We start from the raw sequence: 144,179 nt of genomic DNA on the forward strand, positions 1-144,179 counted from the left end.
CATCGGCATTCGGAATGTCCATGGCCTCTTCTATGTCGAGCGGTTCTGCGCCAGAGCAATCGGCGCCATGAATATATTTGGAGGCAACAGAAACATAGCCATCCAAGATATCGTTCAACTTTTTCAGCACTTTGGCTTCAACAATCGCTCCTTTTGCGTCTGGGTTGAAGTTTGCTTTTCTGGCTTCATAAATTGGGAACAAAGTTTTCCCAAGAATGCAAGCTTCCACCAACTCTCTTTTGTTCAGAGCTTCAGCCACATCTGAAGTTCTTCCCCATTTCAGGACCTTCTTCTCGTTTGCTACTCTCTTCTTCCATTCCTTTGCTATGGCAGCATTGGACAGAGAGCCATTATAGCTAGAGGACAACCTCTCAGAACGCCAAGAATCATAGATCTCCAATTTCTCAGCCGAAAGGACCTTCACTTGATCCAGAATGAGATCAACAATACCTCTTGCTTCAGACACCTTCTCAGGAACCTGAAGAACAGTAGACTTACCTTTTCCAACAACCTCTACAGGTTTTGGAACAGGTCTTGGTTCACCAATGACAATTCCTTTTGTCCCTTTCCTGGCCCGCAGTAGTTCAAAGGCCGATTGAGGTCTCAAGCAGAGCTTAGAAGGGAGCTCTCTACAAACGATTGTTCCACCCACCAAGTAATCCTTGGGAGCAGGAGTTATGGGTTCACCAGCAACAAGGATAGGAACATCACCTTGTTCTGGTAGGGACGACTCTATAGCACTAGCGGCTACCTGATCAGATTGGGTAACAAGGGACTCCGCCCTGTTAATCGATTCAACAATTGGACCGGCTGACTCAACAGCAGGCCCTTCAGCAGATTCTCTCAGGGGAGAGAAAATGGATTCAGCTTGTTCCACTTCGGGAACAATAAATTTTGGCACAGTAGCCAAAGATTTAGAAGAATTTACCTTAGAGGATTTAGACGCACGGGGCGCCTTCGTCTTCTTCTCCTTTGAGGTACATGACCTCGAAGGTTTCTTCAGGAAAGTTGAGGGAGTTGATAGAGATGTCATCGGGGTTGCAGCAAGTACGCCTGGACCTTGCCTTACCCTTGAATCGACGGATTCCGTGTCCTTCTGGCTTGGACTCTTCATGCTGGAGGAACTGGCCTCCGATTCATTTACGGTTTTGCTTCTCTTTTCCATGTTGAAACAACAAAGGCAAACGGCTTTGCTCGAGTGGAAGGACTTCCACCAGTCTGGAAACTAGACACCCCAGAAACAGACTCCAGGTTGTTCTTCACTCTGATCAGAGTGCTGGCAACCGTGGAAGCGGTAAAAACTCTTGCAGAGTTAATTTGCGTTGGTTCACCGACAGGAACCCATAGGAACTTCAATAGATGGCTCAGTTGAGCCGCATAGGGAATGCTCTCCTTGTTACTCTGGCAGATGGAGTAACATAGATTCTGGAACAGGGTATGACCCCAGTTCACTTGGATACCTTTGGAGATGGCGCACATATAGTCAAAACGGTCTTGACTATATAGGTTGAACGAGCCGGACTTCCCTTGCAGCGTCTTCGCCACAAAGTCATTAAGGAGAACGAAGTGGGGCTTGAAAACCTTCTTATATTCATTAACATGGATTTTGGAACCGTCAGCAGAGAAGGAAGTCTTCATTTCCTCCATGACCTCAGAAGAGAGCACCAGATCGAACAGATGGCCCTCCGTTGGAAGTTCAAAGAACTCCGCATACACTGCTTCGTCAAATGAAATCTCCTTGCCGTTGACGGTTGCTACGATGGAATCATCCACCATAACCGCTGTTTTAAAGAACTCGCGAACTTCATCTTCATAGAAGATGAACGGTCCGCCCAGATACTTCCTCAACCTAGAATATTCTAGGGTTTGGAACATAGTCACCACTTCCGGTTGATCATATGAGTACACCGATGGAAAATCCACCTCCAAAGTACAGTGATCGAGAGTGATTTTCTTCACCATTTTGATAGAATGTGAATCGATACAATATTTCAGAGAGTTTTAGTGAGAGAAATGCAAGAAAACTAGGGTTTTTAGGGATTTCGAGAGATTGAAAGTTTTCAAAATCATGCAGGAATATCCTTATATAGATGAATCATGGAAATATTGAATAACCGCCTATTCTAGGGGTATGGCCCATTAATAAATGTTAGACGTCCTTTTTCAAGAAGTAATCATTAAAAATAAGGATATGTTAGTCATTTTCTTTAAACTTGATAGACACGTGTCTTCATGTTATTAAGAGATGACTGTTCGATATTTTGAGTGAGAAAAGTAGATAACTCTCAGCGTGTGACAGCTGTCCTTGATCAGTCTAATCGGCACGTAGTTAGACGTTTTTCTTACTTCACAAATAACACGGCGTCTATTAGACGGATGAGTGTATTAGACGCATACATCTAATTCCGTGTTCATAATCAATCCGTCTAATGTTTATTAGACGTGTACGTCTAATTCCGCATGAACACCACGTATTAGACGTGTGTTTATTAGACGTGAGCACCCTTTTGCTTAAGACGTAAAAACGTCTAACGTCTTTTAGACGTGTTCGTCTAATTACGTGGATATAAAATATCAACATATAGACTTAGATGTATGAATTGTGAACAAAAATACATCTAAGTACACACTTTTTATTTTAGACACCCTTGTCTAATTAGAATGATTAAGGATATTCGTCTAGAGAATATCTTTATTTCCAAAGAAATTTTCCTTCTCAAAAATGAATATGGACATCTACATTTTTATAAACAATTTTTGTGGTCCAAAGACCAAAAAGAATTTTTAACAACAAAACAAAACAAACAAAGTATTCTTCTAGAATGGCAAGTGCCATTGTTGATCTTCCAGGTTGTGTACTCAGATGAGTACTCTTCTAGCTTCCTTCCTGCTATCCTCCTGCATCACCTTCAAAATAAACTATTTATAAATCTTGGTACCCATACTCAATTGGGTCCTCGATCAATTAGTCCCTTAGGAATCCATATTTGAGTTATTTTGATGGATTTCCCATTTTGTGTTGTGATTAATGTGTATGTTTTTGAGTTAGCAGACGACTTTCTGCTAGCCACTGATCCTTTAACTTTTGAAGAAAGTCTTCTTTTAAAACTCCTTGACTTAGAGTCAGGTTTTGAGTTACCAAATTTATTAGCCTTTTCAAGCTTAATCTTAAGTCAGCTAACAGTTGGTGGAACATAAACTATTTCATTTTTAAAAGCTACTTCTTCATGAATGGGATCAGATTCGATGTCAGTCATACTTCCTTTGACAAAACTTATAGGCTTAAGTTTATGGGCGGGTCAACCCAGAATCCGACCCAAGTATCCATTTACTCTCACATATATATCCAAATTAACCACAGCTCTCGACCCGGCAATATAGACACTTTAAAAATTAAGCATCATTATATATATATATATATATTAGTTAGTTAAAAATGTCCCGCGTTCATCAAGTTTGGTGTTGACTTAAAATAGAAAGTGTTAATAGCCTAGTTGGTTAAAGAGTTCGAAACATACCTATAGCATTTTTAATTTTATTTTTAACCGTTTTAAATTTATGGACGGGTCAACCCAGAATCCAACCCAAGTATCCATTTACTCTCACATATATATCCAAATTACCACAACTTTCAACCCGACAATCCAGACACTTTAATTAAGCATCATTATATATATATATATTGTTAGGATCTAGATCGACGATAGCGAACTGGGGTACGACTAGAGGATACTCTCTGATAATACTCAACGGTTGGCGCTAATCCGGTTAAGAATTAACACATGGTTTCAATCCTACACAAGCTGACACAAACCCTTGAACCAAGTTCAAGTGCGGAAGTGGTTTGTTTCAGGTTGAAGCAACACACACACAAGATGAATAAAGATGAGATTTGGAGAATATCGGTTTGAAGATTAGTACGGCGGTTAGAATGATATAAGTCGGTTAGGATGTGAAGCCGGCAGGAAATAAAGTACGAGACAGGTTTTTATGGATGTTCGGAGATAAAGCTCCTACGTCACCCATTCTTCTCAAACAACAAGAAGGATATTCACTAAGGAATACTCAAACACAATACATGATCGAGTCTTATTTATTGCTCGATAATCACTCATACAATTCTCACATGAATTGTAATACACTTCACAAACACACACTTAAACTTTTAATCTTTTAGAGAGATAAGGGTTTTTGATCACTTAAAAAATCTCAAATTTTTGTATTTTCTTGCTTCTTCAACTTCTCTTTTTATAGGTGAAATGTGCCAACGGTCATATTTCTTCAACGGATACCTTCAGGGCAATCCTTGAATCTGATTGGTTGAGCAGAGGATCAGCATAGCATTAAATGCGGTTTAGGCTTCCAAGGCATGGAGCAGACCGGCTTTATTTGTCTTTGTTTGATTATAGCAACTATCGGTTGGACAGTTGCCTGTACCTGGGAGGTTGCTCCTTTGACTTATACCAAAATGGTAACTTTTCTTCAGGAAATCTTCTGCAACCTGCAGCATATCATCAGACTTGCACCAATATGGCAATATCATAGTCTGAGGCTTTGATGTCATCTTCTGCATATACCCAAAGTATTTGTTTGCACTAATTTATCCAATGTTCTCAATTTGATATCCTTGACTTCTTTCTCTAAATAGTCTTCTCATTGAATTTGTTCTTTGGATTTGGATTGAATACTTCATTCCAACTGATCAAGTTAACAGGTTGTTCAGTTCAACCGGATAGCTTCAGGTTTTAGATTTGTCATTGCTTCTCCTAGCCGGCTTGATTTCTTGACCGGTTGAAGTTCTTGACCGTTCGAAGTTCTTGACCGTTCCTGCACAATAAATTTGTTTTTTTAAGTTCTTATTAACCGGTCAATTTTATCTAACAATTTCTCCTTTTTGATTATTTTATTTAAAATATTCAAAATCATGCGTCCGGTGGTCTTTTAAGGAGTTTGTTGTTTTGAGAAAATGTTTTGGAAAAGACTTTGAAAAATTTTGCGAAAAATTTTATCTATCAAAGATTTGTGAAAAAAATTTTATCAAAATTTTTATCTTATCAATTTCTCTTTTTTTGATTATTTTATTTCTTCTTGCAAGAAGTGAGAAGTAGGCCGGTTTTCCAAAAATACTTTATATATATAGAAAATATTATAATGTAGACATAGGATAAGCTAAAGTAGACATAAAATAAGTAAGTGGAAGATTAATCCCTCTTCTTTTCGTTCTTCTTGTGGTCCTTCCTGTTTATAATTCCCCGGAGATATTCTGACATCAATCATTTTCCCGGATTGCATGGATCGAAGCCCGGTCTTGAGGAGGATGCTCGTGTACCCGAGTGATCGGTTACTAGTGAAGGCCGTGTTGGTGGAGCAGGTGGTTCTTGATAAACTGGAGTTCGGTGAGGGAAGGGACCTAGAGGAATTGATTGTAGTGGCATTATATTAATTGGAGCAACCCGCGTTCTTTTCTGCAGTGGTGGAACACTTTCTTCACTTTCATCGGAGTCCGAGTGTTCCAAATTGACTGGTGATACGCCGGTTGGATCCACAGATTCGTCTATCAACTTTTGAGCCCTTTTAGCCGCTGCCTTTTCGGCTTGTTTTCTCTTTTTCCTCTCGGCTCGTATTGTATGTATAGCCGGAGTAGAGGATGTATTCTGTTTCGTCAAGTCCAGATTGGAATTTTCAGCTTCATTAACCTGTCGGGCCATCTCCGCGTCCTCATGTTCTCTTTCTTTCAAAACCCGCAGTCGTTCATTTTCTTCTTCTTGAATTTTCAAGGCTGCCAATTCATTTTACTGGATTTGTGCTTCGTCGGCTGCTATCTTAGCCGCGATTAATTTTTCAAGTTGTGCCGAAACTGCTTTCAATTAGGAGTCGGTTTGAGCATGTCTCTCTTCAAGGGTTTCTATCCTTTAAATCGCTGAACCGAGCTGCTGGTTCGTAGAGTCAATCATTCGGTAAGATGATTATGTTTGTTCCTCCATTTTTGCCTGCCACGGTGCGATAGTGTCACGGAAAAAAATTTCGAGGCATGCCTTGATTCTTTCTTCGGAAATGTCCACAGCCGACGGCACCGGTTGATCTTTTTGTGGAAGTTCATTCTGACAAGACATCAGATTATCCGTCTCATTGTTAATGTGTTGTTTGTTCAGAGGACTTACTCGAAGAAGTCTTGGTCGGGGACTTCAGTGGAGGGGAGGCGCTAACGGGCTTTCTTGAGGGTTGTCCGGCGTCAGACTCTGATCTTTGTATTCTTTCTTCATCATTAAATTCTGACCGAGAGGAGTGGGGAGCTTCATACTCTCGACCGGCTTCTGATTTCAGCCGCGTCATTGTGTCGTTCAATTCTTGAGCCGAATTCTTTAATGGCTCCAGCACCATCTGATCAATGACGGTCATGCCATGGCATTGTTGTTGTATACCAAAGATGGATTCGGTGACTTCTTTTAACCTGGTGTGTGTCTCCACTAGCATTCCTCTCTTAAGAGCAACCGCAACCCTCCTCGTTTTTGCCAAGTCAAAGACCGTATTCTCGAGTTCCACCAGCATTTCCCATTTCAGATGGGCAGGACATTTTGGAAGCATGTCGGCAAATCCGATCTCCGTTCTAATAGTAGCCCATTCATAGAAGACGTTACTTCGTTCGTGTGCCTTCTCATTGAGCTGCTTTATGACTTCGGACATAACCCTGTTCCCCATCGCTTTGATTAAATCTTCTGCAGATTTGGGTTCTTCAGATGTTTCCGGTTGATTGACTGGACCGGTTTCGTTTCCAACACTTACCGCTGGATGTCCTTCATCGTCATCCGCTTGATCGACTACCTTCTCTTTCCCTTTGCTGCTCGCCTTATCCGCGTTATTTGACCGATCTTTCTCGGTTTCGTTGTTAGGGGACTTAGAAGAAGTATTAACTTGATGTGCTGAGCCGTCCTTGGAGCGGCTAGAAATGTTGGTCGTAGAGACCGTCGGGTTTGGAACATTTGCCTGAACATTCACCAATCTGAATGCATGAGGAGCGGATATTGTTCTTTCGCTTTCGGTTTCTTCTACCACTGGAGCCTTTTTCTTCTTAGGTTGGGTTTTCTTGACTTGAGTCTTTGGCTTTTTAACTGCCGAGACTTTTGTCTTGCCGGTTCTCGTAAAATGAACGGATTTTACTATCTTACTGCTTGGGAGGAAGATCCCTGGATCGGTCTTGACGTTAAGATGAAGCAAAAGTTTGCCTAGTTGAATAGTGTATCCTTGAGATCGGTTTGAATTAGGATCCACCATCTCACATAGGTTGGACAAGATTACCTCAGCCCAGTTAATCTTTTCTCCTTTGACAATGTCGGCCATTATGTCAATATTTAAGTTGGTGAGGCTATCGAAGTTTCCTCCCCTTGCCTGAATTGATTTAGATATGATGTCGCAGAGCGGCCTGTATTCAGGTTTCAGGTCGCCTTTCTTACCGGATACTACCACCGGTTCGTTGGTGCAGGATATGTCACAACATACCGCCAGGGTTTCATCTTCATTCCCATTCTCGGTGAAGTCACGACCCTCCGTTGGCAACTGAAAAACCTCAGCAAGTAGTTCCTTTGTGATATCAAAGGTATGTCCACCGACCGACATGGAGATGACTTCGTCATTTAATTTAGCGTTTGTGAAGAACTCCGTCACCGTCTCCTAATAGATAACGAACGGACCGTTCAGGAAGTTCTCTAGACTCGAGGCTGTGATTAATCATATTACGTGTTGAGCTTCATCCGAACCATTGCTTCGAATATCTTCGAAATCGACTTGCATGATGTGGACGAAGAGAGCAGAATCCCGACCCATTTTAGATATTAGAAGTTTGATAGAGAGCTTGGATGTTTGAGTGATTGCAGGAGAGAGAGAGCAGAAAGGCGTAAAATGAGTTTGTGAGATATGTTGTGTATTTATAGACCGCGTGGGACGCGACTTAGAATGCGAACTGGCGCATTGATTGATGTGAACTGTCAAATCAGGAAAGGGCGCCAAAGTTTCCCTCCAAAACTGTTGGCGGTAACTTTGAGCGGTAATGTTTTGATGATAGGTAATAATTGAATCGGCAAAGATTTTTAATTATAAGAAAAGAGATACACTAACATATTGAAAATAGAACCGATGTTACATCGGTTGGAAAAACATGAGAGGTGAAATAAAGTAACAGTTCTAGTAAAACAACCTATTAACAATCCTAGTCATTTTCTCTTCCATCGATTCCTTGGTGAGGACATTTGTCGGATTCACCGGTGATCCTGGTCCAAGATTAGGAGCGATTCCTCTTGGTTTCAACCATTGTCTTCAGGTCATCAAAGATAATCGAGGCCCAGTTGATGGGAGTTGGACTTACGATGTAAGTCATCATATCAAAAGTCTTTTTGGTGTAGTTTTGATTCGGAACATGACACAGAATTGATCGGTTGACGATCTCATGAAGTATTTGGATGTGATGGGCAAGATGGGCTTTGAGACCGTTGTTTGGAACCGGTGTTTCAGAGATTGAGAACAGGTCAGCATATTCGTCATGTGTTCCGTTCACCCGAGGTGGAAAGTCCGAAAATCCCTCAGTCGGGAGGTTGAACATTTCAGCGATTGTTTCTTCCGAGATTTGAATGATAGTGGTATCGTTTATGATGAAGACGATGAGATCGTCAAGCATGGAAGCATTGGAAAAGAACTCTAATACCCCAGGAAGCATAATGGATTCGGATTCTTCTAGAAATCCGCGAAGGCCGGTGTCGATGAGTGATTCAAAGAGGATCTCCTTTGTTTCAATGTCATCAGAGGAGAGCACCGATTCAAAGTTAACACATAGGTAGTTTTGAAGTGTTGGGTGAGACATTTTTCAGATTGTGCTAAGAGATGGAGATTGTGTTCTTTGCCAACTGTATTGTGATCTTTGAAGGAAAGTGTGAGACTTATTAAATAGGATGTAGAGGAGGTAAGAATAACGTAAGGACATTAATTGTGAGATTCTTGTCATTTATGAGATGTCTTATCAATGCTTTTAAGGTACGAGGAATATTTATGTTTTCAAAACAAATTTCTTAGGAAGTGGTAGTTTTGAGTGGTCATGGGAACCGAGGTGAGGAGTTTAGTTGGGAGCTAACCGAATTTAATGTTTTTGTAGTTTCTATGTAACCAAAATTTAATATGCCAAAAATAGACGGGATAAAGGTAGATAATATTAAGCCGATGTGAAGTAATGTCACATGAAATCAAGAGAAACACAAAGAAGATCAACATAATTAAATATACAACCGGTGCATGCAACAAAATGACCGGTTGACTGAAGAGATGGTTCCTTAGCGGCTGGAGGAGGAGTTGCCTCTCTGCTTCTTCTTCCAAGCTTTCTCAAAGCGGTCGAAAAATGAGTCGTCCGAATCTCCTATCATGATCTGAAGTGGGCTTAATCCTACGCCCGGACAGAGAGGAACACCGAGATCGAAAAGGAGAGTGCTGATCTGGGGAATGAAGCCGGTGTAACGAGTGAAGATCATCCAAATTAGGTTGTCAAAAAGTAACCTTGACCAGTTAACTGAAACTTCATTTGTGATGGCGGTCATGATGTCAAAATATTTGGTGCAGAAGACGTTGGTAACATCCTTTCCAAGGATGGATTTACCAACGATATCGTTGAGCAGCTGATATTCAGCCCTCAACGAGGATCTTGCCCCGTGATCATCGACAGGAAAAGGAAAGTGAGAAAAATGCTGAAACATTGCGGCCTTTTGTTCCACCGAAGGAGAAAGGTCGGTGAAACCTTCTATTGGTAAATCATAGCACCGAGCAAAATCTTTCTCGGTGAACTCAAATACAGTACCTCTCACCTTGGACTGTATGAGAGTGTCGTAGAAGGGGGTACCGCGGAAGATTCTTGCATTTTGGAAGAATTCCATAACGGTGTCAGGAAATATGATGTGTCGGTCATCAAGAAAATTCCGTAGTCCGTAATTTTCAATCGATTTGAACATTTTGTAGATTTCGAAATGATTTGATCCCATAGCTGAGTCAAAATCGATTTGAATGATGTTTTGGAATGATGTTTGAGACATTTTGATCTAGTAGGATGAGAGAGACTTCTAAGAGGTGTAGAATATTTTAGATGTGTGATTATGTGTTGATGTTCATCTAACTTATATATTAGGCAGTTGATGATGTTATCTAGTGGATGATGCATGATGTATATTATTAACCGTCGGATAAAAGATCTTACCAGGATAGAGTGTAATTATAACCTAGAGTGTGAGTCATAGGCTTAGACGGTGAGAGATATCATATCTTCACGTCTTTTGAGGCATGAATACTTTGTTTTGAAAATGAATCTTTTCAGAACAGATACGTCCAGACGCAAAAAGTTATTCTCTTTTGTTGGAAAGTCAAATATTCCAAAGTAAAGTATATCCAAACCGGTTGGTTTTCAGTTATTAGTCCCGATGCAATTATTTGGTTATGTACTAAATAACTGGTCGGTTTACTACAACTGATAAGCAAAGCGGTTTTTCAATAAATACAGTGGTAATTTCATTTTCCGACATTTGAAGAAGAACTATTAGTTTTGTCTGTCCGAACCGACTTTTCTTTTTAAGGAAAATATCTTAGTATTTCGGTTAAAGAGTTTAAGAGATAAGTTGACTCATATCGGCAAGACCAAAAATGTTTCTGAAAAAAGAAAACTTAGCTTCCTATAGAGGCTTTGTGAAGATGTCGACAACTTGTTGGTCGGTTGATACATATTCTAACCAGATGTGCTTCTGTTGGAGATGTTCCCGGATGAAATGATGCCTTATATCAATATGCTTAGTTCTTGAATGTAGAACCGTATTGTATGTGATTGCTATGGCGCTTGTGTTGTCACAAAATATTGGAGACTCTTCGGCGGTGATACAGAAATCTCTCAGTTGTTGTTGGATCCATAGAAGTTGAGCACAACAACTTCCGGTTTCCAGGTATTCAGCTTCTGCGGTTGACGTAGCAACCGATGTTTGCTTCTTACTGTACCATGAAACGAGCCGATCTCCTAGAAATTGACATGTTCCACTGGTACTTTTCTATCAACTTTATATCATGCATAGTCTGCATCAGAGTAACTTGTTAGATTAAAACTGGAGTCCTTTGGATACCACAGTCCGACTTCCGGGGTTCCCTTTAGATATTTGAGAATTCGTTTGGCGGTTGTGTAGTGAGATTGTTTGGGATTAGCCTGGAATCTTCCACATACTCCAACCTCAAACAATATGTCCGGTCGACTTACTGTCAGGTAGAGAAGTGAACCGATAATTCCACGATAGGCTGTCAGGTCTACTCCCTAACCGTCATCATCTTTATCCAGCTTGATTGATGAACTCATTGGAGTGGAGGCAGGAGAACATGTTTCCATCCCGAATTTCTTTAGTAATTCCCTTGTATATTTAGACTGATTGATGAATGTTCCTCCTTCGATTTGTCGAACCTAAAGACCTAGGAAGAAGCTTAATTCTCTCATCATACTCATTTCAAACTTGTTAGTAATCAGTTTTGAAATTTTATCACATAGCTTAGGATCAGTTGAACCGAAAATAATGTCATCTACATATATCTGAACAAGTAAAATATGTTCCTTCTTCTCAAATTTGAATAGAGTTTTATCTACTAAACCTATGGTGAATTCATGATCGATCAGGAATTTTGTTAAGGTATCATACCAAGCTCTAGGAGCTTGTTTTAAACCGTAAAAAGCTTTGTTTAGTCGATACACATGATTAATCAGGTCAGCATTTTTAAAACCGGGTGGTTGTTCAACATATATTTCTTCACGTAATTCACCATTTAAGAATGCACTTTTAACATCCATTTGAAACACCTTAAAATTTTTGAAAGCAACAAATGCTAGGAAAATTCTAATGGCTTCAATTCTAGCTACAGGAGCAAATGATTCTTCAAAATCAATGCATTCTTCTTGTTTGTATCCTTGTGCCACTAATCTAGCTTTGTTCCTCGTAACCAAACCGTTTTCATTGAGCTTATTTCTGAATACCCATCTAGTTCCGATAACTGGTTGATCTTTCGGTTTAGGGACTAAGTACCAGACTTTATTGCTCTCAAACTGGTTTAACTCTTCTTGCATTGCTAAAATCCAATCCGGATCCAACAATGCTTCATCCACCTTTTTCGGCTCAATATGGGATATGAAAGCGGAGTTTTCATATTCTTCCAATAATTGTCGCCTAGTTCGGATGGGTAGTGAAGGGTTACCTAAAATAAGCTCAGGAGGATGATTTATATTCCTTTTGAAATTCGGTTTAGGATTGTCTACCAAATTACCGGTTATTTGATCAAGGCTAGACACATTAGTAGGCTGAACAATAATGTCAGACCGACTGATTTCCTCAGTTGAGACTGAGGTGTCAGCTTCCTACTGTTTGGCAGCTTGATCCGGTTGGGCTTCAACAATATCCACTTGGTCATGGACAAACCTTCTGAAAACTGGAATTTCATCTTCACTATCAGAATGGATATTTTGATTTTCCAATCTGTTGTGTAGATCAAAGGATGATGCAGTGTTACTTTCAACTGATTCATCAAATACAACATGAAGAGATTCTTCCACAGTTAGAGTTCTAGTATTATATACTCTATATGCTTTACTAACTGTTGAATATCCTAGCATTATTTTCAACATTGGATTTTGCATCAAAAGCATTTAATTAACTTTTACCATTTATGTGAATGTAACATTTACAACCGAAAATTCTAAAGTACCGAATGTTAGGAATTCTATCAAAGTATACTTCGTATGGTGTTTTATTGCGATGCTTATTAATTATAGACCGGTTTTGTGTATAACATGTAGTACTGATAGCTTCGGCCCAGAATTTTTGAGCAACACCCGAATCGACTATCATAGACCTCGCGGCTTCCTTGAGAGTTCGATTTCTTCTCTCAGCCAGACCGTTCTGTTGAGGAGTTCTAGCACTTGACAACTCGTGTCTAATGCCAGATTCCTCAAGAAATACATTTAAAGTACTGTTTGTAAATTTGGTTCCTCTATCACTTCTAATGGTATTTATACGTGTTGATTTCTCATTTTGTAAACGTTTAAGTAGTGTAATTAAATTAGATACGGTGTCACCTTTGGAAGCCAAAAATATGACCCATGTATATCTAGAGTAGTCATCAATAACAACCAAAGTGTGATGCATACCGCCTAAACTGGTGACCCTAATTGGTCCAAATAGATCCATGTGAAGAAGTTCCAGACATCGGTTAGACTGAATATTTCCTTTTCTCTTAAAGGATGACTTAGTCTGTTTAGCCATTTGACAAGCTGAACATACTTTTTCTTTATTGAATCTTATGTCAGGAATTCCTTCAACTAACTTTTTAGTACGAATATAGTTTATAGTTTTGAAGTTTAGGTGGTTTAATCTCTTATGTCACAACCAGGTTTGGTCATTTCTAGCTACCATACAGACAGGATATTCAATTTCATTCTTCCAGTCTACCTTGTAGATATTTCCTAGCCTATTTCCGGTTAGTAATGTGCTACCCTGAGAGTCTTTAACTAAACATGCATGTTTATGAAATTCTACAGTATATCCAGCGTCACACATTTGACTAATACTTAGCAAATTGAAGTGTAAATTTTCAACAAGAAGTACATTGTTAATTGCTAAATTACCATGGACAATCTTACCCTTGCCCACAGTTCTACCTCTTGAATTGTCACCAAAAACTATCATTGAACCGACTTCTACTTTGATGTCGGTCAGAAGATTTCTATTTCCAGTCATGTGTCTGGAGCAACCGCTGTCCAGATACCACTCAGTTTCCTAGTCGCTTCTTCATAACCTGTAAAATACACATATTTACAACTATTTGGTACCCACATTACTTGGGTTCGTGGTTGATTAGTCCCTTGGGTATTCATACTTTGATTATTCGCATAATTTTCCCAGAGATGATTATGATGGTTCTACATGCGCTAGGTTTGGTGTGTTTCTGTCTACTTGTTGGTGCCTTGTGATGTTGAGATGAGATTTGGTCGGTGTAGTATGGGTACCTGTTATTTAGTTGAGTAGGTTTTCTTCTCCCAGGGCGAAACAATTTGACTGTGTCGGTCGGACCTACATATGTTATTTCCTTAGCTAGTTTTGAATCATGAGATGATTCAGTATTGATTAAAGAGCTCTTGACAAAGCTTATGAATGGAAGTTTGTCTTTGGTGAGATTCAATCCGTTGAGGGGTTTGTGTTGGGTGGGTGTTTTACTATCATAACCGAGACCAAATTTACACTTATAGGGTCTTCGATAGCTTGACATTTTACTAACTGTTTCACTAGATCTCTTCCATGCTTCCATTAAGTACTTAGTTCGTTCATTTTCTTCGGTCAACTCTTGAACTGACTCCTTGAGTTGTTCATTCCAAGAGGATAGTTTAGGTGTTGCCTCGATTTCTATGATGTCATTGTGTTGAACACTATCGGTTTCAAGGTTGGGCCGGACTTGTGCTAAGGGGTCGGTTTCAAAATTAAGTCGGGTTAGTACTATAGTTGATAGATGTTTATACTCTGCTACCATGGCATTTAGTGCAGTAACTAGGTCATCTTTAGTAAATTCATCACATGAAAATTCAAATACTTGTTCCTCATTTGCCATGAGACAAGAGATTTCATCATCATCGCTGTCTCTATGAGCCCATAGGCTTCCTCCATCATCGGCTATCATTGCTTTCTGAATTTCCTTTCCTTCACCGGTTTGTGGGTAGTTGTTTCGTTGCTTCTGATCATCCGGTTTCCGGTCATCCCTTCTTGGTTTTCTGCATTCCCACTTGTATTGTCACAAACTATCACAATTATAACATTTAACATTAGATTTATCACCGTAGTTGTAGTTGTTTGTCGGTTGGCTTTTCTTCATGAATCTGCCAAACTTCTTTGCGAGCATTGCCATTGCATCCTCAGAAAATTGTTCTGTGGATTTGATTTGTATAGCGGATGTTGGTACTATAGATGTGACTAGTGCCTTAGTAGCGGTTGACGTTGATACTTCATTTTCAATCCTGGATCTCATTTCGAACTCATATGCCTTCAGATCCTCAAATACATCGTGTAGCTTCATCTTATCTAGGTAGTTTGATTCTCTCATCACCATCGTCTGTATATTCCATGCACTAGGAAGAGATCTCAAAGCTTTTATGATTGTTTCCTTGTTATCATATTTCTTTCCGAGAACCGACAGCTCATTTACCACATTTGTGAAACAATCACTGAACTCCTTCATGGTTTCATCTGGCCTCATTTTGATATTTTCAAACTTCTGGGTAGCCACCATTATCTTGTTTTCCTTGGTTCTTTCATTTCCCTCATGAAGTTGAATCACCGTTTCCCATGCCTCCTTTGCAGTTTTGCATTCTCTGACCTTACTGAAAGTGTTTCTGTCTAAAGACTTGAAGATATGGCTTCTGTAGTGATTATCCAGATTGTTTCTCCTTTTATCATCAACTGTCCATTCCTTTCTATCCTTCTCAATCTTTATCGGTCCATCAGACAGAATGAATGTCATCTCGTCATCCATAGTGACTAGGTGCAGGTGCATGCATATTTTCCAGTTAGCAAAATCGTCTCCTTCTAGCATTGTAGGATTCTCGCTGAAAGTCATGCTTGCTTGCTCCGTGTTGCTTGAGTATTGAAATTGACTGTTCTGATACCAATTGTAAGGATCAAGATCAGCGATAGAGAACCGGGGTCCGGCTAAAGGATACTCTTTGACAACACTCAACGGTTGGCGCTAATACGGTTAAGAATTAACACATGGTTTCAATACTACACAAGCTGTCACAAACCCTTGAACCGAGTTCAAGTGCGGAAGTGGTTTGTTTCAGATTGAAGCAACACACACAGGATGAATAAAGATGAGATTTGGAGAATATCGGTTTGAAGATTAGTAGGGCGGTTAGATTGATATAAGTCGGTTAGGATGTGAAGCCGGTAGGAAATAAAGTACGAGACAGGTTTTTATGGATGTTCGGAGATAAAGCTCATACGTCACCCATTCTTCTCAAACAATGAGAAGGATATTCACAAAGGAATACTCAAACACAATACACGATCGAGTCTTATTTACTGCTCGATAATCACTCATAGAATTCTCACAGGAATTGTAATACACTTCACAAACACACACTTAAGCTTTTAATCTTTTAGAGAGATAAAGGATTTTGATCACTTAAACAATCTCAAATTGTTGTATTTTCTTGCTTCTTCACCTTCTCCTTTTATAGGTGAAATGTGCCAACGGTCACATTTCTTCAACGGATACCTTCAGGGCAATCCTTGAATCTAATTGGTTGAGCAGAGGATCAGCATAGCATTAAATGCGGTTTAGGCTTCCAAAGCATGGAGCAGACCGACTTGATTTGTCTTTGTTTGATTATAGCAACTGTCGGTTGGACAGTTGCCTGTACCTGGGAGGTTGCTCCTTTGACTTATACCTAAATGGTAACTTTTCTTCAGGCAATCTTCTATAGCCTGCAGCATATCATCAGACTTGAACCAATATGGCAATATCACAGTCTGAGGCCTTGATGTCATCTTATGCATATACTCAAAGTATTTGTTTGCACTAATTTGTCCATTGTTCTCAATTTGATATCCTTGACTTCTTTCTCTAAATAGTATTCTCGTTGGATTTGTTCTTTGGATTTGGATTGAATACTTCATTCCAACTGATCAAGTTAACAGGTTGTTCAGTTCAACCGGATAGCTTCAGGTTTTAGATTTGTCATTGCTTCTCCTAACCGGCTTGATTTCTTGACCGGTTGAAGTTCTTGATCGTTCGAAGTTCTTGACCGTTCGAAGTTCTTGACCGTTCGAAGTTCTTGACCGTTCGAAGTTCTTGACCGTTCGAAATTCTTGACCGTTCCTGCACAATAAGTTTGTTTTGTTAAGTTCTTATTAACCGGTCAATTTTATCTAACATATATATATATTAGTTAAAAATGTCCCGCATTCATCAAATTTAAAATATAAAGTGTTATTAGCCTAGTTGGTTAAAGAGTTGTACTTGTTTTGTTAGGTTGCGAGTTCGAAACATACTTATAGCATTTTTAATTTATTTTTAACCGTTTTAAGTTTATGGGCGGGTCAACACAAGTATTCATTACTCTCACATATATATCCAAATTAACCATAGTTCTCGACCCGGCAATCCGGACATTTTAATAATTAAGCATCATTATATATATATATATATTGGAAATTATGATAACCAATATGCTAACATCTAATCCATTTGCAATCTCATTAATGCAAGGTTAGGCCTTGTTTGTAAAACAATGTCTTATTATTAAACTTAATATTGGACAACGTATCAATTTGTTTGATTTTTTTATTGTTTTTGTACTATTATAATAATTAACGTTATAAATTATAAAATTATTAATAAATAAAAGTTTAAATTTTGTTTAAAGAATTATACATTAAATTTGAAAACTATATTAATTATCAAGATGTGATTAGCCAATTTATTACCATATTATTTAAATAATTTTATGATTAATTTTAGTATTGAACTAAAATAATATATTTTTAAAATTTTAGACAAAATATTTTACTTTTAATAATATATAACTAAGTTCACAATTATTCAAATTAAATTATTTGAAACTAAATTTTTAAATATATAATAAAATTATAATAACTACAAAATGTTAATAATATATTCAATGAGACTTAACAGTATAACAATCAGACTTCAGAGTTATATTAATGAGATTTCACAAATATATAAATGAAACTTTACAGTTATATCAAAAAGACTTATATCAACTTTTCTTGATGTCAATTCTGTCTTCGTTTTTTTCTTCATGTGTCTGTCCATTTGATCTTTTTCCCACCACGCCCTTGAGTCCCCCAAATGAAATTCCTCATAAGCTGATCCAATTTTTTCATGACTTTCTTCGGTAGAAAGATCTGCTGCGCCCAGTATCCGATAATACCCATAACGACTCTAGTGACCAACTCAATACGACCTGCATAAGAAAGTCTTTTAGTAGCCCTCTTGCAGGAAGAAAGGTGATGTCTCCAACTTGTCATGATCATCTAGTATGCTTGATGCCCGAAAGTACCTCACCATGTTCCACGCCCTTGAGTCCCCCAAATAAAATTCCTCATAAGTTGATCCAATTCTTTCATGACTTTCTTCGGTAGGACGATCTGTTGCACCCATTTTCCGATAATACTCATAACGACTCTAGTGACCAACTCAATACGACCTATATAAGAAAGTCTTTTAGTATCCTTCTTGCAGGAAGAAAGGTAATGTCTCCAACTTTTCACGATCATCTAGTATGCTTGACGCCCGAAAGTACCTTTTCATGTTCCAAATAATTTCCTCTACTTCTCTTGCACTCCTCGAGCCTTTGAATGAAGTTGGCTTGGGAACATCCATTGAGATGCCACACCTCAATGTTTCCCCCCCATTCCACCCAATCCGACCCTCCATCGCTTCGAGCCTCCCCGTCATCTCCCTTTGGAGAGCATCGATCCTCGCATGGACTTCTCCTCGGATTGTGTCGAGCATATCATTATCCTCCCCTCAACCAATCACATCACTTCGTCCCGAATGCTACGGTTCGCATTGTTAATGATCCACATGACCTCATTCTCTTACTTTTCGCCAACCTCATCCAACAACGTCACCCTATAGGCCATCGCGTTAAAAACTTCGAGAGCCTCTTGGTGCTCATACATGCCTTCCTTAAGTCGGGTCACCCGCGCTTCTATGCCGACACTCCTCTCAATGAACTTGTCCCTATTGGACCTCTTGTCCTTCTGTTCGTCGGTCGAAACCTTTGTGACTTTGGAATCTAAATCCATCTCTTTTTTGCACGATCTTCTTATAAATGCGTAAGCACAAATGTGGATGTGATACCATTTTCTCTCTGAAACCACTTTGGCTCTAATACCACTTGTCACGGGCAGAAACTCGGTCACCGAATATTTCCTCATCCCGTGCGACACTAGTCTAGATTTCCACAATCCTAGCTAGTCAGCCTTCTAAAAGATGCAAGAAGATGGAATACTTGAGAGAGAAAGAGCTTGGAGAATATCTTATTTATTTCTTACAAGAGTGAGGTATTGTACATGGTTGAGTGTTTTGAACATGCTCCTTGGTTTATGGTCAAGTCTTGTTTGTATACAAGTGGGAAGATTATTCTAGATCTTCCTTGTCATAGAGATTTCTACACTCTTCTATTACTAATCTAGACCTAAGAATTCTTAGAGACTTCTAGATAATTCTACTAACACCTATACTTGAGAACTTTTAGAGAGTTCTCATACCTTACATAAAAAAATGAACTCCTAGAGAATTCTAGAGAGTTTCATGACCCTACTTACAAAAAGAAGAACTCCTAGAGAATTCTAGAGAGTTCCATGACCTCACACACAAAAAAGGAACTCCTAGAAAAATCTAGAGAGTTTCATGACCAACCAAAACCCAAGAACTCCTATAGGATTTTAGAAAGTTCTAGAAATGACCACAAAAACTAGAATATTCTGAAAAATGCACCTTGTGGGCTTAACGTGTGCACTCTATACCAATGTTCCGTTACACCATACTATAAAAAAATTATGATAGCCTATTACCTACTCACATATAATTCATTTGTAATCTCATTAATGCAAGGTTAGAACTTGTTTGTAAAACAATGTCTTTTTATTAAACTTAATATTGGACGACAACGTATCAATTTGTTTGATTTTTTTTACTGTTTTTGTACTGTTAGATTATTGCTAATATTAATAATAGATAATTATAAGTTCTAAATTATAAAATTATTAATAATTAAAATTTTAAATTTTATTTGAAGAATTGTACATTAAATAGGAAAATTATGATAACCTAATACCTATTACCTGCTAACATCTAATCCATTTGCAATCGCATTAATGCAAGGTTAGGCCTTGTTTGTAAAACGATGTCTTTTTATTAAATTTAATATTGGACAACGTATCAATTTGTTTGATTTTTTTTATTGTTTTTTACTATTAGAATAATTAACGTTCTAAATTATAAAATTATTAATAAATAAAAGTTTAAATTTTATTTAAAGAATTATACATTAAATTTGAAAACTATATTAATTATCAAGATGTGATTAGCCAATTTATTACCATATTATTTAAATAATTTTATGATTAATTTTAGTATTAAACTAAAATAATATATTTTTAAAATTTTAGACATAATATTTTACTTTTAATAATATATAACTAAGTTCACAATTATTCTAATTAAATTATTTGAAATTAAATTTTCAAATATATAATAAAATTATAATAACTCCAAAATGTTAATAATATATTCAATGAGACTTCGCAGTTATATCAATGAGACTGTACAGATATATCAATGAGACTTTACAGTTATATCAACTATTCTTGATGCCGATTCCGTCTTCGTTTTATGCTTGCATGTGTCTGTCTATTTGATTTTTTTCCCACCACGCCCTTGAGTCCCTTAAATGAAATTCCTAATAAGCTGATTCAATTCTTTCATGATTTTCTTCAGTAAGACGATTTACTGCGCCCAGTATCCGATAATACCCAAAACGACTCTAGTGACCAGCTCAATACGACCTACATAAGAAAGTATTTTAGTAGCCCTCTTGAATGAAGAAAGGTGATGTCTCTAACTTGCCACGATCATCTAGTATGCTTGATGCCCGAAAGTACCTCTTCATGTTCCATTCCCTTGAGTCCCCCCAATGAAATTCATCATAACCTGTTCCAATTCTTTCATGACTTTCTTCAGTAGGACGATCTGTTGCGCGTTGCGCCTAGTATCCGATAATACCCATAACGAATTTAGTGACCAGCTCAATACGACCTGCATAAGAAATTCTTTTAGTATCCTCTTGCAGGAAGAAAGGTGATGTCTCCAACTTGCCACGATCATCTAGTATGATTGATGCTCGAAAGTACCTCTCCATGTTCCAAAGGAAGTCCTCCACTTCCCTTGCACTCCTCGAGCCTTTGAATGGAGTTGGCTTGGTAACATCCATCGAGATGTCACACCTCAAAGTTTCCCCCCATTCCACCCAATTCGACCCTCCATCGCGTCGAGCCTCCCCATCATCTCCCTTCTGAGATCATTCTAGATCTTCCTTGTCCTAGAGATTTCTACACTCTTCTATTACTAATCTAGACCTAAGAATTCCTAGAGACTTCTAGAGAATTCTACTAACACATATACTTGAGAACTTCTAGAGAGTTTTCCTACCTTATATACAAAAATGAACTCCTAGAGAATTCAAGAGATTTCCATGACCCTACTTACAAAAAGAGGAACTTTTATAGAATTTTAGAGAGTTTCATGACCTCACTCACAAAAAGGGAACTCCTAGAGAAATCTAGAGAGTTCCATGACCAACCAAAACCTAGGAAATCCATGAGGATTCTAGAGAGTTCCAGAAATGACCACAAAAACCTTGAATATTCTGGAAAATGCACCTTGTGTGCTTGACATGTGCACTCCATACCAATGGGCCGTGACCAGGGGCGGAGCTACCCTTGGGCTAGGGTGGGCTCCAGCCCCACCTAAATTTTAAAAAATACTTAACTAGGGTTAGGGTAGGCTCGCCCCAATTAAATTAAAAAAAATAAAAATTGGGGCAATTACCTTTTTTCACTCCTCTACTACTAGATTCCCATATATCTGGTCCCACTTAGCAAAACATTTTTTTGCTTTTTATTTTTATAAATAAAATTAAATTAGCACTTTATGTTTTTCTGATGTTCGAATAAGTTCTTGTAGAAGTTAATTTCGCATTTTTAATACCATTTCTTTCTCCACATCAAAATTTATTTGAATTAGCAATTTAGTGACAATGATTCATAAGAGTAGTTTTGTTGAAAAATACTTTTTGAAATATTTGGTTAATCTTTTTTAATATGAATACAAAAAGGCTTTTTATCCTTACCTAACTTAATTATAATATTATTTATTGGTCAAATAATTAATGAATGTGTTCTAAGTCATTCCTAGTTAGGTTATTTGTTTGTTTAATTATTAAAATAGAAGTGATTTGAGTTTAAAAAAATATATTAAAAGTACAAATATATAATAAAAAAAACTATAAAAGAAAATCTAATAATTTAGTTTTAGTTAATTCAATAAATAATTGGTATGTTTTCTCTTTAAATTTTTATGTAAATTCACAAATTATTTTTAATGTATATATTATCTAATTTTGATGAATGATAAGTCTAATTTAAAAGTTAAAATAATTAATTAAATATATTATTAATGTTTTTATTTAAATATTTTTTAGTGTTTTACTTTTTTTAATTTATTTTAATTAAAAAGAATAGAAGGACACGACTTCAATAATGTGTATGCTAAATTTTTTGAATGTACTGCTTTATTTCATAATTTCATAAATTAATGTTCATACATCTTTTATTTTATATGTTTTAATGAATTAATTTATTATATCAATTACAAGGAAAAAAAAGAAGCAAAACATAGAAAGTTAAATTTGAGAAGATGAGGATTTGGTTTGCGAAAAAAATTGTAGTCAGCCCTAGGTAATTTTTCATCATGGCTTTGCCCCTGGCCGTGACACCATGATACAAAAAAAATTAGGATAGCCTATTACCTATTCACATATAATCCATTTGTAATCTCATTAATACAAGGTTAGGCCTCGTTTGTAAAACAATGTGTTTTTATTAAACTTAATATTGCACAACGTATTAATTTGTTTGATTTTTTTATTGTTTTTGTACTGTTAGAATAATTGTTAAAATTAATAATAGATAATTATAAGTTCTAAATTATAAAATTATTAATAAATAAAAACTTAAATTTTATTTAAAGAATTATACATTAAATTGAAAAATTATGATAACCTATTACCTATTACTTGCTAACATCTAATCCATTTGCAATCTCATTAATGCAAGGTTAGGCCTTGTTTGTAAAATAATGTCTTTTTATTAAACTTAATATTAGACAACATTTTTTTATTGTTTGTACTATTAGAATAATTAATGTTCTAAATTATAAAATTATTAATAAATAAAAGTTCAAATTTTATTTAAAGAATTATACATTAAATTTAAAAACTATATTAATTATGAAGATGTGATTAGCCAATTTATTACCATATTATTTAAATAATTTTATGATTAATTTTAGTATTAAACTAAAATAATATATTTTAAAAATTTTAGACATAATATTTTACTTTTAATAATATATAACTAAGTTATTATTCTAATTAAATTATTTGAAATTAAATTTTCAAATATATAATAAAATTATAATAACTACAAAATGTTAATAATATATTCAATGAGACTTCACAGTTATATCAATGAGACTTCACAATTATATCAATGAGACTTTATAGTTATACCAAAAAGACTTATATCAACTATCCTTGATGGCGATTTCGCCTTCGTTTTTGGGCTTGTATGTGTCCGTCCATTTGATCTTTTTTCCACCACTTCCTTGAGTTCCCCAAATGAAATTCCTCATAAGATGATCCAATTCTTTCTTGACTTTATTCGGTAGGACGATCTGCTGCGCCAAGTATCCGATAATACCCATAACGACTCTAGTGGCCAGTTCAATACGATCTGCATAAGAAAGTCTTTTAGTAGCCCATCCTAGAATAACATTTTTACCTTTTCAATTAGAGGTCGATAGTGTGAGATCTAGAGTTGTTTAGAGGAGAGTGGGATATCCAGGTATCGGACGGGGAGTGATCCTTCTTCAATGCCCATAATCCCGAATATGCTGACTTTGGTTTCCTCCTTGACGCCGCCATAGAAAGCAAGGCTTTTGCTCTGATTAATTTTGAGACATGTAACACTATAAAAAATGGTGAGAGCCTCGTTAATAGTTCTAACAGAGTCAGCGCCAGTATGCGCCAGGATGAAGAGATAGTTTGCAAAACAGATATGGGTGATAGATTCTTGCTTGCAATAAGGGTGGTGGATGAAAGGTTGGTACTTTAGGAGCATTTTAACAATGCACTCAAAGAACTCCATAATAAGAACAAAAATGTAGGAGGAGAGAGGATCATCTTGTCTAACCCCATTTTCCCAAAACATAGTTATATACTAAGAAAAATTACTATATTGAGTCACCTCCCCTTTCTTACTAAATGAATATTGAGTCACCTCCCATTTCTTACTAAATGAATGTAAGGCCATTCACAAACGCGAACAGGGCCTCCTGTTCCGTTAGACTAGGTAATAGGCCACTGCGTTAAACAATTCGAGAGCCTCCTGATGCTCGGGCATGCCTTCCTCAAGCCAGGTCACCCGCGCTTCCATGTTGATACTCCTCTAAACGAACTTGTCCCTCTTGGACATCTTGTCCTTCTGTTCATCGGTCGAAACCTTTGTGACTTTGGAATCTAAATCCATCTTTTATTCGCACGATCTTCTTACAAATGCAGAAGCACAGATGTGGATGCGATGCCACTTTCTCTCTAATACCACTTATCACGGACAGAAACTCGGTCACCGAATACTTCCTCGTCCCATGCGACACTAGTCTAGATTGCCACAATCCTAGGTAGTCAGCCTTTTAAAAGATGCAAGAGGATGGAATACTTGAAAGAGAAAGAGCTTGGAGAATATCTTATTTATTTCTTACAAAAGTGAGGTATTGTACATGGTTGAGTGTTTTGAACATGGTCCTTGTTTATGGCCAAGTCTTGTTTATATACAAGTGGGAAGATCATTCTAGATCTTCCTTGTCCTAGAGATTTCTACACTCTTCTATTACTAATCTAGACCTAAGAATTCTTAGAGACTTCTAGAGAATTTTACTAACACCTATACTTGAGAACTTCTAGAGAATTCTAGAGAGTTCTCCTACCATACATACAAAAAGGAACTCCTAGAGAATTCTAGAGAGTTTCATGACCCTACTTATAAAAAGAGGAACTCCTAGAGAATTCTAGAGAGTTCCATGACCTCACTCATAAAAAGGGAACTCCTAGAGAAATCTAGATATTTCCATGACCAACCAAAACCCAGGAACTCTTAGAGGATTCTAGAGAGTTCTAGAAATGACCATAAAAACCTCGAATATTCTAGAAAATGCACCTTGTGGGCATGACATGTGCACTCCATACCAATGGGTCGTGACACCATGCTATAAAAAAAATTATAATAGCCTATTACCTACTCACATATAATCCATTTGTAATCTCATTGATGAAAGGTTAGACCTTGTTTGTAAAACAATGTCTTTTTATTAAACTTAATATTGGACAACGTATCAATTTATTTGATTTTTTATTGTTTTTGTACTGTTAGAATAATTGCTAAAATTAATAATAGATAATTATAAGTTCTAAATTATAAAATTATTAATAAATAAAAACTTAAATTTTATTTAAAGTATTATACATTAAATTGAAAAATTATGATAACCTATTACCTATTACTTGCTAACATCTAATCCATTTGCAATCTCATTAATGCAAGGTTAGGCCTTGTTTGTAAAATAATGTCTTTTTATTAAACTTAATATTGGACAGTATTTTTTATTGTTTTTTACTATTAGAATAATTAACGTTTTAAATTATAAAATTATTAATAAATAAAAGCTTAAATTTTATTTAAAGAATTATACATTAAATTTGAAAACTATATTAATTATCAAGATGTGATTAGCCAATTTATTACCATATTATTTAAATAATTTTATGATTAATTTTAGTATTAAACTAAAATAATATATTTTTAAAATTTTAGACATAATATTTTAATTTTAATAATATATAACTAAGCTCACAATTATTCTAATTAAATTATTTGAAATTAAATTTTTAAATATATAATAAAATTATAATAACTACAAAATGTTAAAAATATATTCAATGAGACTTCATAGTTATATCAATGAGACTTCACAAAGATATATCAATGAGACTTTACAGTTATATCAAAAAGACTTATATCAACTATCCTTGATGCCGATTCCGCCTTCTTTTTTGAGCTTGCATGTGTCTGTCCATTTGATCTTTTTCTCACCATGCCTTGAGTTCACCAAATGAAATTCCTCATAAGTTGATCCAATTATTTCTTGACTTTCTTCGGTATGACGATCTGTTGCGCCCAGTATCCCATAATACCCATAGCGACTCTAGTGACCAGCTCAATACGACCTGAATAAGAAAGTCTTTTAGTAGCCCTCTTGTAGGAAGAAAGGTGATGTTTCCAACTTACCACGGTCATCTAGTTTGTTTGATGCCCGAAAGTACTTCTCCATGTTCCATAGGAAATCCTCCACTTCTCTTGCACTCCTCGAGCCTTTGAATGGAGTTGGCTAAGGAACATCCGTCGAGATGCCACACCTCAAATTTTCCCTCCATTCCATCCATTCTGACCCTCCATCACGTCGAGCCTCCCCATCATCTCCCTTCGGAGAGCATCGATCCTATCATGGACTTTTCATCGGATTGTCTCGAGCATATCATTAACCTCCCCTCGAACTAATCCCATCACTTCGTCCCGAATGCTACGATTCGCATTGTTAATGATCCACATGACTTCGTTCTCTTACTTTTTGCCAACCTCATCCAACAATGTCACCCTATAGACCACCGCGCTAAACACTTCGAGAGTCTCCTAGTGCTCGGACATGCCTTCCTCAAGTCGGGTCACACGTGCTTCCATGCTGACACTCCTCTTAATAAATTTGTTCCTCCTGGACCTCTTGTCCTTCTATTTGTCGGTCGAAACCTTTGTGACTTTAGAATCTAAATTCATCTCTTCTTCGCACGGTCTTCTTACAAATGCGGAAGCACAAATTTGGATGTGATACTACTTTCTCTATGATACCACTTTGTCTCTAATACCACTTGTCATGGGCAGAAACTCGGTCACCGAATATTTTCTCGTCTCACGCGACACTAGTCTAGATTGCCACAATCCTAACTAGTCAGCCTTCTAAAAGATGCAAGAAGATGGAATACTTGAGAGAGAAAGAGCCTGAAGAATATCTTATTTATTTCTTACAAGAGTGAGGTATTGTACATGGGTGAGTGTTTTGAACATGGTCCTTGGTTTATGGTCAAGTCTTGTTTATATACAAGTGGGAAGATCATTCTAGATCTTCCTTGTCAAAGAGATTTCTACACTCTTCTATTATTAATCTAGATCATTCTAGAATTCCTAAAGACTCCTAGAGAATTCTAGAGAGTTCCATGAAATAACCACAAAAACCTGGAATATTCTGGAAAATTCACCTTATGGGCTTGACGTACACTCCATACCAATGGTTCGTTACACCATGGTATAAAAAAAATTATGATAGTCTATTACCTATTCACATATAATCCATTTGTAATCTCATTAATACAATGTTAGACCTTGTTTAAAACAATGTCTTTTATTAAACTTAATATTGGACAACGTATCAATTTGTTTGATTTTTTTATTGTTTTTATACTGTTAGAATAATTGCTAAAATTAATAATAGATAATTATAAGTTCTAAATTATAAAATTATTAACAAATAAAAATTTAAATTTTATTTAAAGAATTATACATTAAACTAGGAAGATTCCCGTGCGATGCACACGGATAAAAATATATTGTTACAACGTCTCGCGTTCATTAAATTTTGTGTTAAATTTAAAATATAAAGTGTTATTAGCCTAGTTGGTTAAAGAGTTGTACTTATTTTGTTAGGTTGCAAGTTGGAACCATACTTATAGCATTTTTAATTTTATTTTTAACCGTTTTAAGTTTATGGGCGGATCAACCCACAATCCGATCCAAGTATCCATTTACTCTCACATATATATCCAAATTAACCACATCTCTCAACTCGGTAATCCAGACACTTTCAAATTTAAGCATCATTATATATATATATATATAGATTGTAAAATTATGATAACTTATTACCTGCTAACATCTATTCCATTTGCAATCTCATTAATGCAAGGTTATGCCTTGTTTGTAAAACAATGTCTTTTTATTAAACTTAATATTGGACAACGTATCAATATGTTTGATTTTTTTTATTTATTTTTGTACTATTAGAATAATTAACGTTCTAAATTATAAAATTATTAATATATAAAAGTTTAAATTTTATTTAAAGAATTACATTAAATTTGAAAACTATATTAATTATCAAGATTTGCTTAGCCAATTTATTACCATATTATTTAAATCATTTTATGAATAATTTGATTTGTCGACGACACTTAGAGTTCTCAAGGAATTATGCAAGACATAACTGAATGCTGAAGTAACTCTCTCGAAGGTTGTTAGAACTAAGAAACTTATCTTGTAAAAAATTAAAGGTGATGGTCTAAAAGAGTATCAAAGACTATTTAACTATGTGGAGACATAGAAATATAGAAATCTTGGTTCAACTATTGAGTTGAAGTTAAAGAGATGAAGACACAAATGAGGTATATTTTCAAAAAAAAATATGTGTTTTGAGTTATCTGATTGTAGACCTATTATAGGAGTGGACAATTGATTCTTGAAAACTATTTTTAAGAGCCATTTGTTGTCTGCAATTAACTGAGATGGAAACAATCAGTTATACCCTATCGCATGGGCAGTGGTAAAAACCAAAAGTACAAACTCATGAAACTGGTTTCTTATCTTTTATCCAAAGATATTTGATAGACTTTCATTGATGGTGTTGGATTGACTATAATGTATGATATGCAAAATGTATTATTGTTGGTCATTATTTAGATATAAATGTTGTTTTTATATATTTAGTAAATTATTTAATTTTTAAATGTTTCTTATAATTATAGTGACTATTAGCTGTTGTCCAAAATATTTTTTCAAGAGGCTGAACACAAATTTTGTGCAAGCCATTAGTATGCCATTGGAATAGTGAGATTCAATTAAATATTTACCTCCAAAGTAGGAAAGTCAACTGGAAGACTGAAAAAGAATATAAGATGGACCCCTAAAGAACCGAAGTCACATAAAAAGATGGTTAAAAGAGGAATCATAATGCATTGTTCTATTTATGGACAAGAAGGTCACAACAATAAAAAGTTGTCAAATTAGAGATAATACAGGTTATCAAAATGCATGTTAATATATTTTTTTGTTATTAATGTATATAAATATTTAATTTGTTGGTCATGAATATGTAGGAACTTCCACACATATACCTAATGATGTAACCACATAGATGAATGATGGAGTAACTATATCCATAGAGATGAAAAATAGTGTAATTATATCAATACAGACCACATAAATGCAGGATGACATAAATATATCAACACAGATTTTTATCTGTATGTGCGAATAGTACAACTTCCACATAAATTTTATTAGTAGGTACGACAAGTGCAACTACATTCAAATTGTAGAATAATAGGTAAGATATAAAGTTTGTTTAGTATATGCATTCATAACACATCTTTAATAGGTGTAATTAGAATTGGAATTAGAATCAGAATTAGAATTAGAATTAGAATTAGAATTAGAATTAGAATTAGAATTGAAATTGAATTGAAAGTGGAAGAGGAAGAGGATATGAATCCATTGTAGTTGGTGTAAACGAGCAGAGGCCTGATGTGGAGAGGTAGAGAAGCACTGTCAACTCGAAAATTACAAGAAGAAGTAATTGAAAGGAAAATGTAATTAGATGAACAAGTGAAATAGAGAAAAAGAAATTTAAATAGTTGAAATGTGAGTTGATTTAATGGGTTTTTTTAAACATGTTTAAGTTTAGTGGAAACAATGTTAACTGTAAGTTCAATGGTTTTGAATTTTATCTATTTAAGTTCATTAAGAAACAATGTTTTTGGTTTTGATAATTTTGAAACGATGTTTAAGTTCGTGAAATTATATAAATGGGAAGTGGTTGGTTATATGAAAAGTGATTAATTTTCATTTTTGTGCTTTGGTTATATGCTTGGATTGTAATATTATTTTGGTCAATTGGATTATGTGTATATGGTTGTAAATTTGTTAGGTGGTTAGGTTAATTGCTCAAACGCTCTTAATAATGGCAATATAATTTTAGTTGTTTGTATTAATTATATAGGAATAATCATCTCCACCATGAAGAATTGACATATATTTAAAGGAATTTAATAAGTAAATTATATCATCATTTTGTACTATAAGATCAAATGTAAATGGTCGTACGGAGGAGTACGTGATGGGGAGACATTAAACCGTCTAATCTAAAACTAATATCTTTTTAGGTATTTTTAGGTATACCATTGTATTTTCCTTTTTGTTAGATTTTTCTTTCTATCAGTTTCTAAGCTTTCTTTTTATATGTATTTAGACCCCTATCGTTTTGGCCACCTCACCCAATTAGTAATTGCTCAAACACTCTTAATAATGGCAATATAGTTTTAGTTGTTTGCATTAATTATATAGGAATCATCATCTCCACCATGAAGAATTGACATATATTTAAAGGAATTTAATAAGTAAATTATATCATCATTGTGTACTATAAAATCAAATGTAAATGGTCGGACAGAGGAGTACGTACATGTTGAAACAATAAGACTAGTATAACTCAAAATAAATTGCATCAAAAAGATTTCATTGAGGTCTATAATTAAGGGTGTTCATTGGTTTGATTTTTGAGTTCTTCGGTTCGGTTTATTCGAATTTCTATATTTTTTAGCCAATTTGAAAACCAAACCGAATTCGAATTCAAACTAAATTCGTTTTATTTTTTGAAACTAGTATAACTCAAAATAAATTGCATCAGCCGGGAATTGAACTAAATTCGTTTTATTTTTATTTTTTGGAACTAGTATAACTCAAAATAAATTGCACCAGCCGGGAATTGAACCCGGGTCTGTACCGTGGCAGGGTACTATTCTACCACTAGACCACTGGTGCTATTGTTTTCTTTTTCTTTTATTATTAAATCTTGAATTCAAAATATTCTAATTTGATTATTTTGAACTTTTTCTTAAGCTAAGTTTGGAAGAATAAATAATAAGAAATGAATTTGTTTTTCGGTTTGGTTTTTGAGTTGAAACCCAAACTCGAAAACCAATTCGAAAACCGTATTTGAATTCGAATTAGTTTGAAATTCGATTCGAAAACCGAAAATGAAATTCGAATTCGGTCAAATATTCGGTTCAGGCCAAATATTGAACACCCCTATCTATAATATCATCTAGATTCATCATTATTGGGATATGAAATGACTAAAAGAATAGCTTGTTTTTCTTCTCATCTAATCCTTGAATATCCTATCAGCATCTCTCGTCCATCCCAGCGAGGTGGTATTCTCTTCTTATTTATTTAAAAAATTGTATCAATTGGTATAAGAGTCGTCGTTCCTTACAATGGTCGAAACGAGACATTAATCGAATAACGAATCTATATGTGTGTCCCATCGATCTCTCAAACGCTTGACGAAGTAAAAAATGGATCGAAACCAAAGTGGGTTCCATTGAAGAGCAGTTTCATGTTCTCTCTAGTAAAGAAGGTATAGAGCCTTCTAACGAAGCAGGATCCTCCCAAATAGGACCGTAATGAGAAATTTCGTATGAACCACTAATACGGTTGACGAAGGTAGACTTCCCGAAGTTTGATGATGTTGATGTAGAAGGGTGTCTTATTTTAGCAGAGTAGTTTTTCCTGTTGTTTTTGGCACAATTATAATCCCACATCGGAAGATGATGGGAGTGAAAGAAGTTTCTTAGTATATAAAAGAAACTATATTCACAATTAGCAGAAATCCCACATCGGAAGATGATGGGAGTTGGGGAAGTTTCTTAGTGTATAAAAGAAACTCTCCCCTCTTTGGTTTATTGCACCCAAATTTGTATCTCTTCTTCCTTATTAATTGATAGCCTTAGTGCTCGGAGACGTAGGCAACATTTTGGCCGAACTCCGTTATCAAATTCTGTTAGTGTTCTTTCAGTTTGTTTTTTTCTTTTGTGGTTCTGTTAGGGTTTTCCCCAACAAGTGGTATCAGAGCCGAAGGTTCGTCCTTGGCATGGTGGAGTCTTCAAAAGGGGCGTCAACTCCTTCGTCATCCTGGACGAGGACACCGATGTCGAACTTGAAGTTTGCGGTGGAGATCTTTGATGGAACTGGGCATTTCGGCATGTGGCAAGGTGAGGTTCTAGATTGTCTTTTTCAGCAGGGTCTAGATGTTGCTATTGAGGTCGGAAAGCCAGATGGTATAGAAGAAAAAGAGTGGAGTATCATGAATCGGTTGGCGTGCGGAACAATTCGGTCGTGCCTGTCCAGAGAGCAAAAGTATGCTGTGAAGAATGAAACTTCTGCACAGAAGCTGTGGCAAGCATTGGAGGATAAATTTCTGAAGAAGAGTGGTCAGAATAAGCTCCTTATGAAGAAGCGACTGTTCCGGTTTGAATACCAATCAGGTACTACGATTAATGAGCATATAACTAAGTTTAATCAGTTAGTAGCGGATTTGTTAAACCTTGACGTTAGGTTTGAGGATGAAGATTTGGCTTTGATGTTGCTATCGTCCCTTCCTGATGAATTTGAACACTTAGAAACAACGTTACTTCATGGGAAGGGAAATGTTTCTCTTGATGCTGTAAGTTCTGCTTTATATAGTCATGAATTGAGAAAGCAGGATAAAAGGAAAAACAAAGTAGATACAGCAGATGAAGCATTGATGGTCAGGGGCCGTCAGCAGAGCAAATCAAAAGGGAAAGGAAGAAGATCTGAAAGTAGAGTTGCCAAAGATGAATGTGCTTTCTGTCGTGAGAAAGGACATTGGAAGATTAACTGCCCAAAGTTAAAGAAGAAAGAGAAAGATTCTGAAGATGCGAATGTTGCAGAAAACAAAGGTGATGCAGATTCAGAATACTCTTTATCGATGTCACACACAACATCACATCCTGATGCGTGGATATTGGACTCAGTCTGCACTTATCATATGACACCAGTTCGAAAGTGGTTCTTTGACTTTAAGGAGCTAGATGGTGGAGTTGTTTACATGGGAGATGCTAATACATGTAAAATAAAGGGGATGGGTTCAATCAAGCTGAGGAATGATGATGGATCCACCAGAATTATTAGAGATGTTCGGTACATACCGAATATGAAAAATAATCTCATTTCTTTGGGGGCCTTGGAGTCGAAAGGCCTACATGTGAAATTGGAAAATGGAGTTCTTAAGGTAATATCTGGAGCGCTAGTGATGTTGAAAGCTATCAAAAAGAGTAATAATTTGTATTACTATCAAGGTAGTACAGTTAATGGGACATCATGTGTATCAACTTCCGGGAGCAGTAAGGAATTAGAGGCAACAAAGTTATGGCATATGCGATTGGGGCACGCTGGTGAGAAATCTATGCAAACTCTTGTCAAGCAAGGATTATTGAAAGGTACAAAAGTTTGTAAGTTAGATTTTTATGAACATTGTATTCTGGAAAAACAAAGGCGAGTAAAATTTGGCACTGCTATGCATAATACCAAGGGCATTTTGGATTATGTGCACTCAGATGTCTGGGGACCTGCCAAGACTCCTTCTCTTGGAGGTAGACATTACTTTGATACTTTTGTTGACGATTTTTCCAGAAGAGTATGGATGTTTACGATGAAGAACAAAGGTGAAGTGTTTGAGATTTTTCTTAAATGGAAAACTCAAGTTGAAGACGAGACAGGAAGAAAGATCAAAGTTCTCCGGACTGATAACGGTGGAGAATACAAGAATGATCCATTCCAGAAGTTATGCCAAGAGTGTGGCATAGTTCGACACTTCAGAGTTAGAAAAACACCACAGCAGAATGGAGTATCGGAACGTATGAACAGGACATTGGTGGAGAAAGTTCGATGTATGTTGTCTAATGCTGGGTTAGACAGGAAATTTTGGGCAGAAGCTGTGTCATACGCTCAACATTTGGTAAATCGCCTACCATCATCTGCATTTGGTGGCAAGACTCCATTAGAGGTATGGTCTGGAAAACCTGTAACTGATTATGATTCTTTGCATATTTTTGGTTCTACTGCATATTATCATGTAGTTGAATCAAAGTTGGATCCACGAGGAAAGAAGACTCTTTTTATGGGATTTACTACGGGAGTTAAAGAGTATCGCCTCTGGTGTTTGGATGCAAAGAAAACCATTATCAGTAGAGATGTTACTTTTGATGATTATTCAATGTTGAATAAGGTAACACCAGACAAAATTGATTGTACTCCGCAACAGGTGGAGTTTGAGCAGATAAAGATAAGCCCAACTAGAAGTGACTCTCCGACGACAGACGAAGAGTTAAATGAGGAAGAGGTTCTGACCCAAGAACCTTCAGAACAATGTGAATCAATTGCTGTGAATAGGCCAAGACGAGTTATTCAAAAACCAGGTCGGTTTGTTGACATGGCGGCCTATGCACTTCTAGTTGTAGATGATGTTCCATCCACTTTTCCAGATGTCAGTTGAAGTACTGAAAATGGAAAAAGGAGAGGTGTTATGGAAGATGAGATGCAATCTATTCAGAAGAATGAGACATGCAAGTTGACGCATCTACGAAAAGGGAAGAAGGCTATTGGTGGTAAATGGATCTTTGCTAAGAAAGAAGGATTTCCTGAAAAATTTGATGTTCGCTACAAGGAAAAATTGGTAGTTAAAGACTACGCTCAGAAGGAAGGAGGTGATTATAATGAGGTACTTTCTCCTGTTGTTAAACACTCTTCCATTAGAATTTTGTTGGCCTTGGTAGCGCAGATGAATTTGGAGCTAGCTCAACCAGATGTGAAGACCGCAGACATACACGGTCATTTGAATGAGGAAATCTACATTTATCAACCAGATGGATTCAAAGTTGCTGATAAAGAAAATTGGGTTTGCAAGTTGAACAGATCATTGTACAGGTTGAAGCAATCGTCGAGACAATGGTACAAGCGACTTGACAAGTTTATGATGGAGCACAAGTACACAGGAAGCAGATTCAGTTCATGTGTGTATTTGCGCAAATTGTAAGATGAGTCTTACATCTATCTACTCTTGTACGTTGATGATATGTTGATAGCATCAAAGAGCCAATATGAAGTTGACAAATTGAAGGCTCAATTGGGTAGAGAGTTCGAGATGAAAGACATGGGGAAAACCAAATCTAATTGTTTAGATTTGGTAAACACATTCCGCGTTTGAGTCGGCGCTGAAGAGCGCCAATTGGAAGCACTGAAGGTTTATTTTTTAATATTGAAGATTAGTATTTGGATATTGTGTCAAGGTGGAGATTTGTTGTTTTTGGCACAATTAGAATCCCACATCGGAAGATGATGGGAGTGAAAGAAGTTTCTTAGTATATAAAAGAAACTATATTCACAATTAGCAGAAATCCCACATCGGAAGATGATGGGAGTTGGGGAAGTTTCTTAGTGTATAAAAGAAACTCTCCCCTCTTTGGTTTATTGCACCCAAATTTGTATCTCTTCTTCCTTATTAATTGATAGCCTTAGTGCTCGGAGACGTAGGCAACATTTTGGCCGAACTCCGTTATCAAATTCTGTTAGTGTTCTTTCAGTTTGTTTTTTCTTTTGTGGTTCTGTCAGGGTTTTTCCCCAACATTTCCGAGGCGATCGAACGATGAATGTGACTAAGGTTAGAATAACATTGATTCATTTTTCTAGATATGCAAGATCGTGGTATATCTCTTATCTATAGTCGAGAAATCTAATTATAGCTTTTACATGGGAAGGCTTTAAGAAGGGTTTACTATAACATTTCGGTCTTTTGATTTGCGATACACCTATCATCCAACCGATGAACTTAAAACAAAGCAAGTCAGTTCCTAAATACAACTTGAATCTGGTAATGGGAGCAGCTAAGGAAAAGATGATAGTAGTTACAAGAGATGTGAAGGCCATAAAAACAAAAGATAAAGTGACATTGCACATTCCCTATGTACCTCACTCCCAGGATGCATATAAAATGGTTATTAACAACTCAAATCAGTCGTTAGAGCATGTTGGACGACAAAGTAGTGATGCTTGTTTCATCTACAAACACCTTTGGAGGCATTTTTATTGGAGGATACTCCTTTCAAGTTGGTGTATAATGTCAATGATTTGAAGTTGCTAGCTGTCAAGCTAAGAAGTGTTAATAAAGTTGTGATTGATGTGGAGCTCAATCATTTTAAAACTTGACTTGTGTGATCCAAATTTCAACTGGAGCTGAAGATTTTGTTGTGGTGCAATGAAGTGCCATATTCATATTGGTTTTTATCTCATGAAAGTTCTCAAAGATCCGACAAAAAAAAACTACTCATAGCTTAGACCGTAGCATTTTATGACTTTAGAGGGACTTTGACATATTCGTCTACAACATGTTTGATACTTTACAAGCTTCAAAGGTGTTAAACTGGTAAAAAATAGTTTGAAGTATATTCTTACTCACCTTTGGGAAAGCCAACAAAACATATCAACAAACAGATTGGAGACTTTGTTCCCTTCATTGTGAAGTGATAAAAATATGTTAGAGAAGATACACAATATCTCTTGTATATGTATAACATGTTACGAATCAGGTTGTGTTCTTCAACATCTCAACTTGATGTAGTTGATCCTCTGACAGAGGCCTACAAACATAGTTATGATCTTTGCATTCAGTTGTATGAGAAAGAAATATTTATTGAGGATTCATATCTTCAAATGTATGGTTTGCAAAATGTTGATCTCAATGCTCAACAGTTCGTTGTTGTTGTAGGACCTTATGAGTGGAGATTTGATTGTCCGTGCAAAAGATGGGAGTATTAGTTACATATTGCCAAATAAATCTCTTATTGATATCGCAAAAGAGATGTTTACCCTGACAAAAACCTTGCACCATATAGTGAGAGCTAAGTATGTTGAGGCAAATCTTAGTACACTGATTAACATTATAAAGCATTCCGTTAAAAATGATTCTGCATTCATAGTTGTTGTGGAGTATCTGAAGGAGAAATGTCTTGCAACGCAAGCCATACAAAATATAAAGTTAATGGATGATTCTCAAACCCCTCATGTTGAATTATTGCTGCCACAACCGAAACTATAAGAAATCATGACAGCTCTAAATCCACTCCAATCATTGATTATTCTAAAGTCACTAATATTAGCAAAAATGGATAAGAATATGATTTGACTACAACTAGAGCAATTGTCCAATTGCAGAAGAAGTCTAGATGTAGCTTTGAATCAATGTTGAGAATCCCTCAATAAAAGGGAAATTGATTCTCGAAAAAGAAGTTGAAGTGAAGTAGTTAGAAAATAGATCAGATTCTAATTAGCAAGGACGTCGATTTGTTGAAGGGGGAGTAATGTTATAAAATGTACTTGATAGGACGGAGTACGTGACATGTGGAGGAATTAAGACCACCTAATCTAAAACTAATATATTTTTAGGTTTGTTTACCATTTGTATTTTCCTTTCTTTTAGACTTTTTTTTTTTTTGTCAGTTTCTGAACTTTCCTTTTATATGTATTTAAGTCTATGTAGTTTTAGCCACCTCACTCAAATAGTTGTAATAGAAAGATTCTATTGAGGTTTATATCCTCATCTAGATTCATCATTATTGGGATATAAAATGACTAAGAGCGTATCTCGATTTTCTTCTCTCATCTATGTTAAAATAAAAATAGAAATATTGTATTGAATTATTATGTATGGTTACATAGATTAGGTCTATTATATAGAAATTATAATTGACATATAAGGAAACTAAATAATATAATATTGATATTATCACAATTTATAATATTGTGATAATATCTTACAAATATATTATATTATACTCTAACATCCCACTCAAACTCACAATGCAACAACAATAAACATTGAGAGTTTGACAATCAGAAAACGGAAACGAACAATAAGAAGTTACGCATCATTCTTAATTTTCTTCTCTTTCTTCTCTTCTTCCAATCCATTGACCATGCACGGGAAAAACAACACTTCTTCAATTAACAACCAAATCAAGACCAATCAAACTAAGTTTCACAAATTCCTCCAAAAAACAAACTGAAATCAACAACCCACAACAACCAAAACCAATCAAACCATACTTAGGGAAAACTCAAACCAAATTCAACTCCCTATTCTCAACAACCACCAAAACCAATCAAACCAAGTTTCTCAAAATAGGAAAACACCAAACCAAATTCAACTCCCTACACTCAACAAAATAACCAAAACCAAAACCAATCAAACAAAGACCAATCAAACCAAGCTTCAACAACTCACTTCCGATTTTCTCTCCTCCAAGACTAATAATAAAACCAACATGCTTCTAAACCAGTTAATTCAACCAAATTAACTTTTGATCCGTCCAAGTTACCCTCCTCACTTAAGAACAAAACAACCAAACTCATTTCCACCAAGCTACCAAAATCCCCAATCCAACTAGACGAAAACAAATACACTCAAATGAAATTCAAAACCCTAGATAAGCTACTTAAGATCACCGACAAAAAATAAAATTAATAATAAATTATTAGATCCCTCCATCAATGACTAAGGTAATCATTGATGGAGGCAGCGGAAGACTATCACTTGATTGACTCAAGAACGATAACAAGGTTATGATACCATGTTAAACTAAAGCGAGAAAGATTGTATTGAATTGTTATGTATGATTACATAAATTAGGTCTATTATATAGACATTATAATTGATATATAAGGAAAATAAATAATATAATATTGATATTATCACAATTTATAATATTGATATTATTACAATTTATAATATTGTGATAATATCTTCCAAATATATTATATTATACTCTAACAATCTAATCTTTTAATATCATATCGGCATCTCTCGTTCATTCCGGCGAGGTGGTATTTTCTTCTCATTTATTTCTAAAATCGTATCATAATTATGTTGGAGATATGAATGATAGAAAAAACCCTTTTGGATGTGTCTTTATGATGGGAAGAGTTGTTATGGCATTGTCTTAAAAAAAACAACAAATTGTAACATTGTCTACCACTGAAACGGAATTAGTTGCAATTATTTTTAGAGTATGTCAGGCTATATGGATGAAGATGATTTTAGATGTTCTCATATTTACAAAAGAAATGCAATATGATGTATTGTGATCATTTTCTACGATTAGACTATCTAAAAATGATGTAAGACATGAGAGAAACAAACATATAGACATTCTTTATCATTATATCAGATATTTGTCCAATGAAAATTGGATAGAACTTGTGCATTACAGGACTGATGAACAAAGTTCAAATATTAATATATTATGACTAAGACATTGAAGATGTAAATTTTTGAGAAATTGAGAAGTGTCATGGGTATTGACTAATATGATCTAGATGATAATGCAATATAGTTTAAAGGAGAGATGGTTAATGATAGTTTATTATTAAGTTTATACTAGTGCAAATGTTTTGCACTTTTATTGTAGTTTAATCTTATCTCATTTAGTAGTGGGTATTTTCAGTTTTATTGTAACTATTGTTAAAAGATCTTATAAGTTATCTATAATTAATGAAATATTTATCGGTTCTAATACTATTGTTTACATATGTAATCATGGTTAATATTAACATTTTGATCTATTGAAACAATTCGAAAGTTAGGTTTCATGGGTAATTATCTAATTATAATCCGGGTTTGAGATAATTATCCAATTACCTATAGATTTAATCCGTATAAATGGGCCGAAAGTGTGTTATTCGAAATGTTCGTGTTTGCCCTAATGCGTTATGGGCAATCTACTTGTAAACATTTAAATATATAAAATTTACAATTGTATCATAAACCAAATAAATTACTAACAAAAATTTTATTTTTCATATAGTGTAATCATTTAACTTAAATAATTAATTAAAAAACTTTATCAAACAAGGTCTTTGTCTCCTTCCTCTTTCAAGTTCAAAAAAAAAATTGGACAAATCCCTTTGTAAGATTTGCCGCGGGGAGTGAAGTGTGAAGTTTCGCTCGCTGGATGAATCCCTCTATCCATTTCAAAACACAAGCCCCCGCCTTTTGAGAGAGAAACCCCATTTTCATATAGATCCGCCCTAACTCACTCCATAGACTATTAACTTTCCAGAAACCAAGCAAAAATGCCGCGAGAGATAATCACTTTGCAAGTTGGACAATGCGGGAACCAGATCGGAATGGAATTCTGGAAGCAGCTATGCCTCGAACACGGCATCAGCAAAGACGGTATTCTTGAAGATTTCGCCACCCAGGTTCACTTCCTATCATCTTTCTTCCTACCCAATTAACCTAGTTCCTGGGGTTCAGGAGAGAACATGACTTTATTGAACTACCCATTTGTTGTTGTAGTTGATTCACTTGCCTTTTTATCTTTTAATGTCTCAATAGTTTTAACTTTAATACTATGTTGAGAGGGACTTGCAGCTTGCTAAGATCTTTACTCTTGTATTAATTGTAGACCTATGTTTGTGTCCTATTAATTGTAGACCTATCTTTAATAACCCTATGATTTCAAAATACCAGATTTACGACTTCATTCCACATTCATGTATGATTTGTAGGAAAGATGCATCATTTCATCTGAATGACGATTAGTCTTAACTTCTGCAGGGGGGTGACAGGAAAGATGTTTTCTTCTACCAAGCAGATGATCAGCACTACGTACCACGAGCTTTATTGATTGATTTGGAGCCTAGGGTCATTAATGGGATTCAGAATGGTGATTATAAGAATCTCTACAATCATGAGAATATTTTTCTTTCAGATCATGGAGGAGGTGCTGGGAACAACTGGGCCAGTGGCTATGACCAGGTTACTTTGTTAAATTCTTCTAATATTTGATTTGTCTTGATACTGTGCAACTGGTAAACTTATTTTTTAGTAAAACGTCCTGGTAGTCCGATTGGAACCTTTGTTTGGAGTTTGTGCATATTTGATCTTTGTCTTTAGTTTTCCTCAACTGCTCAATGATATTATCCATATTAATCTAGATTAATTTTGTTTTCATATAAACTGTGACTTTAATGTATGTATATTTTCATAACAAGGATCAATCATGTCCATCACTTTGCATGTTCCATTATCCATGCAATTTCTGTTTAGAGTCAGGGAAAGGATGGAGTTTGTACATATATTTGTTTTCTATATTGATTTATCCTCAACTGTTGAATGATGGAGCATTAACTGTTGTTTATATTATCAGGGAAAAGGTGTTGAGGAGGATATCATGGACATGATTGACAGAGAAGCTGATGGAAGTGATAGTCTTGAGGGCTTTGTTTTATGCCATTCAATTGCTGGAGGGACTGGTTCTGGTATAGTCCTCTCATATCATTTTTTTTCCTGTTCTGAAATCCTTAAACATGGTAGAAATGCAACAGTCTTACTCACTTTTATGTAATTTACCATGAAGCTCGTATTAAATGTCATTTAACTGCTTAATTCAAGGGGAAATCATGATTCTTTATTTTTATAGTTCTAAAATGTAGTCATGCCTATCTTCACGACCCATTGGTTAATGAAAGTTGTATCTTTTAAAAAAAATGTACTCATGCCTGCTTCGGTGGTGGAAGATTGTGATCTGAATAACTTGTTTGGGTTATTATATTCGTGTATTGCTTTTAGTAATCATAACCTCCACTAAGTTGCATGATGTTGAGGCATTTTCATTAATCATTTATCTTTCCCCCTATCTTTTTATTTGAAACGTTATTTGCATTGTAAGAAGTCGATTGGCCACATGCTTGACTTTGCGACGCTTTAGTAATACAAACTGTTGTCTAAGATGTACTGCTTCATTTGCATATATAGAGCACAAGAATCATTTAGGTAAATAGAAATGTGTTCACAAACTAAATAGATTTAGGGATACTGTTAATTGTAAGTTTGTCTCAACACATGCGTCTTAGAAATTAGGTTAAGTTGTTTCACAAAGTTTTGGGTGGTTCATTAAAAGAGACGAGTTCCTTTTCAATTTATCTTGTGCCATTAATTTGTCAATTGTATGCAGGTATGGGTTCTTACTTGTTGGAGACTCTGAATGATCGATACAGCAAAAAGCTTATACAAACATACAGTGTATTCCCTAATCAGATGGAGACTAGTGATGTGGTGGTCCAGCCTTACAACTCACTACTAACGCTTAAACGTCTCACTTTAAATGCTGACTGTGTTGTTGTCCTTGACAACACTGCACTCAACAGAATTGCTGTGGAGCGCCTTCATCTTTCAAATCCTACATTTGCTCAAACCAATTCATTGGTTTCAACTGTAATGTCTGCTAGCACAACCACCCTGCGCTATCCTGGTTACATGAATAACGACTTGGTTGGCCTTCTTGCCTCCTTAGTTCCCACACCAAGATGTCATTTTCTAATGACAGGTTATACGCCACTTACAGTGGAGAGACAGGTAACTTGTCAACAATCATAGTCCAATTAGGTAGCATCTCTCATTAAACTTATATGTTGGGTTTATAATTGAGTTCTTTGAATGTTGAAGTGTAAGATATTCCATTGTCATGCAGGCTAATATGATTCGTAAAACTACTGTCTTGGATGTTATGAGGAGACTTCTCCAGGCATGATGCTGTATTCTTAAGTCATTCCCATGAATCTTTTGACTGTGTTGTCCTAATGAACATTTTGTATGCATATTTATACTTGTTTGCAGACAAAGAACATAATGGTATCTTCGTATGCTCGAACAAAAGAGGCAAGCCAGGCAAAATACATATCAATTTTGAATATTATTCAAGGGGAAGTAGATCCTACTCAGGTAAGATTTAGTAGCGATTTCAGTTGGAATTATCAACTCTCATAAAATTCAACCAGCAAACAGACAACTCTTGTCACTGTGTGATGCCCTACTACACGATCCCCTGGGAACAAAATAATTTTTGTTGCCTTTTCAATACTTACACAGGTTGACTTCTTTGACCGAAAAAGCAAGGTTAAGCTGCCAGTGACAAATAGATAATTCGCTGATTTAAATCATGATTACTTTGGAAAATATACGAGTCTGGCTAACTTTCTAGGACTTTGAGAAGCTGTTGCTAGAATTTTTTATATTTGCTATTGGGTAAAATTTTACATCTGCATTTTTAACCTCCAATGCGTGTCCTCCTTTGATCTTACCGTGTAATGAAACATGGCGATAAGTTTTAGGATACGTGTGAAGACAGTGATTAAAAGACAAATGTTTGATTTGTCACTTTTTGTTTGCAGACAATTATCCTTTAATTGTTCACTTCATGATAGGCTGTAGGACTGTTAATGCTTGTTTCTTTCAGTAATACAAGAATCAATACATCATATATAAGTGTCATGAACATTTATTAAACTATTCACTATCAATTTGTTAACAGGGTTAATAGATTCTGTGATATGAAGGCTGATACATTGCAAAACCTTGACCAGTATGCATTCTCTTCTTTGAACTAATGCTTAAAACTTCTTCCTGTTTCTAAACCAGGTCCATGAAAGTTTACAGAGAATACGTGAAAGAAAACTTGTCAATTTTATTGAATGGGGCCCAGCAAGTATTCAGGCAAGTGTCGTCAATGCATTTAGTATTCTTATCAACCATTCCGTTCATAAGTTTTCCGTTCCCAGATTGGGATAAACCAACCTTCTTTATATGTTACTTTGCAGGTCGCACTGTCCAGGAAATCTCCTTATGTTCAAACATCTCATAGGGTGAGGCTGTACTTGATTCCTTTTTTTATTGTAAATTATTATGGATTGGGATGTAGTACTTGTCTGAAATTTCACTGAATTATACCCTTCACCTGTTTTAGGTGAGTGGTCTGATGTTGGCAAGTCATACTAGCATTCGGCACCTCTTCAGCAAGTGCCTGAGTCAATATGAGAAGTTGAGGAAAAGGCAAGCCTTTATTGACAGTTATAGGAACTTCCCAATGTTTGAGGTAAGTTTCTGTCTATGTTGCGGAACAGTTTTATTATTTTCATTGATTGGTTCATTAAAAGAAAAAGAAAAATTGGACAATGGCAGGACAATGATCTGTCCGAGTTTGATGAATCAAGAGACGTACTAATGAGCCTGGTTGACGAGTATAAAGCATGCGAATCTCCGGATTATATAAAATGGGGAGTGGAAGTAAGTGTTCTTCTGTATCCCCAGTTTTCAATCAGATATTTTCTCATTAGATTAATGTTTGTAAACTTGGTCAATTCACAATGCAGGATCCAGGACATACACTTACTGGAGAAGGCAGTGATAGTGGAACAATTAATCCAAACTAGGCCTTGTAAATTTAAACCACCACCACCCCCTAAGTATGTCTTTTGGAGATTTTGTGCATATATGTTTGGGCTTTGATTGTCACCTTGTACTAGTGGAATTTAAAGATGTTTTTGTTTTGTTTTGTTTGTTTGTTTGTTTGTTTTACAAATTATTGTATGGACTTTGAAGAGTTGTTTTGATTTTGTTTTTTTTAAGGAATTGATGTGCTTATTGTCAAAAGAAAAGAAAAGTCTTGGCCACTATTAATTGATTATTTGAAAATCTTGGCTCCAAGCTTTGTCTTTTAGTAGTTTTGGAAAAAGTTGTATAAATTTGAATTTGTTCCCATAACGTTGATAATAACCTTTCAAAGGAAACGACAGTGAGACTGAGCCACTTAATGAGAACACTAATGGGGTTTACCAACTTCTCTTTGACTAATGCCTCCTCTATTAAAAGACAGCTGTCTTTGTAATCATGTTCTTTTTATTATAAAAAAAAACACTCTTTTTCATTAATTCATGGTATTTATGACAAGAGAGTTCCTTTGGTTAAGATTATTGTAATAACTTTAAAATTGATAATAAAAAAAACTACTATTATTATTTTTGAAAACATCTATTACATATTAAAAGAATGAGCATTTAAGTGGAATGAAATAAAGTATGATATAAAAAAACAAAGACAATCTACTATCTTGATCCAAACCTCTCAATACTTCGAGAAACCAACTAAATTTTATGTTTCAAAAAATGCTTCAAATATCGGTTACCCAAAAACAATATAGAAAATGTGAAATGTTGATTCAACCTCCACACATTCTACAACGACTCAAAATCTTATCATGAATAGTACTCCAGTCAAAGAACGAAATTTTAATGAATTTTGAATTCCCACAACTTCTCTCAACCGCACTCGTAGAGACAATTCAGTATACAAGTTATAACAATATCCACATAAAAATAATCTATGTTTTGTCAGTGTTACCTCATTATGCCCTCCTATTATATCTGATTCGACTAACAAAATCGATAAACAGATGATCAAACATGTCCTTAAAGTGACATTCTTACAAATTGTAATGTGAAAACATCACAACGAGACATTTAACTCTGTACCAGACATCATCCCATAAGCTAATTGAGACTCCGTTCCCACAGTGAATTTAGATTGCTCGCGATAACACTTACATAAATAATATATTTCACTCGAAATACTACCACTGATTGAACTTTTTTTCCGATGAATCATGCCATATTTGCATCTCTAGTAAAATTTGTATGTTATTCTCAATTGAAGTATTACAGGTTACACAATCATGTCTGCCTAATAGCAATCACTAATATATAGTTTACAATTACATACAAATTATTGCAATTATTAATAAATATAGTGACTGTCAATAACTAAATAAACTGAAATCTCTAATCAATTATTGTATTTTAGTTATTATTAAAGCTAAAAATCTTGATCTTGCTGCGTTTTCAATTGAGGACTCCTACAATGAATAACCGCAACTGCAGTTGCAAACGTCTGCAAAGCTGAAATACCCGATTCAAAACGGGTTGTATACAATCTATCGTCGACGTTAGTTATTCTGATCGCCGCCGCGGATTCACTTGAGCCCTACATTAATAGAGAAAATTATGCATGTGCTAATAACATTTACATATTATTAGTTATAACAATAATAATTAATACCTCTATGAACAAATCAAACGATGAACATGAACGAGGTTGGGAAGAACAAGAAGTGGTATCAGTTGGCCGAGTTTTAAATACTTTAAATGAACAACCCATATCCCAACCTTCACAATCGCATCTCCCCGCCGATCTCCATCTTTCTAGGAGACCCGAAGGACCGCTTTCTTTGTTTCTTGGACCTCCATGAATTCCAGCAGGAACCACAATATCAATGTCGAGATTTTCTTCCTTAATCTTCTTAATTCTTCTCAGAAACTTTAATCCCCAACCCTTTGTTTCCTCTTCCTTTTGATGGGTATGGATTTGTTCTTTAATAACAACTGCAATAAGTTGGAGATTGGGTAAAAAATAATCATCCTCCTGTCTAGGCCATACACATGAATCTCGGTTTGACTCTATTGATGAACGATTCGTCTTGAAAACTTGATTGATTTTCCTTTGCAACAACCCACTGTTGTTTTTCTTCTTAAGGATCTGGGTTTTAGACACGTTGATGAGATCATCATCGTCAACACCGAACAGAACAAACTCTGTTTCCTTAATCTCCGAATCTGTTTGGGATACTCTCATCCTACCCACAATAGTATCTGACTGGTGAAAAACATAAACTGAATCCGAACTCCTTTTAGCCGTATAAACTTCTTTGTGACTATCTAATAAGAAAACACAATGTGGAGAACCTGCCTTCCATGTAAGCTGAACCATTCCCATTATTGAATCAGAAACTCTGGATTTTGTGGTTTGAATCCTCCCCGAATCAAATCTTATGTGTGTCGTTTCATCTTTATGATTAAAAGAGCTTTTGAGTATATTCAATATGCTCTTACTCTGAGTAATCGAACCAACAATCCATTCCCCATCTTCATGGCCGCGAATCATTGGTGTCATGGCTGGAAAAGATGGTATCTTTGAAGAAATCGGCTCCCAAGATGGATTGTTCAAAGAGGCGGTTACATATATCAGTTCTAAGCAATGTCGAAGGTATTTTTCTTCTATGCTGATGATATGTCGGGGAATTTTGCTACTCAGTTTAACAAATGATTTCTCGATGCTTCTTCTTGCTTTGGAGATTGACAATTTACTGGTTTTGATTAATAAATCCTTGTTGTTGTTGCTCTGATCGGGTTTCAGAAGAGTGATTTCCATCTTATAAACTAAGATCTCAAGTAATTTGTATAAGAAGCTTCTGTTGAAAAAAAATATATTATAGAAATCTCGATCGATGTAAAGAAAAAGAGTGTACTTTGAATGAGATTGTAAAATCTAAGCAAACCCACAACAGGGAAAGATGAAATCTTTACGTTATATAATCAAGAATTATAGGAAATTGAAAAAGATTGAACCTTTAGATAAATTGGAGAAAAACCCACCTTCAATTCGGCCGGCCGGTAGTCAGTTCATCGAAGAAACACAACTATCTCTCTCTTGATTCATCAGTTGAAATGAAAAACAGAGACAAACCCATTTGAGACTAAAAAGGGTTTGTAAAGAAATGTATTGAATCTGAAAAAGAAGAGCCTAACCCACTAAATAAAAAAAGATGGAAATTGAAAAAGGGAGCTTTTTTACCAACTTGCACATGGGAATCCGATAAGTGAGAGCATCAGTCGCACACTAGGACCAATAACTTCCAACTGTTTGACGAATCTTGAGATTGGGATTTCATTTACGTTAGCCACGACCCACAAGCCACGATGACAGAAAAAATTAATAAAAAAGGTTTGGTTTTGGCATCAATCCACAGTTAAGATTGAAAAATAGACATCTTATGATGATGATGAAGATGATGAGATGGTGCCTTCTTGTTTAGAAGGCTATGGAGATAGTGGGTCCAATTCAATACTTGGTTTTGTGAATTGTTCAAAATGGGGTCCGATTGTCTTTCCATGATAATAGTACTAATAAAGTTGATATTTTGTAAAGTTTCTAATTATAAAAATACATTTTTTTTAACATATAATTTAATTTATAAAAATAGAAATAGAAATATTATCACTTAAAAGATAAAAAATCTATGTTTAATTCTAATTAAGGATATTAGTTTAATTTATATAATAAATAAATAACCATTAATCATTTTCATTTTCATTTATTTGTTTAATTTTAGAAAGAAAAAAACAGTACATATTTCATTGTTAAGATGTAAGAAATTACTAATAAAAATAAAAATACTGTTTTAAAAGATGAAAAAATAAAATCTAAAAAAACAGTACATATTTCATTGTTAAGATGTAAGAAATTACTAATAAAAATAAAAATACTGTTTTAAAAGATGAAAAATTTTAAGTTGATTTCGATTTTAAAAAAATACACATGGATCATACATGTAGAGGTCATAATTTATTTATTTTTATTTTTTTCAATATTATTTTAATCAAGTGTACAATTTATTTCGAACTTGTTTTAGTGGTACTCGTATTTAAAATGTTTTTATAGGAAAATATTATTAATTTTTACTAAAAACATTATAAATTATATCATATTATTTTCCTAAATTAAAAATTATATCATATATTTTTCCTAAATTAAAAATAATAACAAATAAGGGATAAAGACAATAATTAAAAGGATTTGTAATTGGCAATATTGTAAATGGTGTAGGTGTGAAGAGTAAATATAAAATTATTGATTTTTTACATCACAGTACCTTTTATATTTTGTGACTTTCAAATATAAAATTATTGGTTTCTCCATATATATATATATATATAATATATATATATAATATGTAAATACTCTCCAAAGTATATTGACTGGCTTCTCATACATTTTAGTGTGAATGAAATAAATTAATTAAGCTTACTATATTTAGGTGCGGATATAAATAGATATAAATGTGTTTGGTGTGGATTTGATTTGAGTTGATATTGTGTGTTTATTTAATATTTAACTAGATCAGATTTGAGTTGATATTGTGTGTTTATTTGGCATTTAAATAGATCAGATTTGTCATCTCGAATTTTTATAATATAAATAATAATTTTAATTTTTAATGGGTCGTCTGCTGCTTATACTCTACAGTTGTGTTAGTGATTATTTTTGAGTTCGTGCCCGTCTTCTTTTTTTAGTAAAAGAGATGGTGTTATCGAATCTAGAGTTATTTTTATTTTTCGAATAAAGAATTTTGAAATTTTATCTATAGACCCTTTTATATGTATCCTCTAATAATTCTTATAAATTTTTCGTTATTTTGATTATATTTGTATATAATCAGTTATCATTTTGTAAGCACTAGATTTTACCTATCACAATTTATAATTTTTAAAATATTTATTTTGAATAAATATAATTAAAATTAAGGTCAAAACATAATTAAATAGTTAATAGAATTAATTATTATAATAATTGAACCCCAATTAATTAAGATAATAACAAAAAAAAAAAAAAATAATAATTTGAGATAAATGTTGTATACATTTTATCTCAAATAAATTTAAGAAGTTAAAAGAATTAAAATAAATAGATAAAATAAATGTCATATTTATTCAAAATATTTTTTAGGTTAAAATGGAGCCAAAAGGGATTGAAAAAATCAATTTCAAACAAGCCCCAAAGTTCGAAAAGAGCTAAAATCTTTACAACCGAAATCAAGAGAAATCAGTGCAGCAGACCTCACAACTATTGTATGAGCGTTGTAATGTTATCTAACGCCCAGGGGTGGAGCCAAGTACAAGCCGGCCCGGGCTGTAGCCCAGGTAGCCCCAGATATTATGTATGCATTCATCAATAACGACGGTAATTTATCGTCGTTATTAATTGTTTCTCGTCTTTATTGACTCTTTGTTTGATATTATTATAAAACTAGCCCGGGTAGATTTTTTTGTTAAAAAATTAGTCCAGGTAGGTTTCAAATCTTGGCTCTGCCCCTGCAGTAACGCCCAATAGTCAGTTGCGGCGTCGCCCATTACAACGGAAGAGACACGTGTTTGCGAAGCAGCATAACAACTAACACACGCCTCAACGTCGTTAGCCTAGATGCAACAGAACACCCAAGCGTAGACGAAATGTAGACAAAACGCCCATGCGTCCGCGCTTTGGTCCGAAACGACGTTGTTCTCTTCTGGTTTGTCTTCTTCCTTGCGACGAATGAAAATGATGAACAACCGAAACCTTTGATTTCTCAAAGATAAAACTCCGACGTTAGTCCACCAAATCGACTAATTTAAAAGCTGAAATGATCACCTACCCCTGTGATCATTTCACCTATGATCATATGCCTCATCATTGAATGATCGATCAAGTTGGATGAAGAACAAACAAAACGGGTGACTTTTGACTGAAATTCGATACACTTGGTCGATCAACCGACCTTGTGAGGCTATAAATAGCCTCTTCTAGGCAAACTAAAGGCAAAAATCCACTCCAAGCCCTCAATCAATCCTGAACAAAATCCTCCACTAAAACTTTCGAGCTTTTCTTGAAATTTTTAATCTTCGTGAGATTGTAAAACTCGAATATGTGCATTCATAAAACTTCTAAAATAGTTGAGGAGTGATCTCTAATTTGTAATTTGATTTACAAGTTCAAATTGAAATTTTTATATTTTGGGTTCGACCGATCTTATATATTGTCTGATTGTTTAATTTCTTGATTGAGAAACGATTTTAATGTCATTTATAAGCTTTCTGTCAAATCAAAACTGAATCAATCAATCTAAATTAGAAATACCCAAATTTGATTTTGAAAATTTTCAAAATCGGATTTATGTTCTTGAATTATTACTCAAGTACAACAATCCAAAGCCTTTCTAACACATTTTTAAGGATATTAAGAACATATTCAAGTCAATTCCAAGCCATCCCGGTTATATTTGATCAAAAACTAAATTCTTAAAAAAAAAATATTAGTTTTTGAATTGTTTAAAAACGAACAACCAGTCTTCATGTTTTGGTTTCATTTGATCTTATAAGGCATAATGAAGTTATTGGTAATCTCCTTACACTCCTCAAATTTTAAAAATCAAAAATTCGTTTTTTACCTCAAAATTGTTTGAGTTGAATGAAACATCATCCCGATTGAATGATGCATTGAGAGGATGTTATAAATGATCCTTAGGACTAGACGAAGTTTTCCATGTCATTGGATCAACGAATCATGGCCCATTCAAAATCATCAAACCTGCAGTTTGATGTTCTTGATGATTGACTAAAGGTTTGACCTAGGTTCGATTTCTGACCGAGGAAACTTAGTCCAAGACTGAAAAAATTGAACCCTCCCATACACCCGATTGAGGAAACTTAGCCCGGGACTAACCTAGGACCGAGAGCTCATTCCTAGCCCAAGATCAAGAGCTCATCACACCTCGATCAAGGAATTTTGCACTCAACTCAGAATTCCTAGCCCAAGACCGAGAGATCATCGCACCTCGATCGAGGAATTTTGCACCCGGCCGAGGATCTTTAACCCGGGACCGAGAGTCTCCCGTACCTTGACCCCGACCGAGAGGGTTAGTCTTATGGCCTGTTTGGTTGAGATTTTAAAATTTTAAAATTCATTTTTTTAATTTGAAGCCCCAATCCATTTTCTAAAAATCTAAAAAAAATAGAAAACAATTTCAAAATAATTTTAGAATATTTTCTTTAAAATATTTTGATAAGATCCTATTTGTGATTTATTTTTAGATCTTAATATCTTAAACTGATATTTTAAGGTATTTTTCTCAACAATCATCGATATCTCCCGTACCTCGACCCCGACCGAGAGGGTCGGTCTTATGGCATGTTTGGTTGAGATTTTAAAATTTTAAAATTCATTTTTTTAATTTGAAGCCCCAATTCATTTTCTAAAACTCTAAAAAAAAACAGAAATCGATTTCAAAATAATTTTAGAATATTTTCTTTAAAATATTTTGATAAGGTCCTGTTTGCAATTTATTTTTAGATCTTAATATCTTAAACTGATATTTTAAGGTATTTTCCTCAACAATCATCGATATCAATCGCAAGTACTAGCATTTAAATATTATTCTACGATTTTAAATGTAAGGAAAATATGTACATGTCTAGGATTTGAATAATAAAACTAATTATTCAAAAGCCAAAATTTTATAAAGTATAAACCGTTTTTAACGGGTACGAAGGATATAGTGCGAAGCCTTTTCTCGAATATCACTAAACATCGAACTCAAAAAAATCTCTAGTTAAATATACGTTTGTATACGTATATAAAATATTTTTTATTGATTTTAAATAAAAATCAATTGACGACTCTTTCATCAAATAAATGTTCTTTTGAATTAATTATTTTTAATTAATTTAAACACATATTTCCTTAATCAAATTATTATTTGATTATCTTAAATCTAAAAGATTATTTAAGATTTGATCAAAATTAATTATTGTTATAAATAAATTCAAAATGTCGGGACATATTTTTATAAATCTTTTAAAAATAATATTTTATTAAAAAGATTCTCGACACGAAAATTGTGGTTGAAAATTTTAGAACCTCGAGTTTTTTCAGTTTTTTCAGGACAAGTGATTTTTATAGTTTACACATTTGAAAGAATTTTTCCCGGTGTTACTTACCAACCCTCGGTCAAAGACAAATTTCATTGTTGCTTAGATGTTTGAGTAGCGATTCCTTTAAAATCGTTTCAATTTATTCTCTTTCATCATTAATTGTTATGAGTAGTTCTTCTTTGGAGTAAAAAGTTGTATGATTGTAAGATGATTTTCATTAAAATTGTAATAGGTATTATTTAACATCAAGTTTATATTTTTATAATTCCTTATTTTAATTAATAAGAATTAATTATTTACGAACAAAAACAAAACGATAACAATTTAAATTTAAAGGTAAATAATTATAATAATTTAAGTTTTAATATAATAAAATAAATATATTCTAGTGTGGATGTATAAATGAGGACAAATTAGTAAAACATCAAACATTAGAAAATAAAATTAATGACATTTTTAATTGATTACTAAAGTTTGACAATTATATCATTTTTATATTATATTTTTTAAATTACTCCACAAATTTTGTATAATATATATACTTAATCTAACAATATTATTCAAACCAATATATATATAAAATCCGGTCCATTATCTGAATCGATGGTTGGGGTGGTCCGGTCCGATTGTTGAAAAATAAATAAAAATGGTTCCGCCTCTAAACCCTTTCTTCTTCTTCCTCTTCTTCTTCTCTCCATAAAATTTGAAGCCTTTTTTTGTTGCAGTGGTTTTCTTTCGCATTCTCTTCTGCCTCCGTCGCCGTCGAGTCTCCCGGAAAACTCAAGACAAATTAAGGCTTCAGCTCCATGAATTGTTCAAGTATTTTTCCTTCTTTCTCTCTAATTGTCTACTCTTTTAAGATGTATGCATCGTTTTCTATTCTGTCCGTGTTCCTTTTGGTTCACGGTTGATGTAACTGTTTCCTGTCTGTTTTCCGTACAGTTTCCGGTGAAGTTCCGGAGGAGCCGGTTGTTTCTAAGAAATCTGGGTTGCTTTATGAGAAACGACTGATTGAAAGACACATTTCTGTAAGCTTAACTGTTCTATTAACTCTAGGGTTATCAGAGTCGTGTGTTCAATAAAAAGAAAAGTGTATTCTTTTAAGCTAGTTGTTATTACTCCCTTTCCATGAAAATGAAATAGTTGTTCAAATTCTAGATCTTGAACAGTGCATATCCTGTTTTGATTTTCTTATCTGCTAGGATTATGGAAAATGTCCTATTACTGGTGAGCCTATGTCTAAGGAGGACATAGTTCCAGTTAAAACTGGCAAGGTAAGCAAGCTGTTTGTTATTGGCTTTCCTACTTCAGTTTATAACTATTGGTAGTAGCTTATTCTAGCGGGAATTGAATGCAGATTGTGAAGCCAAGACCATTGCAAGCTGCTAGTATACCTGGAATGCTTGGAATGTTTCAGATAGTATGTCTTTCTAACACTTAACTTGTGTAATTCTTTTACTCTTGAATGATAGATCCAAATGCAAGTGAGTATCTGCAAAGGCTAACTTCTGCTGATTAAATGAAAGCTTCACCAGTATATTATGTTCTCAACTTTAACATAGAGTGAGCTGTCAAAAAGAAGTTTCAATGCTGAAGTACTGCTTACAAATGAATATCATTCTTTGTGCTTGTGTTCATTCTCGCTGTAGGGAAATCTTTTAAAAGTGTTTTCTCATGTCCATTATTCTTTGCTTTTTCTCAGGAATGGGATAGCTTAATGCTCTCCAATTTTGCATTGGAACAACAGCTTCATACAGCTAGGCAAGAACTAAGTCATGCTTTATACCAGGTATCTAGATTCTATTGCTTTATTGGGCTGTGATTACTCTCTCTATGTTGTCAGACAATATATTATATGCTTGTTTTGGATACCTGTTATTTGAACTGTTTTTCTTAACTGTTCATGAATGGAAAAAAAAATCATCCAACAATTTTGAACTTTGTGTTATGTGTTCATCATTCAATTTGGCTACATAATTTCCCTGCATGTTCAATGTTCTAATAATTAATGGTCCAATTACTAAATCAATATTGTTTAATTGAGAAGCTTGATGTTATTAGCGTATGTTCTTAGTGAATGTATACTTCTTTACCATAATACGCTCTCTTGTTCCAGCATGATGCTGCTTGCAGAGTTATTGCAAGACTTAAGAAAGAAAGAGACGAAGCAAGGGAGTTATTGTCACAGGAAGAAAGGAGAATGCCAATGTCAGAATCAGCTGCAGCTACTGTTAATGCTCCTGCTTTAACCAATGGGAAACGAGGTGAACTTTCATCTACTGCTGGATTATGATCATTTATGTACTCAAGCCTTAATTGTTGTTTTAGCCCCAGGAGATGAGGATATGGGCCCTGCTGGAAAGAAAATACGAGCTGGAATTTCATCTGCTATTATAGGAGAGCTTACTGATTGTAATTCAGCACTTTCTCAGCAGCGCAAAAAGCGACAGGTACACATTACTAATGTTTTTTTACGATGATGCTGAGAATCTTGCACCTTAGTAAAATATGTTCTTATATTCACTATTTTCATTCTGGCTTTCAGATTCCTTCTACATTGGCTACTGTTGATTCTATAGAGAGATACACACAGCTCTTTAGTCATCCACTCCACAAGACCAGCAAACCTGGCATTCTAGCTCTTGATATTCTTGACTCAAAGGTTAGTTTTGTTTTCTCTATTAAATCATATTTCACTTGAATTATTTTATAATTTGATATTATTATTCTAAACACCAAATAGTTGGTATAAGTTCTTAAGGCATGTAGTAGGTTCTGGTTTCTTGGCACGCCATAATAGTGAATTGTGAGCACTTTCATTGTGCTTTCTCCATTGCAACAGATAGTCCTGGAAGTATTATAGACCCAGCAGCAAGTGTAACTGTCTATATCATGTATAGAAGATGTATTTTGTAGACATCTAGTTTGGCGTGAGCATTGATCTGTTTGCCCATTTCAATTCTCCTTTCCAGTTTCTGGAATTGAACCTGGCTGTACTGATCTGTGGAATAAATTTCAATTAGTTAAAAAGGCAGAAAAAGTATTCTCCAAAAAGATCTCAGCATTCATCAAGAAATATAATGTTTTTAAGCGAAGTAGATTGATATTGGCTGACACCAGGCGTGAACACAGAAAAATGGGGGACGAGAGACTCAAAAACCATCCATTCAACATAAAAATATTTAATATTAATCATACATGAAATTTACATCCCATTGGTTTAAATAAGACTAAACACAACCACTGTAACACTACTAACTACCTCTAATAACCTATACAATATCATTAATAATAACTCACATATCATTATTTCCTCGTAGAAATCCTTGACTTTTGGGCAAGGTACACATGTCAAGTACCATAGATGATACAAATTGTGTCTCGTCTTCTTGTTGTGTTGCTGAGATAAGGAAGTGATTAGATATGTGTAAATAGTTTGATTTCTCTTTAGCACATCTTTAAATTGAGCACATTTGTCAGCATTGGGAAGTGAAATATGTGCATTAAAACTGGATGATAATTCATATGTCGGTGCTGATAATAGAGTCATGTTGCTGGATGCTAGATGTTAATAGTTTATCATTCTTTGATTATGTGCAGGATATTATTGCAACAGCAGGCATAGATTCAAATGCAGTAATCTTTGATCGTCCATCTGGGACGATCTTGTCAACACTTAGCGGTCACTCGAAGAAGGTATATTTTTACTGCTTTCTTTGCTGATGTTGCTTTTGATTGGTATAACAAGTCATTCCATCTGATCCCATTTACTCAGTTCTGCATCTACTACTTTTGCAGGTTACAAGTGTTAAATTTGTGGCTCAAGCTGATGTAGTTGTCACTGGTTCAGCAGATAAGGTTAGATAGCTGTAAGAACTGAAATTTTTACATTGTGGTTTGGGATTTGTAAATATGAAGATATTATGCCTCATTGTGCATCTCACCAGAATCAAGAACTGTAACATTATTAATTTGTTGTCAATGCTTATGCTGACTGAGATAAGTGTATGAATGCAGTTGCTCTGTTATAGGTGTGAAGAATTTTCTAAAATATAATAACTTTTGTTAATGTTTCTTGAAATATAATGTTTTTTTAGGTGAATCTTGTTTAGAAGGTTCTAATTTAATTACAAAACATCCAAATACGAGCATCAATTGTGGTTTTCAATTTTATGGATTGCTAGTATAGTTATGTAGAAAAACAAAGAGAACTTATATCTGGTTTAAAGCTTCCTAGGTTGATTAGGCTTTCTTACAATTCTTATAGTGCGATATTTTTCTTGTGAAATTCCTAAGGGTGGACAGATATTTCTTAGTTTGGATATTCATTATATCTTTGTACTCCTAGATGTGTAACAATGCCTTACTAAAGTAATTGAAGCATGGTATAACTTGCTTAGATAGTCTCTAATGCTTACTTTTAAATTCTGGCTATGAAGACTGTTCGTGTGTGGCAAGAATCTGAAGGTGGAAGCTATGAATGTAGGCATGTCTTGAAGGATCATACTGCAGAGGTAATTTTGTTTGTTAGACAGAGGAATAAATTGTTGTTTAGCTAATGGTTTAGCGAGTTAGCTTCAAAGTTTTAGTAAGTTTGCAGGGACTTTTTACCAATAGCTTGAGAAATTCTGCAAGCATTTTCGCGGCATATTATTTTGTCACTTCAGCTTTGACTACCAATACTTGAGAGAATGACAACTGTTTTAATTCCGTCAGGTTCAAGCAGTCACTATTCATGCCACAAATAAATTCTTTGTGACAGCCTCTCTTGATAATACATGGTGTTTCTATGATCTTTCTTCCGGTATATGCCTTACACAGGTATCACTCTTATTCCCCTTTGCATGTGTTTATTTGAAATGATTAGGTTTTTGTATAATTGATTATCTATTTATAGGTTGAAAGTCCTGGATCTGGAGGTTACACATCTGCATCTTTTCATCCCGATGGTCTTATTCTGGGAACTGGTACCTCAGATTCAAGTGTCAAGATTTGGGATGTAAAATCTCAGGTTTAAATTTGAACCTTTTGGTGTTCTTGAGTATTACTTGCATATGTGTTTTATTCAGATGACTTAGTTATTATTCATTGGTGGTATGCAGACAGTTGCTGCCACTTTTGATGGACATTCTGGAGCCATTAACGCTATATCGTTCTCTGAGAATGGTTACTTCTTAGCGGTACGCGATTTGCAATTTCTTTTAGGGGGATATAGGTGAAAACCTGTATTAAATTTTACTAATTCGTTTATAATAATAAGCTCAGACAGCTGCCCTGGATGGAGTGAAACTATGGGATTTGCGGAAATTAAGGAACTTTCGAACATTTGCACCCTATGAGGACAACACACCAACACAGTCAGGTAAATAACTATACTTGAACGAGAACAATCCATTTTCAAAATTACACTTCTTGTTTGACAATAAGAGACATTCCTTCATTCCTTGTGCAGTGAATTTTGACAATAGTGGAAGCTATCTTGCAGTTGCTGGAGCAGACGTTAGGTGATTTTTTTTATCTTCTCTTGTATATAGGGGTAAAATGGGGTTTCTGTCTTTAGCATATCATCATCATGCACTTCTTTCTTAACTAGAAATTAATATTTTAGGGTTTATCAAGTTGCCAATGTGAAATCAGAGTGGAATTGCATCAAAACATTCCCTGATTTGTCTGGGACAGGTTCTTTCTTTTTCTCTCTTCCTGGACTTACTTTCTGATCAGAGAGAGGCTTAAGAAATGATGATATATATCCCCTCTTCCTTGCATAATAATGAATGCAGGTAAAGCAACTTCGGTTAAGTTTGGGCCTGATGGAAAATACCTAGCAGTTGGATCAATGGACCGGAATCTTCGCATTTTTGGCTTGCCAGGGGGAGAAGATGACGGCCCATCAGAGAACTAAAATTTTCCCAGATTCGAGTGATTGATATAGATTCCAATATTTAAGAAAAACGGCTAGTTTCTTCTCTTCTCCACAGGTTGTTAGCTCTCAGACAGATTATGGTGGGTGGTGAATGAGAATAAAAAGAGGAAGTTGCAGAAAAGTCTGTCTTCATTAGCCGATTGTCTGTCTGTTTGTCTGTCAAAACATTTTCTTCCTTGTGTAGTAGAGGCAGTTCCATGTGATGATATTGAGATGTTAGGTCTTTCTTTTGTTGGAGTTTTTGTCCTGAAATTCTAACTGTGTCATGGAGTAGGATTTGGTTTAATTTAATTTAATTTAAATGTGGACTAGAATTGTGCTTGAAATGAACCTGAACATCATTTGATTTCAAAGTAGTAAAAGTGTACTATATGATTTGTATAGCTAGTTAGGGGTGTAAGCAAAATAAAAAATACCACGTATTGACACTCTTTTAATAGAGACTCGATGAAATAGACATGACTGAAGATGCCCCAGATTTTTACGTATTATCTTTTGAACCGGATTTACGAAATACCCAGATTATTACATATTATCTTTTTATCAAATCGTCGTTTTATCAACATAGATACTAAATTACTAATATTTTTCTTTCAAAAAATTAATTTTTAAATATAAAATGTGACATTATAGTAATTTAACAAATAAAATATCCAAATAACTTATTTTTTCATCGATTTTTTTTTTTTTTTTTTTTTTTTTTTTTTTTTTTTTTTTTTTTTTTACAAAATCCCAAAAAAAAACCTCGGATAACCAAAATGTTACAAGCCCCCTATAGCTGGATAATGTTATAATCAAATGAAAAAAAAGCATGTCTTGCACAGAAAAATCAAATTACAAATACAAGTTTCAAATGTTTTGTACAAACAGCATACATAACACTATTTTTATCACACTTTTGACAAGAATTCTAGAATCAAATACTGTGAAAGAAAGAATCTGTAGTCTTTTTAACTAACAATATATAAAATATCTTAGTTTAACTGCAATTGATTTAGCCCTTCTATATTGAACAATGAAATGGGTAAACCAAATCTGTAAATTGAATGAAATGGAATGGAAAATAACGAATCGAATAAAGTGCCACAGTACCAATGTCGATCACTCGCTTCAGGTCAGGTACCTCGATGAATGAGCAAATCCCCAGAGCTGCATAATTGAATAAAATAAATAAAAATGAAAGCATAACAAACCCTAAAGAAAGTTGTTAGTGGTACCTCAACATTCTTGAGTTCAAACTCTTCACTATGCGCCAGGCATAAGTTCCCAAATGTCTCAGAAGGGCCACTTGTTCCAGTCAATCTTTCAAAGAAAAAGTGGAATAAAAATGAATGAAACTGTTTCTATTTTCGGTTGTTTCTCAGTTAAATCAGAATAGAACCCAAGAGGGCCAAAGAACTGGAAATAAGTTGTATGACTTACAGGTCTCCATCTAAACATAATGCAAAGTTCCCACCACCACCAAGGGCCAGTAAGTCATCCAAGCACAAGTAGTAATATCTATTTGCACCTGCTCATGAAAAACAATCCACCGAAATAATACAGTATTAATCCATCCACATGCATCTATTCACACATCCTGCCAGCTAATATACGAATTTCTCGTGTTCATAACTTAATATGGAGGGGGAAAAGTTCATAAAATCTCTTTTGGTAAAGAAAAAGAATGTAGCCAACATCACGCACACAAGAAACACAGTTCCTTAGAGTTCGCCATAATTTGAATACCTGTTGGTCTGAATAATCTTGGTTCACCATATATAGTTGTGAACACAAACGATTGATTTGTTCCCTGCAAAAGTTTATAACATAAATTCTCAACATGAGTTGAGACTTATCTACATATTCCTTGTTCATGAATAGTTTAAGAATATGTTAACTGGAAATACTTACTTGATACTTCCTTTTGGAAGTTGGTTTAAGAGGGCACTCTATCAACCCACCAAATACAGCACCCTTCTTGTCTCCAACAATCTAGTGGTTTTAAAATGAAAAAACATAATTATAACAGGGCAGTGGAGCTGCTAAAGGTATTAACCTCTCAAATTAATTTCATTTCTAGTCAAACTCAATCCAAATACTCAAATAAACAAAACAAAATGAGATCAAGCTAAGAAGAAGATCAGATGGTTGATCTAAGGTAAAGAAACAAGTAATGATTATTTTTTTCTCAAAGATCTGTGAAACTCACAAGCAAACATGGGCCAGTAAGGTAAGCGCTTCTTCGGATAAGGGTGCGAAGTGAAATTCCATGCTTTATCGTGCTGCCCTTCATTTGAAATTGCAATCATCAACATTCCACATGATAGAAACATAAGCCTATTAACAAAGAAATCATAATGCACAACTTACCTATACAATAAAGTCCATTGGCACCCTTTTACTATATTGGGCACTGAGGATAGCAGAAACTCGTATAGTTCGTAGGAAATAAAGGACGAGTCCTCCGTGAGATAGGGCATTGTCTTCTCCATACTATGTTGATCTACTGCATCCTCAAATATGTCTTGGCCGATATAGTTCCTTCCAGTGTTATCAGATTCTCCATCTCCTTCTTGTGGACTTAAAGTACCCTTATTCTCGTCATTTACTTTCTCATCAGACAAAGGGATTTGATCATCTTCATTGGAGTTTAACTTTCCTTTGTCTTTACGCTCAAGCCCGTGCTCCTCATAACTACTTCCCAAAGGTCTATCGTTCATTGATAAGCTTCTGCTATCCCATCTATGATGTTTTGGTTCAATTGGGCTTATGATATCAATATCTCCTCCATGCTTGTCAGAACTGAATGCATCATTAGATTGTGATGGAAGGAAGAATGAGAGTAAAGAAGACAAAGTTCTTCCTTCCTTGGAATTTGCCTATAGAACATGTTTAAGAATCCAATAATCAGGAATACAACAAATCTCATCTGTTTGATGTTAAGAAACTAACAAATGCATTGTGGGTAAGCCAAATTCATTAGCTTGGGCACAATTGAAACATAAAAATAAAAATCGAAAATTGAAATTGGGAATTGGGAATAGAAAAGTAAGTACATGAGGAGATTGATCTGCGGGAGAATGAGCAGAAGATGGAGAATCGGACAAGAGGAGAGAGAGCTTGTCGGAGATCTTGTCCTTCAAGGAGAGCATTGCGTTGATTCTGGTTTTGTTTGGGAGAGTAATTTCTGCAAGTGTAGTTATGAGATCGCACAGGCTGAGAATAATGCTGAATAGGTAGGTAGGTAGCTACTTTACCTTTTCTCGGCGGTGACCCTACCAATTCACAAATCTGCACAAAGACAAATCCTTTCCTGTCGTCGTCTTCGTCTTCTTCGTTGAGAATTCACGGGCAAGAGAGAAAATAGCGTCTTCTGTAAACTAAGGATATTTTTTTCTCGTACCTTTTATATAATTGATTCAATACTAAATTATTATTATAAATTTAAATCACATTTAATAATTAATTAAATTATATATATATATGAGTGAAAAATTACCTAAATTTTAGGTATATTTAAAATATTAAAAATAACAAAAATATTTATTTTGTTTATATACTTAATAAAAAGCATACAAAGATATATGGGTTATATCAAAATAATATTTATATATTAAAAATATCTATAATATTTATAAATAATTAAGTTTTAATTTTTATTTCAAGATTAAATTCAAATATTAACTTTTCAACTTTTAAGTGAAAAGAAAAATCAAACTTATCAATAAATAAATTTATTTTAATAAAAAAAAAATTAATATTTAATTTTAATTTAATTTTATAAAATTAAATCAAAAATAATAATATTTTAATATTATTTAGTATAAATAGTAAAATACACCTATCAAAATAGGGTATATAATCAATATTTAGGTAGGATCGATATTTTACTTATATTATATGATACCGAGATTTCAGTATACCGAAATAATGGTACGACAAAAGAAAGATTTTTGTTATAAAATTTTCAGTACAATATAAGTATGGACAACTAAGTTAAGATTGAAAGTAAGATTACGAATTTGACGTGACCTGCCTCTTGAGAAGAAGAAAGAGAAATAAATAAATAAAACTCTTATTAAAAAAATGGTTATGCAGGAAAAATAGCCAAGAAAATGATCATGTTCAAAAAAGAAAGTAAGGACACAAAAATTATCGGAAATGGTCATGTCTGGAAATTGTTAAAATAAACTTAATTTTCAGTTACATTCTATTAAAATGTTCTGCTATTTTTTTAAAAAAAAATTATTATTATTATTATTTTTGACATGATTTCTCTTTTATTTCTCACATGCATATGTGACAAATTGATTTGTGACCTTACTTGTGTTATATGTTCTTGTCTAAGTCATTTAAAATAAAATACAGCCATACCAAGCCGGAAACTATATCATATTGTGTGCCTAGTCAAATGGCACATTTTCTAATTTATTAAATTAGTGAGACTTAGCCAACATTTTTCTTTCGTTTAAAAAAAGAAAATAAAACTATTATGATTCACTCAATATTTCTCAAAAATTAATCCACTCGAACTAACCTTAATTGCTATTTTTTTTTTCTTTGTATCTCAACAAAATTACAACTTAAAGCACATGTAATTAGAAGATGCTATGTACTAATTCTAAATAATAAAGAAACACAATTATCATTTAGAATATATAATTAATAATAGTATATTATTAAAGCCACTATAATACAATGATAACAATGAGAAGAACTCATAAAGTTTGTTTTCAAATAATATTTTGTTACATTTTTTTTGTTGACTAATTATTACCGTAGTTTACTAAAAAAAATAATGTTTAAAGGTTCAAATTTTAATTAGAAAGTCCTAAGTTGAATTTTGGGATTACAAAGGTGGAATGGAATCGTACTAGCTTTTTCATTTAAAAATTAATAATTTCTTAGCTAGTTATTTGTATTATTATGGTGTTAACTAATTGGATAAAATTCTACTGATTATTGTGCTTGAAAGAGAATCAATAATAATAATTTGAAAATTAAGCATATTTTGTATGACCCACAAGAAAAAATACTACTAAAATTGTAATAATGTGAAAGAATAGTGAAAGATAAGATTATTCAAATATCCTTTTTCAAGTGTTTAATAATTAATAAAGAACACTCACATATATAAATTTGTATTTAATTTGTTGATATAGAGTGTTGAAAGGAATTCTCTTCAAATATAACAAACAAATCACTACATTTCTTGGATAATGTTTTGAGAAAGCAATTAAAGATAGATTATAAACGAATGAGAAAAATAGAGAAATCGTAATAAAATTAATTTTTTTTATTTAAAATATTACATGTAAAAGAACTAAGGGTGTGTTTGATAACCCTGGAATTGGCATTGGAATTGGAATTGGAGGGTCCAATTCCAATTCTTATGTTTGTTCGACACTTTAATATTAAGAATTGGAATTGGAATTAGAATTCCAATGGAATTCAATATAGTGTAATTTGATAGTTCTCAATTCCTATTTTTTTAGGTCGGAATTGTAATTCCAAATTAACACGTTTTTATGTTTTTGACATTTTAACACGTTTTTCACACATTAAACACGTTTTACACGTTTTTCATACGTTTTTTACACGTTTAACATATTTTCATATTTTGGCACGTTTAACACGTTTTTGGCACGTTTAACACGTTTTTGACACGTTTAACACGTTTTTGACACATTTAATACATTTTTCACGTCCTTGACACGTCTAACACGTTTTTAACACGTTTAACATGATTTTCACGTTTTTAACACGTTTAACACGTTTTTGGCACGTTTAACACGTTTTTGTCACATTTAACACGTTTTTCACGTTTAACATGATTTTCACGTTTTTAACACGTTTAAAACGTTTTTGACACGTTTAACATGATTTTCACATTTTTAACACGTTTTTGTCACGTTTAACACGTTTTGACACATTTAACACGTTTTTCACGTCCTTGACATGTTTAACACGTTTTTGACACATTTAACACGTTTTTCACGTCTTTGACACGTTTAACATGATTTTCACGTTTTTAACACGTTTAACACGTTTTTGACACGTTTAACACGTTTTTGACACGTTTAACACGTTTTTTATATCTTGGCACATTTTGCACATTTTGGCACGTTTAACCTGTTTTCCACATATTTAACACGTTTTTGACGCGTTTTCACGTTTTTGACACATTTAACACGTTTTTTTACGTTTTTGACATGTTTAACGCGTTTTCACGTTTTGACACATTTAACACGTTTTTTTACGTTTTTGACACGTTTTACACGTTTTTCACATTTTGGCACGTTTAACAAGTTTTTCACATATTTAACACGTTTTTGACACGTTTTCACATTTTTGACATATTTAACACAATTTTTTATGTTTTTGGCACGTTTACCACATTTTTGACACGTTTAACACGTTTTGGCACGTTTAACAAGTTTTTCACATATTTAACACGTTTTTGACACGTTTAAAACGTTTTCACGTTTTTGACACATTTAACACATTTTTTTACGTTTTTGACATGTTTAACATGTTTTCACGTTTTTAACACATTTAACACTTTTTTTACGTTTTTGACACGTTTACCACATTTTTGACACGTTTAACACGTTTTTCACGTTTTGGCATGTTTAACAAGTTTTCACATGTTTGGAACGTTTAACACGTTTTTGACACGTTTTCATATTTTTAACACGTTTAAAACGTTTTTAACACGTTTAACACGTTGTTGACATGTTTCACATGTTTTTTTACGTTTTTGACACGTTTGACACATTTTTAACACATTTAACATGTTTTAACATGTTTTTTACGTTTTGGCACGTTTAACAATTTTTTCACTTATTTGACACATTTAACACATTTTTGATACGTTTAACACGTTTTTACGTTTTTGATAGGTTTAACACGTTTTAAACCTATCAAAACGTGTGAAAAACATGTTTAACATATTAAAAATGTCAAAAACATGTTAAATGTACCAAAAATGTGGAAGATGTGTGAAAAAACGTGAAAACGTGTTAAAACGTGTAAAAAAACGTGTGAAAAACGTGAAAACGTGTTAAAACGTGTGAAAAACGTGTAAAAACATAAAAGATGTGTGAAAATGTGAAAAACTTGTTAAAACGTGTGAGAAACGTAAAAAACGTGTTAAAACGTGTAAGAAACGTGAAAACGTTTCAAAACGTGTTAAAACGTGTAAAAACGTGAAAAACGTGTAAAACGTGTAAAACGTGAAAAACGTGTAAAACGTGAGAAACGTGTTAAAACGTGTGAAAATGTGAAAACGTGAAAAACGTGTGAAAACGTGTGGAAAACGTGATATATGTGTGAAAAACGTGAAAACGTGTGACAATGTGAAAAACGTGTTTAAATGTGTGAAAAACGTGAAAACGTGTGACAACATGAAAAACGTGTTTAAATATGTGAAAAACGTGAAAACGTGTTAAAACGTGTAAAAAACGTGAAAACGTGTAAAAAAACGTGTGATAAATGTGAAAAACGTGTTAAAACGTGTGAAAAACGTGAAAACGTGAAAAACGTGTGAAAAACAGGTGAAAAACGTGAAAAACGTGAAAAACGTGAAAAACGTGTGAAAAATGTGTGAAAATGTGAAAAACGTGTTAAAACGTGTGAAAACGTGAAAAACGTGTGAAAAATGTGAAAAAATGTCAAAAACGTATTAAATGTGCCAAAACGTGAAAACATATTTTAAAAGTTAATATTTTGAACCGATATTTTATTTTACAAACATTGGAATTAGAATTGAATTACAATTCTATCATTTTCCCAAACATAGGAATTGGAATTGAATTAAAATTCTATCATTTTTCCAAACATAGGAATTGAATTGTAATTCAATGCCAATTCCCATGGAATTGGAATTAGAATTCCATTGCCAATTCCAATTCCAATTCCCCCTCATCAAACACAACCTAAGTGAAATCTTAACAATTTCTATAGTACATGATAAAGACTTGTGTTATGCCCACTTAAGGACACTTGATGCACCATTCTTAATTAAAATGAGTGCTTGAGGATTGAAATGATTATTTTTATTCACAAATCAAAATAATAATAAAGCAAATTGTTATTGGGTTGAGTTCATATAATTTAATGCCCAAGTTGGGCTTTGTTTGACCCAAATAATTCATTATGGTGTAATTAATTAATTTCATAAAAAATAAATAAATTATCAATTAAAATATTTTTTTTATAATTTTTTAATTTAAATAATATGAGAATAAAAATCGAAATCAACTCTAACCCAAATATCAAAAATCTTACAATTTCTTACAGATTTACATCCTTTTCTCATTTTTTTTATTAATTTTTATTAATGTGATTTATAATCATAATAAATCAAATAAAAAGAGTCTTCTCTAATATAAAATGACATATTTAATTTAGATGAAAATAGGTTAATTGAATCAGGGTTATAACTTTAAGGTATTGTTCATTTTTTTATAAATAAATATTGATCTAAAATAAAGTTAAAGATTTTAAAAAAAATATTAAATATTTATTTCTGATTATTTATTAATAGTATAAAATATTAAAATAATTTTATTTTATTTTTATAAAATTTAAATTTAAATATAAAATAATACTTAAATAACTTAATCCATTCAAACTTAAAACAACATATTTTCATTAAAAACAAATAAAAATGTCAAATAACCGACATTAAACAAGGTCAATAAATTTGATTTATTTAAAAACATTGAGGGGTTTTATTTTTAAAAACAAAATATTTTTTTAGTAATTTTTTTAATAATATAATATATAATAATAAAATAATTTAATATATTTTTTAAAATAATATAATTCACTAGAGAAATAATAAAATAATATTTAATTATAACTGAATTTAAAAATAAAAAATAGAACCAACTGTCAGTCTTGCTATGTTTAATGTTCCTTATGCTCATCAAATAAACAAGAGGTAGGTGAACATTCCTTTATTATTTCACACTCCATCTAAACCTCTTTTTTTTTTTAATTACTCTCATTTTAAATGTATTTATAATTTACATTTTTAAACTTTTACAAATACAAATGTCATATTCTAAAGATAAAGATAGTGTGTGTGTGGGTAGAGCGATATATATATATATATATTTTTAAGGAAAATGATAGAGAGCAGTAAAATATTGAGAGAATTTTAACATTTTCAATCTAATGAAGGGATGACACATTATTTTCCTATATATTCATGTCAATATTTTTCTTCTCTATCATTTATCTTTTTTTAAATATGTATTTTTTTTTATCACAAAAGGTTAAACGTATCGCCTGCAAACACACTTAACAATTTAACATTGTTAACCAGACGTAAAATTTATTCTCTGACGGGCTCGAACTCAGGGAATATCCACGTCTATGTCTTGTTGTCGTTAAGATAGAAAAGGGACAAAATCTGTATTTTTTATTTGGTTCACAATTGATTGTATTTATTTAATATGCACACAAACAAACAAACCATGTTTAATGATACAATTAAACATGATACAATTAGTGATTGAAAGAATGTGAGAAAATTTGATTATTTCTATTACAACAAACAGTAGCCAATAACTCATGAGTATGCACAGTACTGAGTACACTTTACACACAAAAAAAGATAGAAGAAACCCCAGTTCCCACTCACCCACCCCCACGGCCAGCCAATCTGTTTATCATCAATGTCTTGATTCTCCTCCTCCTCCTTCTCAAGCTGTTTCTTCAGATGGGTTTTCTCTCAAGACCATTTCCCATTCTCCTATCCATCTTCTTCTTCTTCACCATGGCTAAATCTGCCTCTGACTACACTACTTTAGTCTACAAAGGCTGTGCCAAACAGTCTATATCAGATCCATCTGGTTTTTACTCTCAATCCCTCTCATCTCTCTTTGGTTCACTAGTTTCCCAGTCATCAAAGTCCAAATTCTTCAAAACCAACACAGGAACCGGCCAAACCACCATTTCAGGTCTATTCCAGTGCAGAGGAGACCTAACCAACGTAGATTGCTACAACTGTGTCAGTAAACTTCCAACCCTGATGAACAAACTATGTGGAAATCAAGTTGCTGCTAGAATTCAGCTCTTGGGTTGCTACATGATGTATGAAGTTTCTGGGTTTCCTCAGATTTCAGGCATGGAGTTACTTTTCAAGTCGTGTAATGGGAAGAACAGAGAAGGGAGTGGATTTGAGGAGAGAAGGGATACTGCTCTTTCGTCTCTAATGAATGGAATCGGTAGTGGGAATGGATTTTACACCACGAGTTATCAATCTGTTTATGTTTTGGGTCAATGTGAAGGAGATGTTGGAAATGGAGATTGTGTTGAATGTGTTAAGAGTGCTGTACAGAAAGCTCAGGTTGAATGTGGAAGCTCCATTTCAGGACAGGTTTATCTTCATAAGTGCTTTATTAGTTATAGTTTTTATCCTAATGGAGCACCAAAGACATCTCAATCTGATTCTTCCCCAGGTCTCATTTCTTTCTTTTCATTCTTTATTCATATTTCATATTCATATTCATTCATTACTTGTGAAAATAAGACAAACTTGCTGTCAATTTGGTATAAATAATAATAATAATAATTAATATATGGTGTGTGTGTGTAGGGTCAGGGGTAGATGCAGGGAAAACGGTGGCAATTATTATGGGTGCATTAGCTGGACTAGGGTTTCTAGTCATTTGTTTGATGGTTGCTAAGAATGCAACCAAGAAACATGATGGTATGTAGTAGTGGTATAATTCTCTAATCAAATCTTTACTATGGAATCTAATATTTCGTCTTTGCAGATTATTGAAAGACAAGACCCGAGGATTCTTAATTTGTGAGATTTTAGATTCTTAATTAACACGACGACGCACTAGGCCAACAGCAGCAGCGGATTTGAGTGTTTCAATATCGAGATCAGTCGTTGTAAATGAACAATAGAGGAAGGTTTTTGGACATCATTTTGTTTGCTAATGTTGTTTGTGGTAAAATATTAAGATAAAATTCAATTCCAATTGATTAATGTATAATGTATATGTAATGATGAACTTATGTCTCATATCTTCTTTTAACAATAATGTATTGATTTAAATAAACAACAAATGATCATTTATACAAGCTAATGTAAAAAATAAGAACATTGATTTTTCTACCGTTTCTTCCCTTCTGCATGACTAACTCGGATTGCACGCCCTTCTAGTTCCTGAAAATAGACGAAGATGGGATAATTCATAAATCCCATTTGATATCATAATTTTAAAGATATGCAATTAATTATTACCACTCCATTCATCAACTCGAGAGCTGTATCCATCTCAGATTTCGTCGAGTAGCTAACAAAGCCATAGCCACGAGATCTTCCCGTTTCACCATCATACAACACTCTTGCTCCCACAACATCACTTTCTTCTTCGAATGCTTTAGTCAAGATCTCAGATGTAACAGACCAGGCTAGGTTCCCTACAAAGAGTTTGTGTTCTGTTTCTGGGTACAATGGCTCTTTTACCTTGGGTTTGTCTGAAAAGTTCACCCTCAATGTTCGACCTCCAAATTGCTGAAATAAGCCAAAGATTTTGTAATAAGATAGTTTAATCTCTTAACAAACAGATAAAGATTCTAAATTGTACAAGCTTCCTACGCATCCATCAAGGTTCTCGATCACTGCGTTACAATCTTCGATACTACTCATGATTGCAAATGCGAATCCTCTGCTTCTACCAGTGTCCCTATTATAAAGCACCTAGAATAAATTTGAGGCTTAAATAAGAAATTGTACTTGTTCATACAATGTTTGGCTATAATTGAGGAACAAAAAAAATGCAGGTTCACTCAAAGACAATCGCTACTTCTAATGTTCTTCATCTACTTGGAGGTGATTGTTTTGAGGACAAATATGGAGATGATCAATAGCTATTGGACAAATTAAGTAAAATCTCCACCAGTAGTTAAACAAGGATTACGAAAAACAATAGAGAAAGACACAAATTTATCGTGCTTCGTCAAAAATAAAACTTGAATACGTTCACTATCATGAAGAGAAAAGATTAGTGAGAAGATTAGAACATAATAGTATAAAGTTATGACACAAATTTATATAACATTCGGTCCATGAAATACTATCATATTTCAATAGCGATGCTCTCAAAAATCGCTCTCAAAATAAAGTTTGATTGAACCTTTAAATAAGCCATAACATATTTTAAATCATAATAGGTATAAAATCCTATCGATATAGAATTGAATGAGCTCGTTAAGAAAACTAACTTTACTAAACAACAGATATAACGCATAGCATTTCAATGGATTGTCAATAAGTAGTTAAGGAATTCGAAACCATATGATCCAATTCAGAACTCTACACTAAATATTCCTCCTATCTTCAAGTATTTTTCTTCACTAGCTTGCAAATTTGAAGCTTACAATGCAATAATGTCACGGAATAATTAACATTGATTGGCCAATTTACAAGTAGATATATACCTCAATAAGCTCTGGACTGGCGTAGTCCTGAATAATTCCAGCGAGTTGAGCACTATCACAGTTATAAGGCAAATTTCCGAAGTAAAGCTTCGTGTTCAAGCCTCCACTGGAAGACTCGGCGGCTTCCTCCTCCTCAGATGACAAATTCTCTCCATCTCCTACTCCTTCTCCTTCTCCTTCTAGCTCCACAGCAGGTAATCTCCACCTCTGAGCAAGGTGAGAAGGCGATTCGATAGCGATGAATTGCGATGTTAGGCCAGGAAAGTGAAGGATCGGTCGGTATAATGTAATTTTGAAGAGATGATCGAATGAGGAGGATGATGATGATGATTTGGATCGGATAGCTTTGTGTGTCTGGATCGAGGTGGAGAAAGAAGAACCTATGGAAGAAGCTGCGGTTGCGGCCATGTGAGCGGAGGATATCGGATTTCAGATGAAACGGAGGACTGAATAAAACGGTTATTGAGAAAACCGCCAGTAAAAATACTTGTGAGATTCGATTCGAGATGATGTGGAGAGATTCTGTCCAATGGAAACGGAAGGGATAGAGAGGGAAAGATAAGGCTTTATTTTAAAATATGAATGTCCTAAAATATAAAAAAAGTTATATTATTTTTAAATTAATTTTTCTTTAAAAATAATTAATTCAAATGAGGACTTATATATATATATATATAATAAAATAAAAATTACAAAGTAACATAAACAAAATTTAAATAACTAAATAAAAATTTAAATCTTAAATAATAAGACAAATTTAAAATAATTAAAATTTACAATAAAGGAGATTGGAAAATATTGTAATTTTTTTTTTGTTTGTTAAGGATGTTTCCAAATATCTGTTGTTGTAATGATAGATGATTAAGTAAGATAAGATGAACAAATGTATCAAATGTTAGAAAAATCTCTACCAAAACAATATGAGCGATATTAAAATTGTTCTTTCTAAGATTCATTTTGAAAAGTCGGTAGAGTCCGTCGGAGAGTTAATCGTTTTTTCGAGAATTTACGAGTTCGATAACCTGTTAAATAATGTTTTTTATTTTATTATTTTTTGTTTTTTTTTGTTTTATCTTTATGTCATGTTTTTGTGGCTGTGATCGATAGAAAAAATAAGAAACTTATAAAAATATCTGTCTCACTTACTCTTAATTAAAAAAATAAAAAATAACCTAAATCGGATAACTATATCTCTTTTATTACTAAATATGGGATGGCTATATACTCAAAAAATGATCACCAAGACAATCGAAATGTATAAAAATCAAACGACGCACAAACAACTAAGAATATTATTTCGATTATAAAATTTGGGATGAAGAATTGGATTCAACAAAACAAAATGCCAACACTAACTCAAATTTGAGTGATAGAAGAAATATACCTGCCAATTTTTTAATGATAAAAGACTTTTCAACATTGTTGTTAGTTTATTTAGAGTTTGGAATTTTTTTTAAAAATGATCCATACAATTTTATTGTGAAATGGATAGTCGTTTAAGCACAACGAAAAAAACATAACATTTGTGAAAAAAAATCACACAATAATACAAAAATTAATGTGTGCGAAGCTCTTCGAAAAGGGCAATGAACTCTTCGACTGAATTTGTCGGCTTCCTACTTCGGACCTCATATAATGTTAGGATGATAACATTGTGAATGATTCGCAATGGTCGTTTGAGATTGTTGAAAGTTCTACGATTTTTCTCAAACCAAATAACCTACGAGAAAATAATGGGGATATAACTTCATTGTTTCAGACCTGCAAATCTAGCTACCTCAATCCACGTTTCTCAACACGCACTAATAGTTTCCGACATAACTCAATGAAACTAGTAATACTCCAAAGAAGACTCCAAATACTAGCGACACCCTTACAATGTAAAAGGAGATGAGAGTCCTCTCCACATCCTTAAAACACATACGACATCGACTGACTAAGATAAAACCTTTGCACATACATCTATCATCAGTAAATACCACCGTGGATCGCACTCCACTCGAAAAAGAGACTTTGTGGGAATTTTAGACTCCCATAATTTCTCCCAGCACAACTCAGTTGAAACGACTCTTTTAAATAAATAATAACAATGTCTCACATCAAACTTTTACAAATTTCTCCATCGTATCATGGTTCAATGGAGACACCCCTTTATTAGCTACTAATGATAACAATCTATCATAAGAAGAACTTTTTTTCAATAATAATCTCCTTCTATATCTGATATGATGCGCAAACCCTTGAGAGTGATGGTCATACATATCTTCGACTGTGGTTTCTCTACAAATTGTAATAGATGCTAGTACGGGGAAGAGAACAACAAAACTCCTACCCCTACACCATGCATCCTTCCCAAAACAGATAGATGAACCGTCATCCACGGTAAACAAAGAATATTCACGATAACTTTTTCACATGATTGATATTCCACTCCATATGCTACATCACACGGGACGACTGAATATTTTTGTAAACCAACCAGATCAATCCAACCCATATTTGCTTCTGATCATATTTATCCATAGACTTCCCTGTTCCAAACCAAAACGTGCACACCACTTTGACAATAAAGCCTTATGAAAAGCACAAAGGTCACGAAAACTCAAATCTCCATAAAAATTTACACATCAACTTTTCCATTTTTACTTCAACGCATTTAGGAATCACAAATAATGACATCATTAAAGTTGGCATAGATTCCAACGTGCTCTTGATGAGGACCATACGACCTCCCTTAGAGATCAACTTGTTTTTCCAGTTTGGGAGTTTTTTTCATCTTAGAGATAATTAGTTCTCAAGAGACTTTAGGTAGAGCCTTTGCACCTAGTGGAAGCCCAAGATATGTGACCGGAAAACATCTAATGCCAAATCCCAGAATACTCGTCAAATGAGATCTTCTCCTAACCGACACGAAGTCCCAAGCAAGCGCCAAATAACTACAAAATATCACGATGGTGTTTGAAATTTCTACAAACAGCTTGAATCATACCTAGCATATTATCAGCAAACAACAAGTGAGAAATGAAAAATGGAGCTCTCCTCAATCCGCAATCAACCCCATGTAATAAATCCATTATTTTCAGCGAAAATTAAGCTTAAGAAAAACCCCCTATCTCTAAGTGGCTTATGTCACTCAACGACTTTCTACTTGTTTATGTGCTGGGTCTCGAAGACAACCCTAGCCATCAAGCTTCAAAAGCAAGGTTCAAGGGTTAAATTTCATAGCTCCAACCTAGGTTATGGGTCCTTATACCTTAGCTTACTAAGCGCCTAGACATTTTTTTTGAGATCGCTGGGTTCCACTGCTCCTATGGAGTGCGACTAATCCCTGCAGGTTTAGTACATATGCGGGCTCGAACCCAGGACCTCACAGAAGCCTGGGGGATATCCACCTTTTGTTGCCGTTAGGCTAGAAGAGGGGATGATTTATGATTGAATAGTTTAAGAATGATGAGGGGAATAAAATTTATAAAGTTGTTATTATGAATAAAAGTGTTATTTTTGTTTGATAATAAGGCTTTAAAACCGATGTCTAACAATATTTACCCTTTTAATTAGCTGTGGCGTAGACAAATGACAGGTTTTAATGGTGGTTGCATGTATATGTATGTATATATATATATATATTTAGAGAATGAAAGAGAGAGAAAAAAAGAGAGATACTCGCATGCAAGGAAGGACGTAAGTAGATGGTGGTTCGCTCTGATCGGTCGCGACTTTCATGTTAAACAAGTTATGGAGAGAAACCCCTCTCCCCTCCTTCCCATCATCTCTTTCCTTTACCTATAACCTCTCTGCAATTCCATCATCTTCCTCCTCCGTCGTCATCCTTTACTCAGGGCGGGAGGCGGAGTCTTCTTCTCCCCTCTCTCCCGTTAAATAATCCCCTTTCCTTCCTTCCTTCCTTCCTAATTTCAACAACAATGGCTCCCCCACCTACAGTCAAACCTTTTCAGCTTCTTGAAATCAACATCATCTCCGCTCAAGATCTTGAACTCGTCTCCAAGAAAATGAAAACTTACGCCACCGCCTGGGTCCACGACAATCGGAAACTCACCACCGTCGTTGATAATCAAGGCAATTGTAATCCCACATGGAATGACAAATTCGTCTTCCGGGTCGACGATGGATTCCTTCAACAAGATACCTCTGCCGTCATGATCGAAATCTACTCCGTGGGTTGGTTCGGGGATAAATTAGTCGGAACCGTTCGTGTTCTCGTCGGTAATCTAGTCCCTCCGTCTACGTCTCGTTCAAATCATCTACAAATGGGTATGCGATTCGTTGCGCTTCAGATTCGTCGCCCATCTGGACGTCCTCAAGGGATTCTCAACATTGGAGTCGCCCTTCTTGATGGTTCCATGAGGAGCATGCCTCTGTATCGTCAACTAAGCGCATCCGCTGTCGGTTACCGCGATCTTATGGGTAATGAGGTCTATGGCGGCGGGAATGACGATTACGATGAACAATCTGAGCTCGGAGGAGGTGGGCACTATGAATCGAAGCCGACTCTACGGCGATCAAGGAGCGAGAGAAGTGAGCGGTTCAATTTTGACGATGTTACCTCCTTTGATGGGTCTTCGATTCTTACATTCACTGCTACGAGAGATATGTTGGGGAAGACAGGTGGTGGTTCGATGGTTAATGGGTCGGATGTGAATCAATTTCAGGGGAAGAAGGGGAAAGCAAGCTCTATCGTAAATGGGTCTGATCTGAATCAATTTCAGGGGAAGGAAAGCTCAATCATCATCAATGGGGCGGAACTGGATCAATTTCCGGTAAAGAAAGGGAAGAAGGCGAGCTCCGTCATTAATGTGCCGGAGATTCGTGAAGAAGAAGATAACAAAAAACCCAAAAAGAAGGCAAGTTCGGTCATCAACAGTTCTATATTAAGCATAAGCAACCATCCTCCAGCCCAATTCTTAATCCAAAACGACAAATCCAAACCTAATAAACACAACCCAACAAAGATTCCCGACCTGAAAGAGAAACCAATTGAAAGACCCGGAAGGAACGCCAACGTTTCACCTCCAATTGGAAAACCCAAGGGTGGTCCAAAGGGTACATCGGTAGTGAACGGAGGAGGAAAGTACGTCCCTAAGAAACCAAGCTCAATATGGTCTGATTCAGAAGTGGGTCCTTCTCCGTCAGAAGTGGCTGCAGCGATGGCGCATCGCGACAGGTACCATCAAGCCGGGGACGACCAGAGTTCTATATTAGACGGATGGAGCATGGACGAGAGCGTTGAAGGGCTCCGGTCGAAGCTAGAGAGATGGCGAACGGAGTTACCGCCGTTGTATGATCAAGGATTCGATAGTGTGAGTTACCCTGCTTCATCATCGACGAGGACGAGTGGACAAGGGGGTCATCACGCACGGAGACATTCTGCTGCGGATGCCGCCGGTGGAAGTGGGTTGTTCTCGTGCTTTGGAAACTTAGCCGGGTATGAATACCAATGTATTTGCGGGAAACCGCCGCCGGAGAGAAAGAGAAACAACAGCGGTCGTTTCAGTAGTCCGGCAACAAGCCGATCACGTTCATTGTTCTGAATAAATCATTCAGGGCGGGATCCTTTCTAGACCCGAATTCCATGGTTTTTGTTTTGTTTTGTTTAGGTGATTCCAAATAATAATAATTGTTGGATCGGGGCCAGTTTTCAAACACTGTGAGACTTCTTTCCTTTCTTTTTATGTCTATGTCTATGTCTTGTATATAGATAGAAATAATGATTTTTTTTTATTTTTTTTTTAATTTATTATAAATAATTTATTTTGTGTTTTGATTGAATAAATAGGTTGAGAAGATTACTGAAATTGTTATCCACCGGGGGGACGACGACGAGTGCTTGAAATCGAGGGTCATCGAAACTTTTTGACCAAGAAGAAGTGCTATGATACAAATTATGTTTTTTCTTACATATAATTTTTTACTTGTGTAATTTTGTTTGTATTTGTTCATCTTATTTGAAATAAGTGTGCATGTTTATCGATTTATGTTTCTTTTTATTAGTTGCAATATCATTAAATTGAAGTTTTTAATTATAAAATTAATCATAGAAGACAAGTTCTAAGTTCTAAGCCACATAGATTTAAATGTTTAGAGAGAAATATGCAAAATAATGATTTTTTATATATTTTTTTTCAAATCAACAAAGAATTAGAATGGAATAAAAAAAAATTACATTTTTAAAATAAAATTATATAAAGATTTTCATTCCTTCTTTAGAATTAAAAAAAAAAAAATCATTTTTTTAGCATAGGAGAGTATCCGTTAATTTTTTCTTTCTAAAATAGACTTAAATTTGTGTTTATTTTTTTTTCTAGAATATCTCAAATTTGTTTAATTCAAATAATACTTTTAATTTTTGTTAGGCTCAAAAATTGTCTTTCATAATAATTTTTTAATTCATGACTATCTTTTTTAGCACAAAAAATGATTAAATTAATAAATTTGAACCTTTTTTTTTTCAATAAATAGTTATTAAAATTGATATTTCAATTGAACACTTGTTTTTTTTATTATCATTATTAATATTTTAATAGAAATTTGAAAATTTTTTGATTGATTTGTTTAGCTCATCATCTTAGTGATTAGTAAAAAATAAAAATAAAAAAATTCTTGGAAAGTGTGGCTTTTAGAATGATTGGTTCAGTTTTTACTTCAATTTGATTAATTCCCGCAAGTTAAACACATAGTCCGAAAACACACTTAATCGATTAAGGGTTAAGTAGGCGAATAAAACTTGTACGAATCGAACCAGAACGGAGTATTGAGTTATGTCTTTCAAATCGGCAAAGAACCCTTTGTGGCCTTTGCACTTCTTCTTCTTCGTTTATGGCGGGAAGAAACATACGCAGTTAGCTTTACTATAATAGTAGTATATTCCGAAAATCCCTAGAAATCCATTTATTACTACAACCATGCGCTGGCTCGCGGCGAAGACAGTCGTCGTTTTGGCCCCTCGCTGGCGCTCTCTTTCTATTCTTCTCCATTCTCCTATCCACCGCCACCTCTTCTCTCCGTCTCCTCTCTCACGGTACTTCCTTCCCCCCCTTCTCACTCCCCTGTAATTTTATTCACCTCATATACATTTTCATCTTCCTTATTGTACTGAACTAGATGCTCAATCTTATTTGTTTCCGCCTTTTTAACGTTTTGATGCAGAAACAGACAGTCCCAGCAGCTCCATTGCTTCAAGGTAAGAAAAGTTTTTAATGGAAAAGCAAAGATACTCAAGAAAAACAGAGGATTTAAGGATTCCCTTGACGAAAAAGATCAGTATCATATCATTTGGTGGAAGGAGGTGATGCTACTAACAATTTGCATTTCATAGTTACAAGTTATGTGATAAATGAGCTTACTTTCCTTTTAATCTCTTAATGCAGAGGTTGGAGTTGTGTAGAAAACCTTCAACCATACATCTGATTACAAAGCTTATGTACACTAATTTATTGGGTGTTGACGCCAACCTAAAGAATGGAACGTGAGTTCTAGTTTTTTTTTTCAAATCTGTTCTGGGAGCTTAGTTTATGTGTGCTTTCATATTGTCGACTCACTTTGTTAGCTGAACCTATAAACTGATACTGACAAGAGATTCTTAACTTGCATATCTAGAGTATTTCACACTTGAAAATCTTATTTGTGGTTTAAGACTATAGTGGGTTGTTCTTGTCAAATAGTGGAAGTCCTCAGTGTGCACTTCTCTTTGGAAGGCAGTGATAGATTTCTCTCGACTTCCCATGACAAAGGTAATTGTCGTCTTCTGCAGTCTTAAAGAAGGAACACTTAACTGGGAAATATTGCAGCTTAAATCCAAGTTTCCACGCGAAGTTCTTCTGTGTAGGGTATGTTGTCTTCAATAGTTTAAAATTTTGGTTTGGTTCCTTTCTTTTCTTAGTTCTTTCTTACGTGAATGATGAGAAACAGCCAACTCCCATCTCTTTATATACTTTAGGTTGGAGAATTTTATGAAGCCATTGGAATTGATGCTTGTATTCTTGTGGAATATGCTGGTTTGAATCCTTTTGGTGGTCTGCGTTCAGACAGTATTCCAAGAGCTGGCTGCCCTGTAGTGGTATATAACTGAAATTTTGATACTTAGTGTTGATAACTTCTTGTTGTTTGTAACTCAATTTGTAGTATTATATATCCGGACTGATTTACTTCTTGTTTGACATCTTTAATGTGATGAACAAACATGCGTGTATTATAAGAAAATTCTCAGAAGATTTATTAGTGATTTAGAAAAACATGCTGAATGATTGATTCTGTAGAGTTGAAACAAGTACTGTACATATTTTTTTTTGTCTTTTGCATTGATGGTGAAGTATATCCACCTGATCTGGCACAACATACATTATGGTCAAGTATCTAAATAATCTACGCATCAAGTAATTAATAATTGGGGTCTTTGGTAGTTTCGTGATGTTGGTTGGTGATTTCCCCTCTCTCCCTGATGTTGTCGTCATTCAGTCTTGATCCTTAGAGTAACCAAGCTGGTCAGCCAGGCTAACTCTTTTCCCAAGTCCCAAAAAGGGAACGAAGTAAATGAACCTTAAGCATTGTTTTATTATACTTTCTCTAAACACAATTCCACATTCTCTTTCTGATTCCAGAAGATTCTTATTCCTTTTAAGCAGCACTTTTAAATATAAATATTCTTATTTAAGAAACTGTGGAATTATTTTTACAATGTGGCCATACTTTGAGATGGAAACCAGCAATGCTTTTAGGAGCCTTGTGCCAGTTTTAATGGTTATTTCTCAATAATTGTCTCAAAAATCTTAATACCTTTCAAACTCTCTTTAATTACTTTTATATTTTATTTAAACTCTCTTTATTTTCTACTCCATAAGAATGGAATAAATTTCAAATAGTCTGCGAACTTGTGCTACAGGCTCAAAGTATCATTGGCTCGATTCATCCATTAAATGTTGAATTGAATTAGTTTGAGCACCAAATTTTTTCAATTGACTCAAATTATCTATTTTGTTAAAATAATTTATAATTTGTTAAATATTTTTTAGATTTACTAATGGTCTTCCTAAGTCAAGAAGAAGGCAAAGATGTCAAATAATGATTTAGATAAGGTGAATGATGCAACTGAAGTAACATACCATTAATATAATTGATGACATAATTAATGATGCAAAAATGGGCGATTTTATCTAATGGATGGGTTTATTGAGTCAATTTCAAGTTGAGTGGGTGATTTGAGACATTTGTACTAGCTTGATTGGATATTTGAGCTTTTTCCATAAGAAAAACTGTATGCATAACATTTTCTCCTCCCTTAATTTTTTTTTCTCGTTTTGCAGAATCTCAGGCAGACTTTGGATGATCTGACTCTCAATGGGTTTTCAGTTGTAAGTATGCTGTCTTTTAATGCACTACTACAGTATTCATTTGAAGTTAAACAAGTTGTTGTTCCCCTAATGTAATTAGGTTCTCTAAGATTTGTCTACCTGCGAGTCTGTGGCATCCTATGCTTATAGATTACCCTTACCACATATAAGGGCTAACTCCTAAGACACCCAATTAGTCAAAAGCCCCTAAACCTTCCTACCATATAAAAGAGAAAAAACAATAAAGATGAAAACTTTAGTCCTCCAAGCTGTTTCCATTTTTATTGGATCATTGCCACCAATCACTATCTTCCTTACCTGAATATCCAACAAAATATTTGTGATGTTCTTACAACTCATGTATAAGTAAGTCTGTAATGTGATTATTTGAGATGTTCTTACAACTTATGTATAAGATAGTCAGTTGTAATGATTAATTATGTGATTATTTTTCTACTTGACATTACATCGTGTAGAATCGCACGATACACTTTATAGTTATAGTATCTATTTATTTGTCTTGTTAAGTAAGGCCTCATTGCTTTACTGCTCACTGTACTAAATAGCCTGTATTTTATTTATGTGTAAAATTGTTGAAGTATTTTTCCTCTTCGTTACAAGTTCTATTGTAAGAAATATTTGTTTATGTAGTGTATAGTGGAAGAAGTTCAAGTTCCAACTCAAGCTCGTACCCGCAAGGATCGTTTTATATCGGGGTAATTGGAGAAGCTTCCTACGCATACTTGAGAGTTGATTTTGAAGTTTTTTATTTCATTGTAATTATTTTATATATATATATATATATATATATATTCATATATTTCATTGTATTTAAGGTGTTAGAATGAATAAAGTTGTTTTTCTTATGCTGCCTTAAGTTATATTGCAATAGAACAAATGGTATTTTTATACAAGTCTACCCTGAAATTGACGATTCAGTAACTTAAATCTTATATCATTTAAAGAGTACATCAAACAAAGTTATGAGCATTTAAGCTAGTATTAACAGTTCCTGATCTACAATCTGAGTGGTTTCTTGAAATCTGCTCCTAGATTCAGTAATTATGGACGTATAAGGTTAAAAATTGTGTTTGTTTTATTCTTTTGCATTGTTTGTTATTTCTTTTGTGTTATAGGCATGCTCATCCAGGTAGCCCTTATGTATTTGGACTGGTTGGGGTTGATCATGATTTGGAGTTTCCAGAACCAATGCCTGTAATTGGTATAAAGCCTCTTATATTTATCAAATATTGATTAAGGTGAAGCTAATTTCTACAATTGATCTCTCTCTGATATATCTAGGTATTTCTCGCTCAGCAAAGGGATATTGCATTGTTTCATTACTAGAGACCATGAAAACTTATTGCATAGAAGATGGCCTCACAGAAGAGGCTCTAGTTACCAAGCTTCGTACTCGCCATTGTCACCATTTGTTTCTTCATACATCATTGAAGCACAACTCCTCGGGTAAGCTCATATTCTTCCATTCTTTTGGTATTTTTTTTGAAGTTTAATTCAGTTAATCCTTGTATTTTTTTCTTAAATAGAAAAGCCTATATTAATATTATTGTTGCAAACTGCCACTTAAATTTATATCAGCGACAATGCAAAGGAGGAAAAAGAAAAAAAAGGAGGGAGTGAATAAACATGAAAGAACAGAAAAACAACCAAATGAAAAATACATTGACCTAATGTTTAAAAATCAGCAGCACAAGTTGCTGCTCACCCTTATGTGTGAATCAATGGAGGATTAGGTGTAATGAAGGGGATAAACTTTGAGTTATTCCCGCATGCTAAGTTGTGGGAACTCTTGCCTTTGCCAATTTCAATCTTCTGCTTGCCACTTAGTGTTATCAAATTGTGTAGGATATGCTTGATATGTGAAATATGGTATGTAGCAACATTTTGGGTTGTGTAAGGTTTCTTCTATGACTGTCTGATAAATTGCTTGTTTATGTATATGGGAATAATTTACTAGCAACTTTTAACAGGGACATTTCGTTGGAGTGAGTTTGGTGAAGGAGGATTATTATGGGGTGAGTGTCGTCCAAGAAATTTTGAATGGTTTGATGGTGATCCTGTGAATGAGCTTTTGATTAAGGTTTGAAAATTTTATCTATTGCTATATTATGCTTCTACCTATTTTGCACTTCTATTCTGTACAATGTAACCTGGTTAAATATCAGGTCAAGGAACTTTATGGACTTGATGATAAGGTTCTATTCAGGGATGTAACAGTAACTTCTAAAGATAGGCCTCAGCCTTTGTACCTAGGAACAGCCACGCAGATTGGTTAGTTCTCAATTTCGGACTTTCAAGAACTTATTCAACAATGTCAATAAATACTCTGCATATCAACAGATTGTTGTCTTTCTTTTTCTTTCAACAATGCAATATATACTCTGCATATCATGCAGGTGCTATACCAACTGAAGGAATCCCTTGTTTGTTAAAGGTTCTACTTCCACCAAATTGTACCCGGCTCCCTGTTAGGTAGTAATTTTTTTGTGAATACTGCATTTTATTCCTGATCCTATCGCAAGGACAGTATGGACTGTCGCTTGTTTATGGCTTATCAGTCAGATTGACTGAAAGAACGTATTTTTTTTTTATGTTTCAATTTGTAGTTTTCAGATATCTGTTCTGCTCAAACATATTAGGCTGACTTGACAAGTTCATATATGCTGAAAAGCCGACAGTAAACTGTTAAATAAATGCCTGGTCATGATAGGATTTGCAATCTCTTAATACTTGTATCAATGTAAGACTTAGGACAAAGACTAGAATGCTTTGTTGCTATTGAATAAACTTCTCCAATTTGAGATCTATTAGATGTTTTAATTGAATTGGAAAGTGATGAAATTGACTTCATATGAAGGTGCTCCTTTCATGATTTTTAAATTGAATGAATTTGGAGGTCATCAAGTTAGTCATTTAGTGTTTAAAAGAAAGTCTGACCATTGAGCCCGAAATGCATCAGCTAGAGTCATCTATACACAAGGGGAAGAGAGTATATTCTTCAAGCTTCACCAACCTATACTTAGCGTTTCATAAGAATAAGATGCCACCTAAAACATGTATGACTAACCATGTCATTAGGAAAAATAAATGGTTCTTAATTTATCTACTGCTCATTTTGTGTAATTTTGGGTTGCATATCATTATCTATTTGTTGCAGTATTGACAGAGTTCTCTTTATCTTCGTTGTATACATTTGTTTCAGTTTTGAGTTGATTTACCCTTTCAGAAACTCAATGATTAGTCTTCTTAAAAAAGAATAACTCAATGATTAGTACTAGACTACATTTCATCCAGATGCTAGGAATGAACTTTACTTGTTTTTTCTCAGGTACATTAACGATCTTATTTTGAATCCTCCTGCTTATATAGTTGCTTCCAAGATTCAAGGTTAGTCACATTATACCCATTTCAAGCTTGGGAGTGGGACAAGATACTAATATCGTACTATTTTTCTTCCTTGGAATGTCATAAGATCTTTGTTGGGAAATATACTTTTCGTGTACTATCCACATGTCGATTTCTTTTTTTCATTTGATAGAATCTAAGCTATCCATCTTTTCCTTTTAGGTAATTTTCTTAGTATTAACTCTTATGGCAGCATTTATGTTTAATATAGTATGATGAGTCTTTGTATTCCTAGTTCCAGACCTACTCCGTGAACATACTGCTTTGCACTTCAATAGAAATTGCTATTATCAATGACATTTTGTGTAGCTCACAGTTGCCATAGTCTTTAATTCCTGTTCACAACATCAAGATATATTCAACCTTGATTATGTTGGTTTTTGTGTCATGATTTTTGGATAATGGACGTCATCCTAGTTTGCAAGATCTTACAAAAACCTATCACACTGTAGAGTGCATCACAAGAATAAGAAGGATCTAGTTTCTTTGATTTAAAAAATCACATTTTTTTTAGTTTTCTTTTGCAAAAGATAATTCTATTATTTATGTAGAAAATAATGAGAACAACAAGAGGCTACTCTCAACACACATTTTTTGAAATTGGCATATGCTAATAGACAAACAATGCTTAATTTTTACTGTTGCCTCTTTACATTTTCTAAAACTTGAAATTCCTTGCAACTAATTATCTGTTCTCTTTTGGCAGAAATATGTAAACTTATGAGCAATGTGAAATGTTCCATCCCTGAGTTTACTTGTGTTTCATCAGCTAAGGTTCGTTCATTTTTTTCTTCTGCAACAGCTTTTAATAACACATGTTATAGGCTCTTAGTCTTAGTTCCAAAATTTATATTTTCCGAATTTCAGAGGTTGATTTTTTTTCCTTGTATTTATTTTATGTCAACATGGGCCAATTACTTTGATTCTGTCATACCTTGGATTTCTTTTCATTTTCATTGAACTACTCATGATACATAACGGGTCCATGACGGTGGCAATTTTGCAGCTTGTGAAGCTACTAGAATTGAAGGAGGCTAATCATATTGAATTTTGCAAAATCAAAAATGTACTTGATGAGATATTACAGATGTACACAAATGCTGAGCTCAGAGAGATACTGGAGTTATTAATGGACCCTACTTGGGTGGCTACTGGGTTAAAAATTGACTTTGAGAATTTGGTAAACATGCTTTATATATTTACCTTTTTATTTTTATTCTGAGCATATGGATGTCTTTTGTTACAAGTTCATGAAATGAATGATAAACTAAGAGAGAGTGATACATCATTGACTTGTAGATATAGAGTTCCAGCATCACTTGTATTTGTGCACTATCCGTTTCATTGAGATTAATACCAAACTTTACTGAATTTGATGCTAGAATCTACAAATCTGATAAACTTATCTTTTCAATCATTTGGTTCGTAGATACGTTGATCTGTTCCACTTTTTATGTGTGTCGCTACTATCTGCAGTCTTTTCTTTTCAACTATTTTTTTTGGTTTAGTGTGGTAGTCATAAAAATTGAGGGATGATCTTGTTTGATTATGATCAAGAAGCATTAAATGAGCTTATCAGATCATCTCACCTAAAACCCTAATCAATTAATTGATGAGTCCAATAATTCTATCAGGCAAACCTGCTTGCACATGCATAGTACTGATGTACTTTTGAGAGATGAACTGATAGACGATAATATTATCCTTTTTTTGGACTTTGGAGGCACAATTAGGCCTGGTGAGGAGTGAGGACCAATGACAAGATCTGAAACCAGACCAAACAATTATTCAACCTAACAAAGCTACTCTTATTAACTTCCCTATTTGTTTTGTATTTCCTTTTGCTCCTGATATATTGTTCTTTCTGCTTTAGATAAATGATTGTAGATGGGCTTCATCAAGAATCGGTGAGATGATCCTTACAGATGGTGAATGTGATCAAAAGACAAGCTCCTATTCTGGTATCCCACGTGAATTTTTTGAAGATATGGATTCAGGATGGAAAGGCCGCGTAAAAAGGATATATATGGAAGAAGAATATGCTGAAGTGGAGAAGGCAGCTGAGGCATTAGCATCTGCTGTAAGTCTATAGGAGTAATCTTAACCTAGACATTCTAATGGGATATATTTCAAAGAATGGAGTATTTTTTTCATACTTTTATTTTGAAGATTCTTTTTTTTCACACTTTCTCTTAACTGGCAAACTTCTGTCAAAATGACAACCTCGCAAAACATGGAGTAAGATTCTGGTATTGAATATGAAGTTTACTTTCACATCCGGGAAAGGTTCATTTGGAGAAACTACAAGAATCACATAATCTGTCTTATATTTCAACTATTGCAATGAGAATCTATTAAACTGATATTTCTCTGGCCCATTTTTTTTATGGATTTACTCATCTTTGTATTAGGATTGTAAATAGTAGTATATAGTTAATGACATACTTGTAAAAAAATGTAGATGATGAAAGTATAGAAAATGTGTAGAGAATGCATATAAATACCCTTAATTGATATCTTGTATCAGCTGTTATGAGATGAATTGAGAAGTTACTGTATGTTTCCTCCTCTCCTTCCTATCTTTATTCTCTCCTATGATTTCAACTAGTTCCTTTATCTCTACTCCAATTTCCTCTTCTAACTAGTTATGGAATTGGGTTGTAACATTTCACTTTATTTTTTTCTAGGTTAGTGAAGATTTCATTCCAATTTTATCTCGTATACAAGCCACTACAGCCCCATTGGGGGGTCCAAAGGGAGAGATATTGTATGCTCGAGAACATGAATCTGTTTGGTTTAAGGGAAAACGTTTTATCCCAGGTGTATGGGCTGGCACGCCTGGAGAAGAACAAATTAAGCAGCTGAGACCTGCTCTAGATTCAAAGGGAAGAAAAGTTGGAGAGGAATGGTTTACCACTGTTAAAGTTGATGCTGCAATTATGAGGTACATTAACTATATAGAGTTGATGGAAATTATGGGAGTTCCTATTTGTTGATACATTTTCTTGTCAACTGTCAAATACCTTCTGATGTCCCAATATTAGGTATCATGAAGCAGGGGCTAAGGCAAAGAGAATTGTCTTGGAATTGTTGAGAGCACTTTCTGCTGAATTACAGGACAAGATTCATGTCCTTGTCTTTGCTTCCATGTTGCTTGTCATTGCAAAGGCATTATTTGCTCACGTGAGGTTAGTTCCTTCCCTCATTTCATATTCCCTCCTTTGCCACAGAAAAGAAGAAGAAAATAGTGTGTTGCAGGCTCCGTCTTGGACAATATTTTTGAATCTGTTGAAACTAAAATTCAAAAAGGTCCCTTTTGCATGCTACAGATGCAACTCAACATGATAAATTAGTCATATAGCAATGGCGTTATGCAACTTTAAGATATTCAGAACTTATTCTTTGCAGTGAAGGTAGAAGAAGGAAATGGGTTTTCCCTACCCTTGCGCAATTTCATCAATCAAAGGTATTATTTTCCCCTGCAGTATTCCAATATAACTACTGCATCTTTTCATTCTTAATCATGATTGTTGCTTTAAATAACCTCAATATCCGAGCCCTTTATTAAGTACCAGACTGGATTATCAGGCATTAGATTTGATGCCTTTATATCCTGACATAACAAAATGTCAATCTACCATTTATCTCATGTACATTGTATCAGAAAGTGATGATTTTAGAATAACTATGCTTCTTACCAATCTAGAATTCTAGGGTTTAGAGAAAATTCAGATGAGGGGAGAATGTCTTAGGAAAGGCTTCACAATAAGCCACAACTAACTGTAGAGTAGAGCAAGAACTCACTCAATCGATTCTTCATTTTCAGGTAAAAGGGAAGCCAGTGTCACGTATTAGAGGGCTTTCAGTCTTTCTTTACCCATGACATGAGTCTCTTTTATTGTCTTTATCTGACTAAACCAATTTAACATATGCTCAAATTGATCTGATCTAGGTTATAATTTGAACACACTAGATGAGGTTAGTAAATAGTGATAAGGTTAGAATGGTAATTAGTGTTAGTAGCATAAGTTAGAGAATTGTAATAGCATATAAATAGTAGAGGATGGTTGGACTATCATAATTTCTTTCATCATACAGGTGTAAAAAAAGTTTAACATGATTTGTTACATGCAGGATATAGAACCATTAGATGCTGCCAACAGAATGGAAATTACTGGTTTATCACCATATTGGTTTGATGTTGCTCAAGGCAGTGCTGTTCAGAATACTATAGAGATGCAATCCCTATTTATTTTAACAGGACCCAATGGTGGCGGAAAATCAAGTTTGCTACGATCCATTTGTGCAGCAGCAATACTTGGAATATGTGGTTTGATGGTGCCTGCTGAATCAGCCTTCATTCCCCATTTTGACTCTGTTATGCTGCATATGAAATCTTATGATAGCCCTGCAGATGGAAAAAGTTCATTTCAGGTGATTGTATTTCTTTTGAAGCAATCTGTTAAAGTTCATACTCTAGGATTTAAACAATCCAAGAAAAGAGATGAGAAGCTGAAAGAAATCGAGACAAGAAGCATAGAACCTTTATTAATTTTATTCCATAATCCAAACGATAACATAAGCCTCCTATATATAATAGGGAAATTCTAACTAATAGATAACTATAATACTAATAATAATTATCCGAACCAAATAAATAACAATAATTAAATATAATGAACCTAATATTATAAATTTGTTGGCAATGTTGTTGTGGCATTTTGCAACCCTAGTCTCCATTTTTTTTCTTCAAAGAAGACCTTTTATTTTTTTGTAATTTCCATGAAGAGGTTTGATAATTATATTGGATAATTCATATATTAGGCTTCTTAAAAGTAATAACCTTTTGTAATAGATAAGCATGGATAGTACTTGTAATTGATCATCTAGAAATCATAAGCCATTGATTTACCTTGATGCATGGAAAACTCTACAGAAGGTCATTTGGTGTGTAGTTCCAGTTACATGTTTATATCGTGTTATAATTTAATTGTTTAATGCATAAATAACCTGTCAGATTGAAATGTCCGAGGTCCGTTCCGTAATAACCGGAGCCACATCGAGAAGCCTAGTGCTTGTGGATGAAATCTGTAGAGGAACCGAAGTAGCGAAAGGAACATGCATTGCAGGCAGCATTATAGAGGCATTAGATCAAATAGGTTGCCTTGGCATTGTATCAACACACTTGCATGGAATCTTCGATCTACCCCTTAGCACAAAGAATGTTGTACATAAATCGATGTCCACTCAGTATGTAAATGGTCAGACAAAACCAACCTGGAAACTGGTAGATGGAATTTGCCGAGAGAGCCTTGCGTTTGAAACGGCACTTAGGGAAGGAATCCCGGAGGCACTTATCCAACGGGCAGAAGAGCTGTATTCTTCAGTTCATGCAAAACATAAGGTTGTCAGAAGAAAAGTACCAGTTGAGGAAGAAATTGCTCAACTTGAAATTATTGGTAAGGAAGATATAAATCAGAAAACTTCTTTAAGAGACGGCATGGAGATCTTGTTCAAGAAAGTTGAGAATGCAGTCACCAAAATTTGTCAAAAGAAGCTGATGGAAATCTGGAAAAGAGATCCATCTGAACCGGCTGAAGTGAATTGTACTATGGTTTCTGCTAGGGAACAGCCACCTCCTTCGACTATAGGTGCTTCAAGCGTTTATGTTATGTTCGGTCTTGACAAGAAACTATATGTTGGAGAGGTACTTCTTCTTGCCTTCCATATTCTTGGTTCTAAATTGAGTTTAACATAGATTTCTACTGGCTGATTAAACATTTAAATTTCGGCACTAATTAAAATCAATCATCTGAATGTTTGTTTTTTATTGGTTTATATTGACAGACTGATGATCTTGAGGGCAGGATTCGGTCTCATCGATCAAAGGACTCTACGCAGAAGAAGGCTTGTTTCCTTTACTTCTTAGTCCCTGGGAAGAGCACAGCTTGTCAACTGGAAACTCTTCTAATAAACCAGCTCCCAAACTATGGTTTCCATCTTACTAACATTGCTGATGGTAAGCACCGCAATTTCGGCACCACCACCAATGCATCTCTAGAAGAAAGCTTAGCCCTTGGCAGATGACGTTATGGACCGACAGATGACAATCGAACTCTAGATCTGTGTGGCTGCAGCAAATTTTGGTCCTTTCTATAAGCTGCTGCTGCTGTTTCTCACCTCACATTTGTGCTATATATGTCAAAACACAACATATATTATTGTATTCTTGTAGGAGGAATCTTAATTAAGGTTGGTCGGTTGGTGTAGTTTGCAATTGACTCGTGAAAGGTGTGTGTTACTTACTTTTAGACACAGGCCACATTCTTTTGAGAAAAAAACAAAACAGTCTAATAGCTTGTTTTCAAATGTGGCCATTTTAATGTCTAATATTAGGCATTTTATGTTATATGTGGCTAAACTTACATTTTACATCAAGAATTAGGAATAGGATTGGTTTAATTTGATTATTTGAATTAATAAATATATTTTGGTTTAATTTAATAAATGTAACAATAAATAAAATTTGATTGAACAACCTATAAAGATAGTTAAAATATTGAATAACTACACTGTATATTCAACAATGGTTTGCATTTTCTTATTTTAGTTTCTATTTCCCACTTACATAATTGTTTTAATCAGATTATATATACAACCATTTACTCCAACCACTTGAATGATGGTGATTTGTATGATCAAGAAATGCTTATAAAAAGTTTTTAACATGATTTGAGTTTTGCCATATATTTAGTACATAGGACAAATTAATTGAGAATTAAGTTTTTAACAAAAGTGGTCGTGCCGGAGTGGTTATCGGGCATGACTAGAAATCATGTGGGCTTTGCCCGCGCAGGTTCGAATCCTGCCGACCACGGAATTTTTTTTTTTTACAACACTCAAACAACCTTAAAACTCATGATTACACCTTATCTCCCACTTAGTGTGTAATGGACAAACATTATTAGAGATAATTATGAGACTTTTAACTGAAATTACATTTGACATAACTCAAAATTTAAAGTTTGTCTAATACACTTGGCCTTAGTGGGTTGGAAATTTTGGGTTTAGAAATAATTAGGAGACTTTGAAAATGAAAGAGTTTTAATTTGTCTAATACACCTGGCCTTAGTTAGGGTTTTAGAGATAATTTTGAGACTTTTGAAAATGAAAGAGTTTAACTGAAATTACATTTGACAAAACTCAATATGGGTGGAAATTTTGGGTTAAAGGTATAATTTAGAAGTAGTCTGTTATAGTTGTGGTCCACAACTTGTGGATGATTTTATACATTCATTTCATTAGTGTCATCGGATGAGACAAGCTAGGCAGCCTTATGTCCGTTCCTTGGTAGTGACTCTTAGAATCGGTGCCCTAATCTAAAATTAAAAAAAAAAATTATTCTTATATTTATTTTAGCAGTTATATTTTGTATTTTATTAAATAAATATAATAATTTTGTATGTTTTTTTAATAAAAATAACATTAATTTCATTAGTATATATCAAATGGCCTTCGGATACAAGCTAGGCAGCCTTTTGCCCAGTAGCCACTTGAGAATTGAGTGCCCTAATCTAAAACAAAAAAAAAAAATGTTATTCTTATATTTAATTTAGTAGTTATATTTTGTATTTTATTAAATAAATATAATAAGTTTGTATTATTTTTAATAAAAATAATATAGTTTAGTGGGTTACATGTAATTAGGGATATTCAATATCTGGTTAGAATTGAATATCCAACCCTACTGAATTTGAATTTTATTTTCGATTTTTGAATCAAATTTTAAACAAATTCAAATTTAAATACGGTTTTCAATTTTATTTTCGAGTTGAGTTTAACTCGAAAATAAAATCGAATTTATTTTTTATTATTTATCATAATTATATATTTTATTACATATAATTAAATAGTTAAATACATTTTATTATATAATATATTTACAAAATCAAATTCGATTCGAACAAAAAAATCTAATTCGATTCGGTTTGGTTTTGTTAAAATTTATATGAATACAGTTCGATTTTTGAATTGATTAAAAAAAATAAAATTTGATGAACTTGAACCGAGAAATTTGAACAACCTAAAACCGAACGAATAAACATCCCTAGATGTTATGTTTAACATATTAACCTATAGATCAAATCTTGTTGGTTATATTATTTTATATTTTTTTAAATTTGGGTGCCCTTTTGAGTTTGGGTCTAGGTTGCCGCCTAGCCAGGGTCGGCCTTGTGTTAAGTCCAGCAAACCGTCGGATTAGGGCAATTCACTCCCCGAGACTTTAATTAAAAAAACTAAGATAATTGGTTAAATTTATTATATATTTAAACATGTAACAAAGTAATTAAATATAAAAATTAAGAATTTTATAGAATTATAAGTTCAAATCTCATTGAAACCAATTTTTTTATAAAATAATAATAATAATAATTTCACATATTTTCAACCGCACTGGGCAGCCCAAAATCCGGATTGACTCAACACTCAACTGACCTTACCTAAGGACAACTCTATCTATTTCTTGATATCTTAAAAAACAATTAAAAAAAATACTATACTAAGATTTGAACTTAATACCCAAATTAAATTATGTTATATTTAATATAAAATTATTAATATATTTAATATAAAAAACATATATAACAATGTTAAAAATTAATAAGAAAAATTATTTTTTTTCAAACTCAAACTTCGAAACCAACCCTAAACTGTACAAGAGGACTTTATTTTTATATTTATTTTTTCTAAAAAGTAATTCAACTATAAAATTATTTAATTCATTAATTAAAATATTAATATAATATTTCTTTATAATTTTATTATTAAAATTTTAATAAAATATATATTCTTTTAAATATCAAACCTAAATTTGAACTAATAAAAATCATAAATAATCAAATCAATGTAGAAAAATGAATCAGTCATTATATGGTCAATGGTGGAACAAATGATTTTCCTTTTTCCAACAAGACGCGCACCCAACAATAATAATGAATTTATTATTCTCATTAGTCAAAATACTATTAATATTTAAATAATATAAAATTTAAAATTTTGAAAATAAAACTGAAAGCTCCCAATTATATAGGTCATATTTATCTTGTTTATATGTTATATATTTAATAAGTCACATTAAATAAATAGAGAAATTTGGTGGAATCTCTCTCTTTCCTTGGCTAATAAATAGGATCCAAAACAGTTTTTATTTCATCAAAAGTATATTCTCTCTCACTAGTTACAGTCCGATCATGGCGTCTTCATCTTCTTCAACCTGCTCAGCAGACCTAGCCACATACTTCGGCTCAAACACAACCGACCCATCTCTCGCCGCCGCCTACATCTGTAACCGTCTAGATTCCTTCTCAAATCGTTTCACCGACACAGCTTACGCCGTCGATTCAACCTACCTTCTCTTCTCCGCATACCTAGTTTTCTCAATGCAACTAGGGTTTGCCATGCTTTGCGCCGGTTCAGTCAGAGCAAAGAACACAATGAACATAATGCTCACCAACGTTCTCGACGCCGCCGCCGGCGGTCTATTCTATTACTTATTCGGTTTCGCCTTCGCTTTTGGAAACCCATCAAACGAATTCATCGGTTTTCATAACTTCGCCCTAAATTCAATCCCATCTCAACAATTTGATTACAGCTATTTTTTATATCAATGGGCTTTTGCTATCGCCGCCGCCGGAATTACAAGTGGATCTATTGCTGAAAGAACTCAGTTTGTTGCTTATTTGATTTACTCATCGTTCTTAACCGGATTCGTTTATCCTGTTGTTTCTCATTGGTTTTGGTCTAGCAATGGTTGGGCGTCTGCTTCGAAAACCGATAACTTACTGTTCGGGTCGGGTGTGATCGATTTCGCCGGGTCGGGTGTAGTCCATATGGTCGGAGGAATCGCGGGTTTATATGGGGCACTAATCGAAGGGCCGAGGATCGGTCGGTTCGATCACACCGGCCGATCCGTGGCCCTCCGAGGACACAGCGCGTCGTTAGTTGTCCTCGGGACTTTTCTTCTTTGGTTCGGTTGGTACGGGTTTAACCCGGGTTCGTTTACGAAAATCCTGGTTAATTACGAAACGGATATAACCCATCGTTATTATGGGCAATGGAGTGCTGTGGGTAGAACCGCAGTGACAACAACCCTAGCCGGATCCACTGCTGCATTAACTACACTATTTGGTAAACGGTTACTTTCGGGTCATTGGAATGTAACCGACGTATGTAACGGGTTACTGGGCGGGTTTGCGGCGATTACGGCCGGGTGTTCGGTGGTTGAACCGTGGGCAGCTATTATATGTGGGTTTGTGGCTTCATTAGTTTTAATTGGTTGTAATAAATTGGCGGAGCGGTTTAAGTATGATGACCCGCTTGAAGCGGCCCAACTTCACGGCGGGTGTGGGACGTGGGGTGTTTTGTTTACGGCGTTGTTTGCGAGTGAGAAGTATGTTAACGAAGTTTATAAACCGGGTCGGCCATATGGATTGTTTATGGGTGGCGGGTGGAGATTGTTGGGTGCCCATTTAATTCAGATATTGGTTATATTCGGGTGGGTTAGTGTTACGATGGGTCCGCTTTTCTGGATTCTCAATAAGTTGGATCTTCTTCGGATCTCGCCGGAAGATGAGATGGCGGGTATGGATCGGACTAGGCATGGTGGGTTGGCTTATGCGTATAAGGATGACGAAGATGATGAACCGCACGGTTTAGGGATTCAATTGGCTAAAAATGGACCGGCCGGTTCAGTTTAGGGTTCTTCTTCTCTTCTTCTAATATAATTAATATTATTGGTAAATCCGAAATTCATCCTTCTAATTATCTTTATGTTTTTTTTTTTTTTGCTGAACTTAATATATAGAAGACCCTAGTTATATTATGTTAATATTCTATTATGGTTTATTAATTAGAAGACTTATTTATTATAAACCTTAATTTAGTGATTATATTTTTATATTATATATATATATATATATATATATATATATATATATATATATATATTAACCTTATAACTTCAATTTCAGTTTTTATTCGAGCAATATACCACCACTATGAGTGATGTTATACATTTTCACTACTTATTATATAAAGTAATTTTACTATCTTAAATAAAAAACAATGCATTCCTTAATAATGAAAAATGAAAATAATAGGGATATGAATGGTGTACAACCACTCATATTTTGAAAACATAACTTTGAGGATAGTTTGAAGCTTTGACTGTTAAAAAAATTGTAGTTAAGAAAAAACTAATAGAAAATAGGGAATACGAGAAACTCAAATTTTTTTTAACTATATTAATATTAAAAGCAAATGTGTATATATATTAAGGTTTAACGTGACTTTTCACATTCACATTGTCATGACAACCATTGTAATAAATACCCTATTTATTTTGTTTTTATGACCCTCTCCTTCAAGTAGATTTTTTATAATATTCTCAATATTATTTCTCTATCATGAGTTATTATTTTTCATTTTTCATTTTTATTTAATCATTCTTCATCTTTAATTTGTTTTTAACTTCTCCTCACTATAATACTATCAAATTGTTATTTTTTTTCAATATCTATTAGGTAAATAATTGAATATGTTATCTCTTTTTTATCTTCTTCAATATCTTTAAATTTATTATTATTATTATTATTTTTAAACCAACCATTTTATAGGTATTTAGTAGGATAATAGGAACCCATTAAAGATCCATTATCCAAAGAATTGAGAATAGTAAATTGTAAATTGGGTTAAAAAATATGTAGGGACCCATTTTTTATTCCTACCTAAATATGTTATCTCATAACATTGTGACATATTTGACTTTCTCTTCCTCTTGTTTAATAATTATTTATTCTAACTTTTTTTTTGTTATTAGCTTTATAGATTATTATTATTTATCTGAGTGTAGCTTTTTAGATCAAATTCAATGATACACAAGTAACACACTAATTTTGACATGTGCATTAGGCTTTTATTTTATTATAGTTTTATTTTAGTCAATTTTTAAAGAACGGCTGATAATAATTTGAATTTTAAAAGAGTGAATTGTGATTTTTTTGTAATAATTATTGTAAATGGTTATATATATATATATGTGCGTGTGTTTTAAAATAAAAATAAAATATATAGGATGAAGTTACATGAAGGGGACACACACTAGCTATATGGAAGAAAAACTACTTTTTTTTTTTTGTTCTTTCTAATGTGGAGAGTGATTATGATTTGATATAGAAATATATTCAAATCACCTGGCTAAAACTTTGACTCATTCCATATAATTAATTAATAAATTAAATTACCTTTTAATAATAATGGATTTTTTTTAGATTCCATAGACACGTCTTTCACTTCTATTTAAAATATTTAAGTGAAATATACAACATATTTGATTTTTTTTTACTATTATTTATACAATTTATGAATAGCATATACAAATGAAAAAAAAGTTAACCCTTGAATATATAAGCGTGGATGAGCATCCACATTGTGTGAAGAAAGTTGTATTTTTATTAAAAGGTGAGCCTAGATTAGCTTCCCACTTTGTGTGAAGAAAGAGACATTTTTCTTAACTTCATTTATTAAAGTTATATTTTTTATTTGGAAAATTAAGTCCACTAATAAAAAGAAGGCTCAATAATTATATATATATATATATATATATATATATATATATATATATATATATATATATATATATATATATATATATATATATATATATATATATATATATATATATATATATTAAGTTTTATTTTATTATATACATACAACATTTTAAAATAAAAAAATAGTTAAACGTCATTTTATAAAGTACCCAAAATGGGAGAAATAGTCAATTATCCAAACTAAACAAACCCTAATTTAAATTAAAAAAATCAAACGATCTTAGAGTATCTAATTAGAAATAAACAAAAACAGAGATTATAAAATAAAAATAGATAACTAAAGCATACAAATTCTACTACTTAACATTTTTTTCAATTTAGCCAAAAACATTTCATATGCTTTCGGATCCCAATCTGATGCTTTCGCAGTTCAACCACTTTGTCTAATCACTTATTCGACTTTAGGCTTCATTATTAGTGATTGAACGGTTTCATTTAATGATGATTGTTTGTGAGCATTGATCTCATTTTATTAGATTATTTTCGTTTTAGAGGAGATAACACTAATCTGATAAAATAAATTTTGTTTCAGTATTTTAGCAATTTCACATTTACATGCACATTTTTTTTGCTTTATTTTTGTCTAATTTTCTTCGGTCTATTTTTATAGTTTCCTCTTCACTTTCCTCCACTGCATTCTTATCACTTCTTTTCTCTGATTTTTCTTTACTATTATTCCCTGATTCTTTTCGCATTTCATCCTCTGATTTTTCTTCTTCTTTCTCCGATTCTTCATCTTTCATTTCCTTCGATTCCTCATCATTCCTATCTTCTGCATCTCCATCTTTAACTTCCTCATTTTGATTTTATGATTACTCAGTTTCAGCTTTCTCATTCTACTCCTGAACCTTTAGTTTTTCCTGTTGTTCTTCAATTGCTTTTGCACATTTATTACTAGAATATTCAAAAGTATTGCAGAACGCACATCTGTTTGGCCTCCATTCATATGTAATATTCATGTTCATGGGTTTGTCTCTTATGTCAACTACTGTCATCTTTGCTGGTAAAATGCTTCTAGGATGCACTTCAATGCTTTTCCTAGCATAGGTATAAAACTATACACTTTAATGCTTATCCTAGCATATACAATGGTTTTCCCAAGAGACTAGCGAGATGGTTAAGTGCTTCTACATTATACATATGAGTTGGAATGTTCCTTAGTTTGAACAAATTTGGGTTATTTCCTTCGGTTTGCTAAGTAGGTTCATACATTCAAACCATTTTTCCAACTTCTTACAGTTTGACCCAACATATGTGTGTCCCAACTTCAGAATATTTTCCAGATTTGTTCTCTACTTAAATTTCAAGAAATATACATTTTTCAGTCCCATAGGCTCTCATTGCTTTAGCAAAGCATCCTTAGTGACTAAAAAAGATACACGATTCATATCTATGTAGTTCCCAACTACATTTTTCCATTATTTAATGCAGTTTTCCTCCATTTCAGCATGTAATTTAACTCAAAAGGGGATATAAGAATATCAACTTTTGGTTTAAAATCTCTTAAGTAAGTTTTGCCTTCATATTTCTCTTGATTTTCAGTTTTCTGTCCTGCATTTTTCTTCTAGACTTTACTAACTTTCTAGCTGGAATTATTTATGATAGTACAAGTCTTAGTTTTTCGGCACTTCATAAGCTCTCTCATTGTTTCCACAGACCAATTAACTATCTTCTTGTATTCCTCCTATTTTAGTAAGTTCAAATTATGAAAATAGTGAATATTAAGTTGAACAATAGTTTGCTGAGTTTTTTTCTTAACTATGTACAATCTCTCATTTCTTTGTTTAGAACAGTAATTTCGTCATTTGATTCTTGAGTCCGTAGAGATTTGTCATTTCGTTGTATCCAACCATTCATATTCCATTCTTTTTGATTTTAGACTTTAAACTTTCAGTTTCATTCTGCATTTTTTCTCAATCTTCTGAGAGCTCTATTTCTGCATTTTCGCTTTCTCGAAGCTCTATTTCTATTCTATTTCATTTATCATTTTCTTGCTTGAATTGATTTCCACAAAGTCATGCACTTCTTTTTTCCTTATTCATATTTTTTCTCCCCATCTTAGTAGAAGAACTAAATAATACAAGAAATCAAGAATGCAAACAACTCAACCAAACCAAATTACTTATAATCGAGAATAATCTACAACTAGGAATGACCGTAGACCAGCGAACTAGTGACCCTATTTTACAACTCAACGATTGAAATTAATCGATGACCGAGAACAACTCTATAACGATTGTATATTACCACAACTCAACGACCGACCGATAGAGATAATCGACGACCTAGCGACCGAGAAAATCAATGACCGAGCGACCGATAGGATCGACGACTGTGAGCGTTTTCCGACCTTTATTTCGCGACACAAACAATTCACGATCCAAGCGACCTATTCTCAAACAACCCTAGTGACCATATTTCCGATTTCCCGACCCAAGATTCGCAACACAAGTAAACAATTTCCAAACGAACGTGCCAACATGCCGATCATGCCAACTATCGTGACTCCGACCACGTTTCATGTAACCTACGACCAAAAAATCAAACAACTGAATTTCACGCGACCGTGCCGACTGTGCCAAACGTGCTAAACGTGTTGACCATGCTGAACGTACTAGATATGCCAGTCGATTGTGATTCCAGTGGCGGGTTGATCTTTTGAGTTATTATTATTGTTGAGTATAAGAATGTGCACGTTCTTGGGGGAAATTTTAGGATTTCGTCGCCGGAAGTTTACGCCGAAAAATTCACGCCAAAAAATTCTAGAGCTTTTCTAGGTCATTTTCAAATAACCATGTTTGATTTAGGTTATTGAAAATTCAATATATACATACTTCAATTGATTAAAAATCTAATAATCTATTGTCATCAAAAATAATTTAAATTTAAGTGAAAGATAATAATAATAATTTTGATGACCACGACAGGTTAGTTTCTATAAATTAAAAGAAAAAAAATCATATTATATTGTATTAATTAATTAAGAACTCAGTTCTTAAATATTGAGTGTGGTGATTTTAAGAATATATATATATATATATATATATATATATATATATATATATTCTAATAAAAACATTTTAAATTATTATATATATTGATAAAATTTAAATAAAAAATTTAATATTTTGATTAATAAATTAAGTGACTTATTAATGAAAAACTATGAAATGAAATTTAATTATGGTTAAATTTTTATTAAAAAAATCAAACTATATAGCCGGGAGAAAATGAACTTACTATCTTAGTGGTGAGTTGATCAAAACTATCATTTAATAAGTACATACGTTATTTTTTATTAATTAGAAATCACACAAACTTAACTTTTTTTTATTAATTAGAAATCACACAAACTTACTAGTCTTAATTTTTTTTTCTTTTCTAAAATGGCTTAACTTAACTTTCGTGATAAAATAGGCAATTATCTCCTAGTTCAACTCGAGCCTTATTCTTATTATCGTCTTTGATCAGAAGGTGAAAGCTCCGAAGTTCGAATCTAAACAGGATGATATAATTTCTCAAGTTTCCTTCAAGAAGATAACGAGGAAAATAAATTTATCGAAATGAAAATGGACTGTCTAGAAGTTGGTCTCCATTTCAACTGATTGATATGGATTCCTTCTAGTTTGTGATGAAAAATGATAACAACAACGATGTAGAACTCACCCACGATGATCACGACAAGGCAAAAGATATTGAAGTGTTCCTTGCCATTGGGTCGGGTTTTAGCTTCCGGGTAAGTAAACGGGTCAGGTTTTTTTTATGAAATGGGTTAGGGTATAAATATATTTTTTTGGTATTTTTCTCTTAACACGGTAATGTTGAGAGAGAGTGAACAAATTTAATATTTTTTTGTTCATTCTTTGTTCTTTGACGGATCTAGAGAGAGGTTGAAAGAGTTTTTTATTGTGGAATATTACAATCATTCCTAATGTAATCACTTCTTTCATTTGAGAGCAATGTTTGATTTATAAGAAGATATATAGTCTTGTTATTGCAAAACCCAACTGTGGTATTAAAGTAGTATTGATTGGTTACTTATTTTAACATTGGAGCAGAGTGCTTTGCTGGTTATCCGATAAAATTCAAAGGGAGATCAACTGGTTTCTTTGCTGGGGTTTTCGTTAGTTGTTAAGATAATAATGATGACGAAATTCAGATCTGATATGGTGAGTCTGAATGGTACAAACTACCGACAATGAAAACTAATGATTAGTGATCTATTAATTTCAGATGATTTGAATGAAGCAAATAAAAATGAGGGTGTTAGAATTTAGAGTGTAAAAGAGGTTGATTGGAAAAAGACAGATAGAAAGGCGTATAACTTTATTTATTCATGGGTTAGTGTAAATGTTTTGCACCATGTTGAGAACCAGACTACGACGTATGGTGTGGAGCAAACTTGAAGCTCTCTACGATGGGAGGTCAACAGGGAATAAAACAGCACTAGTATGAAAGCTGGTGAATTTGAAGTACATTTATAAAAATTAATTGTTGAGCACTTGAATGAATTTCAAAATATTTTTAATTAGCTTAATAGTATGAAGATAAACTTTGATGATGAGATGCAAACACTTTTAGTCCTTGGATCTTTGCCTATAAGTTGGGAGACACTTATTATTACTCAGCAACTCAACACCAAATGGTAAAGTCAACATGTAATTTGTCACCAGTTCCTTACCTGTTGAGGATAATCGAAAGGGAGATAACCCTCTAAATATGATATGTTGGTGACTGGTAGAGGAAGATCAAAGGATAATAGAAGTGGTTCGAGTAGGGGAAAGTCTAGAAGTAAGTCTAGAGCTCCGAAGAAGGATTGTGCTTGCAATTACTGTGGCAAAATTTTTCATTGGAAAAACGAATGTTGGAAATTTAAAAATGATAAAGAAAATGGTACAGTGAAGCCCAAAGAAAAGAAAGAACATAATGCAGATATATCTACTTATGATTCAGATGGTGAATTGACATATGCTTCTAAATGTCAAGACTCATGTCTTAGCATGTCTTCAAATGAAACATCATGATATTGACACAGGTTCCTCATTCCATATTACTCCACACAAAGGTTACTTCCAGTCCTACAAAGTTGGTGATTATGGTGAGGTTCGCATAGATAACAGTGGTGTGTCAAAGATAGTTGGTCTTGGTGATATTAGAATTGAGACAAACATGGTTGTTTCCTGATTTTAAGAGATGTAAGACATGTTCCTGACTTAAGAATGAATTTGATTTCCGTAGGGTAAATTCGATGATGGAGGCTACCATAATATTTTCAGTGGTGGAGCATAGAAGCTAAGCAATGGTTCATTGGTTGTTGCACGAGGTAAGAAATGACGTTCCTTATACAAGACAAATTTGAAAATTGTCTATGATGTAGCATATTTTTTTGTGAGCATTGCTTGAAGGGTAAGAAGAACATAATCTCCTTCATTAAGTTGAAAGTAGAACTGAAAAAGAATGTTCTTGAGTTGGTCCATACATATGTTTGTGGTCATATGAAGATTAAATCCATAGGTGGTGCTTCTTATTTTGTAACCTTTATAGAAGATGTTGATGAAATAAAGATAGAATATAGGGTTTCTAATTAACAAGCATATAATAAACTGAATGTGAGGAAAGAGTTTATATAGTTAGTGATTATAATAGACTAAAATACCCTTAAATATTAATAGACTAAAATACCCTTAATTGCTAATAAAGATAATAAAAATAATATATCTAACATCCCCTCTCAAACTCACGATGCAACATCAATAAGCATTGATAGTTTGTCAGTCAGAAAACGAAATCGCGAAGTCGAGTGTACTTTTGTAAATATATCAGCAATCTGTAAGGAGAAAGGAACGAATGGAAAAATGATGGTGTGAGTGTATAGATAATGATGAGTGACATGACAATCAATCTCGATATGTTTGGTTCGCTCATGAAAGACAGAATTCCTTACAATCTGAATAACACTCTAATTATCGCAATGTAGTGAAGTAACTGAGAAAGAGAAATACCCATATTAGTAAGTAACCGGCGTAACCAAACAATTTCTCAGGTTGTCAAGGCCATGGCACGATACTCAGTTTCTATAAAAGACTGAGAGATGACATCTTATTTCTTGCTCTTCCGCGAAATAAGCGAATCACCGAGGAAAATACAATATCTAATGGTCGACTTGCGGTTTATAGAATCACCAGCCCACTCTGCATTAGAGTAGGCGCGCAACTCTAATGAAGATGTGATAGGAAACATGAGACTATGAAATTGAGTGCCCCGAAGATACTTGAGAATACGAAGAACAACAGCCCAATGAACTCTAGTAGGGGCAATAACAAACTGATTAACCACATGAACTACAAGCGCAATGTCTGGGCGAGTTATAGTAAGATAAATCAAGCTGCCAACAACGATACGATAAAGACAAGAATCCTCCAAAGGAGTGCCATCGGACATAAAATATTTAGCATTGGTCTCAAGGGGTGTATCAACAATTCGATTGTCGGTTAGTCGAGCACGCTCAAACAAATCAGCAATATACTTAGATTGAGATAAGAGATAACCTTTTGGAGAATAAGCTACTTTAATTCCTAAAAAATAACATAGCATGCCCAAATCTTTTATAACGAATGAATGTGCCAACTCAGACTTCAATGATTTAATACCATCATGATCATCACTTGTAATAATCATATCACCAACATACAAGGATAGAAGAATACGTCCTGTCATTGTATGCTTGACAAATAAAGTTGAATCATGGTGACTAGGAAGAAAGCCAAGCGAAGTGATCACCATAGAGAATTTTTCAAATCAAACACATGGTGCTTGTTTGAGACCATAAAGAACTTTGCGAAGCTTGCAAACTTCACCAAGCTGATGAAGAACACTTGGGGGAGGCATCATATAAACCTCTTCATGAAGGTCACCATTCAAAAAAATATTCTTCACATCCATTTGAGAGATTTTTCATTGACAAACCGAAGAAACAACAATCAAAGTGCGATCAATCGTCATTTTCGCAATAGGAGCAAATGTTTCCTTATAATACCTGCCATATTTTTGAGAATACCCTTTAACAACAAGTTGAGCCTTGTATTGCTCAATGGAACCATCTGGTTTTATTTTAATCTTGTAGACCCAACGAGAGTTAATGACATGTTTTCTAGATGGAATTGAAACTAAATCCCATGTATGAGTCTGATGTAAAGTAGTAAGTTCCTCAGCCATAGAAGCCTGCCAAAGGGGATCATGAACTGTCTCTATATAGGATGAAGACTCAAAAAAGCGATGAACAAAAGTGACTAAAGAAGCAAATGAAGTAAAATAAGAGGAATACTTAAAATCGGGAAGTTTAGTAGACTTACAAATATGAGTGGAGTGACGAGGAGGATCAACAATCTCATCCAACAATTGGGTGGTCGTAGGAGTAGGGACATGGGATGTGGATGTATCGTGAACCAAAATATCAGATAGATCTTTATCGGGCTCAATGTCAAAGGGATCAATACAAACTAAATTTGGTTGGGTCATATGATTTGAACTAGCAGGAATAAAGAAGAATGAAATGTACTCTAAAAATACAACATGACATGAGACATACAATTTTTGACTAACTAGATCAAAACAATGATATCCATTTTGACCAAGACCATAACCTAGAAAGACACATAAGGTAGAGCGGGGAAACAACTTATTACGCTCAACATGTGGTCGAAGGACAAAACAAATACAACCAAAAAATACGCAACGAGGAATAATCAGGTGATTGACCATATAATTTTTTAAAAGGGGACAAATATGAATTATGAGATATTAGGATTCTACTGATCACATGAGTAGAGGTAAGAACTGCTTCTCCCCAAAACACACTATGAATCTCGATTGATAGCATGAAAGAACGAGTTGTTTCAACAATATGGCAATGTTTTCTTTCAGTCACATCATTTTGTTGAGGAGTGTCAGTACATGAGGTTTGGTGAATGGTACCATCATAGGCAAGTAACTAAGATAAATCATTAGAAGTGTATTTACCTTCCAAATCACACCTAAAACATTTAATGATTGAAGAATGTTGGGTTCTCACAAGAACTCAAAAATTGGTGACTATGGTAAGAAATTCAGACCTGCATTTTATAAGATAAATCCAAGTAGGACGAGTGAATTCATCAACAAATCAAACATAATACCAAGAACCTCTTTTAGAAGAAACGTGAGAAGGTTCCCACACATCAGAATGCATGAGATCAAATGGACTAATAGAAAAAGAAATACTTTTATAAAAAGGCAATGATGAAAACTTAGTCAATTTGCAACCACTACAATCAGAAATGTCATGACTTTCTAAACAACCCAAAGATTCAGTAGACACAAAAAACTTTAAATGAGACTCGAAAATATGACCCAAATGAGAATGCCAACGGTAAAATTCCGAAGATGAATAGTTCAAACGAAATGATGCCAAGTCAATGCTAGAGATAGCAACATCCGATACTTTGAGTTCATCCAAAACATAAAGTCCTCATTTCCTACGACCTGTCCCAATCACTTTCTACGACTGTGGGTCCTTAACACAACAATTGGAAGAAGTAAACAAAACTATGAGACCAAAATCATACATTTGACTAACGATTTACAAGGTTTAATGAAAAACGGGGAATATGGTAGACATATGGGAGAGAAAAACAAGTTGTATGTACAGAACTGATTCATGTCAATGGCATTGAAGTACCATCGACAGTCATGAAGGAAGATGGTGGAACAGAATTGACTGACACAAATGAGTTAATATTATAAGACATATTATGAGATGTGCCTGAATCTAATATCCATAATGGAGACGATGTACCTGAATTATCAAACGATAACAAACCTTTATGAAAGGAATCAGACATGTCGTGAGGTTGCGAGGCGAGGAACTGCTTAAACTGCTCAAATTTCTCAAACATATATGGATCCAAGGTTGGAGCAGCAATTGTATTACTAATTTGCGATAGAAGATAAGTCCATTGTGCACTCGGTGATGAATCATCTTTACGATCAGACATGGTGAAAACAACAACAATAAATATGGAACGACGTTGTACTAATACCAATCTCCAATGGCAACACAAATACAAAAATATGGAACAACGCGACACGAATACAAATTTCCAAACAAAATCAACTAGAGCAAAAGGAAGCGAAAACGAACCATTGACGATTACATACTCAAACACCAAATCCAAATCAAAAGATGCAGATTGAAAGTTTAGGTTGAACAACGAGAATCCATAAATGGAGGCTTTGATACCATGATGATTTAAAGAGAGAAGCTAAAGTTTCTTATTAGCAAGCATAAAATAAATTGAATGTGATGAAAGAGTTTATATAGTTAGTGATTATAATAGATTAAAATACCCTTAAGTGCTAATAGACTAAAATACCCTTAATTCTTAATAAAGATAATAAAAACAATATATCAAATAAATACATCTAGGAAGGTTTGGGACTATGCTATAAAGTCCAAGGATGAGGTTGCATCAAGGCTCGAGGTTTTTCACAAGTTGGTTGAAAGATAAACAAACAAAAAACTGATGAGGGTGCGGTCAGATAATGGGAAAGACATAAGCTCATTTGACGATTATTAAAAAGAATAAAGTATTCGACATGAAAATACTATGCCCAAGACTCCACAACAAAATTGAGTGGCAGAGAGGATGAACAGAACAATGTTGGAATGGATGAGGAGTATGCTCTTCCATGCCAGGTTGGTTAAGCATTTCTGGACTGAATCCATGAGTATTGTAGTGTATCTGATCAACCATTCTCCCTCCAAGTCATTGAATAATAAGTGTGCAGAAAGCGTCTGGTCATGTAAAAATATTAATTATGACTATTTACGTGTTTTTGGTTGCAGAGCCTTTGTGCATGTTCCAAAAGATGAGAGGTCTAAGCTAGATGCAAAACCATACAATGCATATTTTTGGATTATGGTAATGAAAAGTGGGGATACAAGTGTTATGACCTAGTGGATAAGAAGGTTTTGAGAAGCTGGGACGTGGTATTCCTTGAAGATCAGACTATTGAGAATTTTAAAGATGGTGACAAACTTTATGCGCACATACGTGATCTTCCTGGTCTTGAGATGTCTCATGATGTTGAGAAGATAATGTCACATGTACTTTCAGACTCAGAGAGTGATGATGATGTTTCTTAAGGTCAAGCTGTAGGCCATGGAAATGATACAGAAGCTGATCTTGGTGATAATATCGAGGCTGACTTTGAAGTTCAACAAGAAGATTGAAATCAACAAAATCAACAAACAAAGGTACTTAGGAGGTCTATTAGGGAGAAAATATCAAGTTCTAAGTACTCGACTATAGAGTATGTCCTTCTAACTGATTATGGCGAGCATGAATGCTATAAGGAGGCTCTTGAGGATGCTCACAAGAAAAAATGACTAGTTGTGTTAGAATAAATAAAATGAAGAAAATGAAAGAACTAATTAAAAGAGAAATAATTAATTAAAATTAAATGCATTAATTTATTAAAATGAACTTAGGTGAATAAAACTAAGTTTAATCAAATACGACATAGTTTTGATGATAAATTCATAAGTATATAAAACTAAGTTGTGCAAATGTTTATGCGCAGGTACAGCTCAAGAAGCGCAAGTAGACGTCTCAAGATGAAGAAGCACAATCAGACGTCCCAAGTTGAAGAAGCACAAACAAACGTCTCATTTTGAGTAGACGTCTTGGTCTGAAAAAGCGCGAGCAGATATCTTGCTTCAGCAGCAGTCTGAAAAAGTGCGAGCAGATGTCTTGCTTCAGCAGCAGTCTGAAGAAGTGCTGACAGAAGTCTAGCTTTAGCAGTCGTCTAAAGAAGAGCTCTGCTTATCTACATAGCTCATCAACATAGTGGACAACATCATTCGTTATAAGAAGACTTCCTAGTCAGCTTATTATAACTACCACCAAGTGTTCAACCATTAGAAAGTCGACACGTATCTACGTATCAGATTCGACCATTGTCTACATCTCAACATCAAAGTACATTGTTGAATCCCTGAATTTATGAACAACGGACCCATGTATTTCCGGTACGGCGGATCCCCGAATATCTGGATTTGAGGTAAGGTGAATCTTTCCCGGTCATTTCACAATCCAAGAATCAGAGTCGACAGTTACTACACTTCACTATAAAAGATCTTTAGAGTACAACGACGAACTAGTTACGTTACATAGTTACGGATTTACATAATCAACGAGTTCTAAATTCTTACTCTCTCTAACTGTAAAAAGCATACATTGTATAAACTGAGAGTATATTCAGTATTGTAAGTTGAACAGAAAGCTGTCTGTTCAACAGAGTGAGTGCTAGAAGTTTAGAATAATCATATGTTAAGTCCTGAGTTCTGACTGGGTTTGTATAGGCGCTATATAAACCAAAGTTTTTTAGTGAAATTCTTCTGGAAACAGAAGAAGGGGTGACATATGTGTTTTATCTCCGAACATCCATAAAACTCTTGTGTTATTACTTTCCGCATCTTTCAGTCTTGCATCTGTTGCTTCAAATCTAGAAAGCATTTCCGTACTTGAATCCGTTCAAAAGCTTGCGACAATTTATGAAGAATAGAAATAGATCTTAATCTCTAACAGGATTAAAATCGAATTGAAAGTGATTATTAGTACAACAATATTCAACTCCCCCCTTCTATTATTGTCGTCGATCCTAACAAGCTGCCATGGATGAAGAGATTAAGTCATTGCTGAAAAATGGCATATATAAATTGGTGGAAAGACTAAAGAACGGAAAATTATTACAAAATAAATGAGTGTACAAGATCAAGCAAGAATGTGATGATAGCAAGATGAGATACAAGGCTAGATTGGTTGTCAAATGTTTTGGCCAGAGACATGGAATCGATTATAATGAGATTTTGAAGATGACTTTCTTTCAGGTGGTGAGGAAAGCAAGGTGCGCAAGTTTATTAAAAGTCTGCACGATTTGAAGCAAGAACCAAGGCAGTGGTATCTTAAGTTTTGAGTCGTTCATGATCATCCATGGGTATATGAAGACGTTTACAGATCAGTGTGTCTTTGTACAAAAGTTTTATTCTAATGATTTTATTATATTTCTCATATATGTTGATGACATGCTAATTGTTGGGAGAGACAAACTTGAGATTGCCAAATTGAAAAAAGATTTGACCAAGTCTTTTGACATGAAAGACTTGGGTCCAGCAAGACAAATTCGAAGAATGTAGATTATTCATGATTCTTGTTGAGAAAAGATCTAATATAAACACACAATAAAAAAAAATATAAAGATAAAGTGGTAAAGAATAATAAAGAACACAAAATATAACAAGGTTCGGCCAATAATGCCTACATCCTCGGGGAGTCGTCATTTCTATTGATTTTCCATGAAATAATGGTCCAAGTAACTCTATGTTAGAATGTCTCTATTTATAGAAGTACATTAAAAGCTAAAAGACTAAATTACTACTCCTAAGCCCAATTAAGGATTAAAGACCAATTATAATATATAAACTCTAATAAAATATGAGCCTAAAACCCAACAATCTCCACCTTGGACGAATACCGCGCTTATTGAGATGTGATGAATAAATTAAAAATTTAACAATCTACACCTTGACGAATTTCACGTCCCTTAGGAAATACACGAGTCATACCCATCAATAAAGTGGGTTCAACACTTCAATCTTCACATTTGCTTGAGCCATTCATGAGATAATTTTTTGTACATCCACTTCCACTCAAGAGCTCTTAGAAGAATAACAATCTCCACCATCACGTATATCGCGCCATCAAAAAGTTATGAGTCACACATCAATCTTCACTGCTCGAGTCATTCACGAGATAAATCATTATACCTCCACTTCTGCTCAAAAGCCATTAGAAGATAAAAACATAGAGTTTCTCACACCAAATAAATTTGGGTAACCACGTTATTTCAACGACGGTAGACATTCAACAACTCTTCCCAATATTTGTTCATACCTGTTGACATATGCGGAAACTAGAATTAACAATTCTTCATTATGTCAAGATAATCTTTACCCTTGTTTGTCACAAATTGAGTGTCTTATTTTTTAAGTCCAACAATTGACTAAAACCAAAATACTAATTAGACCCAAGACGAACTTCTGTCGTCTACTTTTTCAAAATCATATATCTATCAAGACTGAGAACACCCAAAACTAACTTCCATCGTCTACTTCTCAAAATAAGATATCAATAGAAAATGAGAAGACCCAAGAAGGACTTTTATTGTCTACTTCATAACAAATAAATTAGGCTATCACGACATCTCTTTTCTCTAGTTCAAGATCTGACAAAGTATTTGTCACCCATCTTGCCTTGAACATTGCATACTCAACCAACTTGAACCTCATACTTCTCCTTGAAGAAAATTGTTTGCAATATTCTAGTTTCTTGAATCCAAAACGCCTAACAATCCAAGAATATTATTTCAATATTCACTATCTTTCTTCAATTGTCTTCACCAATGCTTCAAATGATCATCTATAGTTTCTCGAAAGGAAATCGAATATCTTTCTATTTGAATTGATCGAACCTCTCATCTAGCCCCTTTTTCATGACTAGGAATCTCATTCAAAGTCTCAATCATCTCATCAATAAGATGACAAATTAATCACCTCATTCATCCAAACTATGATCCACAACGTATAAACAATTAAGATAGAATAAAAGAAGTAACAAAATCATCACCTTCGAATTAATTGAGTCTCCCATCTAGCCCCTATTTCATGACTTGGAATCCCACTCAAGGTTTTATTTATCTTCTCACATTAGAAGATAATGCAATGATTTCTTCTTGGTCGTTTGAGAGTTGCTCTCAAGATGTCTCCACCTCAACTTATAAGTGTATTTCAATAGTCTTCTTCTTCCTCTTCCTGGTCTTTCATTCATAATATGTGTTAACTGGAATTGTTTCAATCCTTAATCACCTACCAACTCAATGCAATCTTGCAATTCGGCCTGAATGATTGCCCTATCAACATGTCGACAATGTTGTCATCAGTAAACACCATTTTGATAAGAACTTTCCATACTCGATCATGTTTTTGTCAAGTGTAAAAACACATAATCTCACCGTCTTCATCTTGATTATCTCTTCCAATAAGATAAGGTCATAACTAAAAAGATATAAACTTTTTGGTCCTAAACAAGTCAAATAAAACTAAAATAAACAGACACTTTAAGCCCCATAAAAAAAAACTTTGAGACGTCCAAACCTTAATCCGATCGTTGAAAATGTAGAGGAATGAATTACCAATCCTCTCGACAAAATCTTAGGGAAATCGGACTTCGTTTGAATCTCTGATTGTCAGTTTGATGAACCCTGCACAGTTGTATTTGAAAATTTGCTACTAGATTTTCTCTCTACCTCTCTTTTAATTTGACTTCTTCAATAACCGTTTTCTGAAGAAAAATTTCTCCAATCTTCTTTTAGCCGAGAATTTCATCAAGTCAAAACCCTCGACATAGTGAAATAATATCACTCATGTATGCCAAGACAACAATCGGTTATAATAAAACCTTCAACTAATTTGAACAAACATGAATATGTATCGTTTGTTCTCCACATTCTTCTAGCCAAATCCTGCATAGAAAGAATCTAACAAACCATGTATATGATTAATGCACTCTTTTAAATCATACCTTAGAAATTATCATTCTTGATAAAACCCTTAAGACATCATTACTCACTTGACAACTTTGCACTAGCACAAACCGAGTGTCTTATTTTTTAAGTCCAACAATTGACTGAAACTAAAATAGTAATTAGACCCAAGACGAACTTATGTGGGATACTTTTTCAAAATCAGATATCTATCAAAACTGAGAACACCCAAAACGAACTTCCATCGTCTACTTCTCAAAATAAGATATCGATTGAAAACGAGAAGACCCAAGATGAACTTTTATCGTCTACTTCATAACAAATAAATTAGGCTATCACGACATCTCTTTTCTCTAGTTAAAGATCTGACAAAGTATTTTTGTCATCCATCTTGCCTTGAACGTTGCATACTCAACCAACTTGAACCTCATACTTCTCATTGAACAAAATTGCTTGCAATCTTCTAGTTTCTTGAATCCAAAAATGCCTAGAAATCCAAGAATATTATTTCAATATTCACTATCTCTCTTCAATTGTCTTTACTAATGCTTCAAATGATCATCTATAGTTTCTTTAAAAGAAATCGAATATCTTTCCATTTGAATTGATCGAACCTCTCATCTAGCCCTTTTTTCATGACTAGAAATCTCATTCAAGGTCTCAATCATCTCATCAATAAGATGACAAATCAATCACCTCATTCATCTAAATTATGATCCACAATATATAGACAATTAAGATAAAATAAAAGAAGTAACAAAATCATCACATTCGAATTAACCGAGTCTCCCATCTAGCCTATTTTTCATGACTTGGAATCCCACTCAAGGTTTTTATTTATCTTCTCACATTAGAAGATAATGCAATGATTTCTTCTTGGTCGTTTGAGAGTTGCTCTCAAGATGTCTCCACCTCAACTTATAAGTGTCTTTCAATAGTCTTCCTCTTCCTGGTCTTTCATTCATAATATGTGTTAACTGGAATTGTTTCAATCCTTAATCACCCGCCAACTCAATGCAATCTTGCAATTCGACCTGAATGATTGCCCTGTCGACAATGTTGTCATCGGTAAACACCATTTTGATAACAATTTTCCATACTCGATCATGTTTTTGTCAAGTATAAAAATACATAATCTCACCACCGTCTTCATCTTGATTATCTCTTCCAATAAGATAAGGTCAGAACCAAAAAGATACAAACTTTTTGGTCCCAAACAAGTCAAATAAAACTAAAATAGACAAACACTTTAAGCCCCAGAAAAACAAACTTTGAGACGTCCAAACCTTGATCTGGTTGTTGAAAATGTAGAGGAATGAGTTACCAACCCTCTCAACAAAATCTTAGGGCAATCGGACTTCGTTTTAATCTCCGATTGTCAGTTTGATGAATCCTGTGCAGCTGTAGGTGAAAATCTGCTACTAGATTTTCTCTCTACTTCTCTTTTAATTTTGACTTCTTCAATAACCGTTTTCTGAAAAAAATTTCTCCAAACTTATTTTAGCCTAGAATTTCTTCAAGTCAAAACTCTTGACATAGTGAAATAATGTCACTCATGTATGCAATCGGTTATAATAAAACTTTTAACTAATTTTCAACAAGCATGAATATGTATCGTTTGTTCTCCACATTATTTTAGCCAAATCCTGCATAAAAAGAATCTAACAAACCATGTATATGATTAGTGCATCCTCAAATCATACCTTAGAAATTATCAATCTTGGTAGAACCTTTGAGGCATCAAGACTCACTTGACAACTTTGCACTAGTACTTATCGAGATTGCCAATCAAAACCTACTCACAAGGTTTGATGCAAATCCAAATCCGGTCCTTATACACACATATCAAAACCACACACTTGCAAACAAACATTAAAGTCATATGCTTTAATTAGAAAACCCCATACATGTTGCATAAACTGTCTTCCACAACCTGCAACATTGAATAAACACTCCACCTTCTTTTTGCAACTTCATTTTTCAATCTCCCATTGACAAATATCAAATCTCTTAGAAGATAAATCACAAATCTCTATATTTGAGAAATTCAAGTCAAACAAGCCTCAGTATAAATCCAAGATCAAAGCATACAAAACTTTGAGAATTTTATTAAAATCAAAAAAGATTTTACTTGTGAAAATTGGAATCAAGTAGGTCTTAAACCTATTTTATGAAATCAAACGAGACTTAAAGAAAAAAGTCTTAGTTGAAAAAGTACTAGTTGTTGACCACTTCAAAGATTTTTGGCTCCTCCCTATATATTATATTATATCATAATATAATATAATATATAATATATATATATATATATATAGAGATATATATATTTTTTCCTTTTTATATTTTAATAAACCATATGTCCCAAAATAAAACAAGTCAAAAGAATATACCTCATCTTCTTTATTCTGATGTCGCTGCCTACACGACGCCTTTTCGTCACCTGCACTCATTGGCGCCTTCGAGAAGAACAAAAGATCCATTGTCTTCTTCTCAAGAAAGCGTCACCCAAAACTAAGAAATATTTTAACGACAGTTGACATCTCCTTAGAAATTGAAGATTTCGACTCAAATCTTCACATCGGTTAATTCTTCTGCAACTAATGTCGTTTTATCAAATAGCCAACAATCTTCAACAAAAGCACATAAATTTGCAACAATTTCTTCAATGGTGGTTAGGGTTTCCATCATATCTTCAGAAATAGATTATGATAAATATTCTCAAAACATGCTCTAATACCACTTGTTGAGAAAATATATAATCTAAACACACAATAAATGATATAAAGATAAAGTGGTAAAGAATAATAAAGAACACAAGATATAACGAGGTTCGGCCAACAATGCCTACATCCTCGGGCAGTTGTCCATTCTATTGATTTTCCATGGAATAATGGTCCAAGTAACCCTATGTTACAATGTCTCTATTTATAAGAGTACATTAAAAGTCAAAAGACTAAACTACTACTCTTAAGTCCAATAAAGGCTTAAAGCCCAATTATAATATATAAACTCTAATGAAATATGAGCCCAAAACTAACACGGGTGAAGAAAATGTTATGGTTGTTTCAAGAGAGATATGTTGAGAAGGTTCTAAAAAGGTTATGTATGGACAAGGCAAAGTCAGTTGCTTGTCCATTGGCTACACACTTAAAAATAAATAAGACAATATCTCCCAAGGATAAAGAGGAAAGATAAGAAATGTGCAAGGTTCCATATACTTCAGCAATAGGGAGTCTAATGTATGTAATGGTCTACACAAGACCGGATATAGCTCATGCGGTTAGAGTAGTTAGTCGTTTCTTTTCAAATCCCGGTAAGATACACTAGGAAGCGATTAAGTGGCTAATGAGATATCTTCGAGGGACCTCCAAATACGTTTTGTGTTATGGTACTAGAAAATCACATGTTGAAGGGTTTTTTTGTTCAAATATGACTGATGATATTGACACAATGAGATCAACTTTAAAGTAATTGTCAACTAATCTGGAAAAACATTCCATGTCAAATAAAATAAACGTAACAGACGTCCTAAAAGCCTAAAATTGCCAAAAGTTTGATAGTTTAAGTCTCATATGGCTCAAATCAAAGTTCGAACCTCATATAGTAAAAACAACCCAAATTTGAGACCATTCGCAGTTGGGCCATTTTTCAAATATTTCATAATTCATATTTTATAAATTAGTTTAATAATAAATCTTTATTAAATAATAATTATATTTGTTTCTTTCAACTTTATACATAATAAGTATTACTAACTTTCAAAATTATCCATTAAATATATTTTATTATCAACTTTTTAAAATTAAGTTCATTTATCTTTTATTTAATAATATATATTTTTAGAGTAACATAGGGAGAAAAAATTGTAGCAATGGATGATGTGGCAATCATCATATAAATATGACTGTATCATTTACACTTTTAATTTTAAATTATACTTGTCACACGTAAACATTTAATAATTTCTCTCTCTTCAACTTTTTATTATTTTAAAAAAAATATTTAATAATTTCTCTCTTTTTAATTTTTTTATTATAAAATTATTATAAATATTTACTTAATTTACTTTAATTTTTTTATTATAAATATTTATAATTAATTTGAAATTGAACCATTATATATAAATTATTCAATTAAACTAAAACCTAATAAATATAACTCAAATTACTAATATTCAACCTAAATAAAAAGAAAATTAAATCAAATTTTTAATAAATCTTATAAAAATATGAAATAAAAAATTAAAATAAAAGACTTATAAAGTTAAATAAGATAGGGAATATTTAAAAAAAAAATAACAGTTTAATAATATATATATAATTTAATATATTTGATTTATTCATTCTTCTCATTATTATTTAATAATTTTTATACTTAACTTCTTATTTTCTGTTATAGGTATATTTATTAATTTATTAATTTTTCTAATTATTATTCTTAAAAATATACAAATTAATTAATTAATTCAAATTATAAATATATAATTACAGATTAATAAATAAAAATATATATATAACATTTTTTCTGTAGAGATTCTCTTTGTCCCAATATAGTCTTTACTATATATTTTTTTAATAATTAAAAATAATCAATTATTAAGTGAGAAAAACAATTAAAATATATTTACAGTCGCAGATACAATAATTTAAAAATATATATTTATAATAATAAAAAAATTAAAATAAAAATTATTAACTGTTTTTTAATAATAAAAAATATTAAATACGTTCTATTTATTTAAGAGAGAAAATATAAATATGAAGAAGGGAGAAATTATTAATAGAAAAATATATATATATATATATATATATTTTGCTTCCATCCTTACTCATATTTTTATATAAATACATTTATAAATAATAATATTAATTATTTAAATATAAAATATGCATAATTAATTAAAATATGTCAAAATATAACCATAATAATAATATTGTGTAACATATGGATTTCTTGGCTCTTTATTTTTTTTTTTAAATTCTTTTAAAAATTCAAGATTTTTAAATTCCCGTTTATTTTTAAAAAACATTTTTAAATATAATAAATAAATTGAGAATTTTCGACTTTAAATTATAGAGTCAACACATCATTTGTAAAAATTGTACATAATTAAACAAAGATTTTGTTTTGTTAGGGCTTGGTTATACCAGATGCATTCTTATTTCTACATGTCTTTAAAATCTTATTTTTCTACAATTTTATTTTAAAATTTAATTATATCGTCTTAAATTATTGAAATTTAGAAATTTGCTGAGCTCGAATAGTTAATTTTGTATTTTTTTTTGTTGGAAGAGAAATCAAATAAAATTCAAAATCTAACTATTATGCAAGTCCTCCATTGACTTTTGAGAGTGTCACATAATATACTTTTAAGAAATTTAAAAAAAAAATTGGTGTTTTTTTTTTTTTTTTTTTGGGGGGGAAAAACGACCTAGCGTCATTTCATTAAAAATTCACAAAAACGGGAAAAAAAACCACGAGTTTAAAGAGATCATTCTAGACAGACCTAGAATGATTTTGAAGTCGTAACATTCTGAATAAAAGCTAAAAAGCTAAAAACGTAAATGAATTATTTGTTTACAATGCTTTCAATTCTAGTGATTTTAAAAAACGGTAAATTCCAGTTCCTGCAAATATTCCAGTTCTGCTCCGTGCTTGGAATTCTTCTCCACGTTCCCGCGAGGGCGCTGCAATCCGATACAATATCTTTCCATAACTCGTCAATGCTCCTGCGGGTTCTGTCATATACCCTTGCATTCCGTTTTTGCCAAATGTTATACACCACTGCTCCAAAGCCACACTTGAACACGCTTGTTGCAAATCTATTTCCCTTGGCTTTGAGTAGTGCTGCTTCTTTGATTTCATTCCATTCGCTCGGGAAACTGGTCAGCTCCAGGCTTTTATAGAATCTGTCCCAAAGCTCCGAAGCAATACAGCAGCTCCCGAATAGGTGATCTATGGTTTCTTCATTTCCTATGCATAGAAGACAGCTCGCGTCCGGGATGCTCATATACTTACTGATACGATCACGAATGCTGAGTCTTTCCCAGAAGGCGAGCCATAGAATGAACTGGTGTCGAGGGATAATCTTCGTTGACCATACAAGAGGAGCCCATTCTACTTTCTGCGCTTTTTCCCGGATTACCTCCCATATTTTCTTCAATACCAGCTTCCCATTGTCCTCAACTTTCCATTCATCAATATCCGGTCTGTCGTGTAGTTGTATGTTACTTATATGATCAAGTATCCTCTTTCCTTCTGGAATTCTTTTCAAGAGCAAGTTCCAATTCCCGTCTTTGATGTCTCTGATTTTCGCTTTTGCGCAGTTCCTTCTGATACGAGTATTTTGAAACTCCTCCTTGTCGATAATAGGCTGGTTTTCAAACCAAGGGTCATGCCAGAATAGAGTGCCTTTCCCGTCCCCTAGTTGGATGTCATAAAGATCTGCAATATCGCTTCTTAGTTTAAGAATCTTTTTTAGAGACCAGCTCATACCTTCGTGAATTTTGCAGGTCCAGATGCTGGTTTCGTGTTTCATAAACCTTGTATGCACCCATTTGATCCATAGTGACTCCTGATTGCGCTCCAAAGCCCACAGATGCTTGAAGGTTAGAGCCTTGTTCCACTCGATACAGTTCTTCAAGTTGATGCCTCCCTCGTCCTTCGGTTTGCAGAGAGTGGTCCATTTGACTTTCTTTCCTCCTCTTCCACTACTACCCCAAATAAAGTTTCTCATCAGCGTGTCGAGTTCCTTCATTACCTTCTTCGGAATGACCATTTGTTGCGCCCAATAGACAACTATGCCCATAACCACGGTTTTTATAATTTCGATCCTCCCTGCATAAGAAAGTTTTTTTGCTGCCCAGCCAGATATCGTGTTTTTTACCTTTTCAATCAGCGGCTTGTAGTGTGAGATCTCGATCTGTTTTGCAGTTAACGGAATTCCTAAGTACCTTATGGGAAAGCTGCCTTCCTTGATGCCCATGATGTTGAAGATGTCCTGCTTTGTTTCGTCCTTCACGCCTCCATAAAATGCCACACTTTTGCTTTCATTAATAGTTAAACCTGTTACCTCAGAAAAGAACGTTAGTGTAACCCTAATAGTTTTAATGGAATCAACGTCTGCGTGCGCTAGAATTAACAAATCGTCAGCAAAGCATAAATGTGTTACCTCCTCTACCTCACAGAATGAGTGAAAGATGTATGGACGATTCTTTCGGAACATCGCGAAGATGCTCTCAAAGATCGCCATGATAGCTACGAAAAGGTAAGAAGAGAGGGGGTCCCCTTGCCTTACCCCGTTTTCACCTTTGAAATAGCCTCTATGGACTCCATTGACGCTAACAACAAATCAGGGTGATGAAACACATTGCATAATTCAATCGATAAAAATCATAGGAAAAGCAGAAACAACCAGAAAGTCTCGAATGGCTTCCCATCTAACAGGGTCGAAAGCTTTCTTGATATCTATTTTGAAAGCCACTCTCGGGGATATTTTCTTTTTCCCGTAGCCTTTTAATAGGCTTTGCATGAGAAGAATATTATGAGAGATTGTCCTACCGGGGATGAATGCAGATTGATTAAGATTTATTATTTTTCCAATTACATTTTTAAAACGTTTAGAAATGATTTTTGAAATTATTTTATAAATCACATTGCAACAGGAAATTGGTCTGAAATCTTGTACTTTCTCAGGTACCGCAGTTTTGGGGATCAAGGTTAGGACCGCTGTATTCCATTGCTTTAACATCTTCCTATTTTTGAAAAACTCCAGAACCCCATCAGTAACATCTTTACCCACAACCGACCAATTATCTTTGAAGAACTGTGCATTAAACCCATCAGGACCCGGGCTTTTATTCCCATCAATACTAAACAGAGTTTCTTTAACCTCAACCTTCGTGACCACCCTTATCAACTCACGACTATCTTCTGCAGAGATTTTCCTATCAATAATTTGATACAAGGTATTCATGTGACTTTGATGCTGCTTTCTTGTACCCATAAGTTGTTTATAGAAATCAATAGCCAGATCTTGGACACCCTTTTGACCCTGAACATATTCACCATCATCATTCTTCAGCCTGTACACATTATTTCTCATGTTTCTAGCCTTGCATTTTCTGTAGAAGAAAGTTGTGTTTTTGTCACCCAACGAAAGCCAGCTCTGTCTTGATTTCTGTCTAACAAAATTCTCTTCAAGCAGACTCAGTTTCCTGAAGTTTTCAAGCGCATATCTTTCTGTTTCATTGAGTTGTTCATCACTATCATCCCTTAATAACTTTTTCTGAACCTCTTCCAGTTCTTCTCTAGCAGCCAGAACTCTATTGGAGATATTGCTGAACTTCTTCTTGTCAAAGCTTTGGAGATGATTCTTCAGGAGCTTAAGCTTCTCAGAAACCCTGTACATGTTGGAACCTCTGACATCTGTTGACCATACGCTTTCGAGAATACCCTTGAATTTATCATTATCCATCCAGAAATTGAAAATTTTAAAGGGCCTTTTGAACCTTTCATCCTTTGCCCAGAACAATTTAATTGGGCAGTGATCAGATATACCCGGATTCAAAACATGAAGTTGATTTCTCGGAAATTGGTTAATCCAGCTCTCATTTACCAGACATCTGTCAATTCTACTTTTTCTAATTTGCTCATTCCCTCTCGTAGAAGACCAAGTGAAGAAATTCCCAGAATTGGTAGGCTCGATACAGCCCATATATCTGATGCAGTCATTAAAGTCAATCATATCCCGAGTAATTTCAGATTCTGGGCTACGATCAGATTCGTTTCTGGTTACGTTGTAATCACCGAGGACAGCCCAAGATTTATCAATACCGATCCAGTTTCTAAGACAATTCCAGAGGAGTCTTCTGTCAGTACTTGAGTTGCTACCATAGACAATAGCAAGATTAAACACGATTCTTGAGATTCTGTCTTTGACCTCCACCAGGATTGCTTGATCATTCGAAAAGAGAGTCATCACCTCAACAACTTTGTTATCCCAAAAAACCCAGATTCTGCCCGTTTTGTCATTTGAGTTGTGAATGATTTCTCAGCTACTATCAATACACAGTTTGCTAACTTTCTCAACGTTCCGACTTTTGACTTTTGTCTCAAGAATACCCATAATAGTGATCTTCTGATTCTCAATGATCCTCCTGATTTCTTTACATTTTAGAGGGTCATTGAGTCCACTTATGTTCCATGTCACTATATTCATGAATGAATATAAGTGTTGGGTTCCTGACTTTCCAGACTGTCCTGGACTTCTTCATCAGAGAAATCATAAGCATCACTTGCCTCACTATCCTCAATGGCTATAGTTTGATTACATGGAATACTATTGCCATTGAGTGAGAGTTGCCTCATGTAGATCTCATCTTCTCCTGTGATAGATTTAGTAGCTTCTGGATCCAGGATCTTTCTGCTTTGTATTCGATTTTCATCTTGTTCTGCTTTAGTAGGTCTTTTCTTACTTTGAACCTCTTCACTACTGGATTCATGTTTGTTATCGGTTTTAATTCGCCCTACTTCAGAACTAAGGCTCACTGCCTTATTCAAGACCAAATTGTCTTCTTCTGCACTTGATCTTTTGATTTCACAAAACCCAAGATTTCCTAGTCCATTCTCAAGAGCTTCTTTATTACTTATTCTAAGATTCTCATGTTCATCATCTCGAAAGGTGGCTCTGAGCCCAAGGATCAGGTCATTTCGAATTTTGATGACATTATTTTTTCGGTTCCTGCTTGCATTCCTAAAACTGTGAAGAGTAGACTCACGACCTATTGGAGTGCCTTCAGATCCAATTTTGCTTGTTTCATATGGGCCAAGTATTCCCCGTCCCATAGATCTTTGAATTTCATAAACTTTAGAACTAGGACATGTAGTTACATCAAGACCAGTTCTTTGATCAGTATTGGGATCGGTGGAGTTAGGACCAACAATAGTATCATCCACAATAATAAGACTTGTGCCAGTATCAGGACCAATATAGTCGAGATCAGCAATGGTTGCACATTTTTCATCAGGACCTGTAGTAGCAAGTCCAAGATCAGGCTTAATATGGTCAATATGGCTAGGAACAATAGCTTTATGAGAAGCTCTAGGATCGGTGTGTCTATGTCCAGCTTTATCAGGACCGATACCCTGACCAGGACTGACATTTTGAACAGGACCTATTCTTGAGAAAACAGAATCCCTAGGACCGGTGCCCTGAACATGACCAATATGATCAACGTTAGTAGGGCCAGCTTGTACCCTTACCCACTTCATTCTTTTTCCTATATTCTTCCTTACCCTTATATGTTCTTGCTTTTGGTTGCCCATCTTATCATCCTCAGTGCGTTCATTGCTGTTAAGTTCAGAACTGTTCACATTTCTCTCAACCTGAGCCTGGTTAGAGTCATTGATATCGCTTACTTGAGTGTTGTTATTGGCCTTCGATTTTAGATTATTATTATTGACTGGACATTTATTCGTAGTGTGTGTGAAAGTGCTACACCATATGCATCGATTTGGTTTCCATTCGTATTGTACTCCAATGTCAAATAAATTTCCCAGTCTATCTTTAAGTTCAAGCTTGATTGGAAGAGAGCTACTTGGATGGATTTCGACACTAACTCTGGCCATAGATGCACGCTCGTAGCCTTCCATTGATGGGTCAAACATAAGTGGTTTGCCTACAATGCTTGAGATATAGGCAAGACCCATCGGGTTGCACATGTGTGGTGGAACATTCTTGAGATTCACCCAGATTTGTTCAAGTTCAGGCGGTCTATGATTAGTATTAAGTTCCTCGCTCCACTTGTACAACTTGAATCTTTTTCCCCTGATAAAAGTATATTCGCTATCTATGATCGACTTTATTTCACTTCCATTCCTGAATGATAGAAAGTAGAATCCGTGATCATTGATTGTGATCCTCTCTAGACCAGAGGATTCCCACTGACCCATCAACGTTTTTTTAACCTCAGCAAATGGTGCTTTCATGTTGCCCATAAAATGACCAACTATGACAAACTTCCATGCCTTGACACATTTTTCTTCAATTTCTGGTGGGAGCTCAAACCGGTGCGGATGATCAAGTGTAATTACCTTTGGGAATAAAGTGTCTATCTGGAATTTTCCCTTTTCTGGATCGCTCATGGCATTTTCATTCCACACCTTTCCTTCTTGCCAGGTTTTATTTGGGTTGCTCATGATTGTATACACCTTTGTTTTATTACATTTAAAAATTTCCTTCATGGCGTCAACCGTAAACTTGATCACTTCATCATATTGGTCTTTGTTGAAGAGATTCCAATTCTTTAGATAGTGACTGTTGAACTGAGCATTCAATTGACCATTTCTTTCTTGAGGCATCGTAATCTCTTATTTATTAACTTGGTAAAATAGCTTCTTCATCTGGTTTCTCAGTCCTGCCAAATTTGCAATTTCGTTTTTCCTCATTGACCATGTTGGACAAGTAGTAGGATCATTGTTATCAGCGTGAGTATTTTCTTTATCACGAATTGCAGTAGTAGGAGGAGCTTAGGAGATGACAATTTCAGGGTTGCTATCTTTCCTGACTTGTTTGTTCTTTTCGGCTCATTTAGCCCTTGTATTTCCCACAAAACCATTGCCTTCAATTGTTCCGATCTTCTTTAGAATATCCCCTTTAGTGTTCTTCTCTTGTGTATCAGTTTTCCTCTTTTGAATGCTATTAATTGGCATTTCAGGATCCAGATTAACGAGTGGAGAAAACACACTCAGGTTCAATATCTCAGGGTTAGCCTCGGGTATCACAGTTTCCTTGGGATTTACTTCAGCATTCTTCTTAGAACTTGAGTTATTTGCCTTCATGTTTTTCCTTTCTTTGATTTTCGATCCATTTTTACCCTTCTTAGCTGTTTTAGAATTATTCGATCCGGTTTCTTGATCGATCTTTTCAATTTCAGCACTTGTTTTGGAAGAATTATGCCTCTTTTCTTTTGGTTTGATCTTTGTTGCCGATATCTTCTTCATGGACTTATGATATTCGAGGTCGCATATTATTGTTTCATCATAGTCAGTGCTATCGTCTGATTCCAAATCAACATCTATGCTTTGGTTCTTTTGATTCGACCGGTGGCTCATAGCTTTATTAGTAGATTTATTATCTTAGCGATTAGGACCGGTAGAAGGTGGATATGTGATGTCAGGACCGGCATTTAAAGAGATAGGACCGGCATTAGAAGAGCTAGGACTGACATTAGAAGAGCTAGGACTGGCATTAGAAGTTCTAGGACCAGCATTTGAAGAGCTATGACCGGCGTTTGAAGAGCTAGGACCGGCATTTGAAGAGCTAGGACCGGCATTTGAAGAGATATGACCAATACCATGAGTAGTTTTAGTGTGTTCATGACCGGCGTGTTCAAGATCAATGACTTGAATATTCATGTTATCCACCCTTGTTAGACCCAACTTTTTTGCAACCAAATTATCTTTTTCAGACCCAGCCAAGCGAAAACCGTTGGCTAACCCCATATTAGACCCGGTCAAGCAAAAACCGTTGGCTAACCCCTCATTAGACCCGGCCAAGCGAAAATCGTTGGTTAATTCTTCCAATTTCATACATTCTTCACCTCTTATACCCTGACTTATATTCTGACCCAACTTATTTGTAGCTTCCATGAGATCCATACCCAGACCCAGATTGTCATTCATGATGTCATCAATCAACGAATCAATATAATTTCCAGCTAAGCTTTCACCATTGGCTATACCAATCAAGTTCAGTTCATCATCCTTTAGATCTGTATTATTAGGCTTTTCTAATTGAGTTGAATTTATTTCCATGAATAGCTCTAACTCAGATCCAATTTCTTCAGTGTTTCCAGATTCTGTTAGACTATGTCCTTTAACAGTTTCAGCTAGATGTGCAGACTGTTTAGAAGATCCTGCAATTTTAGCCTTAGTTTCAGAATTCTGGGCGCATTTAGTGTCTTCTGTCCAACCTTTTTCAAGCCTAGTACATAGTCTGGATATCTGACTTTCCATTTGATCCTTAGCAGGACAGATAGACTTAGCATTCTGATCATTAATGGAACCCGAGACTTTTAGATTTGCAAGATTTCTCATTGTAGAACAAGACTCTGAAATTATATCCTTCTTTGGACCTAATGGACTCTAAGCAGCTGATATCTCCAACCCTGTAGAGGCAATTTCAAAATGATCTATTTTGCCCGGTTTAGCATCCTCTCTAGCAGGACTGGTAAAATTTGTTTTCTGATCTTTCTCTGCACCTGAATTACCCAAACTGTCATGTTTTCCTGCTTCTGAAACTGACCCCGACCTTGTAATATTCTTTGAACCTATTAATTCTCGATCAACAGTCTTATTCAGCTCTGTCATACTTACCTCAATAGGAACACCAGTACCAACTTCAGTAGGATCATTCAAAACAGACATAAATCTCAGCATAATGTTTTCACCCGATTCAGAAACAGACCCCAATTTTGAGCTTTCAATATGACCCAATAAACCTGTACAATTTATGTCATTTTCCTGCATTACCTTAGAGCCTTTTTGATAGATTATTTCCAACATTGGGACCGAATTTTCAGCACAAGCGACCCGATTGTCATCAATTTCAACAAGACAAGATTTCAAATCCAATTTCCCAACAGAATGACCGGTCAGGTCTAGGGTACCAACCAGCGACTCTAACGGTCCATTTTGTGCAGCAAGTCCAGTAACAACAGAATTTTCTGGAATTAAAGTCCTATCATTTCTATATGTAGTACTGTCTTTTCCTATCAATTCAATCCTATCATTTCTATTATGAACATGCATATTGTTACAGTATGAATCCCCAATAAAACTATTCTCATGTAATTTATCAGCATGTGGAAAAGAACTCATACCCGATGCTGTATTTGGCATAGAATCAATAGGCGCATCTTCTCCGTTGTTTAGGACTTCATCCATGATTTATGGCTTCTGCTTCCTGGGATTGTTAAGAGACCTGCGAGTTCGTCTATCAGACCTAGCCTTGCTGCTTGTCGACGGCCCCTTCAGCACCTTCTTAGGATCATCAGGACGGACTTGAAGGACGCCCCTTGCCCGAGTAACTACACTGGACGGGCGCGTACCAGTCATTGGAAAGATCAAGCGCAAACTGCCTAATCTTCAAAGGAGCCACATAGGTTGGAATTCTGCAGCAAAGGGTGGGCGCAAACAGCACGATTGGAAACCAATCGCACCGGAACAGGGGCTTGAAAATAATTGCTCAAACAAGAAAGGGTTTAATCAAATTTGGAACGGTCTGTAGCTACGAAAGCTTCCTCCGGACCGAACACTTGATTCAAATGACGATAAAGAAGTTCAATGGAGACCTACCCGCGCCTCGCGGTGTGGTTTGATGTCCCAACCGAGGTCCGAACTAACTTGTAAACGAAAAGTGAGAAGAGGAGGGCGACCGACGCCGATTCGACGTCAAGTCTCTGTAGAAGGGGGTTTGACGAAATGCTCCGGTCAACGGTAAGAGAAGATGACCGCGACCGTTCCTTGCACAACAGAACACGTTCCAGAGGGCGCACGACAACCGATCGAAGGTGCTGGAGGATGGCGGCCGACTTCCGATGTAGAAGCGCGGTCGCGGCGAGAATCTGTGTCGTTTGTGTTGTTCGTGCCGATCGTGCTGAATGTGCCGATCGTGCCGATCGTGCCGAATGTGCCGATCGTGCCGATCGTGCCGATTGTGTCGATTGTGCCGAAAACGACCTAAATATCCGATCTAAAAACTATAATCGTGATTTCTCCCGATTCCTCCGTTCAAATTGAAATTCCTTCGGTCAGATTGTAGGGGGGAAAGAGACGCACCTGCTGGAGAAATTTGAGATCATTCCGACGTCAAAATCTCCGGCGGCGTTGATGTGCCGGTCGTGCCCGATGTGAGAAAAAAATCTCCAAAGAAAATTTATCTCTCTAAGTGCGTTTTTTATTAGACCTATATGGCTCGGTGTGTTTTGTTATACATAAAAAGTGCATCAACATTATGCATCACATACCATCGTACTAATGTTTTTTTTCAAAATTTTGACCATTTAAAAGAATATATTTTATATTTTTTTATTTATTTCTTGAGAAATTTGATGAAATGGCCACCATAACATGCTAAAATCCAAAAATGGACTGCGCCGGCTAATGTTGACAAAAATGGCTCTTTTGCCCTGCGAAATGTCAGAAATACTCTTCGGGCGCCAGATTTTACGCTCATTGACGAGAATTGTCATTCACGCGATTTCATCTAAATCGCGTGAGTTGATTAACGCGTTTTAGATGAAATGCGTGAATGGCAATTCCCATTTTTCAATTAACGAGAATTCTCATTCACGCTTTTCATCTAAAACGCGTTGATCAACTCACGCGTTTTAGATGAAAAGCGTGAATGAGAATTCTGTTAGATAAATTAGACCGGTTAAAATAAGAACCTAACAAAACAAACTTCCTGTGCAGGAGAACGGTTAAAGAACCAGGTTCGGTCAAGTAACTCAACCGGTCAAGCAATACAACCGGCCAAGAAACCTAACCGATCAGGAAGACAATACCGGTCAAGAAAAGAAAGCCAAAACCGGAAGTCATTCGGTTAACCTAAAACAACCGATCGGTGCAAATAGATACTTTGAGTATCTGTTGAAGATGATACCAAAGGGACAGACCTTAGTATTGTCATATTCATACAAGTCTGAGGACAATCTGCAGGCTGCAGAAGACCGTCCGACAAGATCTTTCCACTCTGGGATAAATTAGAGGCGCAACCCTCCAGGTGCAGGCAACTGTCCAACCGACAGTTGCCATATAAAGTAAAAGACAAACCTAGCTGGTTTGACCTACACACTGGAAACCTAAACCGCCAGATCTAAATCACTGAACCTCTGCTCAACCAATCAGATTCAAGGAGATGAAATATGACCGTTGGCACATTTCACCTATAAAAGAAGGAGCTGAAGAGGAGTAAATGCAGTTACAAAAGTTACCAGTTCTACCAACTACAAGCTCTAATAATTATTAATTACAAGTTTATCTCTCTACAAGATTTAGAGCTCAAGTGTTCATTTGAAGTAAAATTACAATTTCGGCGAGAATTGTACGAGTTCTATCGAGCAGCAAATAAGTCTCGATCGGATTGTGTTTGTGTATTCATTAGTGAATATCCTTCTCGCGGTTTCGAGAGGAAGAGGTGACGTAGGAGCTTTATCTCCGAACATCCATAAAAACCTGCCTTGTTTTTTACTTTATGCCGACTTTACATTCTAACCGATCTATACTAACCAACTCATACCGCTCTAACCGATTAAACATCACTTAAACCGATTTATTGAATCCCAAACCGACCCACCAAACTCCAAACCGACCTTATCCAAATCCGGTCCTATTCATCCTGTGTGTGTGCTGCTTCAACCTGAAACAAAACACTTCCGCACTTGAACTCGGTTCAAGGGTTTGTGATAGTTTGTGTAGTATTGAAACCCCGGTGTTAATCTCTAACCGGATTAAACACCCAACTGTTGAGTGAAAGTACTAAACCAACCAGACCCCGGTTCCCCAGCCGCGACCTAAATCCTAAAAATTGGTATTAGAGCATGTAGTTTCAATACTCAAGCAAGCATGTCTTTTGATAAGCCTCCAATGCTAGAAGGTGACGATTTTGTCAACTGGAAAGCACGTATGCACCTGCACTTAATCACCATGGATGACGAGATGCAGTTCATCCTAACTGAAGGACCGGTAAAGATTGATAAGGATAGGGAGGAATGGACAAAAGAAGACAAGAGAAGAAACAATCTGGACAACCATGCTAGAAACCGCATCATCAACGGTTTGGACAGGAATACGTTTTGTAAAGTCAGAGATTGCCAAACCGCAAAGAAAATATGGGAAACGGTGATTCAAATTCATGAGGGAAATGAAAGAACCAAGGAAAACAAGATAATGGTGGCTACCCAGAAGTTTGAAAATATCAGGATGAAACCGGGAGAAACAATGAGGGAGTACAGTGACCGATTCACAGATGTGATAGACGAGCTATCAACGCTTGGAAAGAAGTATGACAACAAGGAAATCATCATGAAAGCGCTAAGATCTCTTCCAAGTGCATGGGACATAAAGAAAATGGTGATGAGGGAATCAAACTGCCTAAGCAAGATGAAGCTTCACAATGTATTTGAAGATCTTAAGGCATATGAGTTTGAAATGAGATCTAGGACTGAAGATGAAGTCTCAGCCTCAACCTCCACTAAAGCATTGGTCACATCCATAGAACCGGTTACTCCTGCACCGATCAGAACCACTGAACAGTTTACCGAGGATGCCATGGCAATGCTTGCACAGAAATTTGGCAGATTCATGAAGAGAAGTCAACCGACAAACAACAACAACTATAACTACGGTGATAAATCTAATGTTAGATGTTATAATTGCAATTTTTTGGGACATTTCAGGTGGGAATGCAGAAAACCAAGATGGGATGACCGGAAACCGGACGATCAGAACCACCGAAATAACTATCAACAAACCGGTGAAGGAAGTGAAGTTCAGAAAGAACTGATAGCCGATGACGGAGGAAGCTTATGAGCTCACAGTGACAATGATGATGAACTCACATGTCTCATGGCAAATGAGGAACAGGTATTTGATTCTCCCTGTGAAGAATTTACTAAAGATGAGTTATTTAATGCACTAAATGACATGGTAGCAAGAGTATAAGAACCTATTAACCTTAATACCAACTCAACTCAACTTTAGAACCGACCCCATAGCACTAACCTTGACCGAACCAAAAACCATCCAACCTGATAAAACCCTAGAAACCGAGATAGCACATGAACTATCCTCTAAGACCGAACAGCTCAAGGAGTTAGTTCAAGAGCTGACCAAAAGAGGAAGATGCCCGAATCCGGTATCGAATAGCCGCATGGAAAAGATCCAGTGAAATGGTGAACCAAATGTCTAGGTACAAGAGACATCCCAAGTGCATGTTTGGTCTTGGATATAAAAACAACAGATCCAATAACCAGAAACATTCGGACAAGACGAGGCTCATAAAGGATAATCTTCCCTTTGTAATATTTGTCAAGAGCTCTTCAACCGACGATGATGAATAAAGTGACTCAAAACTGGACGACGAAATAACCTATGTAAGTCCAACTGACTCCGAAAAATGGCTTCATCCTGAGAAAAGAAAAGCCAACCCGCCCAAAGGTAAGAAAGCCGATCCACATAGGATAAACCAAAGGCCACCTCCGAATAAGGCACTCTTAGGAAAACAAAAAGACGCCAAACCGAGTGCAAGAAAACTAGTTAGAACTATAACCGGGAAAGTTGTCAGACTTATTAAAGTATGGATACCTAAGGGACTAATTACTTGTGGACTCAAGTAAATGTGGGTACCAAATAGTTGTAAATATGTATATTTTGCAGGATATGAAGAAACGGCTAGAAACTCTGAATGGTACTTGGACATCGGTTGCTCCAGACACATGACTGGAAACAACAACCTTTTAACCGACATCAAAATAGAAACTGATGCAATGATTGTCTTTGGTGATAATTCAAGAGGTAGAACTGTGGGCAAGGGTAAGATTGTCCATGGTAATTTAACAATTGACAATGTACTCTTAGTTGAAAATCTACACTTTAACCTGCTAAGCATTAGCTAGATGTGTGATGTTGGATACACTGTAGAATTCCTTAAACATGCATGCTTAGTTAAAAACTCCCAAGGGAACATACTACTAACTGGAAATAGGTTAGGAAACATATACAAGGTAGATTGGAAAAATAAAGTAGAACACCTTGTCTGCATGGTAGCCAAAACCGATCAAACCTAGCTGAGGCATAAAAGGCTAAACCACCTAAACCTGAAAACCTTAAACTATATCCAGGGTAAAAAACTGGTTGAAGGAATCCCTGATATAGTATTCAATAAGGATAAGGTTTGTTCAGCATGTCAAATGGGTAAACAAACTAAATTAACCTTTAAGAGTAAATGACACATTCAGTCTAACCGATGCTTAGATCTTCTTCACATGGACTTATTTGGACCGATTAGGGTCGTCAGCCTAGGTGGCATGCTCTACACTATGGTAGTTGTTGATGATTATTCTAGGTATACATGGGTAATACTTTTACCATCCAAACGTGAAACCGCATCAAATTTAATTACATTGCTTAAGCGTTTACAAAATGAAAAATCAACACGCATAAATAGCATTAGGAGTGATAGAGGAACCGAATTTACAAATAGCACCTTGAATGCATTTCTTGATGAATCCGGTATTAGACACGAGTTGTCTAGTGCTAGGACTCCTCAATAGAACGACCTAGCCGAGAGAAGAAACCGAACTCTCAAGGAAGCCGCAAGGTCCATGATAGCCGATTCGGGTGTTGCCTAGAAATTTTGGGCTGAAGCTATCAACACCGTATGAAGTATACTTTGATAGGATTCCTAACCTTAGGTATCTTAAAATTTTCGGTTGTAAATGTTACATTCACATAAATGGCAAAAATTACCTATCTGCTTTTGATGCAAAATCCGATATTGGGATCATGCTAGGTTACTCAGCAGTTAGTAAAGCATATAGAGTATACAACACTAGAACTTTAACCGTGGAGGAATCTCTTCATGTCGTTTTCGATGAATTGGTTAAAAGTAACACTGCATCATCCTTTGATCTACACAACAGATTGGAAAATAACAATATCCATTCTGATAGTGAAAATGAGGTTCCGGTTTTCAGACGGTTTGTCCATAACCAAATGGGTGATAATGAAGCCCAGCCGGATCAAGCTGCCACACAGCAGGAAGCTGACACATCGGTTCAAACTAAGGAAATCGGTCGGTCTGACATTATTGCTCAGCCTACCGATATGTCTAGCCTTGATCAAATAAACGGCAATTTGATAGACACTCCTGAACCGAATCTCAAAAGGAACATAAATCATCCTCCTGAGCTTATTATAGGTGACCCCTCAAAACCTGTTCAAACTAGGCAACAAATCCTGGAGGAATATTTTAATTCCACTTTCATATCCCATATTGAGCCGAAAAGGGTGGATGAAGCATTGTCAGATCCGGATTGGATCTTGGGAATGCAAGAAGAGTTAAACTAGTTTGAGAGTAACAAAGTCTGGTATCTAGTCCTTAGACCGAAAGATCAACCGGTTATAGGAACCAGATGGGTATTCAGAAATAAACTCAATGAAGACGGTTTGGTCACGAGGAACAAAGCTAGATTAGTGGCACAAGGATACAAACAGGAAGAAGGCATTGATTTTGAAGAATCATTCGCCCCTGTAGCTAGAATTGAAGCCACTAGGATTTTTCTGGCCTTTGCTGCTTTCAAAAATTTTAAGGTTTTTCAAATGGATGTTTTTAGTGCATTTTTGAATGGTGATCTACGTAAAGAAGTGTATGTTCAGCAACCACCAGGTTTTAAAAATGCTGATCTGCCTAATCATGTATACCGCTTAAACAAAGCATTGTACGGTCTAAAGCAAGCTCCTAGAGCTTGGTATGATACACTAACCGCATTTCTGTTAAAACATGATTTCACCATAGGTTCGGTGGATAAAACCCTATTTAAATTTGAGAAAAATGAGCATATCCTACTTGTTCAAATATATGTGGATGACATCATTTTCGGATCAACCAATCCTAAGCTATGTGATAAATTCTCAACCTTGATAACTAACAAATTTGAGATGAGTATGATGGGAGAATTAAGCTTCTTCCTAGGTCTTCAAGTTAAACAGCTCGAAGGGGGAACTTTCATAAGTCAACCCAAATACACAAAAGAACTTCTAAAGAAATTTGGGATGGACACATGTTCCTCAGTCGCTACACCAATGAGCTCATCAGTCAAATTGGACAAGGATGATGACAGTCAAGTAGTAGACCTAACGGCCTATCGTGGAATTATCGGTTCACTCCTATACCTGACAGCAAGTATACCAGATATACTATTTGCGGTCGGAATGTGTGGAAGATTTCAGGCTAATCCAAAACAGTCCCACTATACAGCCGCTAAGCGAATCTTGAAATACCTAAAGGGAACCCCTAAAGTCGGTATATGGTATCCAAAGGACTCATCTTTCAACCTCACAAGTTACTCAGATGCAGACTATGCATGTTGTAAAGTTGACAGAAAGAGTACCAGCGGAACATGCCAATTCCTAGGTGATCATCTTGTTTCATGGCATAACAAGAAACTGACATCGGTTGTCACATCAACCGCAGAAGCTGAATATCTGGCAGCCGGAAGTTGTTGTTCGCAACTCTTATGGATTCAACAACAACTAAAGGACTTCGGTATCACCGCTGAAGAGTCTCCGATATTCTATGACAACACAAGTGCCATAGAAATCACATACAATCCGGTCTTACACTCTAGAACCAAGCACATCGACATAAGGCATCACTTCATCCAGGAACATGTTATGTTGAAGCATATCCGGCTGGAATACGTATCGACAGAACAACAAGTAGCCGATATCTTCACAAAGCCCCTGCAGGAAGCTAAGTTTTCCTACTTCAGAAACATACTCGGCTTAACCGATATTAATCAGCTCATTTCTTAAACTCTCATTCTCTAAAAGGAAAATCGGTTCGGACAGACAAAACCGGCAGTTCTTCCTAAATTGTCGGAAATCGAATTCACCAAGGTACTTATTGAAGAACCGCTTTGTCTATCAGTCACAGTAAACCGACCGGCTACTTAGTGCTGACACTAACTAACCGCATCGAGACTAATGACTGAAAACCGACCGGTTTGGAAATAATGTACTCTGGATTATTTGGCCTCCGAACAGAATTAGAACAATTAGCTGTGTTTAAATGTATCTGCTCTGAAAAGATACATTTTCAAAGCAAAATGGTCATACCTTAAAAGACGTGAAGATATGATATCTTTCACCGTCCAGGCCTATGACTCACATCCTAGGTTGTAGACATACCTATTTCACGCAATATGTTTTACCCCATGGTTAATAGATTAAATCACATGCTATATACTGGATAATACTATCATCCCTCCACTAATATATAAGTTAGGCAAACATCAGACAAAATATTCACAAGCATCAATTTATCCTCTCACTAAGACAAAAATGTCTCAGTTTCAAAACATTCTCCAAGTTGATTTCGACTCAGCTCAAAGTACAGAGCATTATGAAATCTTCAAAATGATCAAGTCTCTTGAAGACACAGGTCTAAAATCCTTTTTAGATGACAAACATGTCATCTTCCCTGAAACCGTTCTGGAGTTCTTCTACAATGCAAGGGTCTTCCGCGGTACTCCACACTTTGACACCCTTATTCAATCAAGGGTTGGGGGAACCGTGTTTGATTTTTCGGAGAGTGACTTCGCTAGATGCTTCGATCTTCCGAAGCAAGGGCTTACCGATCTAAACGTTCCGGCCGAACTAAAGGCCAAAATTTCTATGAACTTCTCTCGGTCAAACCGTCCGGTCAGTGACCACGGTGCTAGGTCATCATTGAGGGCTTAATACCAGTTTCTCAATGATATCATCGGTCGGGGTATCCTAGGTAAGGATGTGACCAACACCTATTGTGCTACAGTTTTCAACATGATGGCCGCTATCACAACAGATATGTCGGTCAACTGGTCCAGGGTGTTGTTCGATATCTTGATCTGGATGATCACCACTCGCCATACCGGCCTCATTCCCCAGATCAGTTGCCTACTCATGGAACTCGGGGTTCCGCTCTGTCCAGGCGAAGGGCTGAACCAGGCCCAGGTCATCACCAAGGAAATTGTCGACTCGTTCTATGAGCAGTTCGAGAAGGCCTGGAAAAGGAAGAACCGTCATCTCAACTCCTCCGGCAATTAAGTCACTCCTTCTTACAACCGGTCATTTTGATGTACGTACCGGTTGTATTGTCATTCTACTCCATTATGATCTTTTCGGTTAATCTATGTGACTTTCAGTTTGTTGTAACTTCATTTTCATTAATGAAAAAGTAACTTTTTATTTCCAACTAAATGGGAAATTACACAAACCTAGTTACTTCCTAACTAGATTCCCCACCTCGAGCTCCGCAACCGGTCAAAAGTAACTCCTTCCCAAGGAGTTTTGGAAACATAAATATTCCCAACACTAATAAGACAAAACGGAATATTAGCATTAAATGCTCCTATTTTCCCTCCAATCTCAAAACTATATAAGGAACCCCCTTTTATCAATTTGGCATACCTCCAAACAACTTATAATTTCTTAAACTCTCTCTCTCTTAGCAAAATTTGATAGAATGTCGAACCGTACTCTAAGAAACTATATTTGCATTGATTTCGACTCCGTCCTCCAAGTTGAGGATCTTGAAGTGAAGGAACTCTTTTTTGAATGTCTCATCGACACCGGCCTTCGTGACTTTCTCGAAGAATCCGGACTCATCTACATTCCAGAGGTAATGGAATTCTTCAAAAATGCATCCATATCCGGCGATGTCATTACTTCCATCGTGAAGAACCACATCTTTGTTCTTCACGAAAGCGAATTTTCCCGGATGTTCAATCTTCCCACTGAAGGGTTCTCCGATTTCTCATCCCAGGTGGGAAGTGCAGCGGTTGACTATGCGGAATTTTTCTCCGGAACCGAAGTATCGGTGGAAAACTACGGTCTGAAAATCTGCCTCGCCCATCACATCTAACTCCTTCACGAGATCGTCAACTGATCCATCATCTGCCAATCTCCGAACCAACACTATTCCAAGAAATTCTTCGACATGATGACCTACATCGTCAGCAACACCCCCATCAATTGGTCAACGGTCATCTTCAATAATCTGAAGACCATGGTCGAGACAAAGAAAGGTTTCGGCTATGCTCCCCACATAAGCCGGTTCCTTCGTACACACCATCCAAATCTTGGACCGGGTACCCCGGCGTACCTATCAAATGTTCTCCACGAGGAAGGGTGGAGGACAAACTCTCTAAAATAATTATTACCTAATTTATAATCCTGTATCTTGTGTACTTTAAACCGATCTGTGTATCGGTCTCTATTATGCTCTCTTTCATTGAATGATCATTTAAATTTCTAAGTTCGAAAACTGAGTCAAAATTGCATTATTAGAATATCGGCCTAAATGATCAACCGGTTAAACACGCTAACCGCTTCCTTAAGTCACCGGTTAGATAACCGCCTCATGAATAGAACGGTTATATTAAACAACTGCTTCATCACCGGTTAAATAACCGCATCAAACTTCCGCTCAAACTTCCCGCCCACCGCTTGCCACCCAAAGTCATTTTGGAGGGAAAAATTCCCGTCCAAATCTGATGTGACAGTTCGCGGCGGTTGAAATTCCAACCCGCGACTATAAATAGGGTCCTTAGTCATTTTACTTCATTCTTACGCGAAACGTCTTTCTCACTCTAGCTTTCAAATCTCTAAAATCTCTCACGCTCTTGATCTCTCGGTCTCTTCAACTCACAATGGGTCGCGAATCTGTGCTTTTCACCCACATTGTCCAGGTCGATTTCGATGAAATTCGAGCAAATGGATCGGCTGAAGCTAAATGGGTGTTAACCCAAATTTCTGAGTCCGATCTTGAACATTTTTCTTGAACGGACCGTTAATCTTGTATCAAGAAGCGGTTACCGAATTCTTCCAAACCACCGCACTTAGCGAAGGAACGATAACCGCAACAGTAGGCAGTAAACCGTTCAAACTCACCATGGAGTCGGTTGTTGAGGTCCTCCATCTGCCAACCGAGGGGAGCGACTTCTCGGTGTTTACTGACGAGGATACATTCCAAGCGGTTTGCAGGGATGTTTCGAATACTGTGGTACCAATAGCAGTGTCCGGTAAGAAAACCTCTCTCAAGCCGGAACTTAGACCACTATGCGAGATTTTGTCTAAGTCAGTTCAAACACGGGGAGGCAACTATGATAGTCTTACCCGAATGAAGATCGATATGATTGCTGGTTTAGTCAACGACACTAAAATTAACTGGGCAAAGGTGATTTTCACCAACCTATGTGAGATGGTGGATCCAACATCCAAACGGTCATGGGGATACGCCGTTCCACTCGGCAAACTGATGTGCCATTTCAACGCTGACACCGGCCCTGGTGTTTTTCTTCCCCCCAATAAAATCGTAAAATCCCATCACTTTATTAGACCGGAGGAGAAACAGGGCTAAACAAAGGTCTCCGACAATCCAAGCGGCCGAAAGAAGTCGCAAACGAGAAAGAAAAAGGCTCCGGCTAAAGAAAAATCTGGAAGCAAGGCGGATCAGCAACCGACCGGATCGGCTAATCCACAGTCCGACAACCTCAATACAGAAAACTCGACTTCCAGCTCTGGCCGAATTCTTTCACACCACACCGGGGAGGATCGGTCTGGCAAAGGGAAAGAGCCGGTGTTCGAAGAACAATCGGCCAGAACTGATGATATTGATGCCGGTTCGGGTAGACAACTGGAAGAAAATGAAACTAGGGATGAAAGCATTCGGGTAATGGGAGAGGGTCTAGTCAAACAAATCATGAAGGAGATTTACATTCAGGCCCACGCTTCGAGCGACGTCTATTTTCAATGGGCTCTGAACCGGCAGGAAATCTTCTACACCAACATACTACCGGATCATCCCGCCGACCAAAGATACGAAAAATTGGTTGAGATGGAAACAAAGGTCATCAACCTTACAAAGGCTAAGAGCGTATTAACCGCTCTTCGAAGAAGTAAGATGGTCGAACCGCATGCCTGGTTACTAGGGCTCACCGAACATATCCAACTTCTTCGAGAAAAGCACATCCCTGGGACGGAGGAAACTCAGCTCGAGATCCTAGTGTTGGATATGCTAACGGTCAAAGAACGGGAACTAACTGATGAGCTGGCACGGTTGGAAGCGGAACCCGAGCACCAAGAGGATTCAACCTTCTCCAGGTCTCAACCTGAGGATGATGGCGGTCCGAATCCGGCTGAAACCGAGCATATCTCCCCTGAACAGGAACCCGTAATCAATGACACCAAACTCGGAACGGGTACACCGCCCACCAATCAGCTCGCATCTCCTCAAACCGATAATGCATCGGTACCGGTTGTAACAGAAGAAAGGGTCAAGGATCTAATCGAGGAATTTGTCAATGGCGCCATCCTGCCGTGGCAAAAGAAGATAAAAGAAACCGCGACTAAATCCATCGAGATGATTGAGTCTACCAATAAACAGCTGGAAACCGCGGTTGAACAGATTACGTCCGTTGAAGACAAATACGGTCTTACCGATCTTTTGTTCAGCGACACAACTGACAGAACTAAGGTATTGGAGACCGTAACTAAGAAGTTTGAGACCGATATCGCTCTTACCAGCCAAAAGGTCGGTTTGGCAGAACTAAACCAAATAACAACCGATCAAAGGCTGAACAAAATTGAAGGGGACCTGTCTCAATCCGGTGTCCAGGCCGGATCCACACTTGAGATAGTGGCAATGCTTGAGGAGAAGCACGCCAAGACCGAAGCCGAGTTAAAGGCGGTCACCGAACAACTAGCGGAGATGGTAGCGGCAAAGCTGGCAGCCGACAAAGCACTTGAGGAAGCAAATGAGCTCGCGGCTCAGAAGATTCAGGATGCCCTGGACGAGCAAGTCCGGCTTCAAAAGGAAATGGCGGAGGCAAATGCGGACCTGGCCGGACATATGCAAACGGTAGAAAACATTGCACCGGCCATAGCGATTCAACAAAATGAAGATGCGGCTCGACTAATCGGCCAACAACTAGCATACAATGAGTTCGCCGACGCCCATAAGAAATCGAAAGCGGCTGTTTCTCCATCCGGACCAACTACCAGAAAAAGAAAGGCTTCTTCCAAGAGGGCGACAATTTCAAAGTTATTGGACAACGTTGCTGAAGCGGTTGTCGATCCTCCAATCAACCCGGTTTCGCAAGAAGATGACGATCTTGAGGAAGAAACCGTACCGCTGACCAAAAGACCTCGAGGCTTTGAAGCGATTCCACTTAGATCGTTTGCTCCACCGGTTTCACCTTTCACTGGTACTTCAAGCGGTCAAGGATCCTCCTCCAGACCTCGCGTCGATACTTGCAATCCGGGCAAGGGAAAGATGACTGCAGAAATGCTAGACAAATACCTGCCCAAGAAGAAGAAATTGATGCTTTCTTTAATTACCTATGTTTACCTTAGTATAATTTTATATATATATCAAGTAATTTTGGAAACCGGCCTATATTTTCATTCTTGCATGGTTTTGAATATTTTAAATAAAATAATCAAAAAGGGAGAAATTGATAAGATAAAATTTTTTTTTAAGACAAAATTTTTCTCAAACTTTTCCAAAAATCCGGCCAAATGAATATTTAAATAAACCGGCCTACATTTTCATTCTTACATGGTTTTGAATATTTTAAATAAAATAATCAAAAGGGGAGAAATTGTTAGATAAATTAGACCGGTTAAAATAAGAATCTAACAAAACAAACTTCCTGTGCAGGAGAACGGTTAAAGAACCAGGTTCGGTCAAGTAACTCAACCGGTCAAGCAATACAACCGGCCAAGAAACCTAGCCGATCAGGAAGACAATACCGGTCAAGAAGAGAAAGCCAAAACCGGAAGTCATCCGGTTAACCTAAAACAACCGATCGGTGCAAATAGATACTTTGAGTATCTGTTGAAGATGATACCAAAGGGACAGACCTTAGTATTTCCATATTCATACAAGTCTGAGGACAATTTGCAGGCTGCAGAAGACCGTCCGACAAGATCTTTCCACTCCTGGATAAATCAGAGGCGCACCCCTCCAAGTGCAGGCAACTGTCCAACCGACAGTTGCCATATTAAGTAAAAGACAAACCTGCACATTTCACCTATAAAAGAAGGAGCTGAAGAGGAGTAAATGCAGTTACAAAAGTTATCAGTTCTACCAACTACAAGCTCTAATAATTATTAATTACAAGTTTATCTCTCTACAAGATTTAGAGCTCAAGTGTTCATTTGAAGTAAAATTACAATTTCGGTGAGAATTGTACGAGTGCTATCGAGCAGCAAATAAGTCTCGATCGGATTGTGTTTGTGTATTCATTAGTGAATATCCTTCTCGCGGTTTCAAGAGGAAGGGGTGACGTAGGAGCTTTATCTCCAAATATCCATAAAAACCTGCATTGTTCTTTACTTTCTGTCGGCTTTACATTCTAACCGATCTATACTAACCAACTCATACCGCTCTAACCGATTAAACATCACTTGAACCGATTTACTGAATCCCAAACCGACCCACCAAACTCCAAACCGACCTTATCCAAATCCGGTCCTATTCATCCTGTGTGTGTGTTGCTTCAACCTGAAACAAACCACTTACGCACTTGAACTCGGTTCAATGGTTTGTGACAGTTTGTGTAGTATAGAAACCCCGGTATTAATCTCTAACCGGATTAAACACCCAACCGTTGAGTGAAAGTACTAAACCGGCCAGACCCCAATTCCCTAGTCGCGACCTAGATCCTAACAAATTTTCGTCTTTCGTCGTATATATAACTTTCTGGCCCTAATTTAAAACAAAACCTCCCCGATTCTCCCTCCCACCCCGACTTCCAAAACCACGTCTTCACAATTGCACACTTTCCATTCCGCCTTCGTTCAACATCATCGTTCCTCGTCCAACATCATCGACTTTCCACCGTCTCTTCGACATCATCGACTTTCCACCGTCTCTTCGATATATTCAGGTCAGTTTAGGGCTTAAGGTTTAGGTTTAGGTTTTGATGTATATTATACCGTTTATATTCATGGATATTGATGTATTTAGGTTTAGGGTTTGGTTCTGGTTTCGTTTATGTGTGTAAATGCTTTTAGGGTAAATGATGAGTATTATATCAGTGTTCTTATTCTGCATGCATGCATTTCTTGTTGATTCATTCATTTCTCGTTTAATTGTTTGTTATGTTCTTGTGAAGAAATGACATTTTCGTGTATTCTTTGATGTTGCTTGAGTTGTTATATTAAGAAATGGCACATCATATGCTTAATGTATTTAGAATTGTCAATTTGCAAGCATTTCTCATTGGTTAATTCTATTAGTGATTTTGGATTATTAAAAACTAATAAGACAACTAGTTTTAACATGATTTTGGTTGTAGTATGATGTGCAGTATGAAACTGGGAAACTTAGACCTTATTTGAAATAGTTTGCCAATAGTTTAGGTAATTATAATTTTCTCGATTTGCTTACTCCCATGTTGTTCCTTGTTTTGTAGATGGAGTCCACTATAATACCCGAGTTTGTTGGGAGGGTATCTTGGAAAACCAATATGGGAAATATTGCAGTCAAGTTTGCGTCAATGAATCTAACTGAAAGGGTAGAGCAAACCCAATTCAGATTCTTATTCAAAGGGCACCCGTTACTGCGGTTCTCAGGAACGGTTATACACCAAATGCTCCTCAGGAAGTCCAGCTCAAATTTTATGGAGATGAAGTTCCTTGTGAATGGAGAAGAGCTGTGCTTCGGGATGAAGAAGTTTGCATTGGTTACAGGTCTCAATTTTGGGAGATTCCCTGCGAAGGAAACGATTTTCAATCAGGTTGAAGAATCTCCATCTTTGGTTGTTAAATATTTTTAAAGTAATCAACTTATTAGAATAGCAGACCTTCATTCAAAATTCATGTCTTTCTCTGATAGGGAAGATGCATAGAAATTGGGGCTGGTATACCTTGTTTTCCATTATCTCTTTGCCCTTGACCCTAAGAGGATAATAAATATGAAACTCCTCAGAATGGTCGATGACATCGACACCTTCCTAAATTTTCCATGGGGAAATGTGTCCTTTGGAGCAACCATTAAGGGTTTTACCAAGGACCTTAATCGCTACAGGTTGTTATATCTAGAGAAGAAGAATGTCGCCTCGGGGAAGAAGAACAAAGACAAGGATGTCGATGTTTCTTATATCGTATATGGGTTCGCATTAGCCTTACAAGTGTGGACTTATGAGGTTATCCAAACGTTTGTCCCCAATCTTGCAAGTAAAACGATGCTTCAAACGCAAGAGTCTGTCTGCCCAAGGATAATACAGTACAAATCCAGGAGGAAGAGCATTGCCTCTGATCTTCACACTGCCCTACAAGGCAAGATTGTCAAAAAAATGGAATTGTCTGAAGAAGAGAAGATCTTATATGCTAGGGAGGACTTTGAAGATATGGGAGATAATGTTTATGATGTCTTTTTTTATCTTGACTGCAGAAAGAGGAAATTTGGAGATATTGACGATGCAGTTCCTCATAATAAAATTGTCATGAGGAAGAAAATACAAATTACTCCTGCCAAAGTCAAACATTCCACAAGAAGAAGAACCCGCAACCCTACCCCCAGCACCAACACCATCCTCTCCCCTGACTCCAACAACAACAACTCCCCAGGATAAATGTAGATTGGATGAACTTTCGAAGGAGCTAAATGAATTCAAAACTGAAATGAGAATTGAAATAATTCTCATTAAAGAGATGTTAAACCAACTACAACAAGAGTTTGACATATTATCAGCCACACTAGGGGAGGAACAGAGAAGGAGAAGATTTAATGAGGAAGATTTAATAGAGAAAAAGAAGGAGCATGATGAAGACAAGGATGAGGAAGATTTTGAGGTGAACACTGAGCATATGTTGAATGATGATAAATTTGAGGTATTTCTTGCAAATTGCATTTCTTGCATTTGGTCTAATTAAAGACTTTTGTGTTTTTTGTAGGATGGGGAGGAAGACATTGTTGGGCTTTTGGAGAAAGACAATGTTGGGCTTTTGGAGAAGAATAAAGATGAAGATCATGATTTGTTGACCGAACAAAATATTGAGGTATGTATTTCTTGCATTTCTTGCATTTGGTGCATTTCTTGCATTTTGTCTAATTAAAGACTTTTGTGTTTTTTGTAGGATGGGGAGAAAGACAATGTTGGGCTTTTGGAGAAAGACAATGTTGGGCTTGTGGAGGAGAATAAAGATGAGGTATGTATTTCTTGCATTTGGTGCATTTGGTGCATTTCTTGCATTTGATGCATTTCTTGCATTTGATGCATTTCTTGTATTTGGTGCATTTCTTGCATTTGGTGCATTTCTCGCAGTTTGCCTATTTCTTGCATTTGGTCTAATTAAAGACTTTTGTATTTTTTGTAGGATGGGCTTTTGGAGAAAGACAATGTTGGGCTTGTGGAGGAGAATAAAGATGAAGATCGTGATAATAATATTGAGGTATGCATTTCTTGCATTTGGTGCATTTCTCGCAGTTTGCCTATTTCTTGCATTTGGTCTAATTAAAGACTTTTGTGTTTTTTATAGGATGGGCTAGTGGAGATAGACAATGTTGTGCTTGAGTGTCTATCGGATACGAAAACGAGATCATCAACCAATCTAATTGCATCTCTAAGTTTTTGCATGAAATAAGTCCAGGAGTTGTTATTCTCTGAATTAACAACGCCGAATGCAACAGGATAGAGTTGTTCATTCGCATCTAATGTTATCGCCACCAATAGCTGACCTCCAACCTTGTGCTTAGGGAAACTGGCATCGACGCATAATACTGGACGACAACAGTTTTTGAAACCCCTAATTGGGCAGCCTAAGGACATGAACATATACCTGAAATGACCGTGCTCATCCGTCTGGATGTCTGTTATGGTACCCGGATTGTTCTTCTCCAACATGTACAGGTATGATGGCAATTTACCATAGGAATCTTCTACAGTTCCTCGCACCGCCATCAGGGCCTTTTCTCTAGACCTCCAAGCTTTATTATAAGACAACTTTATTCCATAAGTTGTCTGTATGTCTTCCATTATTTTCTTGGGCATGTGGTCATGGTGATTGTCCATGTACTTGTTCTTCATGCATTCCCCAAAAACCCATGTTGGTGCTTGCCTTTGATTCTCTTGCCTCGTCACAATTGAACATGTATGATCTTTTACAAATTTGCGAATCTCAAACATTTCCAAGGAATTTACTTTGACAGCACGCAGTCTCCACTTGCAATTCTTATCCAAACATTTCACACACCAAAGTTCTTTTTTTGACTTCACCACTTTGAATTCAAAATGATTAGTCATCGCATATTTATATAACCTCAGATGAAGTTCTTTTTTATTCTCAAACAACGAACTGACTTCCAATCTGATTCCATTAGTTATTGCCTCATGTATAGGATTTTCACTACTTGGTATGTTATTAGCAACCCATTCGTTGCAGCTTGGTTGGGTACGAACAACAATATTGTTTGGTTGTGTACTAGGAACCCAAGCACTGCTTGGATTGGTACTAGGAACCCAATCAGAACTACTAGGTTGGGTAATAGGAACCCAATCATCATCATCATCATCATCCCCACATTCAGACGTAAATGTTCATCTTCAATGTCATTTTCAAAGAAAACCTCACACTGCTTCGGGAAGACGTCGGGGTCATCAATTTCTGGAACCGCTACACTTTCTTGAGTTGGTAGTGACTTCTCTACTAAGGATACACACAATGAAGTGCAGTTGTGGACTGAAACTGTTTCATGTAAAAAGAACTCTACATCCACATCTTTTTTTATATCAGTTATATAAGAAAATTTGGCAATCATGCCAGGAGCATTATACTTGGCTTGAAGCAATAAATCATATCTAGATTTGTCAACATCGGTAACAGAATAAATTAGATCAACTAATTGGGCATAAGTAGAATTTTGGGGAACAATCATACCGTTGTTTGACTTTGCAGAAAAATGAGTAAGATCATCCGTAGTTTTCCACTCTCCATCAAAGTAAAGAAGTACAGGTACTTGAGCTGCAATTGAAAACAGTTCAACAACATTACAAGAATTGAAAAAAGTTCAACAACATTACCATAACCGAGGAGGAGTTTGCTGGTAGAGTTTCAGGAAATCCAATGCAGCAACTTTTCCATAAATTTGCTTCAATGAATCTAATGGGATAAGAGCTCCATATCCAATAGGTCCATTGAAGCAAACTTGTGGACAATTCTTGGCACATTGTGTCTCCATGAAACATACCAGCAAACTTCTCCTTAGTGTGTATTTCGCGTGAGTGGGAAACAATAAGCGTGAGTGAAATACGCGTGAGTGAGCTACACTATGTCAGCAAACCCTAAACTTTAATACTAGAATAACAACATAGTATTGATTCACATTCATTCGAATACAACCTAGCTAAACTATAATTTAACTAACCTAGTGTTCATAATCACTAAAACCCATAAAATAAACATACCCATTTTGAGAACGAAGAGTAGTGGGTCACGAATTCAAACGGAGAGGTCTCGTGGTGTCGTCGTAGTCGTCAGCTGCTGCTGCTCGTGGTCGAGTTCTTCAAGGGAGTATGGTTTGAGGGTCGAGTCGGAGTGGGGAAAGCGAGAGAAGAGAAAA

The 144,179-nt window shown here is 35.0% G+C and overlaps 10 protein-coding genes, 1 long non-coding RNA gene and 2 other non-coding genes across 17 annotated transcripts; 7 read left to right on the forward strand and 6 right to left on the reverse strand.

The window, feature by feature from the left end:
• Window positions 1-30,810: 30,810 nt before the first annotated feature.
• TRNAG-GCC lies at window positions 30,811-30,881 on the reverse strand. Its single transcript has one exon. It is a non-coding gene; the product is annotated as a tRNA-Gly (tRNA).
• Window positions 30,882-39,873: 8,992 nt separating this feature from the next.
• On the forward strand, window positions 39,874-44,366 carry LOC124919415 (tubulin gamma-2 chain). The gene is made up of 11 exons (XM_047459648.1): window positions 39,874-40,175; window positions 40,534-40,734; window positions 41,126-41,237; window positions 41,933-42,333; window positions 42,449-42,502; window positions 42,595-42,699; window positions 43,396-43,470; window positions 43,575-43,619; window positions 43,721-43,849; window positions 43,936-44,040; window positions 44,127-44,366. The coding sequence occupies exons 1-11, from the start codon at window positions 40,047-40,049 to the stop codon at window positions 44,184-44,186; spliced, it is 1,416 nt and encodes a 471-aa protein (XP_047315604.1). The 5' UTR covers window positions 39,874-40,046; the 3' UTR covers window positions 44,187-44,366.
• A 1,100-nt stretch (window positions 44,367-45,466) lies between these two features.
• Window positions 45,467-47,632, reverse strand: LOC124921358. 2 transcript variants are annotated; one of them, XM_047462007.1, is made up of 3 exons: window positions 47,241-47,632; window positions 45,868-47,056; window positions 45,467-45,792 (listed from the first exon to the last, which is right to left on the reverse strand). In XM_047462007.1, exons 2-3 carry the CDS (start codon window positions 47,014-47,016, stop codon window positions 45,625-45,627), a joined length of 1,317 nt encoding a protein of 438 aa, XP_047317963.1. In that variant the 5' UTR covers window positions 47,017-47,056; window positions 47,241-47,632; the 3' UTR covers window positions 45,467-45,624. The 2 variants fall into 2 exon arrangements, with proteins under 2 accessions (XP_047317963.1, XP_047317964.1); XM_047462008.1 differs by having other exon boundaries at window positions 47,214-47,632.
• Window positions 47,633-52,993: 5,361 nt separating this feature from the next.
• LOC124920710 (pre-mRNA-processing factor 19 homolog 1-like) lies at window positions 52,994-58,624 on the forward strand. Its single transcript, XM_047461263.1, has 18 exons — window positions 52,994-53,150; window positions 53,274-53,359; window positions 53,534-53,605; window positions 53,689-53,751; window positions 54,034-54,120; window positions 54,448-54,595; window positions 54,660-54,781; window positions 54,877-54,993; window positions 55,932-56,027; window positions 56,130-56,189; window positions 56,771-56,845; window positions 57,048-57,152; window positions 57,229-57,342; window positions 57,434-57,511; window positions 57,597-57,693; window positions 57,784-57,835; window positions 57,940-58,010; window positions 58,112-58,624. Exons 1-18 carry the CDS (start codon window positions 53,138-53,140, stop codon window positions 58,231-58,233), a joined length of 1,578 nt encoding a protein of 525 aa, XP_047317219.1. The 5' UTR covers window positions 52,994-53,137; the 3' UTR covers window positions 58,234-58,624.
• A 434-nt stretch (window positions 58,625-59,058) lies between these two features.
• On the reverse strand, window positions 59,059-61,626 carry LOC124920651 (TLD domain-containing protein 2). Of its 2 annotated transcripts, none has more exons than XM_047461189.1 (9): window positions 61,494-61,626; window positions 61,293-61,423; window positions 60,607-61,115; window positions 60,446-60,518; window positions 60,148-60,228; window positions 59,983-60,046; window positions 59,677-59,764; window positions 59,472-59,556; window positions 59,059-59,403 (listed from the first exon to the last, which is right to left on the reverse strand). In XM_047461189.1, the coding sequence occupies exons 2-9, from the start codon at window positions 61,386-61,388 to the stop codon at window positions 59,365-59,367; spliced, it is 1,035 nt and encodes a 344-aa protein (XP_047317145.1). In that variant the 5' UTR covers window positions 61,389-61,423; window positions 61,494-61,626; the 3' UTR covers window positions 59,059-59,364. The 2 variants fall into 2 exon arrangements, with proteins under 2 accessions (XP_047317145.1, XP_047317146.1); XM_047461190.1 differs by having other exon boundaries at window positions 61,293-61,398; window positions 61,494-61,608.
• Window positions 61,627-67,833: 6,207 nt separating this feature from the next.
• On the forward strand, window positions 67,834-69,316 carry LOC124921165 (plasmodesmata-located protein 2-like). 2 transcript variants are annotated; one of them, XM_047461786.1, is made up of 3 exons: window positions 67,834-68,708; window positions 68,846-68,959; window positions 69,027-69,316. In XM_047461786.1, the coding sequence occupies exons 1-3, from the start codon at window positions 67,967-67,969 to the stop codon at window positions 69,032-69,034; spliced, it is 864 nt and encodes a 287-aa protein (XP_047317742.1). In that variant the 5' UTR covers window positions 67,834-67,966; the 3' UTR covers window positions 69,035-69,316. The 2 variants fall into 2 exon arrangements, with proteins under 2 accessions (XP_047317742.1, XP_047317743.1); XM_047461787.1 differs by having other exon boundaries at window positions 68,852-68,959.
• On the reverse strand, window positions 69,252-71,174 carry LOC124921167 (28 kDa ribonucleoprotein, chloroplastic-like). Of its 2 annotated transcripts, none has more exons than XM_047461788.1 (3): window positions 70,705-71,161; window positions 69,863-69,964; window positions 69,252-69,778 (listed from the first exon to the last, which is right to left on the reverse strand). In XM_047461788.1, the coding sequence occupies exons 1-3, from the start codon at window positions 71,110-71,112 to the stop codon at window positions 69,473-69,475; spliced, it is 816 nt and encodes a 271-aa protein (XP_047317744.1). In that variant the 5' UTR covers window positions 71,113-71,161; the 3' UTR covers window positions 69,252-69,472. The 2 variants fall into 2 exon arrangements, with proteins under 2 accessions (XP_047317744.1, XP_047317745.1); XM_047461789.1 differs by having other exon boundaries at window positions 69,636-69,778; window positions 69,852-69,964; window positions 70,705-71,174.
• A 3,429-nt stretch (window positions 71,175-74,603) lies between these two features.
• LOC124921572 lies at window positions 74,604-76,268 on the forward strand. The gene has a single exon (XM_047462247.1). It carries the CDS (start codon window positions 74,628-74,630, stop codon window positions 76,251-76,253), a length of 1,626 nt encoding a protein of 541 aa, XP_047318203.1. The 5' UTR covers window positions 74,604-74,627; the 3' UTR covers window positions 76,254-76,268.
• Window positions 76,269-77,569: 1,301 nt separating this feature from the next.
• LOC124919706 (DNA mismatch repair protein MSH1, mitochondrial) lies at window positions 77,570-89,791 on the forward strand. The gene is made up of 22 exons (XM_047460025.1): window positions 77,570-77,740; window positions 77,869-78,007; window positions 78,090-78,187; window positions 78,473-78,548; window positions 78,659-78,778; window positions 80,022-80,069; window positions 80,700-80,764; window positions 81,185-81,270; window positions 81,351-81,515; window positions 82,040-82,149; window positions 82,235-82,340; window positions 82,466-82,541; window positions 83,398-83,456; window positions 84,181-84,248; window positions 84,481-84,654; window positions 85,348-85,554; window positions 86,162-86,418; window positions 86,519-86,662; window positions 86,883-86,940; window positions 87,609-87,908; window positions 88,492-89,181; window positions 89,322-89,791. The coding sequence occupies exons 1-22, from the start codon at window positions 77,625-77,627 to the stop codon at window positions 89,559-89,561; spliced, it is 3,402 nt and encodes a 1,133-aa protein (XP_047315981.1). The 5' UTR covers window positions 77,570-77,624; the 3' UTR covers window positions 89,562-89,791.
• On the reverse strand, window positions 87,504-88,610 carry LOC124919707. Its single transcript, XR_007097590.1, has 2 exons — window positions 88,485-88,610; window positions 87,504-87,882 (listed from the first exon to the last, which is right to left on the reverse strand). It is a non-coding gene; the product is annotated as an uncharacterized LOC124919707 (long non-coding RNA).
• Window positions 89,792-90,269: 478 nt separating the features above from the next.
• Window positions 90,270-90,351, forward strand: TRNAS-AGA. Its single transcript has one exon. It is a non-coding gene; the product is annotated as a tRNA-Ser (tRNA).
• Window positions 90,352-92,703: 2,352 nt separating this feature from the next.
• Window positions 92,704-94,382, forward strand: LOC124920132 (ammonium transporter 1 member 1-like). Its single transcript, XM_047460549.1, has one exon. The coding sequence runs from the start codon at window positions 92,726-92,728 to the stop codon at window positions 94,229-94,231; it is 1,506 nt and encodes a 501-aa protein (XP_047316505.1). The 5' UTR covers window positions 92,704-92,725; the 3' UTR covers window positions 94,232-94,382.
• A 7,862-nt stretch (window positions 94,383-102,244) lies between these two features.
• Window positions 102,245-102,862, reverse strand: LOC124919012 (uncharacterized mitochondrial protein AtMg00810-like). The gene has a single exon (XM_047459115.1). It carries the CDS (start codon window positions 102,860-102,862, stop codon window positions 102,245-102,247), a length of 618 nt encoding a protein of 205 aa, XP_047315071.1.
• Window positions 102,863-144,179: the final 41,317 nt, after the last annotated feature.

The sequence above is a fragment of the Impatiens glandulifera genome, chromosome 1 (assembly GCF_907164915.1).
Source record: "Impatiens glandulifera chromosome 1, dImpGla2.1, whole genome shotgun sequence".
In the NCBI taxonomy this organism is placed as follows: Eukaryota; Viridiplantae; Streptophyta; class Magnoliopsida; order Ericales; family Balsaminaceae; genus Impatiens; species Impatiens glandulifera.

Bases quoted from the DNA above. Each gene is read 5' to 3' on its own strand.
- LOC124921167 (XM_047461788.1), bottom strand. From the start codon at position 71,112: ATGGCCGCAACCGCAGCTTCTTCCATAGGTTCTTCTTTCTCCACCTCG. The intron at 69,965-70,704 runs GTATATATCTAC...AATTTATTCTAG, and splicing joins CCAGTCCAGAGCTTATTGAG to GTGCTTTATAATAGGGACAC. The intron at 69,779-69,862 runs GTAGGAAGCTTG...GGCTTATTTCAG, and splicing joins TCGAGAACCTTGATGGATGC to CAATTTGGAGGTCGAACATT.
- LOC124921165 (XM_047461786.1), top strand. From the start codon at position 67,967: ATGGGTTTTCTCTCAAGACCATTTCCCATTCTCCTATCCATCTTCTTC. The intron at 68,709-68,845 runs GTCTCATTTCTT...GTGTGTGTGTAG, and splicing joins TCAATCTGATTCTTCCCCAG to GGTCAGGGGTAGATGCAGGG.
- LOC124920710 (XM_047461263.1), top strand. The intron at 53,752-54,033 runs GTATGTCTTTCT...GCTTTTTCTCAG, and splicing joins TGCTTGGAATGTTTCAGATA to GAATGGGATAGCTTAATGCT. The intron at 56,028-56,129 runs GTATATTTTTAC...CTACTTTTGCAG, and splicing joins TTAGCGGTCACTCGAAGAAG to GTTACAAGTGTTAAATTTGT.
- LOC124920651 (XM_047461189.1), bottom strand. From the start codon at position 61,388: ATGCTCTCCTTGAAGGACAAGATCTCCGACAAGCTCTCTCTCCTCTTG. The intron at 61,116-61,292 runs GTACTTACTTTT...CATGTTCTATAG, and splicing joins CCGCAGATCAATCTCCTCAT to GCAAATTCCAAGGAAGGAAG. The intron at 60,519-60,606 runs GTAAGTTGTGCA...AATGAAGGGCAG, and splicing joins CAATGGACTTTATTGTATAG to CACGATAAAGCATGGAATTT.
- LOC124921358 (XM_047462007.1), bottom strand. From the start codon at position 47,016: ATGGAAATCACTCTTCTGAAACCCGATCAGAGCAACAACAACAAGGAT. The intron at 45,793-45,867 runs GTATTAATTATT...CTATTAATGTAG, and splicing joins CGTTTGATTTGTTCATAGAG to GGCTCAAGTGAATCCGCGGC.
- LOC124920132 (XM_047460549.1), top strand. From the start codon at position 92,726: ATGGCGTCTTCATCTTCTTCAACCTGCTCAGCAGACCTAGCCACATAC.
- LOC124921572 (XM_047462247.1), top strand. From the start codon at position 74,628: ATGGCTCCCCCACCTACAGTCAAACCTTTTCAGCTTCTTGAAATCAAC.
- LOC124919706 (XM_047460025.1), top strand. From the start codon at position 77,625: ATGCGCTGGCTCGCGGCGAAGACAGTCGTCGTTTTGGCCCCTCGCTGG. The intron at 81,516-82,039 runs GTAAGCTCATAT...AACTTTTAACAG, and splicing joins ATTGAAGCACAACTCCTCGG to GGACATTTCGTTGGAGTGAG. The intron at 82,542-83,397 runs GTAGTAATTTTT...GTTTTTTCTCAG, and splicing joins TGTACCCGGCTCCCTGTTAG to GTACATTAACGATCTTATTT.
- LOC124919415 (XM_047459648.1), top strand. From the start codon at position 40,047: ATGCCGCGAGAGATAATCACTTTGCAAGTTGGACAATGCGGGAACCAG. The intron at 41,238-41,932 runs GTATAGTCCTCT...AATTGTATGCAG, and splicing joins TGCTGGAGGGACTGGTTCTG to GTATGGGTTCTTACTTGTTG. The intron at 42,334-42,448 runs GTAACTTGTCAA...ATTGTCATGCAG, and splicing joins CACTTACAGTGGAGAGACAG to GCTAATATGATTCGTAAAAC.
- LOC124919012 (XM_047459115.1), bottom strand. From the start codon at position 102,862: ATGACAGGACGTATTCTTCTATCCTTGTATGTTGGTGATATGATTATT.